The 144179-nt window shown below is 37.1% G+C and overlaps 1 protein-coding gene across 3 annotated transcripts; it reads right to left on the bottom strand.

Annotated features, from left to right (window-relative positions):
- Positions 1-30227: 30227 nt before the first annotated feature.
- SATB1 (SATB homeobox 1) lies at positions 30228-109317 on the bottom strand. 3 transcript variants are annotated; one of them, XM_054595469.1, is made up of 12 exons: positions 107860-109317; positions 107558-107655; positions 104654-104889; positions 100776-100952; positions 99889-100015; positions 99008-99131; positions 80888-80999; positions 78128-78582; positions 70671-70883; positions 62374-62529; positions 35881-36084; positions 30228-33562 (listed from the first exon to the last, which is right to left on the bottom strand). In XM_054595469.1, exons 3-12 carry the CDS (start codon positions 104862-104864, stop codon positions 33062-33064), a joined length of 2280 nt encoding a protein of 759 aa, XP_054451444.1. In that variant the 5' UTR covers positions 104865-104889; positions 107558-107655; positions 107860-109317; the 3' UTR covers positions 30228-33061. The 3 variants fall into 3 exon arrangements, with proteins under 3 accessions (XP_054451444.1, XP_054451443.1, XP_054451445.1); XM_054595468.1 differs by having other exon boundaries at positions 107547-109317; XM_054595470.1 differs by having other exon boundaries at positions 30228-33559; positions 107558-109317.
- Positions 109318-144179: the final 34862 nt, after the last annotated feature.

The following is a 144179-nucleotide window of genomic DNA, read 5'->3' as shown; positions in this document are numbered from 1 at the left end:
AGTAGGTTTTAATATCCAAGAATGTAATAGTGTAAATCTCCCTTTAAACTTAAACCATATGAGTTTACAGAGCAGCTGAAAATGTCTGAAAGGCATTAATGGCCTTGACTAAATAGAAACAGGCATCAAGCTAAACACACAAACAGCCAGAAAACCAATGGGATGTCAGAGACGTACAATAAATACAATCAAAAAGACTCAGTCAAATGTAAAATGCAGCACATCAAAGGTAAAACCTTTACCTATTATTAATTATGACAGTAATTTCTATCTCATAACATTTCACATAGCAACTGTAACCAAGAACATCTGCATTTTAAACCGAAGGTGCCTCATATGCTAAAGGGAGGCCGGATATAAGCACCTCTCTAGGAGCTAAAGAATATGGTTGTGCAGCATCCAAGCTTTCATGCAAACCACCACTTGCCTTATTTAATGGTGGAGAAACATCTTTTGTATCACACAATGATATATAATTTTAAAATAGAGTTTGAACAAAAAGAGAGGGTAATGTAAAGGTCCTAAGTTTCTTCAGTTACATATTCTGTGTTTTATATTTCAACAAATGCCATTAATAAATAATGGTACTTTTTCATAAGTACCATTTATCCAAAGTAGAAACAATCATAAATATCTTTCATCTAGAAATAAGAGGACAGAGACAGTCACAAAAGGCCAAGAATTTTTTGATAAGTAAGATTTTATTTACAGTCAGATCTCTCATGATTTCTCTCATGTCTATTCAATCAAATTTCTGCTCTCCAGACTTCCCTTGTATGTCTCTTCACATGAAATTACAGAATCTTTGTACCTGCTTTTCAAGTGTTCAGCCCCATTTCTAGGCTTGCGGTCTTCATAGTCACTGGTCAAGATCTTGCTCTTGATCTTTTCAGAGTAAATATGTGGTCAGTCATAGGAGAGTTCCTTGTGGTTGAGCTACTTTTCCTTAGCAAACCATTAGTTGGTTCCTGGTTGGGGTTTCCAGATCATACCCAGCTTTATATAATCACTTTTAACACATCCATCCTTTTTTAGGGTGTATTATGTGCTGAACACCTACTAAACATTTTATGTACATCGCCTTAAGTGTTCCTTACCCCGATTATCTGGGAGTACTGCAGTGGACATCTGTTGTTTTGATACTTCCTTATATGAGCCCCATGTCTCCAAGGTGTGCACAAACACTTGCTTCCCCCAGGCGCCTTTGCAGCAAGGGTGGACATGTCATAAATTCAACCTAACTGACCTGCCCATGCAAGGCTTCATCAGAATTGAAATAAGAAACACTTGCTTCCCCCAGGCGCCTTTGCAGCAAGGGTGGACATGTCATAAATTCAACCTAACTGACCCGCCCATGCAAGGCTTCATCAGAATTGAAATAAGAAACTCTACATGGGTGAGGAGGGGCATTCATTTTTTTTGGCATGGTGAAAGCAGAAATGGCATCAGAAGACTTCTTTTCAACTTGGGCTTAGGAGATAGAGTAGTGGTAGCTTCCTCCTTTATCCAATTTTCCGTCATGGCTTAGGGGGTATTGTTTATTGTTCCTGAAACTTTAGGATTGAGGCTGTTACTTCATTGTTCCTACTGTTTCTATGAGCTGCCTCATATTCTTAAAATCAATTTCACCTTAAAATAACCAAAATAGGATCTGCTACTTGCAACTAAGAAACCTGAGCAGTACAGTATTATTAGTATTATCCTCCTTTTAAGCATGAAATAAATTGAGGCTCATGAAAGCTAAGTAATTGGTCTAATACCACATAAAGAATAAATAAATGTTGGAGCTAGAATTGAAATCAGTGGCTCTTTAGTACTTTATACCTTTAAATTTCTCCCCAGAATAGGCAGCACTGAATTGTTAACTATCATATATTCTTCAGGATATATTTGTGCTTGATTTCTATTTAATGACAAACTTTTAAAACCTGAGAAGATGGTGTGGCATGAGAAGTGAAAGGATGTCATAGAAAAAGAAAGTATTTCTTGGTTGGAAGAGTCCCACTGCTGAAGCTGGAGAAGAAAGAGGAGACCGGGGGTAGTTGGGGCCGCAGGGGCAGGGGTGACGCAATACGTACAAAGCAAGGTTGGCAGATTAAACTCTCTTTCATAGAAACTTGCATTTGAGGCATATTTATTCTGATCATGTTTTTGCAAAGCATAGTCTGAAAATCAGAGAATACAATAGTAGATGATATCAAAACTCAAGCTACCATATCTTCCTGAAAGAGATGATGGTCTGTGTTTTATGGTATTTGGTTCAGATAAAGTAAACTTTTCAAAGTATGTGTTGTTTAATTGTTTCAGATTTCTTAATAATATTGTTCCACCCTACCCTTCCACCTTCACTCCACCATCATAGCTCATATTGACTATTGGAACACAAAACCCTGTTTTTCTGTACAATGAGGGACTCTTTTGACTTGCATCATTAGAAAAGACTTCTGAATTCCTTCTTGTTTATCTTCTCCCCATATTGTTTATAGTTATATAACTCTCTAGAAATGTTTTGTTCAGTGTCATTGGACTCCGAATTTGGCTTATTTTCAAGGTTCAGTAAAATGAGTTTCAAGATGTCCGTGTGCTGTGAATAGGCGAACATTCTTGGTTTCTAAGAAAGCTATTTTTGTTCATGCTCTCGGTGAATTGCTTTGTGTTGTGAACCTCCTATTGCCCTTCTTTGTTCTTTTATTAATTAGATGTTTAAATGTGTCTTTTAAAAACTAAAGTTTCCATTATTATATTTTTTATCATGCTTTCATTATTACTATGTATGAATTATCCATCATTCTTAAACTTCAATTATTTTTTTCCTGTGGTTACTAAACATAAAGTGTCTGAAAAGAATAAGGACCAATTTGGTGGAAATGGGTTTTCTTTGCCTTAAAGCCTCTCTGAAGAGTATAGGTTCAGGAATTTAAACAAAAGATTTTCAAACTGATGCCTAATAGGTTACTGTAACAATCAGAATCTACTGAGGACAAGAGGACTCACTTCAGAGCTTTCAATAGAGGGAAGTTTAAACAGATTGTCCCTGACTTATGATGGTTCAATTTACAATCTTTTGACTTTACAATGGTGTGAAAGCGATACACACAGTAATATACTTTATTGTAAAACAGACTTCGTGTTAGATAGTTTTGCCCAACTCTAGGCTAATGGAAGTGTTCTGAGCACATTTGAGGTAAGCTAGGCTAAGCTATGATGTTCATTAGGTTAGTAAGTGCATTTTCAATTTTGGGTATTTTCCTACAGTGTATTAAATGAATTTTCAACTTCGGATATATTCAATTGATGAGCCCATTATAAGTCATGGGGCATCTATATTGGGAAATAATTAGAAACTTAAACACCATAGGAGATGGTGAGCTAGCCCGCATATTAGCTGTAACAGAAAGTTGCTCTTATCTCTAGGGCGGGAAGGACAAATGGAAGAGGTGGTGTAACCAGAGCCCAGGTGCTAGGGCTTCCCTCCAGAAAGCTGGGCCAGAGAAAACATGCAGCCACTGCTGGAGACACAGCCCAAAGCAGAGACGCATGAGGAGAAATACATGGGGTTTTCTCCTTCTACTACATCCGCTTTCCTGCCAGGACCTCCCATGGATGGAGTCTAACTGCAATCTGGTTGGCAAGGAACCTAGGAAATGCACTTCTCAGTCCTTTGTGACATGTAGCAGAGTAGAGTAAGGGTGGGAAATCAATTGAAGAACTAAGTCTGATGACTACCACAGTAGCCTAAGAAAAGGTTTGGAACTAGAGCAGGGTTATGTCTGAAACTGCTTCCACTTATTCTTCAGCCTGTAAGTTATTTAATGGGGCTTTCTGAAGGCAATGTTCTGTGAGTGCTCTCAGTGTATGAAAAGCTATAGTGCTAATACACACAAAACGTTCTCTTATGTCATCATATTATAGTTACTTTTTAAATATTAGTTTATTTGCCTTGCCTTATGATGAGCTATTTATTTTTCTGTCTTCTATATATAGAACCAAGATAGTATCAGTGCTAATGAAGTCTTATAATAACAATTATTATTAGCATAGTCTTATTCTATAAAGTGGCAAGTTTCCGGTATGCCTTCAACTCTATTCCATTATTATAATCATGTAATGCAATAGCATCACATTAAAATTTCAAAAAATTTTCCTCTGTTCCCTGGTAAAATAAAATCTTTACTTGTTTACAGATTACAATTCCTATTTTTAGTTATAAAATGAAGCAGCTAAGGACCCTGTGGTTGATGATGCTGAAGGTAGCGAAAAGGAAGTATGGTAAAGAGTATTTCATGGAAGTGCTGAGTGATGGTCAGTGACCAAGGCATGTCAAAGGTAAAGTGGAGACCTGCTGGAAAAGGGCAGCAGGTGATTGGGAGCTGGCAGTGAAGAGAGAGGGACAGGACACTCAGGTTATCCCACAGATATTCAACAAGCACCTACCACATGCCAGGCACTGTCCTAGCTGCCGGCAACAGAGGAAGAGAAAAAAGGTGAAACACACTCTATGCTTCTGCAGACCTTATGTTCTAGAGGCAAAGAAAAACAAATTTAAAATCTATGATCAATCTGAGTAAGGAGGAGGCAGTCTTTGCTGAATGGATATACTGGGAGGGGGTGGGCAGGAAATTCCTCTCTGAGATGCTGACTTTGGTACTGAGAGCTGAACGAGGACCTCAGGAAGAAGCATTGCAGACAGGACATGGTCCTAGAGCCACAACAAGCTTGGCATTTATGAAGACTCAGAAGGCAGCCACATGGCCAGAACACAGGGAGGGAAGGAGGAGGGAGAGATGAAATGGGCTGGCTGCTGCAGCAGCTGCATTTTATTAAACCCACAAATTAGGGTGGAACCGTTATTCCAGGATGACTGTTAAACAGATAACACTGGATTGTAAAGAAGAGGTTCTGTTCAGCATGGCTGGTGTCAGGTGCTTAAAGGGCACAAAGATGAATAAAGGAGAGTTCCTGCCTCTCAGGATGCTCAGGACAGGGAGACACTGGAATCAAAAATAACTCAGGACAAGAAAGACATGGCCAAAGTACAATGGTTGCACAGAAGAAAAACATTCAAATAAGGCAGCAAACCATTCAAAAAACATTATTTTCTTAAAGAAATCTAAGATGGATTGCAATGTTTGAAATGTGAAACAAGTAATTCAGCTTTGGGCAAATGTTACAAGGGACCATTTGATCCAAACCAGAATTTGGATCATAGAGCTTTAGACCTAGAGGGGACATTAATTATCACTGAGTTTCAACCCTTTATTTTTCTAAGGAAGAATTAAGAGAGGTTAAGTTACTAGCTCAAGATCAGTAAACTGACACCTGTCCATGAATCTTTCTAAAACATAATCTTCCTTCTTTTTCTTAACATATAATAACATTGTCATAAGTATCAGCTTCAACCAACACCCTACAGCTCTGAAACACAATTTAAAAGTATGGTTCAGCTGATTTTGTTCATTCATTCATTCATTCAAACACTATTTATTGAAAACATGCCTGTTATATGCCATTGAATACCTACATGATATTGAACATTTTAAGTTAACAATTACACTCCTAACAGTGAATCAAAAAATAAAGTTAAAAGTGTGCAATTGTTGTTTCCCCATATCTAAGCATAATGGAAAGTAAGAAGTCATTATAAGTAAAACCATGATTTTCCCCAAACCCGACAGTAATTCTGGGCTTCCTGTCTATAAATAGTTTGGTCCACTCTAAATTGACCCTACTGCACTTCTTTAAGTCACAATTACTAAGTAACTATCCACAAACAGCTGATGTCGGGATTGCATGATCTAGATGAGCAAACTTCATCCTAGGGCATTTAAAGATATGTCTATGAGATGACTAATAGCCTATATGGAGAGTGAAATGCTCAGCTGCTCAGAATTCTTAGCAGGTCTCTGAATTCTGTCTAAAAATATTGGCAGCAACATCTGCCCTCATTGTCAACACATGCTGAGAAGGCTTTAATATTCACCCAGAACAGGTAGTCTCTTGGCTTTCAGGGGGTTGAATAAAGATCCTCTACCCAGCAATTTATGTAGACTGCATTTAAACTTCCTTACAGATACTGAAAACTGCTGGAAATTTAAATTCGAGTTTCAGGAAGATTGTTATTTATTAAAGAAATCAGTCACTGGGAGTCAAGAGGTAGGTTCTAATATCCCCTGTGCTACGATCAAGCCTGTGGTTTTAAATCTGTCCATCCCCTATATACCCTTTGCTATATTCTAAGGGTCACCTATGGACCATATATGAATGGTCTTCTGGTTCCCTGAACATATATATGTTCTAACCCCAATGCTTTTGTTCATACTGTTTCTTCTGTCTGAAATCTCATTCCCTTGTTTCTGCACCTTGAAAAATAATAAAATAAAAAAATAAAGCAAATCTCTTGCTCATTGTTTAAGGCTAAGCTCTAAATTTGCTTTCATCTTTCATCAGGAAAAATGATTGCATCTTCCCCAGTATTCTGTAACTTTATATCATGCACAATGTCTTACTGTGTGCCATATACTTTATATGATTAATTTAATTCTCACAATGATTTTCCCTCATTTATAAAGGAGGGAATGTGAGTCAAGGTCAAGTTGCTAGCAAGTAGTAAGGCTGAGATTCAAACCTATGAACATTTGATCCCAGACACCATGGTTTAACTGTTTTGCCTTTTAGCTATCTGGCCTCTATTGGCCAAGCATATTGGAACTAATTTTATAGATCTCGACTTATACCATGGAATGTGAAACCCTTTGAGTCAAAAGGCCAAGATCAAGTAAAGCTAGGGTTTGAGGGAAAAAGAACAGCTCATTCTACAAACCTATGTTATATTTTACCATGTTGGTAGCACAGTTGAGATCTGTTCTAATAAAAAATTGTTAATTGGGCAGGTTTGGAACAAGAAAGTACTATATGTTATGAACACATGAATTTTGATACTTTTGTTCCTTAGTTTTTCTATCTGTAATCCACAGAAGACACACAGAAGGCAACAGGTCCGTGAATGATGCTCTCCCATTTTTCTAGAATTATTTATTCAATTAATGCTTAGTGAGCATCTGTTGTGTTCAAGCCACTATACATAGAAGGTTCATAGGGGTATAAGGTAAAATCTATGCCTTCAAAAATTCACATAAGTGAGATAAGACATGTACATACATACCTATAGTATAACTTTGTGTAACTTTTCAATTTTAAGGGAAATGCTATTTACATCTCATTAATCCAGATTCACACTTTTAATCCATCATCAGTTTGCAATACATTTCCATTCTCATGTCTAAGAGGAAGTAAGTTGAAAGTGTAGGGGAGGGAAGCATACAAAGCATAGAAGGGGTGCTAATGTATATGAAGAAAAAACAGGCCTAAGATACCATAATAGTTCTGAAAAAATCTCAAAATCTCATTTTCACTTTTGTTGCAAATGACAAGTATTAACTCTGAATAGATAAAGTCAGCTGGTGTACAATCCAAAACATCCAAAATAGCACAATATAAATATATATTTCCTTCTTTCACATACATATGTAATTACAACTTACCTATAGTTGAGGTTATCAGTGTCTCACCAGTCTGGGAGATTTTCTTGTTCCTATAGCTCTTACTCTCATTCCTTTAGGCAAATTAGCAGAGCTCCATCAAAATGCATTCTTAATTCATAAGCAGATAATACTTGGAGCTGGCAAGTCTCGTAGCTGTGTACGGTGCTGGCAGCCATTCCTTATCCAACACACCAGCAACTGCTCCATAGCCAAATCCCCTGTTAAGTCCTTCACCACACTGTTTATGTCTCCTGCAGGGCCCCAGAATATATTTTGTGTATCTCATCTTTGTCAGTCTGGAACTAGAAGCCCAACAATATTAGTCAGTACAAATAGTTTGTGAATGAGTTATTTCTTCTCATATTCCATATACTTGACTTATCTCTTGCAATGCTTATCCTAGCATTTCTGCCTAGAGTCATTTGGTAGTTAGTCTTCAGTTATCACTTCTGTACCAGTGGTCAAAGAACACTGGCTGGAAATGACACCTTTGACCTCTTAAAAATGGAATTTAGTGGTATGAAATTGTTATTTGATGAACATTTATTTATGTTTCATCTCTTGATTGTAGGTGATATTATAAATTTGAAACTGAATTCATATGAAAATCATCCACAAGACCAGAAGGCTCTTGGGAGCAGAAACTGTTTATTCCTTGCACCTCATACCTAGTTTCCAGAATGGGTGTTCAGTGCATCTGTGTTCAGGATCCAACTGAATTTAAAAAAAAAAAAAAAGTGGTTCATTTTGTTTATACTGCAGTTGGAAATAGGCCAATAATGTTATCAAAGTCCGGGGGATAATGTTATCAAAGTCCAGGGGAGAAATTCTTGGGTTTTGAAAGAGCATAGGTAGCAAGACAAAAAAGATTTGCTTTGGTTGGAAGAGTTTTGCCTTGAGTTCCCAAATTTGCTGGAAAGCCTTCAATCAACCTATTGTGCTGTGCATCTCTCTCCCCACGCTATGAGTTCCACCCTATACAAACACTGACCTACCAAGTTGACATGGGTAAAAACACAAGCAAGAATATGTGTTTCTTAAAAAGTAGAAAATGCTGCAACCTCTCTTACTTTCTTTATAGTGGAGCATTTGACCTTCGCATATACTCCCTTCCACAGTCTTAGGATTTAAATGCATACTTTAAAGTTAATCTGTGTTGTCAGACATGTGATAAGTGCAGGAAGATATGGCAGTTGTGTAGAGTGCAGAAAGGGTGAGGTCCTGCTGTTCCTTTTTGTATTCACTTTATCAGCCAGAGGAGTAAGTTTTCCCCTGAGGCGCCCTTCAGCTTGGTAGTCATTTTTCAGCAGGGAAAGAGAGCAGCCTTTCCAACGGAAGAGAAAGGATCTGCTACTTTAAATTTTCAGCAGGCAACTGGCATTTTATTATTTACGTATTTCATGTCATTATGTTGGATAATATAACAAATGATGCAATCAGATCCACGGGAAATTTAAAGTGGTGTACACCTGTTCTCACCTGGGAGAGGAGCAATAGCTCATATACAACTTCCCCAGCTGAAAACCAGCAGTACACGGAGCCTTTGCTTAGAACCTGCTCCCAGACTGACAAATAGTTGAAGAACATGAAATAAATTTCTTTAACCTTCTTTCATGAGCTTCAGACTTGATTTTTTGAAATAAAATGGCTTTTCTCTTATTAAAAAATGTTTTCTGGGGGGTAGCAAAATTGATTCACGAAACTGCCATTGAGGCATAAATGTGAAAATCTCATAGAAATCACAACTGCTTTTCTGAGCTCCTGGCTGAATGTGTCTGCTAGTCCCAGAGATGGACCCACTTATCAGTAATGTTGTTACTTTTATTTGGAAATTGTATACAGAGGAAACATATTTGTGTTTTCTGCAGTGAGTGAATCAGGAAGAAATATTTTTTAAAGAAATTAACTCTGGGTTATGCAAAGAACCAAGCTTACCCCTTATCCCTTTTTAACATCCTTGAAAATTTTGGAAATTATTCTCCCCCAAATGACTTAAATAGTCTGGTGTATAACTGCTCTTTGTGAGTCATACTGAGGCAGTGTCAGGATTGGTGGGGTACAGGAATGCTGGACACCCAGTTCACAGCCAGTCATTTGTTACTGGGCCAGGTTCAAGAAAGATGATGGATATTTAGGCAACATCCTACTTTTTTGAAAAGCATTTGTCCCACATCCTAATGAAGTCTCCTAGCTAGCTAAGTTTATCTAGTAGGGCTGGCAGATAAAACAGAGAACACCCAGTTAAATTTAATTTTAGATAAACAGATAAAATTTTAGTATAAGTATTTCCCAAATATTGCATACTAGAGATGTAAAGTATAATCCATGCCCCCCAAAAATATCAAGTCTAGTGAGACAAGGCATGCAGACATATAACTTAATGAAATATTAATTATACTGAAAACATACTAAATATTATACATACATACATGAGGTGTTCACATGGAAATTATTACTTCTCATCAGGTGAAATGACCAGATAAGGGTTTGTCAATTTCATATTGTTTAAATTGTTGTTGTTGTTTTTTTTTACAACAGGCATGTATTGCTTTTATAATCAAAAAAGATAATACATATAGTTCTGTTATGAAAAAAATGTAAATTTTGAACCAGATTGAAACATGAAAGCATGAAGCAACTCAACAACCTTCAAGAAAAACCATAATGTAATAGAAATACTTTAAAAAAATTCTAAAACCACCAGTCATATTTCCTGATTTTGAGAGATAGGATTTAGGACGGAGAGTAACTTAAGCAGAAGACTGCAGTGCCTCCCTCCGAGCCTCTTTCCCACTGCAGGTAGAATACTCAAGGCCATTGCAACGGTCAAGAGGAGCCGTCATAGACTGATATGGTTCATTTCTTTCTGACCTGATGGACAGGAGCAGAAATGGAGAAAAAAGTTCTAGGAGCTACTGACACAGTTGAGATCTAGCTCAAATCCGTATAACTATATGGGCATACCAGAGAATAAATTGATTAACCCAAAGAGCTTCTTTCTAAGGCAAGTTGCAAGCTCCTTAAAAAGCCAAGACCTAGAACATGAAACATGTTTAAAAAGGAATTTAAAAAATTTAAAAAAAGAAAATATTTGAAATTTTTATGAAAAAAAAAAAGAATCAACATGGTCCTGTACCAGTGGGATTGTTTTTTCTATGGAAGGTTTCAACAAATACGAAGGATGTGTGGTACATTCTATTATTGTGCAGAGTATGTTCTGCTCCTTCCTCCACCTCCTGCCACCTCAGGAAGATTATACTCAAACCCTCATGTTTCTGTGGCCAAGAACCAGGTCAAGAGAGTTGCTCAGCCCCCAGGGAGGATGTCTTTTCAAGGCACTCATATGTAGCCAAGGGGGAGAGATGGAAAAGAAACACTCTCCCAGAGGTAAAACAAATAGCCATGGAGAATAATGGACTGGGCAGCTACTACAGGAGCAGAAAGCTTTCTTCAAACCTTATGCTATCAAGTGATTGAGTCAAGATTTTTACAGGAACCTACCTGATTCTTAGACAAGTGATTTTAAGGCACTGGGCATCTATATTGAGTACACTGAATGACCTCACTGGGAAAAAAATTAAGTAGCTTTGTTGTCATTATTTGAAGCAGTACATGATTGATTTATCCACCCAAGAAGCCTCTAGAAGAAGGTGTGCACCTTTCTTCTAGTGGGTGTTTCATAAGAATTATAGACTTTCATGAATTAGAATGAATAGCATTTATAATCCTCTTCATAGTTTGCTAAATACAAACCTTAACATTCTTGAATTCTTTATCCAGCATTTTACCACTTGGTGGAACCACCGGCTCCCAAGTGAACATTCCTAGTTTTCACATGTGTAACAATACGTTAAAATGTTTGTGCAGTATTCTTGTTGCTCTTCCCCCATCCCACCTGCACACACTTATCTTCCAGAAATAAATTTGAATAAAAAAGATGGTTATTTTCTGCCTTTATTTATCTGGTAAGCTATTTTAGCAGAAAGGTCTCACTTCAAACACATTACCCAAAATAGAGTTTCTCCCAGCTTCCCCTATGCACTAAATTGTAGTATTATATGCATGTGTGTCTCCATCACCTTGACCTTGCTAACAGTATAAACTAAATGTCATTCTTGGATTTCTGGGTCCAAGGATATTAAATGTGATTCTTGGCCGGTGCCACATTTCAGAAGAAAAGAACGTAAAGCCCTTACATTTTTCTTATGCTACTTGAGAAGAGGAAAGGCAATAAGGTTTAGTATGGTTGTATCAGGTGCAATTGGTTCAGCTTTTGTAACAGAAACACCCCAAATAACAGGGGCTTAAATGGCATAGTTTATTTTTTACCATGTAATAGAGCTATCATAGCAGCCCTACTTCATGAAGTCGTCAGGGGTCTCCTTAAAGGTCGTCCGCCTTCATCCCTACGTAATACCTTCATCATCGTAACCCATGAGCTGTGTTTATTTCAAGTGGGAAAGAGGAAAAGAAGGTCATGTTCTTTCCTATCAAGGATATAACCTGGAGGCTGCACAAGTCATATCCACACACATCCCATGGGCCAGGCCTAGCTGCAAGGAAGGCGGGGAAGGTGGATTTGTTTTGATGGCCATGTGCCACCAATTGTACAGTGAAAGGCACCTTAGCCTAACAGGAAAAGAGTTCTGGAGATTGGTTGCTCAACAGTGTGAATGTACTTAACATTTCTGAGCTGTACATTTAGAAAATCCTCAAGATGGTAAGTTTTATGTTAGGTGTATATTATCTCAGTACAAAATTAAAGGGAAAAAAGTATCCTAGGCTAGAAGTTAAGAGACATGAGTTCTAGTCCCATCTATGAATTTGGGTGATTTTAACTTTATTTAACTTTATTTAAACTTTATTTAACTTTATTTATTCATCAATCTGTATAGTGAAACCATTATAGATTACCCTTTTTTTGGGGAGGGGGGCATAATTCACTTACCTCTATATTAGCCATTTATCTTTAATAAAAGTGAATTTATTGGGAAAATGAATAGGTAACTTTCACCCAAGTAAACTGGGCAAAAGAATTACCATGATATTCACATACCAGGCCCAGTCTTGTCCACACTATCATTGTGGTGAGTTAACTCTAACTGTTCCCTGCCTTTTTACTGTTCACATTAAAAATTGTTAAGTTCTGGAAGAGAGCATCCTCACTGGCCCAGCCCAGATTCTATGTATGCCCAGGGCAGGAAAAGGCTAAATCTGGACACTTTGGTTTCAGTATGGAAAATAGGCAATACCTGTCATTAACAGTACTCACAATGCAGGAAAGGCACAAGGAGAATCTAAGGTCTGCCAGTCAAAACAACAATATCTACTTTTTCTCTTTTCTCAAAATTTTCTTTTCTGTCAGCTTCCATTACACCACTTTCTCCTAGTTTGTCTCCTGCTTTCGTGACATTCTTGGACACCCAAGGTTTTGCGTTCTCTTCCTGATTCTGAAGCCTCTGAGTTCTTTAGGGGTCTTCTTCGAGGCCCCATCTTTTATCAGTGCACTCCCACACCCTTGCTCAATATTTTGACTCCTAATTCTGTCCTTGGCCCCACGTTTCTATCATCTGTCTGACTTCTCTTACCATCCACCTGCACTAGGCCTGTGACAGCTTCATTTGTGATGCCCAGACCACATTCTTCTCCCCCAGTTTATTCCTTTGTTGTTGTTGTTGTTGTTGCATACCTTGGTAAGTGGGGTTATAATCCACCTGGTCTCCAAGGCAAAAACAAACCCAGCAAGTACACAAAAGAGGGATTACCTTAAACTTACCTCTCTTTATCATTATGCGTATCACCCAATCACCATCTCTTAAGGGTCATGCCTCTGAGACATTTCCTGCACACTCACTTGCTATTTATCTACATTGACAAAGCCCTTGTCACCTATATAAAGGCAACTGGAGTTGGTATTGAAACCAAACCAGAGAAACTGACCATGATTGCTACTTTGGAGCTGCAATCACAATATAGTTTTTTACTGAAGAAAATATCCAATGGAAAGTAAAATTATTTACTGTATTACATGGTCCTGTTTTCCCTTTTTGCATATGTCTTTAAATGTAGTAACTTCAAAGGAGTAGAGCAAAAGTCCTATTAGATGCTAAGCTATGTTAATACATTGATTTAACATATGATATGAGTTTTGGATTATTACCAGTTTATAACCTTGGAAATCTTCCAGCACCACTGATTGAGGCTTCATAACTTATTTGAAAGACTGCATCATATTTGATTGTTAAAAGGAACTTTTTTGGCATAGAATTTAACCAACATCATCAAAGTTTTCAACTGACCATGGCTGCTCAACCATCACTATTTCCATTCTTTTAGAGAATCCATAGTTTCAAACTGGAAACATCAAAGGTCAGATTTTAATTGCAGGTATAGGTCTATATCTTAAAATTCTTCTATTTAAAACAAAATTAAAAGGTACTGATGCATTTTTTTGTATGTGGAATTAAGAAGGAAATGATTTATCACTAGCAATAGAAGAATATTTGTTGTCAACAGGCAGTGCTTTCGATAAATATCCAAGAAACAGCTATTTCAATATAAATGCTCCAGAGAGTTTCATCCCAGCTTTCCTACCCCTCCACACTCTCCCTTGATACTTATGCAATTCCATATATATATTTGGGCTGATGCTTTCTAGTAAATGTAAAGGGTTATTTTTCTGACTTGACTCACAATCCTGGTGGCAACTGCTGAGAACACTCACTCCCAAGCCAGCACAAGTATCAGATGGCTTTCATTGATATTCATGGAGACTTTGATTTTGTGACTAGTTTAGAAGGGAAGGATTTGGTTGAGGGGCACAGTCCAGAAAATACAGAGTGGAGACGAGCACTCTAGAGAGGTGATAAAGCATCTCTGACTCACCCAGCTCTTGGGGCTGAGACTAGACCTGTCTGGCGAAATGCCTGAGGACTGCAGTCAGACAGAACGACTTTCATGAGAGACTTTGTGAAGCCCTGGGCAGGAGTAGGTTTGCTTCACGTTCTAGGTGACAAACTGTGGCATGCAGTGTTTTGAAGTAAGACATTACTAATAGAGTAGCCCTTAAATAACTTTAGTATGTGAGCGAGTAGAACATTTAATAAAGACTTCTATGTGATGCCAAGAATACATTCCTTTATAATACAGTGGGATTTCATCGACAAACTCTGGCAAGCAGACCAGGTATTTTGTAGAGGTTCAGAATTAAAATTAAGGCGCTATAGGACTAAGTAAAACCCATTCTTTCACAAAGTTCTTTTTCTCGTTATTGCAAAGATTTCTAATAGTTGTATTTTAGGACATTTAGAAATAACAACAAAAAATTGGACATTGTTCCTCAATTTTCCTGTGTAGCTTCTCAACTACATTTTTTGTTTTTTGTCCCAATGTACAGAACCTATTAATGGTTTGCATGCATCAACATTAATTTAGGCATTGGTTTTGTTCATATCTGCACCAGGTTCTAGACCTTCAGCCATCACTCATTCGATACACATCTTAAAGTTTGTCACTGAGTCTTCGGCATCTCATTTTTCTCTAAGGTGAAAAGAAGAGCTGCCATTTGTACCATTGACTCGATGAAAAGATACTATGTTATAGAATATATTCATAAAATTGTCATTAACTGAGGATTTTGGGTGGCAGTGTGAGAGTATTTCAGTCAACATAAAGGAAGTTTTGGTAGAAGTTGTGGAAAACTATTTATAAATTCTGGTTAGGATTCTGTCACAAATTAACAATGTAAAGTTGAGTGTTAATTAATGTCTCTGGGCTTCTGTTTCCTGATGGGGAAAGTGATCTAAATAGTGTCTTGTAAAGAAAAATTATGTGAAGCACAAATTCTATGAGATGCTCCTTTTTAGAAAGGGCCTGCAATCAAACAGGTTTGGAAAATATGTCTTATCAACGCCCATGTTTCAAGTCTATATGGCCATTATCACAAATCAAACTGACTTATTTAGTTATAGAATATTTTTTTCAGGTTAATACCTATTAAAATGCAGATAAAATACTTTAAGAGAGCCTTGACTAAATGATCTATTGCCTATTTCCAACTAAGAAAAATACCTTAAATGTAATAGTTTTAGGCCTTATGAAAAGTATTGGTAAATGACAAAATTATAAAGCAAAATTATAAGTAAGCTAAGATTTCAATAAAGTAAATAAATCATTATTTTTATGGACCAATAGTAAATGTACAAAATGAAAATAGCCCTATTAGGATGATAACATTAGGCTTTTATTTTCAAAATAAGTTATGCCACCATACTGTTTTTACAAAGAAAAAATAATTTTTTGCACAGAAATGATTTCTCTCTGTATCTAACCAGTTATGTCCTTCTAGCAAATAATGTCATTCTGCTAATTTTTAGGTCATTCTTTGACTATCAAACTTTTGGCTCTTCAGACTTTCCATGACAACTTCTTTGAGGCATAGCCATTAGCCAGTTGGAGCAGGGAACTATTCTATACAAATACTTGTGTACATCTCTTATACCAATTTTCTTGGGACATTTGGCCAAACCATTTCACAACTATGGAGCTTTGTAACTAAACTAGAAAAGAACATTACTAATCTTATCATTATGCCTCACAGTTATAGTTTGTCCTGTCTTCTAAGGCTAAATTGACTTCTGTGCCCATGTGGAAGTACTGAGACAAACCTACTGGTTTCTTTTGCTTAGTCAACTTTAGACAGAAATATAACTTTGAGATTGTGCCTTCATATCTAACTAATTTGTTGAAAAAAATTTTAAAGTTGATATTTGTTTAATTTCTATTTTCAGTGATGTCAATACATTTCTTTGCAGTTTTAGCTATTTAATGGGTTGTCCTTTGGAAGAGCCCTGATCTCCCTGGTTAAACAAATAAATGAAGGAAGGAAGGAAGGCTATTGTCCCAATGAACCAAGCAGAGGTTTTTCTCTCAGAAGGAATAGTTTTTCACTGATCCAAATAAAATCTATGATTATGCCAAACATTAAAACCACATAAAGCAGGAGCTAAAACATCATCCTTTTTGCCATAGTGTGCCAGAAGGGAAATTCCTCCCCTGCTCCTTTTCTTTCATCCTGGTGGTGAGCCCAGTTTGGATATTAAGAGGAAGTGCTGTATTACTTTTGTCTTTTCTGTTAGGATGATTCAAAGAGCATCGTCATCACTAGCAATAAATACTTTTGCCTCCAAAGCATTTCTCTTCCCCTGCAGTCTTTGGACATTGAGAGTCTTGCCTTCTGCCAACAGTGCCACTGTAGGGAGTCTGTCCACCATTTTATATATTAAGTTTGATCTTGTTTCAGAAATACATGTACATATCTAATTTATGTCTTCGACCAGCTGACTGCATATATTTTTATTATACTGACTCCAAATAGCTCCAGCATGCTGTCAGAACCTTTTTCATATTCTAGCATGTTGACAGGAAGATACAGAGTTCCTTGTTTTCCCAAAATTAGTGAAACCGTCTGCAGCTTGAGGGGCATTTGAGTTGGATTAAAAAAAGAAGGGATGGGGAAAGAGAAAGGAGAAGAAGAAGGAGAAAAAGGAGGAAGGGGGAAGGGGGAGGAGGGGTTCAGTGGGTGGAGGGAGAGAGAGGGAGAGAATTCTAAGCCACACGGTTGGTAGAAGGTAGTAAAGGACAGTGGTTGTCGTGTTTTTTAACTCAACATTAATGAGATACAATGCACATAAATTAAAATGTACTCGTTAAAGCGGAACAATTTCTAATGAATTTTGACAAATTTATTTATCAGTGTACTTACTGATTAGTGAACATTTGGTTCAAAATGCCCATGAAGACATTTGGTGCATGCCAAAAGGTCTATGAAATTTGGTTTTGTCCAAAATGCCCATGCTTAGAAAATGTCCCTGCATTCAGCTAGTCCATAGTGTTTATTTATACTTTTGGTTTACAGGATTCATACATAAAAAATACTGTCATGATTTATTGGTCCGGTAATTGCACTGTGGCTGTATTGGCAATAATGATCTTTGTGTCTCAGTAGCTTAGCTGGCAATGGCATATGGGGTACGATAGATGGACCAGATCATGGATGCTTTGGTACAGGACCAAATATCAAGGAACTTTTGGTGTGGATCAAATGTCTCCACAGATATTTCGGACAGGACCAAATGTCCTGCTACCACCACAGTTGACAGAATACCGTCATCACCCAAAAAGATTCCCTTGCCCGTTATACTCAATTTTCCCCAAACCACTGCCTTGTGTAACTCCTAATATGTTTTCTGTCACTATAGGTTGATTTTACCCATTGTAAGTGGAATAAAATAAGATACACTCTTTTGGATCTGGCTTCTTTCATTCAGTATAATGTTTTTGCAGTTCATCCACACCATAGTATATATCAGTAATCCATTCCTTTTTATTCGTGAGTAGTATTCCATAGTATAGGTGGGCCACAATTTGTTTATCAGTTCACCAGCTGACAGCCATTAATGTTGTTTAAAGTTTAGAGCTACTATGAATAAAGCTGCTACGAACATTTGTGTACATGTCCTTATGTGGACATAATGTTATCATTTCTCTTGGGTGAATATCTAGGAGTGAGATGGCCAGGACATTTGGTACCAACTTTTTAAAAAAACAGGGACTACTCTCTTAATCACTGTTTCTTCTGTTTTACGTTATCTACTGAGCTTTCTCAGCACCCCCAAAAGATATCTGCCTTCGATCAACATGAACAGAACTGTTTGAAGACAGGAGAAATGAAACAAAGCAGAAGTTTATGTGATCCATGTCTTCTGCTTAGATTGTGTCTCCACATTTTTCCAAAACCCTGTTGAGCTGTGGAGTGGGCAATAGCACAGCGTGGAAGATATCACAATATGCAGAGTAGGGTCTTTAATCTGAAAATTAGTAGCTTCTAATGCGGCAGTTTCAAGGGCGGAAAAAAATTTTCTCCAATGTGCCATACTTTCCCTGGTAAAAGAATCTTACTTCACGGGTTGTGGCTTCCCAATCCAAGTTCTGAAATTTCAGCATGAATGAATCCCCTGACAATTTGTAAACATGCATCTCTCTCACAGATTTAGGAATCTTCATTTTCAATGCACCGGGGGTATTCCTCTCTGGACCACATACATTATGAAAGCCATGGTTTTAATCAATATATGGATTGAATTATTAATGTTCCCAGGTAAGCAGTTATCTGAAAAATGTTCAGTTAGCCTGTTCTACCCCAAACACATTTCGAGTAGTCCCGGGATTTTCTGCTGTATTTGAAAACTCTGTCAAAAAAAGTTATGTTAAGAATAACTACCAGTGATGGAGATTTGAGAAAGCCAAAGGCAACTTGGCACCAACAAGAGGTGGGAATCAATGGATAAATAGCCTTTCCATCCTTAAGGGGGCAATTCTGAGTTTCATTTTACATGGTTCCTCTGAGTCTCCAGTGGGATTCAGGCCCATTTGTTTCCTTGTTATCTACGGATTAACACATACCTCATTGGCTTTTTCTCCTTCTCTGTCTCACTTCACCAAATTTCTCCACTCTCATCCCAAATATAGTACTGGCACCCAAGACTATGTTCTAGGGTCTGCTTTCATGGAAATCCAAAAAAAAAATTAAAAAATTGTATATCTTCAATGCATATTTGTTGGATAAATTTTAAAATGTAGTTTCATAAAAAGAAAACACAACAAATAGAACATTAGCGAGAATGCACTAAGACAGTGCAAGTTCCTGGGCAGACATCTCCTACATCATCTCTTTACCTCTTTCACAGCTTTTGATATTTATACTCCTTTTCCTGGGTTGACATATAAGATTGTCAATCTTCAGCCATGAGGCCACCTGTTACACAAGAACACACATGTAAGCAAAGAGAGCTCTTTCTGCGTGGGTCTCCTTCAGCAATATTTCATAGCTTCTCTCACCAAATAATTTTGTCTTTAAACACACTGGGCTGTATTTTTAATGAATTTCCTTTTGTTCTGATCTTACTCAAGACAGGGCTTATGGTAGACAGGATTCATGGTCACAATTCTTTGAATGAGATTCCCATTAGTTTGCCATTCCTCTTAACTGAATAACTGCTTCTTTACATGTTTCTTTTTATTCAACTGGCAGGATTTAGGCCTCAACTAGTCAGCCATTATCACAGTATCAAAGACTCAGTGGCATTCGACAACAAATATTTATTCTTGTTGTCATAGTTTGCAGTTTCAGTATAGAAACAGCTAATCTAGGGTGGGCTCAGCTGGACTCTGCTACTTAGTCTGGACGCTTGTCAGAACTTGGATTCTCACTGTGAGCTGGACTCTGTTCTGCTCCAGGTGCATCCATTGTGGCTCTCCAGCTGAAGGGCAAGTAGCTACCCAAGACATTTAAGGTGTCTTCTTGCTTCAAGGAAATTAACATTCCATAGGCAAAAGCAAGTTTCATGGCCAAGCCCAAAATCAGGGGGTGGGAAAATGTAGTTGGCCATGGCAAGGGTGTGTATGTAAATCCTGTCACATGAGAGTCAAGAATATAGCCAATAACTCAATCTATCACAAAGCCCTTACTGGTTGAAATGAAAGGTCTTGGTTAGTGCTTCTCAAGGTTGATCTGGAAACCTGTGGGGGTCCCTAACACATTTTAAGAAGTCTGCAAAGTTAAAACTAGGTTAATAATAGTTACTATTATTTTATTTATTTACTCATGAATGTGCAGTGCAGTTTTCCAGTCTACAAGATGTGTAACGTGGCAAGAGATTGACTGTAGAATCAGACATGAAAATCCAGCTGGCTTTTGAGGAGGCAGATACTATAGAGATGTGCAAAATATAAAACAATGCTACTATTCTATTTTAAAATATATGGTAATTTTTATTTAAAAATATTTATTTTAACAGATAATGACTTATTTATCATTAAAAAATTTATAAATAAATATTTCAAAATTTTTTCAGTTTTTATATCAAATATGGTAAGTATTAATAGATAAAAATCTACATAAACAAAAGCTCTTTAGAATCTTCAAAAATTTATTTTTTTCTATTTTTTATTCTGGTAAAAAACATAAAATTTACCACCTTAACCATTTATAAGTGTATAGTCAGTTTAAATATACTTACATTGTTGTTAAATAGATTTCCAGAAGTCTTTTCACCTTGCATATTTGAAACTGTATACCAAATCATACCTCTCTATTTTTCACCTCCTCCCAGCCTTGGTAACCACCATTTTATTTTCTGTTTCTATTATTTGACTACTTGAGATACATCATATATGTGTAATCATATATTATTCGTCTCTTTGTGACTGGTTTATTTCACTTAGCATAGTATTCTCCAGGTTCATCCATGTCATGGCGTGTGACAGGATTTCTTTCCTTTATAAAGCTGAGTATAATATTCCATTGTATGTCTATATACAACATTTTGTTTAGCCATTCATCCATCAATAGACATTTGGGTTGCTGCAACCTCTTAGCCACTGTGAATAGTGTTGCTACAAACATAAGCGTGCAAATATTTCTTCAAGACCTTGCTTTCAATTCTTTTGGATTTATACCCAGAAGCAGGATTATTAGATCATATGGTAGTTCTGTTTCTTAATTCTATAATTTATTTTTAGCTAAGGTTATTATTTTGAGATAATTGTAGATTCACATACAGAGGTAAGAAATAATACAGAGAGATTGATGTAAGCTTTGCCCAGTTTTTCCCAGTGTAGTATCTTGAACACTCTAATATAATATCACAAAGAGGTCTTTGCCATTGATACCATCAAGGTACAGCACATTTCCATCACTGCAAAGAGCTCTCATGACACCCTTTATAGAAATGACAACTTCCTTCATACCTCCTCCTTAGCCTATGTGTAGGCCTAGGCTTACATGCGTTTGTGTATTAAAACAAACAAAAAAAAAATGTAAAGAGTTGAATAAATAGAAATTTAAAAAATAAAAAAATTGTATCGAATGAGGATATAAAGAAACAAATGTTTTATACAGATGTAAAATGTGTTTGTGTTTTAAACTGGTATTACAAAAGAGTTGGAAAGTTTAAAAAATTTTAAATTTTATAGAGTTACGGTAAGCTAAGGTTAATTTATTATTGAAGAAAGGAAAATATTTTTAAATAAATTTAGTGTTGCCCAAGTGTACTGGGTTTCTAAAGTCTACCTTAGTGTACCGCACTGTCCTAGGCCTTCACATTCACTCACCACTCACTGACTTACCCAGGGTAACTTCCAGTATTGCAAGCTTCATTTTTGGTAATTGCCTTATACAAGTGTACTAATTTTTATCTTTTATACTGTTTTGTTTTGTTTTTCTACTGTACCTTTTCTATGTTTAGATATGCAGGTATACAAATAGACACCATTGTGTTACAATCACGTACAGTATTCAGCACAGTAACATGCTGTACAGGTTTGTAGCCTGGGAGCAATAGGCTGTACCATAAAGCATAGGTGTGTAGTAGGTGATACCATTTGGGTTGGTGTAAGTGAACTCTGTGATGTTCACACAACGATAAAATTGCTGAGGACATTTCTTAAAACACATACCCATTGTTAAGTGATGCATGAAAGTATTAAAAAAATATTGTGCCACATCCTTTTGGTCTTCAGGGTTTTTGACGAGAAATCTGCTATTTTTCAAAATGTTTCTCTCTGTATGTCAGGTGTTATCTCTTGGTATTTTCAAAATAATTTGTCTTTAAATTTCATAAGTTTAGTTATAATGTGTCTTGGTGTAGATTTCCTTGGGTTTATCATATTTGGGATTTTCTCAACTTATTTAATTTGTAGATTTATGTCTTTTGCTAAGTTTGGGAAGTTTGCAGCCATTTCAGTTACTTTTTCAGCTTTGCCTTCTTTCTCCTCCATTTAACTTATTTTTTTTAAATTTCAGTTTTGTGCTTTTCAGTTCTATCATTCTGTTTGCCTTTTGTTTATATCTTCTATGCCTTTCCTTAAACATTTTACTTCTTCATCTGTTCCAAACATGTTTGTAGCTGCTTTCTGAAGCATTTTATGACTGCTTTAGAATCTTTTTTGGATAATTCTAACATGTGTGTAATCTCAGTGTGTATATGTAGTGATTGGTGGTTTGTTTGTTTTTTCACATCCAGTTTGAGATATTCCTGGTTTGGGAATGCATTCAGAATTTTGTTTTGTTTTGTAAGGTTTTTTTTTTTTTTCACTGAAAACTGGATATTTTGGGTATTATGTTATGAGACTCTGGATCTTATTTAAAACCTCTGTTTTAACTGACTTTCGTTGGCACTGCTCTTGCAAAGGAAATGGGGATATCTTCTGATTATGGCCAGGTGAGGGTACAAGTCCAGCTTCCCTACTTGGTTTGCACTGACATATGGAGGGGGGCCCTTCATTGCTGCTGTGTGGGTATTGGGAGTTTCAGCTCCCCACAAGGACTCCAGTTATAGCTCCCTGCCTGGGAGAAGTCGCAATACTTTATTACTGCTTCTCACTGACATCATTTTTGTGATGTTGGATCACTTTGTCACCACTTGTCAGTGATGAAAGACTTGACTGACCACTAGACCTCCTCTGGGGAGGCTGGGGCACCTTGTTATAGTCTCTTTAGATTGGAAATGTAGGCTCACCCTTCAGTTTTACTGCCCTGGGTGGGGTAAAGAACAGTTTTTCTATGATGTATGACTAGAGTAGGGCAGTTATTATCTAAAATTTTTCTGCCTTGCTAGGCTCCCCTCTGTTCTTCTTTTGGCTAATGACAGCAGACTTTGGGGGCTTCTTTTGTTTTTGCCAGCTGACACCTCTGGATTGCTGCCTTCTTCAGCTCCAAGTTTTAGGCTATATAAGGCAAGAAGGAAACCAAGAGAACTTACCGCTATGTTGTTTCTTTATCCCTGAGGTCCCTACATGGTCTGCCTTCATCTTGCCACCTTTAAGGGTTTTGCAGTGTTTGTTTTGTATATGATGTCCAAGTTTTTTGGTTGTACTTAACAGAAGGACTAAGGAAAAGTGTAACTCCTCCATTTTCCTGGAAGTGGAAGTCTCAGTAATTTTTATGACTATAAAGAAGTCCTGAGATCAAAGAGTTTGAGAACTACTAATTCAACTCAGAAGTTCTTAGGTTTGGGATTTTATGGGTATGTAAAACAAAACAAAAGATTTTTGAAGGTTGTTGTAATATGGTTGCTTTCTATTTATTACACCACACAAAGACAGTAAAAAAATAAATGGTCCTCTGATAATTTATCACCATCTTTTCACAAGAGATATTTTACCACCAAAAAGTAAGAAAACAAAAATCTTGGAAGTTGTAGTCCTTGAAAATGTACAAATATGGTATTATAAAAAAATTTGCCTTCATTGTGTATTTGTTTTTTTCCTCAACTCCCTCTGGTCCATCGGAAGCTCAGCGTTACGTATGAGATACCTGCGGAGAGACAAATATACGGGGTCTCCTGCTCTAGTTTACCCACCTGGCGATTGTAATTTTAAACACACACTACCTGGCCCATAGTAAAGAGACTGTGAACTTTTATTAAATAAAGTTGTCTTCAGATTCGTTTTGTGGGTTTTCAGAGAAGGGTATCTTTTCACACCTGATCTGTAAAATTAAGTTGCTTGTTTCATGTAGGACATTGTACCATGTATACTCAGGTTCTGGGGTAATTGTCCAATATGGTATTGCAATAAGGTCCACAGGGAGAACTGTAATAGCAAAAGCTTATTGCTATATTTTGGGTGTTTATTATAAGTTTTTCTTTTTTATATTTTTCTGATTTTCTTTCTTTTTTGCTTCTTTTTTTTTACTCAGAGGCTGTCATGATAAGTATATGTTTAGAAATAAATAAATTAATTGAGTAATGAAAATAAAATACTGGGTCCAATCCAGACAGAATTAGGCTCTGCATCTGCTTTCCCTTAGACACACTGACAGCATTACTCGATCTCCGCGGGTTTCAAGGTTTAAGAGTTAAGACAGATGAGGGCAGGGCCATTTGCTGCTCCTGGGTTCTCCAGTGACCAGTCAAGCATTTCCCCGGGATTTGGCACCCAACTACTGGGTCTACAGAAATGGTCTTTCTGAAATAGTGCAGATTCTCTATCTAAGAAGGAATTATTAAAATCCCTGTGGTCTTAGTTTACTTCAACAGAACTCTCTCTAGATAGAATAATTTTCTGAAGGGCTATCAAACCAAGTGCCAATTTAATCTCCAGTCCTCAAAGGAAATGCTTACAGTTGTCAGTGGTGTGTCCTCTCAGGATGGAAATAAGACAGATCTAGCTTTCTCCTGGGCCAGAAAGCATTGATTTCAGTAGAGAACAAATGTTCTCTCAGTCTAATCAATCTCACAGAGCAGATGGATACGGCAATTAGTGCAAAAACAATTTTGCCAAGAATATTAACACTTCTTGAGTTTTTCAAGAAGAGGTGAAGTTTCTAGTCAATAATTTTCTAACTTTATAGAATAGTTACTAGTGAGCAACAGGGTGTAGGATCTCTGGTCTTATGCTCTTGTGAAGGCCAGTGAGGTAATTAATAGAATAAACAAATTAGGTTCTTCATACACATCAAGTGAAATATGGGATTGAGAATGAATTTTCTAGTTAACATATGCTCCTCTCTCCTGAAAAATACTGAAATGATTATTTTGTTTTGACACCATTTATCTAGAAAATTGCTTTAGTTTTTCTACCTTCACAAACCTAGGCACAGCTCGGGCAGAGTTTGACATTTTCTGTAAAGGTGCCAGAAAGAGATCATTTTAGACTTGGTCACCAGATGGTCTCTTTCACAACCACTCTAATTCTGTTGTTGTACCACAAAAGCAGCATAGAGAATGTTAATGAATGGGAATGACTCTGTTCCAATAAAACCTTATTTACAAAACAGGTAGCAGACTAGATTTGGCCTGTGGATCATAGTTTGCTAATCTCTGATCTAAGACATTGATAATGTCATTTGGTTCCTTTCTACTGCTTTATATAGAAATATGGTTTACCCATCTGGCAATGGTAATTTTAGGGCGTTTATTGGAATCACCAAATTTAAAAAGTGTTTCCAAAGTCATTAAAAGAGGTCAAGTTTGCCATGTGGTTTTCTTTCCCTTTTTTTTTTTTAACTCATCATATAAAAATATGCAGAAGGTATGCTTCCCCTTTGAATAATCTCATTTACCAGCCAGTCTTCCTATTTCCTTCCAACATCATCCTTCGCTTCCTGTGTCCCTGTTCTTTCTCCTGGTTCCTTTCTCTGTTTCTCTTTGTTTTATTCTTTAGGACAATTCTCTTCCTTGCTCCTTGTGGCAAATAAGGACAAAGCGAAATGAATGCCAAGGCAAAAACCATAGCTGCATTTTGAGAGGTGAAAGAGTTGTTGGGAGACATATCCACTGAGGCCAGTTACATAAACTCTCTGTGACTAGTTTAATTGCAAAAAATAAAATAATAACGACGTATCACTCTTATACGGTGGTTATTTGAATTAAATGAATTTGTATAGTAAGGGTTTTAGAAGAGTGCTAACATATAAGTTCAGGAACAAGACAAGGATATCTGCTATCACCATTTGCATTTAACATTCTATTGGACATTCCAGAAAATAAAATAAAGAAGACATTTACATTTTAAAAAGGAAATAAAACTATTTATTTGTAGATGACATGATTGTCTATGTAGAAAATCTACAAAAAAACTACTAGAACTATTGTGAATTTAGGCTAGGTTGCAGGATAAAAGATCAATATACAAAAAATCAATTATACTTCTATATACTAGGAGAAAACAATTGGAAATCAAAAATTTAAAAAAACATGTGCAATGGAATCAAAAGTATGAAATAATTTAGGGATAAATGTGACCAAACTAGAACTACACACCGAAAACTATAAAACATTGCTAAGAGAAATGAAAGAAGACCTAAATAAAAGAGATAAAGAGTGTTCACGAACTGGACTCAATATTGTTGAAAGCCAGTTCTTCTCCAAATGATCTGTGCAGTTTAAGCAATCCCAGCAGATTTTTTGGTAGCAAATGATGAACTGAGCCTAAAATGCATAGGGAGATGAAAAGACCCAGAGTCAACAAAACAGCTTTGAGGACAAATGATAAAGTTTGAAGATGTAGATTATCTGTAGACTTATGAAGCTACAGTAATTAAGACTATGTGATCTTAGTGGAAAGAGCAACAAACCAAAAGAAAGTCACACACACACACATACACACACACACACACACACACACACACAAGGTCAATTGATTTTTGGCAAAGATGCAAAGGCAGTTCAATGGAGATAGACTAGTCTTAAATGATGCTGAAAGAATTGGAAATATATATGCAAAAAATGGAAATAAGAAAAATATTTTGATCTATACTTTGATATATTGTATCATATACAAAAACATAACTCAAAATGGATCATGGATTTAAATATAAATCCTAATGCTATAAAACTTCCAAAAGAAAAGATAGGAGAAATTTTTTTTGTGACCTTGGATTAGGCAAGTATTACTTAGAACACTGAAAGCAGACTTTTAAAAGAAAAAAAAATGTTAAATTGGACTTCACCAAAATCAAGAACTTCTCTTCTTTAAAGGACACTGTTAAGAGAAATGGGGGGTGGGGCGGAGAAAGCCATAGACTGACAGGAAATACTTGCAAATATCTCTATGAACTTTGAAATTTCTAGTACAGAATTAATTTAGTTCTTCACTGGAAAAATACAGTAAGTTTACTGGGCTGTACTGACTGGAGTGTGATTTAACATAGTTTAAAATATAAGCATAACTTAATGCAGTTAACTATTTATTTATGTTATGCCTATTTCTTGAAGCACGTGCCTGTTTTGAGGCCCACCCCCCCGGCCCCCGCAAACTAAAAAGATTTCTGTCGTTTTTAATTTAGCCTTCATGGACATGTTGCAAATATTCTGCCTAGCTCTGTTTTTCAGGTTTATTGTAGTAGAGCCAATTCTTCACTTCTCAGCTTCTCACCTGTTTCTGTCTATTTATTTTTGTATAAGATGTCAAAGGAAAATGAAAAGTAACACCTCAAAATACCACCTTGAAAAAGAAAATGCCAACAAATTCTTTTCTGCACCTGAAGCTTTTAATTCTTTAATCCACCATGGAATGTTGCTTAATTACATATTTTATTATGCATAACTGAAAATTATGTACTTTAGTTTAAACAATGATATGAAAGCATGTATTGTTTATAAATAAAGAGAGGCTGGTTTGTCTTTATTTTTTGTGTTACAAATATTTGTGGAATTCTTACAGGTTCTCCTTCTAAAATTGGCTTTTTGAAAATTCTCAGAGGGTACTGGGAAAAACTTCAAGTTTTAGTAATTTTTTCTACAAATCAGAAAATTCATTACTTTCAAAAAAAGATTATGACATTGAACAGTTTGTATATTTTCATAAAAGTTTCATCTTAATTTTAACGTTTTACAAAGTATTTATTAACAGAAAAATATTTTGAACTGGGTAATGAATCCTTTGGAGACTTCATCATTCTATTCTTCTTCATGTGTATTTGAAAATTTCTATAATGAAGTATAGGGTTTTGTTTTTTTTTTTTAATTTGGTGATATGGATCTTACACAAGGATGACAGAGTTGGGGGGTTAATATTCCATGATGAAATATTTCATACACTTGATTTCAATTACTTTATTAACTTTTTATATTAGCAAAATGCATATTTCTGAAAATTTTGAATTGCAATTAATTTTTCCTGTATTTCCTGTATTTCAGAAAGCTTTTTTAAAGGAGAAAGTAGAGATGGACCTTTGTAGATAGAAGACTTTGCTTTAAAACCACTGTGGCCAGTTACCTGAACAAGTCAGTTATCCCAAGTTTCCCCTGCCTCATTTTTGAAGTGGGAATTTCAGTGCCTGCCTCACATACCTCATAGTGGAATGGAAGTATGTTTGTGGCACTGTCTTGTAAAATAAAGCATTCAACAAATGCTGTTGCTGTTATCACTTTGAGCATATTTGAAGAGCATGTGAGAAAGGGGCCTCAGAAGGGAGGAAGCCTTTGTATGAGATGGCAAAACAAATATTTGGAAATTAAAATTGGAAACAAAAGGGGAGTAGTTGAAACCTATCCCCCCATTAAGATGCTGTTGGATGGGCTGTGCTTTGGACAAATGCTCATTCTGCATCACATTGCCACAGACTGAACGAACTAATGGACACATTTAAGTATTTGAACCTCGTCTAACAGGCACTGTTCGTTCTGTTGTGAGTGGCAAATCAGGGCAGCACATGGAAGGAACATCATTTCTTTTTTGGGCCTAAGGGCATGAATTAGAGACTGTCACTGGAATGAAGGCTTATTTGGGTACCATAAAAAGCAAATATTTGATAACAGTAAATTCAACTAGCAGTAAAGAAATAACGCTTAACACTTAACATAGTGCAAAATAGGTCACTTCAGAGTTTCCTTGCCAAGTGTTTATTTTGCAAGGCAACAAATGTACCGTACTGCTCTAGCGCATCCCCTCATCAACCACCTCATTGCAGAGAGCAGGGCCCAGGTCATGTGTCTTTGAGCACAGTAGGAGTATCAGCAGTTGAAAATAGTAGATGGAAGAAAGTGGCTTAATACACAACCTTGGTATAAGCAAGAAGCCATAATGGAGTTGTCGTAGAATTGCTTGGATAAGGTTATATTTGGAAATATATACGATCCACATAAGTAGGGTAATGTAAGAAAGGCTTAAAAATGTTGCTCATCTTTTAAACAGTGATTCCAAACTATTTTTATTTAACATTTGGTATTGTAAACAGGTATAGTATTATGGATATACACCTTCCACATTTCTTTAATAAGGGTACTTTATATTTTATCAAAAACGTGTATGTTAATAGATTGTAGCTTAGCCTTTGTCAAAGGACATGCAAGTAGTTAGTATTTACATTAAAAGGAATGCCTCAGAAGAAACACCGAATCCATAATATAACCCTTAAAAAGTCAAAAATATTCATTTGTAAGGTAAATTATAGCATCGATATGTTTTCATCTTTTAGATATAATTAATATTTTTGGACCTCCATTGATTTCCACACTACCATGCAAATTTCTGGCTTGTTTTAACACAATAGTCCTATTTCTCTATAGGCTATTTAATAGGGTATATACATTTTAATTGTTCTTTTTGAAAATATCACCAGGCAGTTCATAATACCTCATTTATTGATATTATCATGACAGTCAAGGACCGTAGTATCAGCTGATCACAATAGGGAATAGGGCAGAATTTAATCATGGAATGTATGAGATTGTCATTTTTACTCAATCTTGAACCATTTGAAAATGTTTTCTACTCAAGCTATATATTTTAGATAAGCACAGATATAGATATCACTACTTGGAAAAAAACACTTCGTTTAAGCTCATTAGGACTAAATGTTAATCTATACACATTTTATACATAATATGTACAGACTTTGTAACCAAGTGCCACACAACTAGGGCACACATACATATTAGTTACCTTGGTTTTCAAAGGTTATGTGTCAACTCTGCATATTTTGTGCCAAGGAGATACTATCAACATTATTTTTTGCATAATGTGCAAGTATTATATGGCCACAGAGTGTAATACAAATTAGTGGCAAAGTGCTGAGGGAAGGAATCCATGACAGATTCAGATGTACAAGGTTGAATATTACCCGTAAACTACCTGACTCTGCTAAGGTCTTAACAGCACGAAGCGCTCTATCATGCCCCGCTTTTAAAAAGTCTCTGCTAAACTTGGACACAATGAAGCTTGGTCAAGGAATTTACCATAGCCACCGGCAACAAGAGGACTGGTATGAGCAATAAATGACATGGGGAAAGCAATGTGGAAGATCACCCAAATCTTTTAAAAAATGTGGCATCTTTCCTGAAAACAATTTTACTCACTCTGTCATCACTGTGACTCCTGACATGTGCTTTTCTATTTTTTTTGGCTTAAAATATATTAGCAAGATTATGGTGCTTAAGTTAAAGGGCCTAAGTAAGAATTTTGTTGGTATTGTTGATTTCTCACACACTCACCAATTCTACTGAGAATGTTATTTCAAGTTAGATTATTGGAAATGGGAAAATCTTATTTTGCAACCCATTTTCTCCTCCCATAAAAATATGAGATTTCATACCTCTGACACCTTAAGTGTTGGGCTGTTAAAAAAATTAAGTCTTCTCTCTAGATTTTTCCTTAATCTCAGAGGGAAGAGGAAGATAAGTTTTCTTAAAGACTTCATGGCATACTAGTTTCTATTTATTTTTTAACACCTGAAATCTAATTTCTATTTGAATTCAAGCTCCTTTTACTCAAATGCTTTTAAAAATCCAGTGAACAAGAATGTTTAAGTTTTCTCACTTAAGGATTGAAAACTTTTCAATTTTGAGTTTGCAGCAAACCAGCTGCTTTCATAGTAGTTCAGCTGTGCTTCAGAAGTAAATAGTTTTTAAAAGTGAGTTGGGAGTTTTCAATGATCCCATTTCAGTTTCCTAAGTAAAAGTTCAACACTAAATAAAGCAGCCCAGTTGCCTACCAATGAGCTTATCAGGGCCTAGGGCAATGGCAGGAGAAGAATAGGCCATTTCAGAACCAAGTTTTAAGGAACCCAGACACACCTATTACCATCTAGGAACCCTTTAAAATAGGAAGCAAAATATAAAGTGAATACAAAAAACAAAAACAAAAACAACCCATCAAAAACGGCAACCCTGGCCTCAATCCTATGACCATTAGCACACCTTATTTTGTATCTTTAAGATTGTGTTTAAATTCCAGGTGTGTTATTATTATTTTCTTCATGTGGGTCTTATAGTTATGACATACATAACCAAATGAACTGAATTCACTTATATTCCATTTATAACTTTAAAAAAATACACTGCTCATTAAGGAGTTTTTATACAGAAGGTCCATTTTTCCATACTTATTTTATGTTACTATTAATGGCCTTTAAAAATATCTGTGCATTAGCTTTAAAAAAGTGTTGCCATAATTGAAGTATTGTGAAATAAATGCAGATGAATCCATTCTAAGCACATAACTGCCAGAAACTGGATTTATGTTTTTGTTGGCAAGTCTACAGACCATCCTGCTATCTGTTTATTAAACAAAATGTTAACCTAAAACAGGTTATCATCTTCATAGTTAAACTTTAAAAATGGGCATGTGTTTGTGATTTGAATTTACAATGTTTTGAGTGGCTTTTCGATTGCTCTTTTTAAAACCAGTAAAGTATCAAGAAGGTACTAACATGCGCCTGAGAGGGCAGTCTTTGACTCTTTAAGGTTACTTCACATAAGCAGACAAACCCTACCATGTCATACCATACAAACAATTTTAATTGTGTAGTTACAGTCAATAACCACTCCTAATCAGAACATTTCTGCATAAAGAAAATTGTGATACACTTATAAAAACAACCAGCTGTAACAAAATAGCTGGTGTTTTCATAGTCATAAACTCATAAAAAAGAAATACACCTTTATACAGAAATTTTATACAGATGTAGCTTTAAAATTGATTGTAAACCAAAGGAAGACACATTGCAAACATCAATTATTTTCACATTAATTGCATAATTTTCTAAGGTGATCTATTAGTTTTATTTACCTAAGCTTATTTGCATGATAGTAAAAATTGCATACAACAATAAGAGTGAAGCTTATAGTATGAATTGCTTGGATAACATAGAGCACTTTTTATAGGCAACTGTGTAAAGCACATTTTCTCTATTTAAAACTTTTAAGACACTTTGTTTTACTGCCCATCAAAATACATTTATAAATAGAAAAGAATCAGTATGGTAACAAGAGAAGCAATATTACATTTAACGGAAACTTCCAAAAAATTAATTACAACATGATGCTGCAGGATCTACAAATAAATAATGAGGACTAAATTGTGTTTCACATTTTCTTTTCATTTTTTAAAAAAAAAATCATGTAACAATGAGAATGAAAAAAATTACAGTGAACTTTTATTTCCAAAATAAAAACAAATTTGAATTACGGCAGTGCCATATAATACAAGGCATTTGTTGGCATATGTCATCTTTAAACTGCATTCCACAGTCTATAGTTCTTTTGTAACATACAATAGAGTAACAAACTCTTTTTTTTTTTTCTTTTTAAAATAAGGGGCGAGTTTCCAAAGATCAGTGTGGAGTGTTACAGAAATAATTAAAGGAAGGAAATAATAATCACAGAAGTTATAATGCTTGTTTGAGGCTCCAGAATAATAATAATAATTATTTAAAAAAAAAATCACTGGTATCATGCTAAAGGGGTACACACCTTGGTGTGTCTCATGAACACAAATTTGAATTTTTAATACCAAACAATCCTCAATGCTTCACCTGGGGCTGCCAAGCAGTTTGTAAAACAGTAAAACATTTAGTGCAGTCTGTATTATCCTTTCTCAACTTTCCTGTTTTGTGCAAGTTTCTGAAGATTCATTGGCCAAACCATGAACAAAGGTTTTCTGAGCAAATACAGGTGGATTTTCATTTTGTTGGTAAATACCAGTGGCACTGTTGAATGAAAATAATACTTTTTATCTCAGTCTTTCAAGTCAGCATTAACGTCTGTGTTCCCTTCCACCGCGAGCTCGTCTTCTAGTTTCACCGAGAAAAGGGTGTTAGCGTTTTTATCTTGGACACTCTCTTCTAAATCCTTAAGCAACTCCTCTTCTTTGTATTCGGCCACATCCACCTCTAAGCCGGAGTTGTCCTTCAGCTTGCCGTGGTGCTTGAGATAATACCGCTGGTTCTGAAAGAACTTGATGATGGTGTACTTGGGAAGGTCCAGCTGGGCAGACAGAGTCTGGATGGCCTCTTCGTCCGGGTACAGGCCTACGTCTTGGATGAAACTCTGGAGGATTCCCAGGGCCTCCACGGAAATCTTCGTTCGCGGCCGGGTCTTCTGGCGGCTGTCGTCCTCAGCTTCAGCTGGCGCGGCCACGGTGGGCTGCCGCGGGGGGAGCCGGGGGCCAGCCGGCTGCTGTGCCTGGGGCTGCGGGGGCGGCGGGGCCGGCTGCTGCGGCTGAGGCTGGGGCTGCTGCTGGAAAGGAACAGGCAGACAGTCAGAGCTCTGCGCTCTCCCGGGCGCGCACGCAGCCGGCTACAGCGACCGAGCGCGTGCTTAGGGACGACCACTGCCGGTTTGCTTACTTGATGGGGACAAAGACTTGGGCCCAAAGGCAGGCCAGCTAAATGGACCATAGCATCGGGGGCGGGGGGAATATCAAAATGATGAGAACTGGGAAGACAAGAAGGAATTGGGCTTGGGGGTGTCTACTGGGCAGAATTCCATCTCAGAGATCAGCAGAGACTCCTAACCTTGATTTTCCCCCTGGCACCCCGAAGTGAAAACTAGGCAATCTGAAAATGGGAGCCCTGAACTTCACCAGAAGGCCGCACATCAAATGCGAATATAGCAAAGCAAATTATGATGTAAATGATTAACAAAGACTTAAAAGGAAGATGGAGGACTTCAAAGGCATTTTAGAAAGGTGAGGTATGGGAACCATGAAAGAAATGTGCATTCTGCCCCATGTCATAGGGTGGCTGAATCATGGAGCAAGAACAGAAAGTTTTACTTAAATTACTAACAATATGGATAGTCCTCTGCCTTCTTCGGCATTATATCATCTTATGGGTCCAAAGGATTTGTGAGATTCTCACATTTGTGAATTTCCTACCAGACAGTTCTGATTTAATATACAATGTCTTACCAAATTGCACTAGGCTGACATTGCAAGTTTTTTTCTTACCGAAAAATAAAGGTTCAACCCACCACACAATGGCTAGCGAATTGTTTTGTCTACAGTAAAGTCAGATGTGATTAGGATTTATATTTAGTGTACACAGACACTGTTTCATAATTAGTATCTGTATATGTGCTGTAATTTCCATACACAATTACACAGAACAAAGGTGTGACACATGCATGTAACTGTACTCTCTACCCATCACTCAGCAAAGCAAATCAACCCAAGTAAGCAGCACAGTATCAGAACATTTATACTGTGCCTCAGCAGTACCTGGTATCCCTCTAAGAAGCAATTTCATTAAGAACGATTTACATTTTCAAACAAGTCCTATTTTTATTACTTAACGTATATCTTTCTCTTTTTTGTTTTTGTTAAACAGTTTTTCAGGCTTTCACGATTATTTTACTGCTTGATATTCTAAGGGATTCTCTTTTTCAATTTGTATTTAATACACGCTCAAGGATTTTTTTTCCTTGTGGATTGATAACCCTATTATTGTTTTTAGCTACACATGTATTTTTTTCACAGCAATACCCAGAAATAATGAAGATGATTCACCAAAGATAGTAGAATTTTAGGACTCTGGAAGGTAATGGCATTTTCCCTTAAGGGGGAAAGCTAATATATTATATAGCTCAAGTTCAATTTCATCACACTTCCTAAGCAACGAGGCCATGGGAGTACCAAAAACTACCTGATCACAGAGCTTTCCAATCTGAATTCACAGGGAAGTCTCCCAGTGGATGATTGGAGCCAAGTCCCATGACAGGACAAGCGAAGTACAAGGCTGAATCTGTTGGCACAGTGGTCTCTGCCCGCTGCCATGGTTAGTGTGTCCTTGAAAAGTCTGAATATCTTCACCAAGGGAACAGGTCTTTAAGCCATGGAATCCGCTTCTCTGTGTCCCTTTCTTGCTGGCAGTTAACTCGTGCCCGCTCACCTGAGGAGCAGCACGGAGCCACTGTGCAGGGGGTCAGCAGGCCTGGTAAGAAAACGCCTCTAGTCTCTCCTTTCCCAAGGGTGGTGGGAGAGGGGGTCTAAAGGAGGGACAAGCGGACATGACTCACCCCTAACCTATGTTCTGTGAGGGTACAGGGAGGTAGCTGTAAGGCAGGAAGGGCCAAGAAGTCAGAACGAAGATTCCAATTAGGTTTCCCTCCCCTCCTCCTTTTGGACAGAAGCCAATGTATAAAATTATAATTCTACAAAATTCCTCTATGGAAAACAGCAGTAATTCCTTTCCTCAGGGTCAGTGTAGGTATTAGTTTAAAAAAAAAAAAAAGGTGGTGTGTTTAAATTCTGATTTTTAAAAATGTAAGCTTTTACACACAAAAACAACCCAACTGTAACAAAGACACACTTGCCGAACAAGAAGTGTAAAAAGGGGTTCCTGCCACTTTGGGGGTGGGGAGAGGAACACAAAACACATGTTGGAGAAAGTGTTAATTTTCCTTTCATCCCCCTGAGCAAGACGGCAGTGTACTGCTATCTCTTGCTAAAAAACCTCATGTTTAGACTGCTGGGAAGCAGAGAAACGCTAATATCCCTGCTAAGTTTAAAGCTCTATTTACTTAGTGCTATATTGAATTGGCCAAGGTAAACGAACCTGAATCTGTTCTGCTGGAACATGGATGATGTGGGGCGGCCTGTCGCCATGGTGATGCACCGCATTGCTCTCCTGTTCATATATGGCATCACGTTCTGGCTGAGGAAGACTGAGGAATCTTCGGATCATGGAGAGGTTCTCCCACAGGGTCCTGTTTTCTGGAGAGGGATCTTCTTTCCAGCGTAACAGTTCACACAACCACCCCTTAGAGACAAGGGAATGATAGGTCAGTTCATGCCTATGGGGTAGGGGTGGGGTGCTGACAATTTTCATTAGGAGCTTAAAGAGGAAAGACCCTGTGAAGTAAACTTTTTTTATAAGCTTAAAACACTCCGATAGGCTTTAACTTTTTTTTTTTTTAAACCTGTTAAGAGAGAATAGCTGTGGTTGTCGAGGAGGCAGGCTCTGTTTCCAATAAACGTTCAGACTTGCATCTTAAAGGAGGGTAATAGTTTTCAGACTCTATGAGCAGGGCACATTTACCACGGACCCTGTGATGTGTGAAACAGGAGAAAAACAAAGTTGCGTATGCTTCAATCTTGCCCAACTTTGCTGTCTGATGAGTGGTCACCTAAGGTCTTGAAGGCATTTAAGAAGAATTAGGACAGATTTTGTGAATAATTTTTCTAAAAGGATTTCCCAAGTTCATAATTTTTGTATCAGAAAGGAATCTATGTATGAATATTTGTATGTGTGTGTATGTGAGTGAGTGTGAGCATGAAAGAAAAGTGATGTGTGCAACCGTGTGAGCAAGAACTCTGTCCAATATAAAGCATAATGATTAGACTGGGCATTAGAAGAATGCTCAATACACCTCGGAGTCTGTTTTTCTGCCCACTGCAGTGTACACTATGATCTGTCAAGCAATAATTTTCTCAGACTTCCTCAATAAACAATGAAATGCACAACAAATGCTACAATCTGAACCTTACTGATACCTTCTCAAGTTTAAGTTTTGAGCCTCAGATCATCTCTCAAATACTAAGTAGTCTAACAGAGTACACTGCCTAGCATTTTCTAATCACCACCTCAAAGCTTCATCTTGGCTGCCATGACGGACACTGAGAAATGGGGGGGAGAAGAAGGGGGAGCATCCCATCCCGACTGTCTTCATCAGCCACGGCCACCCCCCAACCTGCCGTGCTGCTTGCTGAGAGCCCACAGCCACACTCTTCTCTGGAGAGCTGCCTTGGGGCCATCTCACCTAGAGATGCCTGGACAGACACTCCACATCCTCCCTGGCCCCCTCACCCGGGGCGGCCATGGCTGGCTGACCCAGTGGTACAAAGTCTCTGCTCCCTTCCCCCCAAAGGGACAACTCATTCCACCCTTCAATTTACTCTCTAGAGATGGCTCTATGTCCCCCCTCCCATCAGTAGATACTTTACTTGAGACCACATTCTTATGGGACCCTATCCTCCTGGCTCCTTCCAGGTTCCTTACCAAACCACGTGCACCTGGTTCCCCATCCTAGGCACTGCTTTAGGGACCTCGACTTAAGATGAAGGGGCTTCTTTAAAGTTCCAACTAAATAAGTTGGATGTGAATGGATAAAGTACAGTTTCCTTACTACCTGCTTTTTAGAACTAGCCAAGGAGAGGGGTATTTTGTTTATTTTTCTGTTTTTGTTTATAATGATACCTTTGGAATGAGAATGGTATCACTTTCCTCCCTTTCTTCTCAAGCTGAACCACTGGAGAGAAAATTCTCTTTCCCATTGCAATGTACAGTGGGAAGAAGCAAGGTCCATTCTCCGCAAAATGGCCTATCTGAGAGATTTTAGAGAGTGCTGATACATTACCTTTCCAAGGCCCATCTACTACCCAGCCAAGAGTGACTGTGGCTAAACCTCATGATACCTACCAAGTATTCTAAGAGAGCTTTGACTCTCTACTCAATAAGTCTTCTAATTAAACAAATACGTGCATAGGGAGGGTCATGTAATCATGCACTCATTCAATGCCACTGAACACACAATTCAAGGCTACGAAAGCAGGCAGTAAACTGAAGCTCTGCCTAAAAGAATATTAGCTAAATAAAAAGAATGGTGATTACAGTGTCATTGAACATGCTTCCCTTCTAACCATGGCAATTCTGTGTTTATTTCCAGAGTCATATAAGGATACGTCATATTTAAGCTCTATTTATGTAAGCGCAGTATTAACTACAAAACTGTATTTGAAATATTGAGACCCACTTGTACAGGGTGCCCTGGATGTGGTTATTTAGTTCTTACTGGCAAATATCTGCCATTTAACAAACCTTGAATATACTTTCTATTTTCCTACATCTAAGTTATTCCTTTATACTTTACCTCTAAGTTTTGATGCTGTGAAGGTTTTAGATACATCCCCCTGTATGCATGAATGTTAACTGCGTCACTGTCCTCCTCCCTCGTCCCCAGCCTTCCGCTAAGGCCCACTGCAGGCCCCCGTGCCTAACCACAGCAAGTACTACACACTCATTTATCTTTCAAGAGATGTTAGACGGTTCGAACAGAAGTGGTTTGTTGTTTTTTTTTTTGACTTAGTCTTCTTGCAGTAACATTGAGCATCTAAGATTTTTTTTTTTTTAGAAACTAATGCTTCCAACTAAAAATTGCTAAAAGTTAAATTAAGAACAATTCATGTACGAAAAGCTTCCTTTAGAAACTTTTTAATGCACAGATCAGTTAGCACTTGGATATATGTGAAAAAACATGTGGATCACAGATGTTCTTTGGAAAAGAAAATCATTAGTTCTTTTAAAATGGCTAATAATGATAGCTAATTCCTAAACAATCACGTTTGCACTGGTTTAACAAATATTTCAGAAAAAGAGCCCTGACTCATTCAACAAATATTTTGCTCATATTGTCACTTCTGTGTCTCTATACTTATGAGATAGATCCTTATTTTTATTAATTGCCCATGACTAACATAACATTTCCAGTAGTTTGCTATTAACCTCTGCCCTTAAATAATACTTCTAATTCCTTATCTAAAAATAATTTGATGAATTACAAGTTTGAAGCATGTCTCTGCTAGCCTTTCAAGAAACACGATGATTTTAAGAGACTGAAATCAGATGCTTCTTAGAAAAATATTTAACGGTGCAGCTGGGAACTGTTAGTTCTACAAGGATATTCCAAAAAACAAAAAGGCGGGGGGGGAGGGGTGTTGCTTTTCTTCATGTACATATCTCTTAAAAGTAATGGAAAACATATTTTGACACTCTAGTTCTGTCAGCAGAGAAATAAATTGGCCCATCCCCAATTTATACCAGCAAAAGTAAGATTAACTTTTTCTAATACTATTTAAACGGAATATTCTGACTACCTCAAATCCTATCGATTGAGGTTCTATTAATCATGACAGTAATTTAATCTATGTTTTGCAGAAAGTCACTAAAAAAGCTAAATGATTTCTAATTCCTCTATACCTTCTGCTAGGTGGCTTTTCCATAAGTGATATTGTTAGAGCATACAAACTTGGAAGAAAATGAACATGCCAGAATATTTGTTAATATTTAGCACATAAAAAATAGTAATTCCTCTATACTGTATTGGTTTTTAAATGATAAATTTATAGATTTACTTAGTAGAGGAGAGACAAGGAATGAAAATGTGAATATAATCACATTACTAGAGATCTGCAAGACTTGGAATACTCGAAACAACAGGTAACTACTACGACAAAAGAAACTACTCTCAAAATTAACACTTCTGAACAGTAGAAAAGATGGAAGGCTAAAAGCCTTAAAATAATGACACCGATCCATTCTCAGAAAACTAAAATGGTACAAGGAACAACCTAAAGTTTAAATGTAGTAAATTTGCCAAGCAATATTACACTGCATATAAAGAGGGCAAAATATAAACAGTAGCCACATGTAAATAAATTAGTAAAACTTTCAGGATGTTACTACTTTTCAAACTGACAAAGTTTAATTTGACACCTTCTGTTCTAAACCCTTTGTTTCTATTCAAAATCACGCCTTGAGCTGTTGCTATCAATCACAGCGCTCCCCCTATTACTTAAAAAAACTGGCATGGACCCCGAATAAGCTGAAAATGCCATGCAGATGAATTCTGAGATAATATGTTCAAACCTGTTATATACAACACAAATCCTGTAAAGTTATGTATTGTAAACCTACATTTATTGAGAACTAAAAGTCTTAAATCCATCTGCCACAAAGGAAATACCGTTGTGTACTTTAGAGTAACCAAGAACCATCTGCAAAGGTCTTGCCACCCTAAGCAAGAAAATGGTGCAAAAGATGCTAAAGCTAAGACTGCATGAAATGAATAACATTCTTTTGACTGGTTTTGGTTAGGGATCTATTAAAGAAATATAAGATCAGGGGGAGGGGAGAGGAAAAGAAAAAAATGCAGAATGACTGCCAAACTAATACTGGGGAAAAAAAGCAAAACAAACTCAATGACAACACAATGGCAATTTATTATGGTCCATGAAACACATGACTGTATGCTCATTTTAAAGGAAAAATTAGCAGTTCTAAACTCAATATTCTAATGATGTGCTTTACTGACAGAATCTTGTTGTACCACATTTAAATAAAAATCCTGGCACCTCCATCTCTCAGCTGCTAATTTCCAACCAAACTCAATCTCTGATTTCCACTCCACTCTTTATAGAACAGTTAATTCAAGTCAATTCACTTCTAACATTTTAATGCATAAGGGGTGCACAGGATTTTAATTTAGTCAGGAAAGTAACCTCATTTCACAAATGAATTTACTGTACCTATACGGTCTCACACATAAAAAGAGCAACCTTTCAGAGCCGGGTCTGTGACAAAGCTGGAGAGCACGTAACACAGTTAGTTTTCCAGGGGAAAATAGACTTCTATATTCTCTGAGGAAAAAAGTCATTTAATATAATATACAGATATGTATATATGATCATTATATACATATGCATTTTAAACCCAAGAGCTATAAAGAGAAAGAAAATGACAAATAATTCTTGCTACAACTAAGAAGGAAAAATACATTTTAAAAAATAGAATGGTAATTTGAGTTCTAAAAAGCAAAACATTTTATAGTCTGTATTTATCCCCCCATCTTTTATGTGTTATTTGCAGAAGTATTTTGTTCCAATCTCTGGGGCACATAGTATAATAATATATGATATTAAAAGAAATCAATCTAAATAGGGAGGTATTTGATACAAACATTTTAGTGGAAAGCATGAATTACATTTTAGCAAGTAGTTGGAACAAGGATTAAGTACATAATCCATTAAATAGTACTTCTGGCACAAAAAAATTCAGTATTGTAGACTAAACTACACTAGGCATTTTGAATGAGTACATTCTGAACAACTAACTGTAAAGCTAGCAAATTATCACCCAGCAAATAATTTTCTACTTTTAAAAGAATCTGTAAGTGTTACTTATGCTAATGAAGACAGTTTTTAATCTGCCCACAAACACACAAATAGAGGGCAATTTTTTTTTTTTAATTTACAAAGCTGTCGGCACTCAAGGGTAATTTCATATCAGAATTTCTATAAGCTGGGGAGGGAGACAGGTTCTGATTGTCAGAGCTACCTATTCTTTTACATTTAGAATAAATGTTAAAAGATGCCACAAAAGATACAAAGTGACTAATGTTTTAAGCCACCCTTTAACACTCCAAAAGGGTTCCACTTTCATACTTTTTACGCTATACACTCTGCCTCAAATACAGTATTAAAATACATTACTTCTTCAGGGACCCTGACGCAGACACACAAGACCTAATGGAGATACAATCCCACTTCTAGGTCCACGGCCTGGAGGCTTCGCACACTAACTTGAACCTTTTTTTCAAGAACAATTTTAACACTGAACAGTGAGAAATAAAACAGTGGCAAAGCAAAACTGAAAGCATTTTAAATTATTTACTAGGTTAAAAGGGTGAAATGATACTTTAAATACATCAAATTTCATCGTCCAGGCCATTTTTTGGTGGCAAAGTGGTATTGATCTTTCCAAATGCTTAAAATTAACTATTTTCCAGAAGGTCATTATTTGATTAAAGGCATTAAAGTTGAGGGCAAGAAGCGATGCACTTTTTCTTCTCCCCCATTCAAATCATCATGTAATTTAATAAAAACCATCCCATCATGTCCTGTAATAAAAACGCTTATCTTAAGATATTGTTCTTTACCTAACATATTAACCTTTAAATGTTATGAAGTTCTTTAGAAGAAAAATCTTTGCTAAAGCAGATTATTCCATAACATAATGAGAGACCAACCCATTAACATTAATAAAGATACATGTCCTCCTCTATGGAATTAGCAGGTAATACATTAATCTTTCTCCCTAGTTTAATAACATCTACATTGTGTATAGTGAAGAGAATTTCAGCAGGTCTGCAAGTAACTTTTTGTGCTATGTTAACATTGGTCTTATTAAAGAAAACATGGGAAATAAATCTGAACAGAGACGTACCAGTAAATGCATTTTCCATTCTAAAAGTACCACATTAACATCCACTTTATTCAACAATGAGTTTAAGAAGAAATATATTTAAAGGGCCTGTGTATGTGTGTATGTATCACTAAATGCATTTATTTTCAATGTGTTGTTTCTGATAGTTGCATTTGCTAAAAAGAAGAAAAAAAAAACAATCAAGATACTCTTTTAAATTAATACTATTTTTTTAACTTCTAAACTATTTCTGTTTTAAGTTCTCTCCAGACCTTACAGTTTATGTAAGGGACTCTGTATCTTAGCCAAAAATCTGTGGGTTTCCATATTGTGGTAATAAAAGGACATAAAATGGCTATCCATACATTTCTCATTTGAGTAAATTTTTGCCATTTTGTCTTTAAGAGGTTAAACACATTTAGCAGAGTTTCTGGAGGTTTGTTATCACAAAAAAAAAAAAGAGAGAAATATTTATACAATCTGGATGAAATTTCCCTTTAAAATTTAGAGAATTTAGAAAGAATATTCAGAATTATTAGTATAGCATACTTAATTTTCAATTTTGCTTTAATGTTAAGCAAAAAAAAAAAATCATTTGTCTTCTGTTTTTCTTTTCTACCCTCTCATAACCACTGACTTCAGGGCACACATAAATACAGTGGGTTTTTTTGTTTGTTTTTGCTATAAATTGTTTGGTCTGTAACAAGATTATCCGATGATAATCTGGCTGGAGTAGATAAAAATGGCTCTCACTTAAAAATGTTGTCAGGCCAGGAGGTGTCACATTTTAAAGAATATTTTCAGGAGGGAGAATCTGAGAAGCAGAATGACGGAGGTATGAAATCCTAAAGAACATATTAAACTAGCCAGCAGGAGGATAATATCTTAATCTGACTGAAATAGAGAGTTTCCAATTTAAAAAAAGCCTTAATTTTATTTTTAAAACATTCGATTTAGAAAATATCTAACTTAAAAGTTTTTTTTCATATACTTCAAGCCTACTTTCAAGATGGTTTCCTCAAAACTTAAACAAAACTAATATAATTCTGGCTTATATGTCTCACTTGAATATAGAGGCTGCAAAAGAAGTGCTTGGGTTTTTTCCTCTCAATCTAAGATATATTTTTGACATTACATAAATTTCAGCGTTATGATTTGGCTCTTGTTTAACATGTATACACTCTGCCTGAAAATCTGAAGTTTTAATTCTGTACTTGTTCTTTAAAGCTAGGGTCATTAGAAAACACACTTCTCCCAAGGTTCACGCTACAATCCTTTTATCAATTTTAGCCCCCGCTTCTATCCTTCTATCATAATCATTTGCTCCTTTGCCTTCTGCTCACCACTGACTTGTCAGTGCTGGAGCACCTTTTCCTTGATTTACATTCTTAGGCCCCAAACATTTTCACATTACTCCCCATGGACAATTATTTTGATTTCTGAACAAAAGACTTTAAAGATATCATTCCTTTTTCTCTCTTAGAGGGGAAAGGACACCAATGGTGACTAGAGCTTTGATAAGAGAATGAGAGGACAAATGTTGTCACATAGAGTTGTGATCCCTACAAAAAGCATGTAAACATAGTATCTTAGTTTCTGGAACTTCCTGATAGGTAAATTATACAGGTTTAATTAAGCTTTCTTGGATCCCCTTACCCACTTGGAGATACCCTTGGAAAAAGGATGCTGGGATGCAACCGCCAGTCTTCTTTCAAACTGCTGCTCAAAATGACCTTCAAAGGCCTCCCGTTACGGAGAAAAAGTTCACAGTCCCTAGAGCTGCACTGACGGCTCTTCCCAACCACACTCGTGTTCTGATTCACTGGACTACTCATTAGCTGTTGCCCAACAGTTCCCATGTCCTATTCTCCATTCCCCTGTTCTAACAAGAAAGCTCTTTCTCTCCTTTTCCTGCCCGTCACATACTAAATGCCCTGCAAGGCAGGCTCAATCACCTCAGTATAGGCGTTTACATATGTGAACTTGAGTAAAATTTTTTCCTGAGCCTTAGATCCTCCAGTGCAGATAATAATAATATTGAACTCACAGGATTGTGGGTGGTTCAAATGAAATAGAATACATTCACAGTCCACACTAAATACAAAAAGGGCTGATGAGCCTAACTGAAAGCACTTGACTTAAATGGCTCACAGTGTATTTGGGAAGATGTGACATTAAAAAATATCTATTAGTGCAAGAGGCTATGTGATAAAAGTCAGCTGATGGGCAGACATCGAGTGGGACCCAAGAGGAGGGGAAGAAGAGATGTGCTAGGGTGGTCAAGGAATTCCTTACTGGTAAAGAATGGTATTAGTTTGGCTTTGAAGAATGGGCAACATTTGAAGTGGGGAGGATAATGAAAAAAAAAAAAAGTGAGTTGAATTAGCAGTGTGCTACCAAAAATAGGTAGACCAGTTGCTTTTGAATTGCCTTTGCCTACAACTCTTCTTCCTGCTATTGCTCTTTATCGTACATACCTGAGAATACAACTTAATTACTCTGATCTCATCTAACCTAAACTGCATTTCTAACATCTGTTTGTTAAGAAAGCCTGGGTATTAATTTGAATTCCTATTCTACTACTTACGAGCCCCCTGAAACCTTGTTTGAATTGCTCTAGTTCTCCAGACCTCAATTTTCTTCCCTTTATAATGGGGGTAATTTTACCACCAGTCATAGAGGGTCGTGAGAATTGAGATAATTCATGCAAGGGGCTTGGCGCGCATTGATGAACGCCAGCTATTAGTATTTCTATTATTTTACTTCATTATCACACAGGTAATCCAAAGGTATCTGACTCTCTACCAAGTTAATAAAAATAATTCGGTTACCACATCCAGCCTGAACCCAGTATTTTCCTCCCGCAAACGAGGCTCTCCTCTTATGTATGTAGCTTAACTCAATTAACTGTCACCACCCACCCAGTCACCTGTGCTGAAAGGCTGTTATTTGAATTATAAATTGGTATAATCTTTCTGAAGGGCAATGTGAAAATGTTGACTGTAAAAATGTCTAGCAAGTGCCTTTAAAATACAAATGCCTCTTTTGATCCAGTAATTCAACTTCTGAGAATTGATCCTAATGAAATGACCATTAAAGACGTGTACAAATATTTAACTATAATAATGCTCACATTATTTGTAAGAGCAAAAGTTAAATATAGCTTAAATATACCTCAATAGGGAATTCAAAGGTATGTATAGCATATGAATGAATCTAAGACATATATGCATGCATATACCACATATGTAAGTATACACGTCTAATTTAGCCTATGGAACTTCTTGATAGGCTAAATTAAACTTACTTACATCCCCTCAGCCATCTTTGAGATAGATGTGTATACATGCATATACATAAACATATATCAAGTTATCTCTAGTTAATTGCAATTATGGGAATTTTGAATTCTTTTTATGCTTGCATTTTTTGACTTTTTTTCTATATTGCCTATATACTATTTCTTAACTTAAAACAACAGCAAACCATTTCAATTAGAAACCGGATTTTTCTTGTTTCCATAAGTGAACAATTGTAAATTCCTGTCAAATCCACCCTTCCAGAACATCTCCTGAATTTGTTCCTTCTTCTCCATCCCTACTGCTCTGGTTCAGTCAGACCCTTGGCTTTTCTTCCATGAACTAATTAATTAATGCTGATGTGGGTTTTTTTTTTTCCATTTCAGTCCACTCTCATCTGTATTATCTGAGTTACATTTATGTCAACACGTAAACATAATGTCAACATAAATAGCCCTTTGAGTGGCACACTCTTCACTTTCTTTCACCCAAGGGGCTTGGAGACCTTCGAGGCTCATATTCACTAAGTGAGTATAAAATTGTAGCAAAAGATTCCTTGTAACACACTAAAGTGGCAGTAAGTTGGGGGGAAAGAGAAAGATACAAAAATGGCACAATCTGGACCATTTATTAACAGCAAGGAACTGTATACGCCTCTGTAATTCTTGAGGGCATCATGTATAGTAGCAAAGTCCGACGACATATATTCATAATGCTGTTGTTGCACTTCAAAGACCTAAGAGTCAAACTGAGCTCATACTAGGTTTTAAGAAGGCAGGGAAGCACTATTAAAGGCTTCTGTTAAAGGCAAATACATTGGATTATTTAAAGTAACAGCTTAATGAAAAAAACTTCAACTTCTTCCAAATTTCTCAACTCAAATAAAGATGTGCTTTTATACTACAATGTTATGCAGAAAATTTCTTATCCTGCTGCATCCTAAAGTTACCTACTAAAATTTTACATTTTTCTATTCAAAATTATGAAGCTCAATATGAAAAAAATTGACGATATCCATATGTCCAGTGCAAAAACAAAGTAAAAATATGAACTTACAAGATGAGTAATTTTTAGCGGGCAATTTATCTGATAGCTGTTCGTTTACTAACAAAAATAATTCACTACCATGTTATTTTAAACAAATATTTCTACTATTGTATCTTAACTTATTTATGTAAAACCTTCCAATACTGCAGATATTTCCTAAAATAAGCTATACTCCCCATTATGCATATTTAGGGTCTGGGAGTTAAAAATTTAAATCTTTCTTCTATATTCTGGGAGAGGTAACAGAAAATGTTTAAAACTAGGGGTAGCCAAAATTGTGAAAGTTACAGGATCACATCCCAAGAGGAAAAATCAAGTGCACAGGTTCCTTACGAGCTCCCAAACTGCTTATGATTGTACTGATAGAATAATACCTATTTTGTGGTCAAAACCCACATCATTTTATCCATTATACAAGCTTACTAATCAGAGCTTGGCTTACTGGAGGAACTCAAATCTCATGATCTATAAGGAGGCATTAAAAAAAAGAAAGCATAAGTATTTCTGAAAACATGTGGGTCCCAACGACAACGTCCAGGTTATAATTTCACCAAGGACAGGAGACAGGAGAGCCTGGGGCTCTCTGCACAGGGCACGCTGGCACCCTCACAACCACTGCTCCTGTTTCGTACCTGGGGAACGCAGGCTCCGAGAGGGCCCCAGTGGAAGGAGGACTGGAGGAGCACAGGAGCGGAGCTTCCCCAGACTCTGTCTGTCTGGGCTCAGAGCCTTCACCCCTCCCTCCTGGATTCCCTTAGGAATGCAGTGGCTTTGGGGAGGGTAAACTGTGAGCAGGTGAAATGTGCTTCTTAGGCATTCCATCCTTCCACAAATAATTACTAAATGCCATCTATGTGCCACCTACTGTACAAGATAAGAGGAAATTTGGGGACAGGCAAAACGGGGAGTCATTTCTCCCAATACTTTCTATCCAGCAAGGTAAGAACAGCTTAAACCTCAGGTCTAAGTTGATATTAAAGGTGTTGTTCAATTGGCAAAAATTTCTAGTCCAAGGGCAAAGGAACTCTCTCAGAAAGTGCTGCACAATACGTGGCACCAGAATACTGGAAAAGGTTGCCCATAAGGTTTTGGGTTTTGTCATTATCGTTTTAAATGTTACTGCAATGCTCATAATCCCTGCTTATATGCGCTGGGAAAGAAGGGCATTTGAAAAATAAGCATACTAAAAAGTAATAAATGACAAATGAATGTTTCCCAGGCAAATTCAAGAATTCCTCAGCTACTGTATTTTTAAAAAAGTTTTTTCCTACACAAAAATTATTTAATCAGCGATCTCATCTCTTTTGTGTTATGGACCCTCTGGCAACCTGGTGATGCCCATGCACAATGCCTTTTCAGAACAATGTTTTTATGTGCCTAAAATAAAATGTGTAGTATGAAAAAAATTATGGAAGTTATCAAAAATGTCTGACAGTAATAAATGTGCTTCTTTATTAACACACTAAATAAGATCTAGCAGATCTAATAACTACTATAATTTTATAGCGACAAGCATAATTGATATTTTGAAAAACTAATAACATGAAAATATTTATGATTTTTATTGGTGATAAATTCATAGGTATTGCTGATACTATTGTGATTTGTTGCCATATTGATAATTATAAAATGTCAAATTTCATAATACCTTAATGAAAAAAATGTTTTCTATCCAAGTTCACGGACACCTTGGGGGAAGGTAGGACACAGGTTAAGAACTCCTGAATAGGGTGCCCCCCTTCACATATATGTGTGTGTATACATACATATATACACTAAATGCATATATATACACAAACACACACACATTTCTTCATTCGAACATTTTTCTAGAACTATCATATATAAGCTCTTAGTAGACTACAAAGTTTTGGTATTTATTGACTTATAAAATGGGGTTTGGGGTGTTTTTGGGCCACAGAAGGACCATTCCTCTTAGAGCAGGGTTGGAGGAAAACAGTTAATCACTAGTATGGTGATTCCCGGAGTGTGTGGTGAATCCCAGGTTTCCATTAGGGGCGGTTCGGCAGTGCCCTGGTTGTGTCTGTGTAGGGTGGGGTGTTGATAAGAAGGCCCTGCCCCCACCCAATCCTCGTCACTCGAAATGAAGAAAAATTTCTTTAAATCTGATTTATGTATTTCAGCTCTGGGTGCGATTTCTTCATTCATCAAACGATAGTTTTCCAGCTTAAAATTTTTTGACTGACAATAACACTAGCACATGTATACCTCACTGTTTTTTTCCTAGTCCTGTTACAAACTCACAAAATGGGTTTACAACCTCTGAATAAAGCCTCAATATTCTGACTTAGTTCTAACTTCATACCCCTGAAGTAACTACAAAGATAAATAAGATTAGCTGCGCATCCTCTGAGAAATGTCTATCTGCCAGCGGAGGAACACTAACAAGTTTTTCCAGAGACACCTGGATTCTCAAAGAGGAAGGAAAAGGCAGCACGGCAGGCAGAGGATGGAGGCAAGGGAAGGAATGGACAGGTGGCAGGCCACGCACTGGGGGGCGGGGGCGGGGGCAGGGGAGGTAGCTGTGCAAATGCTAGTAGGAAATCAGCAGTAATCAGATACTGGTTTTGGTCCCCATCACCACTTTCAAACAGCAAATGGTTATCAAGTATTTGCCTTTAAGATCTGAGGGCAGGGCAGAAGGCAGCTAGTCAAAGAGAGGGTTTATGAAAGGGAAGAAAGATGGTAGGAAAGATGGTAAAGAGGGGACATAGGTAGAAAATAACTGAGCACATAACCATCAGGTCTTTTGTATGTGGCTCAATGCTAAATATTTTTCAGAAATATAAATACAACTTTCTGTCTAGAAATTAAGCTTGATGGATAAGGCTTTAGTTCTTATGGTTATCCAGGGTCCAAGCTATTCAGTCTCTTTAATCAAAATACTAAAATAAAATTATTACCCATTAGGCTATTACCCTTCCCCCAATCTCCAAACACACAAGCAAAAATTAATTGCAAGCCAGGAAGAAAAGAGGGCAATTTAGACAGTAACAGCTTGGCATGGACTGAGCTGGGTTTCCTAATGTCATTTGTCTGTTTGTGAATGTGTGTTTTATTTACAGCCTTCACTTTCTTGACCTTATTGAAAGTAATTTATTTTTACCTAATCTGCATTTCATTTAAACCACCAAATACTCCATCAATGAACCAGCTAAGTAGCACCCATGACAAGTAGCACTCCTGTTGGTACCATAAGTAAAATAGGTAAACATTTAAAGGAGACATTTGGGGATGGACACCCCTCAGCAGCCATTAAATGCTGCAGGTACCAATTTATGAATTTGCAAATATGGGCTCCAAGATATTCCCTCAAATCAGCTGTCATTCCCTACCCCTTTTTCGTTATGCACTCCCTATTGCCACCAACCTCTTCCAAACCTGCGATTTCTAATGGACTGGGTACATTTGTTCCCTCTATAATGTGCTCTTCTCCCCAAAAGAACTTATATCAATCCAAAAGGGAGAGAGGGAGGGGAGAGGAGGAGAGAGAGAGAGACAGAGAGGGAGAAAAAAGTCAAAGGTATATTTTCAGGCATAAGTTAGAAAACCAGAGAGACATGTTTAAGGAGGAAACTCCTCAAAGCAAATGTCGAGTCAACTTGTGTTGGCACCCACTACTCTCACTACATACTAAGCCAAGTCCATTTCCCAACTAAACTGAGCTCATCTCTTCTCTATATATACTGTACTGACTCTGCTAGGGCCCTGACAAGGAGAGAGAGAGATCTTCCAGTTTTCTAATAACAAGGCTCAGATAAGATTATATCTATCTTCAGCTATATAACATGGAGTTCATACATGGATTCCAAACAATTCATTTTCCTCACTATATGCCACTCATAAGTAATCCTTTCTGGCCACAGACCCCAAAACAGCACTTTGTCCCCCTAGACTGAGCCCTTCCAGTTTTCAAAACCTTACCTCCTCTGTGACTTACCCTCAGAATAACACACCTGTCAGCAGTACCTTCAATCAAAATAGCATCCTTTTTCTCACTTGTGCACCTGTCTGTGTGCAACAAACTCACAGAATCTGGAACTGCAAGGGACATTAGACATAATCTGACCCAACCTACTTCAGCTTCCTGAAGGGGAAATTCAAAGCCTGAGAGGTTAAGCAGCTTGCCTGGGGCTACACACTGGGGTAGCAGTGGAATTGGGTCCCCTACTCTTTGCAATCCCCAGTGCTTTCTCTGAAAAATGAATTTGATGCGCTAGGTATTACATAAACATCTGTGAGTCTGCAAATTCACCCCATTTCTCTCTGATGTAGTCAGGAACCACACCCTTCTTATTCCTTTCAGCTCAGAATAAAAATGTGAACCACACTATAAATGATACTGATGACCTCAACAACGATCATGAAAAATGTAGACAGTGTGTCCTAGAGAAAATAGTAAACAGTATGAAAAGCATCCAATCCTCCTTCCTGTACCTTCTCATGAGGATTTGAGTGCAATGAAGAGCAACTTCAGAATGGCTGAGGAAGGCCAGCTGAGTTGGGGCAGGATAAAGTTTGTTAACTACACTTCAACTGTGACTTGCTAACAAATGCAGGAAAACTTCCTTTATTAGACAGGGACTTAAGCAGGGTCCACAAATAAAATTAAAATACTTTCCTTGACAACAGCGTTATTGTACTCTAATTAAATTTAATGGAAAGACATGCTTTTTCCTCATACCCCAATACTGAATATTCTCACACTCCAACTATACCACAGCATCCCTAAACAGCAACTCTTTGCTCTCTTTCCTGTTCCTATTTGTATCAACAGGTATGCTAGGTACAAAAAATACCTCACACACAAAAACTAAAGTTTGCAAACATGGAAAACTAGGGATGATGTTTCAGGTTGTAAATGAAAATTTTTGACGTGCAAAGAAACAACACAAGGTTCTTGTAAGTGGTGGAGCTCTACCAGTGATTAGAAAACGTGACTCAATCTGCATGCTGGCTTATCTCGAACATATTTTGAGGTAGCTGTGCAAAAACTTCAGGGTTATTAAATGCAAGGGCAGTAGCAATGAAGTCACTGGCTGTATTTTTCTTACCTCCATTCTTCTTATTTCTTGGACTTACTCCCATGCAACTATGCTACATATATCCAGCCTCTTCTGGGGAACCCTAAAATGCACGTGTGACTGCAGCAGTGGTGAGTTGATCTCACTAATGAGCAGTGGGTGCCTTCACCTCTGTGTTCAACAGGATTCTGAGGTGTTATCTGTACTCAACAGGAAACAGTGTTGTGACAAGTCGGCGATGTGGGGATTGAAACAAATCTTCCACAAGAACTGAACCTTGCAAAATGACTATACAAGAGGACGAAGACCAGGTGAAGAAACTGACCTACTGATTTGGTGTTAACCATGTGAACAGCTTAGCAGCTGAGATAGAAGAAGGGTTCTAACTAAAAGTCAAACATGCCCCCCGCCGCCGCAAAAGTGATATTCAGGCAGGCAGAAGAAAGTATGAATAGGCAGAAAAATGTTTGATTTCAAAGTTTAAAGATATCATGACGCAAACACAAAACACAGAAAATAGCCAGGGTAAGAGGAAAGAAAGCTCTTGTGAAAAAAATTGGGAAGTTTTTTTTTTAATTTGAGAAAATAAGCAAAAGGGAAAATGGATAAAGTTAGAGAACAAAGGGACAAAAATAAATTCCACTATTCTATGGGAAATGGCACCTCTTATGTTTGATAATAGGAATCACCACAGAATCCTAGGAAGCTTCTATGTGAGGTTCATAACTGAAGTAGTAAAACAAAGATAAAAAGAAAGAGTATATTTTATTTGGTATTAAAAGACATTTCACTAGGCTACATCCATGTTTTAAATGTTCTCTAAAGTGGATTGTTGTGAAACTTCTCTAGAGATAGGATTCTAAATCACCACTCCTTTTATCTCTTCCTCCTCTCTTAATTTTAGTTTTCTACCAGCGTATCTTATGGCTCCAAAACTTTAATTTTTGTATGGCTGAATTCTTCTGAGGCTGGTGGTATACGCTTATACGCTTACGAACTGTGCCTGCACTTCCTGTCTGTCCGCAGTATTTCTACAGAAACAGAGGCCACTGACTTTCAACTCTACCTTTCAAAATGGTTCTGCAAATCCATAAACATCTCTATGAAATACATTTCCTGACTAGGTCCATTTTTGTTTTTGGATTATCTGGGATATGACCATTAAGTCTAAACTAACAACTTTTTCTTTAAAAAAAAGGGAGACTGCCTAAAAAAAAATACATATACTCAACTGTAGCAATTCTTTCAGGATTTATGTTCAAATAAAAGGTTTAACACTGAAAAGATAAAAAGGCATAGCTCAAAGGGATATAATCCTTCCCATTAAAAAAAAAAATCTTACAATAAAATGAAAAGCCTGATGGAGAATACAAATTCAAGTTTTGGTAAAAGCAGAAAAATGGGATAGGATGACAGTGTTGATAAAAACAACCCAGAAAAAATTAGGCAACTTCTCCATTTTTCTAGATACTTCTTCTCATTGAATTTTATTTTTACTTAAGTACATTTTCAATACACATACATGAATACCCCAAGTCTTTAAAAAAAAAAAAAAAGGGCCTGAAATTTTAGTTACACTACATGTGGTTTTCATTTGTGAAAAATGAACAAGCTGTTTGTGGTTAAACTGTCTAATCGCCTGTTATCAATCTAGCGCTGCATTCAAGATTTACAGGATACATCAGCTTCTGTGCCACATTAGCTGTAAGGCGGGGGTGGGGGGGGAGGAAAAAGGAGGAGGAGAGAGTTTATCCTGAGGAATAATATTTCCAATGCAGCCACACTCGCACTACATCTGGTTGTGCTGGTAGCGGCAGTTAAATTGAAATATTTCACAGCGTGTGTCAGAAACATGCAGAATGGTAATTATGACAGATCTGATTAAGCCAGAGTGCCACAAGCTCCCTGGCCAGCGCCGGTTGTGCAGGTGTGACCTTGTGCGTGCCTGCGTGTGTAAATAAAATTAATTACAAGCGAGAGGGTGAAGGCTTCAGTGACATCACAAAGCGGAGAAACTCCCAAGGGGGAGACCTAATGGAATATTTTCCCTCAGTCTAATAATACAGTTCATATTGACTTGAGGTAATTAGTGGGATCATTAAAGCAGTTTTCCCGGCGTATTTGGCTGCCTGATCAGATTAGTGAAAATGTTCTTCAGAACAAGCCCTGTGTGGTCTGCCAGAGAGGAGGAAATAAAAAGCAACAAAGCATATTTTGGAATGATAAGCAGTGCTGGACTTTTTACTCCAGCAAAAAATCTCTACTCCTCTCTGGAGTCTACACATCTAACTGTCCTGTCCATTTTAATTCTTCTATTCAACCTGTGTATTCCTGTACACATTCGGAACTATTTCTCGCATTTCTCCTTTCTCTCTGCTAAATCAGACTGCTTTGTCACTACGAGCCATCCCAACTCCCCAACAAATCTCTTTTAAACAAGGCAATTTTAAAATTGGGAGAAAGTATCTTAAATGACTGCGTTACTGTTAAATGACAACATGGAGCAATTGGGAGAGTCTGGAAAAAAAAAAGAGAGAAGCAAAGTCACTTAAAATTCACCTGCTAAACAAAAGATTCCTCTCTTATGTAACACGTAACAGAGATTTAAATATTTATTCGCATTTGGATCTCAAAATGGATTTGGCGTGGGCCAAAGTTGGGGCAAACATTCTTCCAGTTGAACAGAACACAGAACCCTCGTCAAGGAAAGGGCCATTTGTTTGAAAATACTCTATTGAGCATGCTCTACCTTGCCACTGGAATATGCCAAGCGCTGTCACAGATGGCAGGCTCTGACAGTTCCCATCCGTAGCGTTGATACTCGACAGTTCAGCACAAGATCAGTGACATTCTGTCTCATTAGAACCACGCTAATTATCACAGCTAGTTTCAGGGGAAACCATGTGTTGCAATGGTCAATTTGAAGGAGTCTGTGCATCAACAAACTGGTAATAAGGATCAGACACCTTATTATATGACAGCATGCTGTCTATGATCTGATTTACAGAATCAGAGGCACTGAGGCGGCCGAGGAGGCTGGCAGTTTATGAAACTGTGTGTTTAAACTCAGTTCCTCAAGCACACTGGTTGAAAAGGGAATTATTTTAAAAAATACACAAAGACAACTGGAATTGTGGAATTAAGAAATCAAAGAGGAATAGATTCTCTATTAACATACAACAGAAGGAGATTAAGACCTAGAAAATGGACAACTTCATCAATTTAACAATTATATGGCAACTCCCTAAGCAGTTTGGAGCTTATATTTTTATAAGGTATTTAATGATAAATTATAGAATGGTTATATTTCTACTCATCTCCAAAATATATACTGTACATATATTTTTAAGTGGGTGGGCTATGATTTAGCTGTGTCATTTTGTCATGCAAAAGAACTGTATGCCTGAAAGCACAACAACTATACTTTAAAAATGAATGCTTTCAAAGGTTACTTTTAAGATAATAAAGGTATTCTTTCAGCAGGGCAGAGAAAATTCTACATCAGATTCATATTACCAACATAAGTTCTTCTACACTTTTCTTTACACCTTTCATTGATATAAAATTTTAATGTTGCGGTTTCTTCCAGAGCTATTTTTCTATTGTCATTTTGCATAAATGCATTTTCATAGCTCATTCATTTCACAGGGTCTTTACTTTCATTTCTCATATGAGGAAAAAAGAAGATAAAACTAAAATAAAACTAACCTTTACTACCAAAAACATAAAAGACAACTTTTGAGACTTCTGAGAAAACACTTCGTCTTTTGACTTCATACTTTGTTAAAGGATTATATTAGTGTTATAGTTATGTACTAAGTTTAACTGAATGACATTGCATATGAAGATTAATTCCTATTAAGAGTTAAACCCCACTGGTTTGGTCTCTACTCTCATTTTGTAGATACATGGATCCTGTCTTGAAGCACTAACTTTCTAATTGTCAAAGCTGAATACAGAGGACCTTCCAAAAAGAGGAACTCTCATAGAATATTCTTAGTCCACACTTTTCAACTTACACTAACATTTTAGAACAAAAAATGGCCTCCGAGTACAGCTGAGTTTATGAATACATAACTGGCGTACTCATGCTTTAGAATATACACATGGACCTGCCTTACAGTGGGCCACTCCTGTGGTGACCTTCCTTAGATGTCCTCACGTGATGTTCCTCTTTAAAAGAGTTGGCCGAACATTCATAAATTGATTCTTTTCAAATCTTGCCTAAAATTTTCTTATGACATTTTCTAAAGGTGGAGAAACTGGGCTTAATGAGTTATGACTGTATTTGTAACAGTTAACTTATTAAGTGGGTCAATGAGGAAAATGTATTTACATGACTATAGTTAATTAATTTTTAGTTTGGGGAAAAGAGTGAAACTTAAATTGCTGTAAGATAACCAGGAATCTTCTGTTTGACGTGTTTAAAAAGATAGCATAAAGTGCCTGGGGGAAAAACACCTCTTTCTTTACGTGGCTTTTTAGCCAAAAATGATGAGCAAGTAAATGTTCTTTTTTATTAATTCTTGACCTCCTTGATTGAATCCTAGATTTACTAAAACATATGCTTGTTTTCATAATGTAGAAATGTGAAAAGGGTTCATTCATATTCAGATCCACAAATTTAACTAAAACATCATCTAACATATAATCACATACCTTTAAGCCATGAGAATGTCAATATCTATATATTAAAGCCATTAATTTCAATAGTCCTGTTTAACAATCAACCAGAGATACAAAGATAGGTCTACATTTATGAAACCTAGTAACTCTAATATGGATTTAGACACAAGAGATTTTTAGAGATTGGCAACTAACACAGAACATCTTGCCTCCTCATAATTACTTAAGAATGCAACACAGGCCACCAAAAAAGTGCTCAACTAGGCATGGGCAGACAGCTGAGATGGTTACGCTCTGGGCTGTCTTACTTCTCTCCTCACTCTCCCACAAGTACTCTTCTTGCCCTTTCCTCCTCCAGGAAGATGATCCTGGGAAACCTAAGCTCTATCTCCCCAGGGTTTCCTCTACCCAGTAAAAATATATAAAATTAAAGAAAATAAAGCACTAGGTGGAAAACGTGTAAAGAGGCAGTTCTTTACAGTGTCTCCACAAACCTTGGCTAAAGAAAACTCTATTCACCCAAAAAGGTGCTGTGAGGGAGGACACAATGTACAGATCCTCCCACAGACTGCTAGAAAAGGGTATGGCACCAGAAATAACAGAAACCGTGACTCTCAAATCTGCAGGGGCCTCCTGTGTACCTTAAAGGGAGGCTACACAGGTGAAATCGTGTTGCAGCAAAGTCTGTCACATGAACATTCCGAAAAAATGAATCAGCATAGAGCGTCAAAGGGTAGTTTCCATGAAGTGTAATTTAATTCTAACAAAATGAAAGATGCCTTCTCTTGCATGTTGGAATACAGAATGCAATCATGGTTCCATGATTTTTTCCTGGATTTTGTTACTATAGATTCCTATTCCTGGCCATGAAAAGTACATTTTAGCCCTATTTCTAGCCCATGTTATGACATACTGTGTCTTAATGTATTTAAGAATTCCACTCACCATCTAAGAATTTTCCAATCCAAAGGTCAAAAAGATGTGATTTTTCCATCTATGAACCCAAGGGGCAACTAAAGCTTTCTCTTTTTTTTTCTTTCTTCTACCCTCCCTTCTCTCTCTCATCTTAAGAGGCCTTCAGTCTCAATGATAAATGTGTCTGAAAGGATGGAAGAAAGCAAAAGGCTTTGAATTATTTGGCCTCTTCTACTGGCTGTGCTATCCTCACAGAGGAAGAAATTTTTTTTTTTAACTGTTGAAAACCATACTTATCAACCAGCCAAAGTTGTAGCAGCCAGAACCTAACTCTACAGGACTGGTAGGTAGAGATTGCAAAAGATTATACGGAAAGCACATTCAGTCAAATAGAATTTTCATCATCTAGTTGCTTTACCTGAAAGAAATACCCTGTTCAATAAAGTACAGGAGAGAAATCATTTTCTAAACATAAGTGGCGATGCAGTGCTGTTCTGTGAAAGCTCTTCACTCTCTCTTACTGCATTACTGTTATCTGCAAGCTCCCCCTCTGCAAACATGAAAATCAATGTAACAATTCTATGTACAAGGCAGGGCCTACAGCGCTGCTAATGTCCCCTTGCTGGACATACACCTTAAGTCTCAGCGCTCTCAGGGGGTTTGCTGTGGAATAAAATTAGATTCCAACATCTGCCACCATTAAGGAAAAAATTCCATTTCCATCTCCCATATGAAAACACTATAACCAATGAACAGTAACTGAACCTTGATACCATAATGGTTATTACCCAAATCAACTATTTTTTTTAAACAGTAAAATTAGCGAATTCTGCTCTCATAATTATTTGGATGTTATCAGACTAAATGTTTGATAAAATTCCAATATGATTCACTTGAAAAAACTGCTGCTTATTTGAATATCCAGAATATAAAGTGTATTCATTTGTAGCTATTCACATTATGTTTAAAGCATATCATCTTTTTAAAGTTTGCATTAGCCAGCTTTCCTACCCAAGCACAGAAATAGCCTACCCTTCAGGTTCTACCTGCATATTTTATTCAGACATTTCTATTACAGTTAAAAACAATCTCATTTCTGTTACTCATCGAAGAGATAACATAATACACGTGAAATGGTGGAATCCACAGAGTTGGTTTCTTTTATGAAAATACTTTGTGCATTAGTCACTGCATAGCACAACTACGATGTGCCTGGTTCCAAAACATTCTGGGACTATAGTAACTTTAAAATACTTATGCTGCCTGTCGTTCAGACTATCTACCTAGAGCTTTACCTTTTAAAATGAAAAGTATCTGAGATACATGAAGAGAGGATAAGCATGTCTCTGTGTCATGAGCTGAGCCTCTCGCTTAGCACATTAGAAGACATTTTCCATTTGTGCATAGTGCTGTATAATTTAAACGCTCTTCTGCACACATTATAGCATGTAATCTCCTCCCATGTTGAAAGAATCTTGGGCTCAAAAAGGTTAAATAATTTCGCAATATTATCATGTCAGTGACAGAGCATGACCCATAGCCTCCTCCGTTCTCTAACACATCTCCCCTCTGCTTACCCATCAGGCATTACCCAGATGTGTGGCCTCCAAGAACCACATCCCCAAAATATGTCAATGAAGAAAGGAACGCCCCCACCATTCTCTCTATCAATTAGCCCAGTATCCCCGATTCCTCCTTCCTGGAGCTGGGTATAACTTCGGTACGGATGCTACCTGGAACCCTGAGAAAACACTAATGCAGTAGGACAGATGCAGAGAACTGAGAGTTGGCTCTCCTATTTATTAGTCAGGTGTACAATGAAGAAAACAATGCTAGCTCACAGGGCTACTCTTAAGGATTAAATGTAGGTAATATAGAATTCACGGTGGGGTTTAGCACCAAAAAAAAGGTGATGAATGCTACGTCAACCTGGAGGATCAGGGCGAGAACCAGACGCAGATGGAGCTGGACGGGCTGAGAGAGACGTGACGGGTGCTTCCCGCTCCATGCATGCTCCATTTTCGGAGGCCGCTGCCTCATCCTGACAGCCTTTGGCACGTACCTCTAAGATGTAAATAGAAGTTGGGAATATAGACCATGAAAAAGGTCAGTCTGATTTGAGGATTTTTCTGCATTTGTTTGCTAGGTTTTCAGTTTCCTTCACAAAAATCATGGCAGGACAACACAACTTAAGTAAATGACTACCTTCCCTTGTTGAGTTAGACCTCTGCTCTTGGTGATACATACATACCGTTTTTGGACTGCCTTATTTTTAAGTAACCAACAATCTTATTCCATATTTTCATAAGCAAGGTAGTGCTAACAACTAAACTGCACAACTAAGAGAAAACTACAGAAATGCTCTGCTAGGCAGTTACAGTAAATTAGTAGTCAGGAATAACTATCCGATGGAATGAAGCTAACAGTCTGCTTGACCCCACAGCCACCAGTTGGCCTCTTACATTCTCTTTCAACCAATAATGAAAAGATTAGCTAACAGCTCTGGGGATTCTGGGAAACGCCATCGTGACAGACATACAGAAGCTGCCAATAGGCATTGCTGAAGGAGACTCATGGGGCGCTCTGCAGGACACGGGTAACAAAGAGCAAGGACATTTAAAAACTCCCTAGAACATCACTCGCACAACCTTCTTGCTGCCACTATCTGTATAGTTCCAAAATCAGTAACTCAGCCCAGGCAGGGAGGATTGGGAATACCATTTAAAAGAAAGAATGAAAGTAGCAAAGGGGCTGCTAACCAGAAGGGGTTATGCTACAGACCACCGATTTTTCACCAGTATGCCACAAGAATTTTTAAAACATGCCAAACGTGAGTATTAGTCAAGGGCACTGACCTCTTTTCCCTTATATTGTCAAATAAAAAAATGACAACAGTCAACACAACAATAGCTGTCTGGTGTGAATGCCCTGTCTTGAACCATACATATATAGGTCATATAACAGAGTTGCATCGTATTGGCCACATCTCATAGTAAGGTTGTGTCTGACTTATTAATTCTTTGTACCAGAAATCCTTATTTACAAGTATAGGCATCTGATTTTTTAAGAAAGTCACTTTGGAGCAAAAAGGTAGGTGATTACTATTATTACTATTTTTTTTTTGCAAAACAATCAAACTTATACCTAATTTTTTGTCACATTGGCAAAAAAAACAGACTTTTTGGTGGGCTGCAGAATTTCAGCTATTAGTTTATGTGTGCCATGAGATGAAAAAGGTTGATAATCACTGCTACAGTCAGAAAGGAAATTAGAGGAGGGAAGACCAGATTAAAATAAATAACCTATGACAAGTAACTAAATGACAGTTATCAAAAAGTTTTAGTATTTATTTTTGTTTGTTTTAAGTCTGACCTTTATTACAATACATATTAAGTTCTCTGTTTATATATTTTGTAGATTTGGGGAAAGTGTTTGGCCTTGTAGGAATACAGCCTGTTATTCTTGATAATTTAATTGGATAGGTCAGAAAAGATGTAGGATCAGAAAGAAAAGCGAGATTATATATATTTAAATATGAGATCCTCATCATAATTAGACTAAATAGTCAAAACAAAAATGTGTAGGGTGGGTGAGTGAGGGGTAAAGTGAGAATAGGACATTTCAACTTAATGCATAGTCTTGGCATGTAAATGAAGATATCTGAAGGAGCACACAGGTTTGAAGCGGCTCTAACATTCTATCATAATTAGAAACATTTCAAGAGCCCTGTAATTTCCAATCAAAATTACAGTAATTTCCGATATACAAGCCATGATTCATGACAGAATTTTACATTCCATGAGAGAGTGCGGTGGCCTGATGCATGACACGCTGAGTGCAGCACTAACATAAACAATTCAGCTTAATGTTTCAACAGCACTTGATGTTTAGAATCTCACAATAAAAGAAACATATTATTGTAGAAATTATCACTTTGACAGTGATTGAAGGGTAGGCAGGCATGTGGCCTCTAAAGCTATAATTTTTACAGTCCACAGCTTGAGTTTAATCATTTTTACATAACATTTCTAAGATATCCCTTAAGTATTTCATCTAGTCTATAACTTAAACAAGAACCACCTTTTCAGAAACAAAACTCTGACCAAGGACCACCATTAATGCTGCTAAGAGTAAAATTTCAGGAAAAGCTAAAAAAGGTTTTATACTATAAATACTTTCACAGGGTTGTCTATTTTTATCAGAAGTTGACAGCAGCTGCACTTTTCGAAAAGAGGGTTCATTAATGATAATAAATATATATTTGTTTAAAATTTCACGTGGTTAAAATCTTACCTGAGCCCTTCACTGCCTCTCAATTCTCACCTTGATAGTGTTATCATACCTTTTTGCAAAGGGAAAGACAGCTTAGTGTTCTTCTGGTCCTTTAAAAAGCATTCTTGCTTTGAACAATGGTTTATAGGTAATTGTGAGTTCGTGCATATAGATGTCTCCCCTTCTGATGAACATAAATTATCAATATACAACAATCATACTGACAAAGAACTGCATTATCTATCATTTGCTATGTTTCTATCTTGTTTTGTAGGGATTTGTAACTTTTCCAATTCAACTCTATTCATTTATAAGTCATCAGAGATGGACTGTTTTTCCAACTATAATTCAATCTGTGTGTCATATATCAACAGAAAACCTAAAATCACTCATATGCAAAGGTATATGTAGGTGCGTGCCAGTTTGTTTTAATAAGTGCATCTAATAGTTGTAGATGCCAGAGTTGAAACAGAATAAACTATAATATTTCTAGTATTTTAGGAAAGAAATCAAGGTCATCTAAGTAATAACAAAACAATTGTAACTCAAGCTATTTGTTCCACTACAATAGACCAGATTGAGAAACGTCCTATATATTACATTACTCTTCTACTGAAAACAGCTATAAATGGACTCAGAGATTTACTAAGAAACCCCTGGTCTGGCGAACGGCTGTTGGAGGAAACAAAACCAACTGTCTATTACCAGGTTCTGAACATTTTGTTTCATCAGAGAGCTCTGAAAACAATCCTGGAGACTGTCACCTCTCAAGAGATGCAAATTCATACTGAAAACAGAACCTCTTTGAATGAAATTTTCAAAGGCATCACAGATAAACATTCTCGATGCCTAATCAAGGTTCTTACCTGGCTTTTGGTTGCTGCAACCTTTGCAAACAGTGCTTGGGACACTTTAGCACGCTTCATTTCCTGCTGAATCTCATCATAAATGGAAGCATTAATGTTCATGGTATTGTTCTCTGGTTTCCCATTCCTCTCAGTGGCAATAGTAGCTGTTTTCACCTACAAAACATTTTGAACATGACTGTCATTTTTCTTTGGTCAAATTGTTTTGAAACTTCATGGGCCCAGCATCCCAACTGAACATTGTTGCTCCTTTTATGATCAAGGTGATCAACAATGCAGTCATTCAACATCAGTTATTGCCCCAAGATCAGATTGCTTAAGTTAAGGAAGTCACATTGTCACAGGTGATTGCATCTGTAATATGACAGCAACTGCCAGCTGACAACCAGGAATTATAATGCCATAAACTAAGTTTTCTGGAAAACAAAATAGTTTCAAAGACTTGAAAACCCTAAACTAATTGTTTCCCAATTACCTTCCATTGCAATTTTAACAAAGGAAACTCACAATTAAAATCATAATGCACACTGCTGTATCTTCACTGGGTGCCCGGTGCCTAACAGACAATTGCATTGCTAATAGCTATAACATACTATGGCCTTTTTAATTTCAGACTCTTTTTTTATGCCTTTTCCTCATGTTTCATTTAAAAAATCTTCCATAACAAAGCCATTTGCAGAGCTGCATATTTAAATCTTCTATCCATCCATGAAACAGGTAGACTGCCTTGCTTAATTATCATAAAGGCGGGTTGCGTTTTACACGTGAATGTCCAAGCTGTTCTGTATAATTATTTCATCTCTTCCTGGCACCTCTGTATAAAACTACTTCTTTTGGATTGTGAAACCAGACTATAAGAAAATGTTTCACAATATTTGATAGAACATTGCTGCAAGTTACACAAAATATATAATCAGTGACTTTAAAAATTTATTCAAAATGTATAATCCTGAGTGAAAAATTAGTAATGGTAAGACTCTGGTCATAATGATAAGCATGTATCAGCAGGAAGATGCTACGAAATCTTAGGAGAAAAATAAATCACATCCTCAAAACTTACTGATACTATTGTTAATCTTTAAAACAACAAATTTATTTTATTATGCAATTACATTACATAGTTCATGGTAAATTTACCTATGGAGTATGTCGCTGCTTTCTTCACTGGGGAGTTGATGAAAGTGTGAATGAAAAGTTATTACAGATGCAGGACCATGGTTTTCCTCAACAAAATGATTCATGAAGGACCTAATTTCTTAGGGTCCTTTATAGAACCCAAGGTTTTGATCTCTAGAAGTTTAGCATCTTGGATCATTTCTCACATATACTGTAAACACTAGAAAATGAAATGCATTTTAGAATAAACGGATGATTTTTTTAAATTTTTTTTTTTTGCCATTAAATGACATACCCTCCTAATCACACTGCAAGTCATCCAGGTTTATTCACCCTGTCCCAAAATATTTGGCATCAAAAGTAGGACAGAAGTTATCCTAGGCTATTCAGTTCTTTGCACTTAGAGAGTAAACATGAGCCCCTTTAAAACGTGCCTTCTGAATCCTCTGAACTTCTAGCCAGTTAGCAAAATAACTCACCTCTGGCTTGTCTTGGAGAGGCAGCTAAATTCTTCCACCTTGACACTACCTAAGGCTGAAAGGATAATGCTGTCAAACGGTTGGGCCACAGGTCCAAAATGAAGGCACAGAAGGTGAGGCAGGACCAGTGGCCAACTGGCTGGACCTCACTGCCTCTCATACACTATGAACTAGGGACAGGGGTCTAGGCTAGATTTCCAGGGTCCCTCTTCTAGCTCTGTGACTTCAGTAAGCAAGGGCACTCCCAGAGGTTTATTAAGGACTGGGGGCCACTAAGAACATACACAGGGCTTTGAAGCAATAATCTGCTAAACACCAGGTTAGGAGCCAGAAGAGTTAACGTATTACCATAAATTGCCTACAAAGTTGCTTTGGTGATATTCACAACTTTGCTCTGGGGTGGTCTTTGCTTTGAGGCAGAAGGATAGATCTGATCACCCCAGGGGGTCCCTTTTAATACCTATTTTTTTCTCACTGCTTAAATGAAAGAGAAAAGAAAAGCCATTTCAATCGCTTTGAAAACTGAATGTTATGGAAATGGGGGCATGAAGTCCAGTGCATTGGAAGAAAGAGTTCTGTGGTAGCAATCTGCTTTGTAATAATAGCTAAGAGAGAGCAGTCTTTGGAAGCTTGGTGTTTCATGTTTTTAAATAATTTGCATTCTTTTGTAAAAATTATGTTTAAGAATTTATCCTCCAGGTAGGCTATAATCATTTATCTCAACACTGTGGTTTAGTTTCTAAAAATTTCTTTGGTTTAATATTGTGTTAAAGCAATTACAACTTGAATTAAAAAACAAGAATTTTAAATCATAAAAAAAATCAAATAATCATTTGATAGTAGCCAACACAAAATAAAAGTGGGAAATAAGTACACATGAAACATTAAAAAATTATAAAAAGTGATAGCAACAACTTTTAAAAATATAGAGTAAGAAACTATTATCCATTTTAAAAAGATTTAGAAAAGTTCTTCTTTACCATCTTGTTGGCTCAGATACGCACCTTATCGTAGATAAGCTATTAGAATTCTGGAATCACATTCTTCCCTCCCCCCCCCCCCCCCCCCGCACCCAAATGCAAGCTATTGCTTAAGGGGAACTGACTTGGACAGCTTTTCAAAAATATGAAAGCTGAATTTTTCCCCAGGTAAAAATGGAAACAAAAATCTTTTATACCTCACTCTACTAAGTACTATTTTAGCTTAGTACAAAAAAAAATCTTCTTTAATCCTGGTTTAGCTTTTAATATTATATCACACATTAAAATTCATAAAGTAGTTCATTCCAGGCAAAACAAACTACTCCTTCAGCTCTTCTCCGCAAATAGCACAGGAGGTAAAATAAATGCAGTTGCTTTCCGAATAGCTTTTATCAAGGTAGGGTGTACTACTCCATCATTACGGCGGCGCCGGGGAAGTAGTTAGGAATTGGAGCTTCTACTCTGTACCTGCCCGCATGGGGATAAGGTGCAGCACTAAGATCTGCTTTTTTATTTCACTGAAATTATGCAGAATAACACACATTCTCCATGAAAATTCTGTTTTGTGCCTTCATGTATTGCTGTATGCATCAAATCATACTACGAAATGAACCATACATACTACATATGTACTACATATTACATGCATATTACACTAAATGATTTCTATAGTGGACCTCATTGGTGAATATGTTATTCCTTGATGCAGCAGCAATTACCTGCAAGCTCACAGCATGCACACGTGTACATGCACACACACAAGTCTGATATAGTTTTATTAGTAATTATGATATTAATAAACACTAACATTTATTAGTTGCTTATTATATGCTGGGCATAGTATTAACGTACATTAACTCTAACCTGCACAGTAGCCCTGAGTAGGCACTATTATTGCTCCATTTAAAAATTGAGAAAATGCTCTTAAAAAGGTTTTAAGTAATTTGTCCATGGGTAAGACTGGGAGCTAAACTGAAGTCTGTCTGATGCTAATGCTTATCTCAGAAACTACTGCAACTATACTGAGGTCATGAGGTTCTTTATTTGGAAAAATCCTTATTTTTAAAGACATGCTGGACCTGCTTTTTGGTGGCCCTTTGTTAAATGCAGTTCATTAAAATCTAGTATTTAGTAATAAATGACTATCAATAATTTTACAAATGCAGTCTGAATTTATTTTTAAGGTATGTAAACTATAAGTGTTTTCTTAGTACTGTTAATGCAAGAAATATACTATTTTAAGGCATTGTTATTAGTGATGAATATAGTCCACATTATCAAATTTTTATCTAGTAACACTGTCTGGAGTATTATGGTTGTAGAAACAGTATTAATTATTTTCCAAATCCTCTAGCTTTTAAAGATGACCATTATGGGAAACATTTTACAAGCATATAAATAAGATCTTAAAATAATGCTGGTTAAGGAATTCATAACAAAACTTTAATCACGTATGCAGCTCCTGTCCATAACTGGACCTATGTTTTATTATATTAGAAGTTGTAAAGAGACAGAAGGGTGCAGCTACCAGATTAAAATAATTATATATTGCTATATGAACTTTGTGTATTTTTCTAAAGCATTAAATACCACGTCTTTCTTTAGAAGAAATTAAAGAATTACATAAGGAGGTATAAAAATAAAGGGAAAAAAGAATTATAAAACTAATGTAAGAGGTATAATTATAGGCTAATTTACTTCCCCAAAGTCACACATATTAATACACATATATAAGATAAAAATAAGCACATACCTAATAGAAATCAACTTAAAGCTGATCTGTTCTGTGGAACAGACAATTCTCAGAAAATAATCATTAATTATTATTAATAAAATTCCTCTAATAAACTCATCTGGAAAATCTGCTAAGCAGAGTCAGAAAAGAAACCTTTAAGACCAGGGAGTTTTGGAGGGATTGGGTTCTCCCAGATATTTTCATACAACCAAAGTTAAGGGGCAATGTCCTCCACAATCTCAGAAATACCCACGGACCATCTGTCATACACTCAAAGTATTCTAAGAGGAGAATGTTCTTGTATGTCTTCCTCTTCCACATCTAACAGTAAAACTTCTCATCCTCTATGACAAACAGAAAAAGCCCCAAGTTTCATTTTCTCTTTTCTATAATGTTCATTTGTAATTTAAGGAGGTGGCTTGGGGTAGGGGGAAGAGCAACAGAATTCAGAGGGGATTGGAAAACTGACTAAATCTTAAGACTTGGTTCTCTCATTCTACTCCTACAAAAAGGTTGGTCTGAGGATGCAATGAATTAATGTACATCAAGGTGCTGAGAAAACTGTGAACCACTGTCAAGTGCAAGGTAATCTTATTTCTTGAATTAGCACATAAAGTTGTGAAAATATGCAGTCAGTAAAACAGGTCTGTGCCAGAGCTGGCTGCCCCAGGGACAAGCAGCTCACAGCAAGCCTGCCCTTACGGAAGCACCAGGGACAGGTGTACATAAGATGCACCTAACCTGGGCAGGGCCAGCCAGGACCTTTGGTGACTTCTGAGGTTAGGCTGGGTTTGTCCAGAGGATGTATTCCTAAGAATAAAACCTGGGGCTTGACTAAAAGCGGAGTCCCTTCTTGAAGATGGTTGAGAATCTGAGCCCCTTAATAGCTGAGGTCCTCTGTCTAGTATGAACGAGGAACATCCAAAACAGCTTCAGTATCACCTGAACTCTACAGAAGGAGCTGGGAAAAAATCCAGTCTCTCAGGCCTAAAGATGGGTGGGATCTTCGGTGAGTCACAAGGGACCTCCGCCTGCAACACACAATTCTTTGGAAAGAAATCATGGTTGGGTTTTAACTTAGGGCCACTATTTGTCTCCCTATGTATTTCAAACCTCTTCATTTGGTGGGAGGAAATGAAATGCACAGTGACTTCACGTAGATTCCTCTCTGGCAAAGTACAAAATTAAAAAGGACAAAATTTTGCAGTCGGTTTCTGTATTTGTGGTTTCATCCTCCCCGCTCCTGCCTTCTATTTTTGTCATTTGCAATACGCATAGTAAAACCTTACATGTGGTGTACTGGTTCTCGTTTAAGCATTAGATTTCAATTGCTGCACAACAGTACTAGTTCAACTGCTCTATAACACATTTTCCCAAGTTCAAAGCACTTCTTTAACATTGATAATGCTTTTAATCCATTAAAAATTTCGTAAGATTCATCAAATCATTATTAAATGATAAAAGGTGAACAAACTGGTTGTGAGCTCTACTGTTATATTAAATAATGCAAAGAGATTCTCAGTGGGGCACATAAGATACTGTAAAGATTTATATTATAGTAGTGAAATAAAATTACACACATATATCAGATTATCATTTCAGAATTTGGTTAGATGGCCAATAATATTGCATTAATAGAAACAATGTTTTTTCCCTGAAAGAATTTCACTAAGATTTTGCAGTATTTACATATTTTATATATTCGTCATTGTCTGAATATCCTAGTTCAGAGCTTGGTCTCAACCCTTCTGGAGAACAAATACGGCTAAGGGTGGCCCAATCAATTAATCAATAATTCAGGCCAAAATAAATTTTTTCTATCCCAACTTATGAGCAGATCTATTTTTTAGACAAACACACACACACACACACACCTGATATATATACCATATATATATCTAAAGACTATGTATCAGATGTATGTGTGTATGTATGCACATATCTCAGAAAGCTACTCAAGAGTATATGAAAAGAAATACCCTTCAAGAATTAATGTAACTTTACCTAAAGAAAAAAAACTTGATGGACCTGACTGCTGTGGTTCAGTGGTTTGGGCATCGTACTGCAAACCAAAAAGTTGCTAGTTCAATTCCCAGTCAGGGCACATGCCTGGGGTGCAGGCCGGGTCCCCAGCTGGGGACATGCGAGAGGCAACCAATGGATGTTTCTCACACACATCAACATCTCTCTCCCTCTCTTCCTCCCTCCTCCTCTCTCTAACAGTAAGTCAATAAAAGAAAAAAAAATTGAATGACTAAGAATAGCAAACGGAATCACATTTGAAAAATAGAAGCATTAAAATCCTAGAAAAATTAAAAACAAAAGCTGCATTAAGACTCACTAAGTCAATATTTGGATAAATTTTTAAATAAAGAAGCTCTGTGCTAAAGTTCTTACTGGTCTTAAATAAGCCACTCTTTTGTTGGTATTGCAGATTAAGTGATAAGTAAGATAACTCTCTGCCCAGAGGCCTTTCAGTGATGATGAGAAGAACAAAGTTAACTAATGATGATGTGTGTATAACTCTAAACACCAATTCTAATTAATAAACTAAGATTCAAAGTACAATATTTTTTGTTTAGTCACTCTTATAATAAAAGTTATATATCTACATATAGAGTTCATTTTTTTTCTTAAGTATTTTATAGGAAGCTTTACAGATCAAATTCAATCACTGTGTGTGTGTGAAGGCAGGTGGGTGGGTGGGTGGGTGTGGGGTGGGTGGGTGTGTGTGTGTGTGTGTGTGTGTGTATACAGCCCATTCTTTTTCTGCTAGAGAAACATGAGTTTCTCATTCACAGTTACAGTAATGACTTCCTTACAGTCTGCTCCTATAGACATCAAGGCCTAATTGATTTCCATTAAATAAAAGGCAGAAAATGGACTTCTGAGACATTGCTAAAAAATAACCATTTCAAAATATTACAATAAACAGTTTAAGACCCTCAACTAGGGGCTAAATATAGCGTCTATTCCTTATTCATGGAGTATCTATAGCAGTTTCATTTTTAGTGCTGACTGAGCTTTTTCTGTAATTCTATTCTTAGAAATGTATTACTATTTTTACTATTAATGAAAAATTAACATCAAGATATAATTTCATTATGACATGATGTCATATAAATACTTTAAATTTATATTCCGTATCTAATTTTCATCCAGTTTTAGCTGACATCATTTTTAAGTATTGTACAAATTATATGAGCAAGAAATATATTTGCTTGTGGATTACAAGTCTAATCCACTATTAAACTTTTATCTAATAGTTTGTACTGAAAATTAACTTCTTGAATTCTCATAACAGTTAAAAGGCTACCTTTTAGACTTTGTTTAAAAAAAAAAACAACAAACAGTAGAGATATACATACACAAAGATGCCCAGAGGGTGACTTTGGTCCTTCCCCCAAAAGTGTGAAAATCTGGATAATGTGCCCATTTCTGGGAATATGCATAGAATTCTTTATCAGCTCCATTTAAAGCTGCCTTCAAGGATTGTATTAAACTTAATTATGAAAGATTACAAACGAGATGATGTGTAATTGGCACCAGCTGCAGTTCGTATGGGAAAGCATAAATACAAATAGAATTATTTATTTATTTATATTTATTTACTATTCAAATAGCAGTTCTAAAACTCACAGGGATAAAACTGACTATATTACTTTTTTTTCCTTTCCAGTTTAAAATACTACTTTACTCAATACTAGTAGAGACAAATATCCTATTTAAAGACAACTTTTCACCCCCAAAGAACCCTGACAAAGAAGCAATACAAAGCAATTTTCTTTCCCCTAATTAGTAGCTTGATTTTTTTATACCATAATTAGTGATTTGGGACCAAATTCTCCCCCAAGCAACTATAAAGTTTTGTTTTTTTCCCCCTAAATATGTCCATCTACTTTTCTACTTTCTTGTTGAGATTCTTTATCAGGCATTTTTTTTTCTGTAAGCCAAAGAAGAAGGGTAAGGGAGAAAAGCAGACTTCACCTGGGGAGGGCGGCTGGGCGGTGTGCTTATCAGGGGGGCAGGACCCATAGCCGAGGCCGCGTTCAAGCTCCTTTCCCTTTCATCCTGGTAGATTCGATCTCTCTCAGCTTCCGGTAACTGCAAGAAATTCTGCATAGCCCGAAGGTTTACCAGCAAAGACTGGGATGCAGTCTTGGGGTCCTCTTCCTTTCTGAGAATTTCTGAAAGCAAGCCCTGCAGGGAATGGAAGGCACAGGGTGAGTGCATCCGTTCCCGTGCTCTGCCCAGCCAGCGGTGTTCCTTCCCTTTCCTTCTCCACTCTGTTTAGAAAATGAACAGTCAGAAGCATTAATTCTACATAGAAATACATTAGTTACAATTGAAGTGGTAGAGAAGAGAGCTCTTCAATTGTATTCTTAATTTTATTAAGCATCTGCTTTACATATAACATAAACTGAAACTGCTTAATTGGTCTCCTTCCTTTGAGTAGCTTAACTTGCCATGAAATCTTTCACGGAGAGACGATCGAGGGAAGTTAAGAATAAATGAAATGCTCATAATACAACAGCATTGAACTGTATAATTCTCAAGCTGCCTAAACAAAGGCAGTGGAATGCCAACAGCCTAATATGTAAAGATACAAAGCTATTTCCGGAGATACAGAACTTTCAAAGAAAATGCAAGAAAATGAACTGCAACATTAGAAAAAAGATTGTGATGAAAGCATCACCTAAGACATGTTTTCATGGGCAATATTTGTTATTCCTTAATTTTCTAATTATTAGAGTCAATGAGAAGTGATTCTATCTACCATTTAAGAAAACTATACTGACAACCGCACTGACTTTAAATACTGTCTTGCTCTACCATACCTCTGGGTTACATGCTGAAATTTTGAACTTCAGAAACCACAGAGTAAGTTTGAAATGCATAACCGCATATCCCCCTTTCCACATTTCAAAACTCCACAATAGCATGCCAAGGAAAAGATTATCATCCAATTCTGTAAATACCAAATTTCTTGAGGAATAAAAATATTTGTAACAGAAGAAATTCACAAACCATTACTAAACTTCTGTAGGGTGTTTCTCTCCCCCGAAAATAAGTCTTTTTCTTTCTTTCTTTTTGAAGATTGCTTTAAAAAATGGTTAGTTTTCCTCAATTTTGTTTAAGGGATTATATGAAAATAGAAGGATTAGGACTTTTTTTTTCTGTCCATTGGTTAGGGGCCGAACAGCTCTTACCTCTTCAATCTTGTACATGAAATAATGCCTGGGATGCCAAGGCATGTTTGCTTTCTACATTTAGCCAGAATACCCGTTTGACACAATATAGCTCAGAATAAAATGTTGTCAAGATCTCTGGATAGTTTGCAAATTGCACTTTCCAGCAACTCTGTGGAAAGGGTGAAAGGACGCATTTGGGGAAGGGGAGGTAAAGTGTCATATCAAAATTATTAAGCCCCAAGATCTTAACATTTGGAATTTTTCATAGTTTCCTACAAATGCAAACCTAGTTTTGTTCCTCAGGGATAATGTGCCATATTGCCCAAAGACTTAGGTGCAGACAGTATAAAAGCACTGTCCACTTTTTAAAATGACTTATAGGCTATTTAAAAAGAACCTCCAATAGGCTCAGGGAGCTTAAGCATAAATTTTAATCTCTCACTTAGTTTAGTATATGCAATCAAAGTCTGGAAGCTGGACCCAAACTTTAGTTTCACCATAGGACATGCAACTGAAGAATGAGGGGTAAGCATCCTTTCATTCTGACAAGTGATGTTGCAACTGAGTTTATACAAAAGCAAAACATCCAGTCTATTTAACTAAAATTCAATCAAACAGGCAGTCAATCATCCAGCTATTTAATTTGCACAAGGCCAACTAATTAGATTTGACTGTGTTGACGTGTCACATTGAAACTGAAAAACACAGGTCTCAAAAAAAAATGTTTGAAAATAGGTGTAAAAACATAATCCATGCTCTCCACTCTTCCATAACAAATGTTAAGTATTAAAGGATGTGCTTGGCAAAGTAATCTATATTAACTATACAGGAATAGAGAGAGAAATATATAAATAAATAGAATATTATAAATTCCTGGAGTAAAATATTATAACATTCATTTTTGTTATCCCAGCACAATGCCTACTATATGTGTTTGATTAATATTTACTAAGTAGATAAATTATGTGTATTCAGACCACAAAAGACTGCAAATGGGTGATAGAAAGTTAGGAACAAGATATGCCACCCATGGGTAAGTTCAAATGGTAATTGTTAATTTACTCATGGTGAGCCTTCCTTCAATGAAAAGTTATTGAGGCATTTTGTAAGATGTTTATCTACAGTAAGTGTTAAGTACTTAAAAAAAAATAGATTAGGCCAAAAGGGATCCCGTAAATATTGAGGACTCGGAAGTTTGAAATTAGACATTTATAGATCTCAAGAAAATAAAGTAACATCTCTTTCTGTTACAAATGTTTCCCCTGACAGCAGAGAACTACAGTGAGAAACACAAACACCTGAAAAAATACATAATATTATTCTCTATCAAGTCTTGCTAACATGAGACTAAGTCATTCCTGTATGGCTGAAGTAGAAGATAGCAGGTCACTTAAAAGAGAATTTAGAAACTTCTCTACCCACAGTTTCATGGTGGCATGACTTCCCATTTGAGCATGTATAGTGTTTCAGGGGCAAAACATTTTATTTCCACTTAATTATTTGACTGGAACAAGTACAGTTTTTCCTCTTGTAATATATTAAAGGTCTAAAGTGATCTTTCAAACCCTGGAACAGTCAGAACCCTAAAGCAGCCAGTGTAGACATCTCAGGTGTTTTAGAAACCTTTGGGTTTTTTCCTTTTTTTTTTCTTTTTCTTTTCTTTCTTTTTTGACCCAGGCTTTCAATGAGGGGAGTGCCCCCTGGTGGAAATACTTGAAAATATTGTTAGAAAATGTTTTGATTAGAATGTGTTAATTACCAAAAAAAAAAAAAAATCATGTCATTTGAGAATAATTCTGGATGCAAAATGACTGCTATTAGAATCCAGATATGGGAAATAATGTTTGGTCCTGTTCAGGTTGCTGTTACTCAAATAGCTGCATGTATGGATTCAGGATGTATGTGGCTCCATTTCCCATTTTCCCATAGTGAAAAATATAGTTCAGACTTGCCAAGTTAGGTTAAGGTCACTTGTAGTAATCCCCCCTGGAGGACAGTAAGATGGATCTCTTACCAAAAGTTCTTCTACATGCCAAAAAAATAATGTCATGTACCTTATTTGCTATCTCAGAGAATATGCTGAAACACCAGGACTAAAATATATAGTCAATATTGGGCACCATAGGTGTTCAATATATTTGTTGAAAGAAATTAAACAAAACCATTAGCCATTCTTGTTTCTGAAAAGAACCTGAGAATTTCTATGTTATGTATGTAGTAACTTATCAACACCTCATGAATATTAATTTATTGGAAATGAGAAGCTGCTTTTCATTGGGACTTCACATCTTCAAATAATTTCCTATGTTCTCTATATATGAAAACATAAAAGGGTTCTGCATTGTCATTACATGGTGGTTAAGTGCAAATTCTAATTTTTTCAATTAAAGAGTGAACTTACCGATGAATTCCTAAACCTTTTTTACATTCCAAAAAGTTTAAAATCTTTACAAATAAAATTCATTAGTAACTGTACAATAAAAGAAACAAAAAAACCTTCAATAAATATTATCAGTGCTTCCAAATGTTAATTATGAATTCTTTAAAATAGCAGATAAGTGAAAGAGACTGCCAATCTGAACAAAAAGCCTGTCTGGCCTCCCATTTGTCTCCTCTTTGAACATAATCACTGATTCAAACAGATTTTTATCAGTTTCATGGAACTTCAAAGCCCTCAGAAGGAAAATATGATTTGATAAAAAAAACCTCCCTACTAAAAAGAAAATATGGTGACTATTCTTCAAGGCTACCTGCCTCTGTGGTATGGTGAATTTTTAATCACATGTCCAGGTGGAAGACCATTTTCAAGCTCCACCTACTATGCTGGACTTATGCCAAGTAAGTTATAAGCAGACACATTTATCTCTGTCATTTGGGGAGGCTAAATGAGAACTGTCACGTTGGGGTAATAGCACCTTTCTACCTTTTATTCAATAGTGATATGGATAGTAGACTTTTCTTAAATTACACTGTGAAGAATTATAGAAACACAGTAGCAATCTCTCTTATACTTAAGCAGGAAAATTTCTCTCCACCACATAATTTACAGAACTCAAATTCAATAAAACATTACATGATGGTCCATTACTGTTATCAGTTTTGAATAATCCATCTTCATTCTTTATTTTACTGGAAAATAAAGTGTGCCAAAGACGAGAGGAGGGTGAAGAAAAAAGAAAAAAGCCACAGGATGGGATCTGAGTTAAGCTCTGGGTTTTATTTTTAAAAAGACACTAAAAAATATATTTTCTTCTACCACAGCCTTTAAATGGCAGAGAAGTCAATTGAAAAGTATAAATCTAGCAGCTCTGGCAATTATTTTTAGCCATAGGTTTCCATTAAAAAGACATCAAGTAGGAATGGCTGAACGAATGACGTATGCTAAAAGCTGGTGTCTTCAGCAGCAATTAAAGAACGTATGCCCATCAATTCAAATGCGGAAAAAGTCCTCAAAACAAGTAATTATATAAATTTCACCATAATTTTTTTTTAAAAAGGTAGACTTTAAAAAGAGAAGTCATGTGTGAAAGTCTTGAGAGGGGTATGATTTAACTTAGGAGACCCAATTAAGATGATCAGAAAATTCTCCAATTAAGAGTTAAAGGTGTACACAGCTGTCAATGACTAAAATTTTCTCAAATCGTAACAGCATTATCTATTATACTAATGTTTTAACATACTATGTATAGGGTGCCAATGTCTTTTATCTGATCATTACTATATAACTTTGCATTTGTACATACCTATTTTACATTCATTTTTTAAACCTGGAGTTGGAATTGCACATTGTAATAAGTGCACACAATGTGTGATATGATTGAACTCTGCAGAGCTCCTCGTCAATACATATGCATTAGCATGTGTATTTTCGTGCTCCACACTCACACCATACACCCTTACTCTGCACCTGCTTTTATTGAAATGCATACACTTTGAAATAAACAGACTATATGCATTTATATGAATGTATAATCATTAAAATAAATGCAGCTGTTCATGCGCACGCGCATGCATGTGTGTGATTGCTTTTAAGTATGACACCAAAAATACATGCATGCTTGCTTTCGTGTTCAAAATCTAGTTCCCAAAAAGTGAACATTTCAATGTACATAGAAAATTACTCTTCGTTAAATCAGACAGCTTCAAACAGTGGCCCAACATTCACTCCAACTGAGAAGTACCAATTACCAATATACTACTATAAAGGTATATAACCAACCCCCTCTACCATCCAGAGCTTAAAATAATATTTTGTTAATGGATTTTTCTAAATTGGCTATTATTAATCAAGAAAGACTGGTATCAAGCTGTACTAGGTTTTCATTCTCCTCTCACTCTCAGAAAAATAAAGTCACTGTTTTTGATGTTAACCATAGAGATGACTATCTTTTCAAAGAGATTAATATGACATAAAAGGAAAATTCTGCTTTTTTCCCCAGTAACAAATCCTACAGATATTTGTTGAATTTGTCAATGTAAGAGACAAAAGCAGAACAAATGGTCAATTCGTCAGAGTAAAGGCTGGAACATCATAACCCAAGAGCAAAAAACTATACCAAGGGCTGGTGACTCCCCCCTGGTCCCCCTCAGCTGGACTCCGTTGTCATTCTTCACCATGTAAAAAATACACTTTCCTCTATTCTTTAAAATAAGTAACAATTTGCTCAAGCTTTAAAATGCTTATCAGTATATCTATATGTCATCTGCGTGTATGTCAATGTTGTCTTTGTCTGTGGGCTTTTAATTCATTTCAACAACCCTATCTAATTTTTGCCCAATACTGAAAACTACTAGCTGTTACTGCTACTTACAAAAATAAAGATGCCAGAAGCAGGAGTATCCAGCTAGATGGTTGAGTTTTGATTCATTCATTCACTTCATTTAATTTTTAAAAATAATTACTGTCCAAGTGAATATAGGTGTCATATTAAGTTTATCGGCTAAAAATAAACACATTTTTTAAGGTGTAAAAATATACAACTAGGTAAAACCACACAACTTTAACCTGAGACATAACCTTCTGTAATCACCCTTTTAAAAACAGACAAATGATGCACAGAAAACATAAAGAACCTGAAAATAAACACTGAGTTAAAGGCTTTGTCAAGCTTCCTAACTTTTAATCCAATTAAGGCAAGCCAAAAATAAGCCACAGCTGGGGCTCTCCTAGGTATGGAAACTCTGCCAACAAGGAATTAATACTAGATTATTTTTGTACCAGAATTTTATTCTTATAACCATGTAATAAACAAAATAACTTATATATGAGAATAAGTATGAGTCAGGACCCCCAAAAATTGACAAAAGAAAAAACAGCAATAAAACAAGAAAGTTGAAAGGACACAATGGCCTCATACTTATTAAAGTTACGTGCGTGCGTGTGCACGCGCCAAAAATAAATACCATATATATCAGATGTTCCCAAAAACAGAAATTAAAAATCCTCTCATTCACAGTTTAATAGAATCAATTTGTTTAGGACTTTTTAATCTTAGGGCTCTCTTCTCTTACTATCACCCTTTCTCCCTGTCCATCTGAAACTCTTCCCATGATGATAATATCTTCACAGGAATTTGCCCAATAGGACAAAGGTCATAGATACACAGGACATATGCAGACTAAGGCTGGCAGACCAAACCTACCCTGGGGCCTCTGAACGAGGTTGGGAAGAACACTAACAATAATGCTAAGGGGGAAGAGGACAAAGCGAAGAAACAATTTTTGCCAGTAAGTCGTATATTTTTCTAAATGGTTCCTTAGAATTAAATGGCAGAAATTGTTAATGAGTCCCAAGATTTTTTTCTTAAGTTGTGGAGGACCTTCAATAGGGCACATTTATATACTCATGTTTGCTGTGGATGATAACATGGGAAAGACCATAGGCTAGAAGCCTGGATCCTACCAATGGCCTTGACCAACTCATGAAACTTTTCTCAACCTCCTACTATTGCCTGTGATTCCATTATGTAAAAGCACAGGTAATGCCAGTTTGAAACATTTTTCATATTTAATTTATTCTTTCAAGGCCCCTGAATCAAGATCAATCTGTAAATAGCTTTCTCTTGATATAGGAGGTATATGATACAGGAATGATAAAACTGAGGTAATAACAGGAATACACAGTATTATCACATGAAGAGGATAAAATGTTAGTACAAAGTAAAGGAATAAACAAACATGAGTATAGATGGGACTGAAGAAAGTGAGAAAAAGAAAGAGAAAAGAACCATTAACAAATAAAACAAAACTGACCTGAGTTCTGTTAAAAGCCACTCGTGCAAACACTGCCTGGGAGATTCCTGCTCGTTTCAGTTCATCACGTACCCACTGGTAGATTTCGGAAGACACCTCTGTGTTGGTGGAAACCTGTTGCTCCAAAGGCTTATTCATAGATCTACTGACAGGGGGAGGGTGGTTCAAGTATTGTTGGTTTAAGGACTGCTGGGCTAAAAGTCTATTCACTGCATACTGCTGGTTCAGCAGCTGAGCCATCACCAGCTGCTGGTTGACCAGTTGAGGACTGATGGGCGTTGACACAAGCCCAGGGTGCAGATTCGGAAGAGGGGTCCGGACAGAGGTCTGACTGCCATGGGAGAGCTGTGCGGGGGATGGAGGCTGCTCAGCTGTGTTCCCTGGGACCGGCTGCTGGCCGAAGTTGACATGGTTGGCTCCTTGCTGGGATAGTTCAGACAGACTATCCATTTCGACTAAAATGGATAAAAAGTAAAAAAAATCATATTAAGTCAACAAGGATGGGTACCGATAAGCATTTCTAATCATTTCCTAAATAAAGATAGGACACATCAAAGATCCAATTAAACTAAGAAAATTTTAAGATAGAACTCATCCTGCTGTGTTTTTACTTCCCTCTTGTGCACAATTCCACAAACTTTAAAAGTGGGACAATGCTTCTGATCTAATTTTATAATGTGGTTTAGACTTAAGGCATGAAATCAATTCTATATAACTAGTTTTGGGGTCAAACTATGATTCATTCTCATTACTCCAAGAAGGCTTATAAGCAATGTTTCCTTTAAGATAGCTTCTACAAGAATGTTATTTGCTTAACAGCAACTAGAAAGAATGAGTTGAGCTAAGAAAAGACATGATGTGCAACTAAACAAGAAAGAAACATACAATTATTTTCTCATGATATATATTTACTGTTATTACTCTAGGCAGAAGGTTTGAAAGAAAAAAGATGGCATAAATGTTATCAACATTCAATTCTTACCCAGGCATGAATATAAAGAAGTAATCAATACAATAAATAATGAAAGTGGTCATAATGATAAGTAATAATAACTGAGTGCATATTGAACACTGGGCTGAGTATCCTACACAGTTTGCTTCATTTAATTCTAACCATCACAGGCAGCAGGTACATCTGCAAATATTTCTTAGAATGAGGCAAATGACTTACTGTATTGCAAGCCAGTCTACCCAATGTTGCTAAGCCCCAAATGTTTCTTGAAGAAGCTATGGCTATCACCAGATGCTAAAGATAATCTTTCAAGGAAGGGGCAGTGAGTTGTTCTGGTACAATGGTGATACTGTCATGATTTTGCAATTTATTACCACCTACCCAAGATGAACATTTCTCCCTTGGCTAGATCTCTCATGTGCATTGGCTGAGAATCAGTTCTAAGTGTGTCAAATGCTTTGCTGCTGTATGGAGGAGATTGGTTTCATGCTCTTGACTAGAAAAGCTGAGCATGATGCTATATGGGAGTAGGTGAGTCTTTCCAAATAGCACACTATACTTTCTATGTATAGACTCTGGTTGAATTCTAATCATCATTTCTCTTTTCATCAAATATTCAGGTTTTATATTTAGAGGAACTTATCATATTGCTGTAGTCACTGATATATGCAAAATATAACTAAGAATTGGGAGGAAAAAAACCTTCCATTTCTACCAGTGATATCAGCCCAAGTGGGCCATTTACAGGGAATAGTGATTCAAGCAATTATTCCAAAAATGATGCATTGTCTTCATTATACCTATAAGCTATAAAAGGTAAAGAATCTGGGTAGGTGGATGGTTTTGCTTCAAATATTAAAAGCCAAAACATGCTCAAAATTCAGTTTCTCTTGTCTCCTAAAATCTTTACAAAAAGTTGTTATTGTTGTTATTAAATGAACGTAATAGAAGGGAACAGAAACAGATTTAAAACAGGGCATAATGTGACACATTAAATATCCTATTCCTGTATTATTTCAAAATACTTTTTGGAAGGTACAAATATATGAAAGAAAACATTAATAGAAATTAAAACATTAACCTTAATCACAGTGTTTACTTTTGCAAATACTAACAAATTCAATAGGGACAAAATGTCATAATCTAAATGCTTAGGTACAACACACAACTTTTATCTGTCATTTTACACTGCAGCATTTAAACATTTCCTGAGTAACAAATATTGACCTAAAGTTCTATGTTAAGATACGATGCTACATTGGAATTAAAAAGTTCTCAAATGCGGCGATTTTTCCGGTATGGATGGCAAAGCAGTATGTTCACCAAAGCACCTATATGCAGGGCTGCGGATCAGGTATATTAAAAAAAAACCTTAATCTCTATTGTAGAAACTGGAAATACAATTTAATTTCCTTAAAAATTGGGTGTAAAAATAGGCACTTTCTTGTTCCCTTGCACAAAAACAAAGAACATAAAAGCATGATTTATCTCTGAGAGAACTCACAGCTAACATTAGTTATTCAAGGCCTGGTTAGGTCTTCACTGAGATGTTACAGAATGACAGCTCCCCGCCTCACGCCTGGGTTTCCTGCATGTCTGACAACCAAGTCGGTTTGGCTGATTTAAACACAAACATTTATTGAATTTAATTATCTCATTACACTCATACCCACTCCCCACCCTCAAAGAAACATTCTAAATTGATCTCTAATTGGGCAATCAAAAGACCTGGCTTTAGATGTGACTTTGATAAACCCCCAAATGACACGTGATGGTATGTAGCCACCACTGCAACAGTTTTTGCTTACCCATCATATCTTTTGTCTTCTTGAAATGTTTGTACCACCTTCCAAATTCTTGACATTTCGCTGCTGAGACATTTGCATAGTAAGTGCTGTTCACAATGGAAGAAATCATACTCTGCAGGAAGAGGGGGGAAACATTTGTAATACATAGTGGCACAAGATGGAATGCAGAAACGGTTTCAATTGTGGAAACTGTATTTTTTAAAAAATCAACTGAGTACCGATATATTTTTGTTTCGCACTTAACCCAAAACCCCAGCTTCTTAAAGTTCATTAAGTAGACCATCAAATGCTCATTTAAGTAGAAAGCAACCATCCACGGAGACCAGTCTAAAGCTATCAAACCCACAGGCTTTACTTTCGTATTTATGGAACCTCCATCAATGTCATCTCCTCCTAGGCTGACAAAGTTTCACTGATCCCAATAAACCCAATTATATAAAGATGACTTTATGATTGTTCATAAATAAAGGCAACTTAAGAGTTTTAGTGACTGTACTCTACAGCCTCACTTCTCAAAGCATGGCCCAGGGACCAGCAATATCAGCATCGCCCCGAGGCTTATTAGAAATGCATAATCTTCAGCCCACCCCAGTCCTAGTCAAGTGGCACCTGCATTTTACCCAGACCCCCAGAGTCTTTGTGTGCACATTAAAGTTTGGGAAACACCACTTGCACTTTTCAACTGCTATTATGTTTTTCGATTGGAGGTACATCAAATGCCTTAACACTGTTCAAAGGTTGACTGGCCACATTTGAGGAGAAAATAAACTATTCACAGAGCTCCTGTATCAGAAGAAAAAACAGTCTACGAACTGCTAGATTTATCGACAGTAAAGCCTGAGTTTTGAATTTCAAACAAACCATACAAAATTTAAATATATACATTTCATGCTTGCTTAATTTCTCAAAGATACCACAAAAAAGAAAATGACCTATTCTGCCACTTATGTTCCTCGAGAAAACAGTCAACATGTTAACATAAAAATGAAGACAAAATAATGATTTGGGTGTATTAGTAGTTTTTTTAAACTCATTTTCAACAAAGAGTTTTCTTCCCAGCAGATTTTAGTTATGGTAATTTCAGTGACTTAATTCAGTTATTTTTAACCATAACACCCATATTCTCTAGTAGTAGCAGCTAAATTAATTTCCAAATGAGTCTTAGGAATAATTAAGACTTTGCAGCACCAACCCATCCCCCACTCCTATGTGTGGAAACATGAGAACTTACATTTCAGACTTCAGCTGATCTATGGTGAAATAGTTTACAGAGGGCAGCATTGTTTGGGAGCAGTGAACAACCAGAAAAGCCAGTTTGAGAACAAAAGTATTTTTTTATCTTCTTTAAGCGACTTTCAATTTAAAAGCCTTTTGGTTATTATTGATTCTCTTAATATCCATTACTAGTGTTAATTTTTTAATACAAACAACATCCCTGTAATATGTAAATCTTGAGGATCTTTAAAGAACTTGCAGTGAAGGGTAAGCTAGAGTTGCATTATTTATGTAAAACATGGCTATCTTTCCTAAGAAGAATCGTGACATCCTTTTTTTTTTTTTGACACTTTCTACTTTATAGTCCTTTTCTCATTTTATTTCTCTAAAAAGGCATTCTTAATGGGCTCATGATGCCCTGCCATTAATCTAGTAGCTTGCAATTTTACTAAGAGCCTCCCTCAGTCCAGAGTACAAAAAGATACTTAGCAAGGTTGCCAAAACCAGAGCCAGAAGATTACCTGATCCAGTTAACAATCCGTCAGCTTCAATCACCCTTACTCTATTGTAATAATGGATCAATAAAGTCAGACACTAATAAAACTATTGAAATAGCTGATGGATAATGGTGATTCTGAAAATGGATGACAGTTGATGTTCTTCCACTTTGGTTCAATTTTGTAAAAATTATTACTCTTATACCTAGATATTCTGGCAGTTTCTTAAATGTTAATATAATAGTACATACACATTTTAGATGTAGCTTGTGTCTTAATTTTCAGAAATATTTGGAGTATCTAAATTTTGCTGAGGTTTTTGACAAACATCCAACCTACTTTAGTTTACCAATAGTTTCATACGTGAAATTTGCTCTTTGTTGCATGCACACCTACTATGTGCCTTGCTGGTACTAGGGCAGAAAAGACATAGCCTCTGCCTATTGGAAGTTTAAAATTTATTAGGGTGGTAAGATGTGTAAATGGATCATTTCAATTTAATGTGATTCAGTATACCAACAGTGAAATATAAAAATGTATGTGTGTGTGTGTGTATATACACATATATATGTAAGAATGCATAGTATGTGAAAAAAAGTCTGAAATATTTTTATACAACTAGAGTCCATATGTAATAGTGTTATGTAGTTCATTACTATCCATATGTGGAAAATAATATCCATATGTGCATGATCATCAAAGCGTCCCCCTGCCCTTGTTTAACCCTAAATTGGTAGGCTCTGTCCTTAAGTGACTTTCTAGATACTTTCTACTCTTTTGAGTGGGGTGTGCTTAGGGAACTCTGATTTATGTAAATATTAGCCTAAGCAAGACATAAACCAAAAGGCTAATCCACAGGTTATGATGTATGCCAAAACAAATTTTTAGATTCTTTATCTTTCCATGCTTTTGGGGGGCTGGGAACTATTCCATAATTCAGGTAACTTGGGGTCATTTCAATTTTTATTGGAACAGTATGCAGTAAATTTCACATGTAGCCACTACAGGATGCTATTTTTCTTCTTCTTGTGGTAAAGTCCTCATTGAAGTCTCAGGCATGGCATCTGACTAGACTAGTGAGGTTCAAGGGCAGGGAAGAGATTTCAGAATCTTACGGAGTTGACAGCATTTGAAAGATCACATTTAATAATGTAATCTTCAATTTGGAAAATCAAACACCTACTGTTTTGATATTACTGAATATAAATGACAGAAAGTCAAGATTGATGATATTTTCATAGGTGGCAGAGATGTACAAAGGGTAAACCAAGTTCCATGTTTTTAAAGAGAAAGGTTTGGGATTCTTTTGATCAAAAGGAGACATTGGTTTAAAAATAGGCTGTAGAGTTAATGCAGATCTGGGTTCAATACGACTTTCCAGCCCAAATGTCTGGCAGATAGTAAACACACACTAAATATTCATTTGATGAAACAGAATCAACTAAATCTGCATTCAAGTCCACGACATGCTGCACACTGGTGGCGTGACCCCAGTCAAATGACTATCACGATTCTCCGCACTAAACAATAGTAGCACTCACCCCACGGGGCTGTTTTGAGACTCCATTTGTTCTAGCTGGGTTTTTTTTTTCATTCACTCACCATATATTTACTGAACTTCTATTATGTGCCAAGCACTGGGCAAGTAACTAAAAGAAAGTAATGACCTAAAGAGACATACTATCTGCCTTTGGACAGACAATAAGTAAAACAATGAATGGATGCAGTAAGCACAGTGCCTGGAACACTCCTAGTATGGACTTAAGAGATGTTTACCACTATGACAACCTTCTGTCACTGCCTCCTCATTGGGCTTTCACTGTATGATCGATCACATTTGAGATAAGTCAAAAGACTATGCTGTAAATAACAGAAAGGTATCGGGTAAAATTTCAAATGATATATTTTAAGTCAAATACATTTACTTATGAAGAATGAAGATTGTTAATTATATTAAGTTACAAGTCAAGTGGGAATAAGGGAAACAGTATTTCTGTTTGTTGCAATATTCAAATTGGGTTGTATCTTCTAAAGTTGGCCTGCAGCACCTGGTAGCTGACATCAGGAAGACACAGACCACTTCCCTGACACACAATACGTCCCTGACTTGGATGGTGTACCAGTGCCCTCTCCCATTTCCAGCTAGCAGCTGTTCAACCCTGAGGATGTATTTCAGGTATCTCTGCTTCTGCCTTTCCTGACTTCCCCAACATCCCACACGTTAGCACCACTATAGCGCTTGTCCTGCTATATGCTCTCTGCTAGAGCCCTGTTTCTTATCTTCAAATAACGTGCACTCATCACAGGACTGGGGACTTATTAGCTGATCAAAGAAGGGCACTAAAATAAGCCATTACTACAATCAGAAAACCCTCCTCTCTCTCTCTCTCGTTTTTTGTTCTTAAAGGTCAAAGGTAATGGCAGCTTAATTGTGAAATGATTCTTTTAAAATCATCACTTCTGGCTGTCACAATAAAACTCACAGATTAAAGAACCTTTGTTCATTAATTTGCAAGAGATTTTTGCCCAGGTTTTTCAAAGTGCATCCACACAGATGTCTCGGAAGTACTCGGCTGTTATGTCATTCCAGTTCTCTCTCGGTGTCTATTTATATGAGCTTCCCAAAGCACTTTGAGACAGACACGACTGTTATTGCAAGTTTTTCCATTCAGTGGTCTATTCAGTGAAAACATCAATGTTCAGGGAATAAAGGAATCAGGCTGACAAAATTCAGTCCATTTAAATCCCAAGTTCAAATGCTACACACAGCACTGACCAGTGACCAGGCCACAGCTTTCTGTGCTGAGAAAAAGAATTTGAAAGTCGGCAGAAATTGGCTGTGGATCTCATAACCCCAGTGTGACACAATACTCTCGTCCTAGGAGCCAAGTTGTAAGCTTTTCTAAGATCCATAAAGCACATGTCTACTCCCTATGAGGAGCTTCGGTTCTTTCTGGGAGTCTGCTGAAGTTCCGATCTGAAAGAATGCCATCTTCACAGAAACCCCGGCACTCTAGAATGATACCATCTGCCACAGGCTGAGCTTCCTTTTCAGCCAAATACATTATTTATAACCTTTCTAATTGTGAAAAGGTAAGGGTGGAATTTTTCTAAAGCCTGACTTAGACATGGTTAGAACATTCTGAACCTTTGCTATAAAATACTGCAGGTCTCTAGATTTGAAAAACCAAAACAAAACCCACAAGGAATCAGTAGAGGTTACCTAATTTTTCAAAATGTTATATCCCTTCAAACCCCTGCTAGAATGGGGCATACAGAGTGGGTATATATTTATAACACATTCAGAAACTAAAGAAAGATGGTTTTATTATTCTACTTGGTCACTTCAGTAGCCAACAAAGAGGTTTTGCCTTTTGAAAAAGAGGTTCATCTATTGGGGAAAGGCAGTGATCTGATTACCCTTAAAATTGCTTTGTTGTGCCTTTAACAACAACAAAAAACCCACCCCAAAACAATGCTAATCAGGTTATTCAATCATTTAAACCAAAACTGTTCATGCTTTTCTGCCAAATCAACCAACCACAGCAAAATCTGTTATCTCTGATTGCTCAGCTTCCAGTCAAAAAACAGTTAACCCCCACTATACCAAAAGTTTTCCAAAATATCCTCAAAGCTCTGCATGCTCATGGAGAAAAAAAGAGAAAGCTATGTCATCTTTAAAGGGTAATTGGAGTGCAGTACCATATTTGCATATTACAATATACTCTAATAAACTAAACAGCCTCTACCGGAAGCCAGCATTGCATGTGATCTTCATACTAGCTTTTTGTGCACTACTGTTTTTTAAAAATAGGACTGTAATATCATGACCAAAACTTACTAAAGACTTGCTGATAGTTTAACTGAGGTGGAAGAAGGTAGCAAGAGAATATGCCAAATGGGGGTTCGCCCATATTTAAAGCTTTCAGGCTCCAAAAGCAGAGAGGGCAAAGGCGACAACATCTTATTTACACAATTATCTAAATACGATTAAACAGCTGATGGACAAATATTAAACTGGAAAATGTATAGTCATTTCAGCTTAATGTAATCCTCTTTCTGTAAACACCCAAGATGATTTTTTTTCAACCAGAACAGTCCTGACATCTCATAAGCCTAAGGGTGAATAGCAAGAGATTGTTTTTGATAGTTATAAATATTCAAAAGACATGCAGACCATCTGCTTTCATAATACAGGTAAAGCAAGACTGAAATGGTGACTGCTGTATAAAAATGATTCTTTTAACAAAGTCTTCCTCTCCTAGAAAACTATAAAGACAGATGTCAAAAACTGTTTACACAGAGCAATCAGGAGCGTGCAAAATGTAATATTCCTTTTACACACAGTGCTTGCTAAAGAGATTTTTTTTTCTTTTTCTTCCCATCTGTGTGTTGCAACACATTTCTACAAGTTAAAAACATTTTTTTCAAACAGAGATCTCATGAATACCCAAAAACATGCTATCTGGTTTCTGAATGCTAATTAATTTCAACTAAGGAATCTGAATATCTTTTTTTGTAGGAAGGAATGTATGTTTTGAATTGGAACACTCTAGAGAGGCAGCAAGAGAAATAATCTTGCACAGGTTTAATTCTGTAAGGTGATTTTCATGGTTCTACCTTGTCTGGTATGTGCGCGTGCGCACACACGTTACGTCCATGCTTTAAATGAAAGCACGTCACTGCTAATGTCTTCGGCATAAAGTCTAAAATAATTGTTTTTTGAGATAAATGTCTGCACGTGCAAAATAGATATATACAGAGACCTTTAACTTCTAAGTCGATGTAGAGTGATGCATAAAGCTCAAAACTGGAACACTAATCTTGACAGTTACCTTTTTATGTATTGTATTAATGGCACAGAGGCATTAAGCACCTTTTTATAATTTTCAATAAAATGAGCATTTACTGAACAATCTGTCAAACTGCTGGCTCTCTATTCTTTAACATTTTTATTTTTTGAGAAGTGCAACTTCATACACTCCGATGTCCCTCCCTTTTATCTGCATTGTGTCTCCTGTGGCCTAAATTTTTACAGCAGGTTTTTCGTGGATTTTTTTGGTATGTATGTGGAAAACTCAAAGGTCAAACTTTAATTTCAGATCAAATAGAATCAACTCCACATTCAAATACAATTTTAATAGGGATTTTCAGGGAATGGGTTTTTTTTTTTTAATCCCAAAGGATAGAAAATACTACAAACAAGCTCTAAAAGGCATCTTATGAGATGGTGACACGGAACAAATTTATTGAAAATTAACAGGTAGTCCCCATCTGGTACTTGGGGGTAGAAAGGAAGGGAAATGGGCTTCAATTTATGTGAAGCAAATGGCAGGATTTCTAAGTGTAATATTCTATTTGTGCATGTTAGCTTATGTTCCCCCAAATCTTTCCCTCTGGGTCCTCTATTGCTTTCTAAGCTATTCTCTCGGGAGATACAACTGGGGCACATTCAGAACCTCCATTTGTTGAGAAGAGACTAATCACTTCTAAATTTTACTTAAACTTCAATTGTCATAGTTATGGCTCTTGCCTTCTTGATCAGTTCCAGTGCCTGAAAGTGGCATTTTCACACAAAGTAACCCTACAAAGGTAACTAAAATGCACTAAAAATGGAAACTCAATACAAAGCTCTAAAGGAATAGAAAAGGAAGCACAGAGAGAACACATCCAATTCTAATTTTCTTAGCACATCCCCTAAAGATGAAATGCAATAATTTCAAACAAAGAAATTTTATTTAATAACTTAAATATCCAATTCATAATTTTTAAAGAAAATGTTGGTTCAAGTTTATATGGTTTTTTCCACATAATTAAAGTAATTTGGCCAAGACCCAGATAATATCTTTTGACCAGATCCTCTATTCAGTTCTTTTGGTTACTGGACAACACTTGAACCAGCTGAGCCATGCTGGCCAGGTAGTCAGTTCCTTTGTGCAAGTGCCTATCTAGATCTTCCTTATTACACCGGAACCTTCTTACTCAAACTACTTGAATATGTTAGTGAAGAGCTTAAATTAGAATATATTTGTTAAAAAGTGTATTATTACTAAGGGCATATAATATTTCAAATTAACTGCACACAGAGCCTTACATTTGTCTGTCTGCAATACGAAGGGAATTGAACTAGAAATTCTCCAAGATCCCTTCTAACAGCTTTAAGATGCTATGAAATCTACATGCCTTCCCAAACAGAGTTCCAGGGGTATCCAACCTTTTGGCATCTCTGGGCCACACTGGCAGAAGAAGAGTTGTCTTGGGCCACACATTATATACACAAACACTAACAGAAACTGATGAGCAAAAAAATATAAAAGGTTTTAAGTAAATTTATGATTTTGTGGTGGGCCACATTCATAGCCATCCTGGACTGCATGTGGCCTGCAGGCCAGGGGTTGGACACGTCTCCTTTAGTGACTAAAGAAGATTCAATTGTAATACGCATCATCCATTCTCAGGCACTCACTGGGCAAACACCCCCAACCTATGGTTTATTTTTAGGATGGTTAAAGTCCCTTGGTATCTTGCTTATGATTATTAGAAACATATCAGTAAGTTAAATATTATGCTACTCCAAAAAGGATTTTCACAAGTTTTTTATTAGATAAATCTAAATCCAGTGAGTTTGATTTTATAACAAAAACTGTTTCCTAAAATGCTGAATCTGTATCAACTTGCACATTTGGAGAATGCTCTTACTCTGATGGCCCTTTTGTGGTTAAATCTCCCATTGTCTTTGGAGATCAAGTTTTCTAGTATCTGTGCTTAGAAATAACAGAAAAAAATGGTACCCAATTTGTGGTTCCAGAGGTCCTAAACAGAGCACAGTGAAAAGCTTAAGCCAGAGTCAAAAAAAAGATCCCGAAGCAGTTCAAAAAATCCATTTTTCTAAAAGTAAACACTAGAATTAGGCTCTGTCACTCTTCATAGATTTTACATTCCTCCTTTGCATTCCTTCTTTACATGAACAGTATTAGATTTTAAACCACACTGCTTAAAAATTGGGGAGAAGAGACAGTCTGGCTTTTAGCTTTTGATTGGGCCAACTGAACTCTACGAATCTCACGAAATCTCGGGAAGCTCTCCCCACATATGCCCCTAAAAGTGACATAACTTTCAGGTCTGCACAAACTCATGGAAGCCCATTACAGGGCCATGAACCAGACTCAGATCTGATTCAAGATTTTACAGGAGGCTAAGGGCTAAGTCATGTCCTTGATTCCTGTGTTTTATTAGTAGCTATTCTTCAAGACTTCCCATATCCACTAGATAAATATAAATCAATGCCACCTCTGGATTAGATCATGCAGAAAAATCAAATTAATCTGACTCATCTCTCTCAAAATCATGAAAATGCTTCAGTTTAGGACAATGCCACATACTGGCAATCGCCTCTTCAGGAGCTGTGGTGAAATGGTAAAAATGTGTTGGGTGGGTTGGACACCATGAATTAACGAGCCCCGTCCATCACTGGAGGTGTGTTCTCCGGGCTGAGCTGGTGCTCAAGTGGGGGGGGGGGGTGGACAAAAAAGTCCCCGAGGCCCATTCTGGACTGGCTGAACAGTTATCTACACTTGCAGCTTTCTCTAAATTCAGGTGATTCTGGACCTTTACCTAGCCGACTTATACACATTTTATGTTCACCGCCTTCAACAGTCTCCAAGGCCAAATGCGGACTTTAGAACATCAGTTGAGGAATGGACATTGTGTGCTCATGTGGGGTGGTACTGACTGTTAGCATTTCTGTGCTGGCAGCATCAACATCTTCGTCTATGAACCATTTGACTCTATTATTGCAATTTTCCCTGTTTATTTTATTTTTAAATATGAGAAATGGACAAATAAAACCATAAATGTTAGTAAAGAGATTTTACTAACTAAAAGAGATTTGAGATTCAGTAAAAGAAAATGTGGATTTCAAATATAACAAAATTGAGACAAAATGAAAAGTATTAACCACAATGAAATACATGTTCAATTATGAAAAATTTAAAATGTACAGAGAAATATGTTGCTAAAGATTGTGCTTAAGAGTCATGCATAATAAGGTCTTTCATAGCTTTTTTTAAGCTCTCTGGGTCCCTTATACCCTCAAGACTATTGTTCTGCTCACAAACATCCAAGTTTTATACACATATTTAAGTATATTACAATTTAAGTAAAAATATGAAACAGTTTGGAATGTTAGGTTTTCTTAGGAAAAAATTCAGAATGAATTTGCTCTTGGTTAGGTAAGTTAAAAATTCAGAATTAAATTTAATAAGAAAAATATTGTATCAGGATACTAAAGATTATCTATAAAATACTACTAATAAAACTGTTGAAATTATTGATTCGTGAAATTAACATGGTAAAAATCCCATGAGGATATCTCAGTTTTACAAATCTTCCTGAGATCCTACTGTGTGCCAGAATTTATTACTGTGATGATGAATACAATTTAAAGCCTTTACTACAGACAATTACGGTGTACACAGGGAGCCTCATTTGTCCACAGATATTTCAGAACAATGCAGAAAGTACTATGACCAGCGCCTGCAGGGAGAGCAGGGCTTTGAGTGTGGGTGGGGTGAGGTGAGGGGTGACGGAAGTTTAAAGGAAATGACACTGGGAAAAACTCACATCCAGATGACAATGCCATGAGGCATCTTTATCTTCTTTGACAATGCCCAGACTAAGGTATCATATTTGCTTACCTGGCCAATGTGCTTATTTAAAGCACAAGGCTTGAGTCTCCCCCTGCTTCCATTTTAAAAATATCTGAACATTTTAATGACTTAAAGTATGATGCTAATAGGGTCCCATAAGAGTAAAAATGAGTTACAACATGGTCCTCTAATTTTTTCACAAATGGGGAGTTCTTGGTTGTTTCCTTAAAAAGTGAGACTCACATCAAATCTTCTATGTAGCAGCGAAGTTTCTTAGATTATGCAGCACCCACAAATGTGATTTCAAACTTTCCATCTCAGATCTTAGAAAAATAACTAAAGTTATTATATACTTTAGGGCTGAGTACACTTCTAAATGTTACATGAGTATTAATTCATGTAATTCTCCTAAAAATTCTGAAAATTGGTATTATTATCTTCCTACTTTATAGATGAGAAAATTGAGGCATGGACAGTCATGGGTCTAAGCTCACAGAGCTGGTAATGACAGCTCACATTCTTAACTCTCATGCAATGAATCCTACTAGCTCACTAATCAGAGTGATGGCAAAGAGCAATGACACACAAAGACTCACATAGGAAGTAAAAGAATGAAGTTGCTGAAAAAATGTATTACTTCAAGACATGGCTGCATTAAGAAAACAAAATCAAATTCTGTCCTACGTTAACATAACCCAGGAGTTTTAATACGTTTTAAGAAATACTATTTGTGAAGTGCAAACAGTTAATACTTGTTTCAGTTAGCTCTGTATTTGTGAACTGCCTGGGGAAAAAATGCTGAATTGACAGTAAAATGGGATGAGTCTATGAAGTCGGTGGGACCTGGTGATGAAGCAACCTGTTTAGTTATCCCGGTAAGAATGTAATCTTAAACAATGCTAACAATTGAAGCTTTACTCTCTCTTAACTTTCACCATATCATCATCTGGTATGCATCTTTAACCCCTCTGACTAAACTAAATTAGATTAGTATTTTCATGGGAATATATTGTACTATGAGTATTTAAAAAAAAAACCCCAAAAACAATGACTAAAGAAGATAAAGTTTTAGAGTAAGAATGAGAAAAAGGAAAAGAAAGGAAGAAAGTCAGCTACCCTCTCTACAATGAGGAATTCTGCAACCTTAGGAATTGTCCATGATGAAACTCCAGCACCCATAATAATACTGCATATTAGAACACAATACGATCTTATATTTCTGTTGCGCCCTTCATGCAAGCATCCCAGGGTGCTTTACAATCATTATGAGTTAAAATTAAAACTGAAGCACATACAATTCCTAATAGAATCATTTTAAAAATGCTAAACAGAACAAATAACTTTTAAGTCTAGATTTAAAAGTCCCAACAGCCAGAGCGTTCCTTACTTCAATTGGCAATGAGCTGCAGAGCTCGGCGGAGGCTCTCCCCTGTTATGGTAAAGGCTCTCTTATGTTTTTTTATGCTCAGAGCCTATTATGATCAAGCAGTTTCCAGTGAAAGAGGAAAAAAAATGGGTGTATCTGTTTGTTTGGATTATTCTGAATTTAGGGTTTTTGTTTGTTTGTTTCTTTCTTTATGAGTTTGTATGGGGCCCGAATCTGACATGAAATACAGCAGGTTTAAAAAGCAAATCCGGATAGAGCCCGACCTGAAATTTGTCATGACTGTGAAAAAGGACACTCACAAAGCACTCTAAAGCAAGCTCTGTTTTAGCAGGGAAACCAGATTAATTAGCATGTACTGGTTAACTTTAAAAAAAAAATAGTTAGAAAATAGCATTTAAACAGGCTTTCATCCAGGCCATATCTGCTCCTAAACCTTGGGAGTATATATTATTCTACATATCAGGGAAAAAAATAGGGGAAATGCTCTAATGATATGGTAATTTTTCTTGCATTAGTGATTTTGAGGTCAAAAGAAACCTGTTCAAGACCTAAAACAAAGCATAGGTAAAAATCTATTATGTAAAAATGAAGTACTTACACATTGTTAAGCTTCCCTAAATTGGCATGGCTTAAACTCTTATGTTGTACTATTGTGAAAATATAGTGGCCATAAAATAGTTGAGATCAATCCACTTGAAGTTAGATGCTTTATTAAGTTCAGCTTTTTTTGATTAATATTTCTGAAAGGTTACAGAGAACTAACATCAAGCTATAGTAAAATCTTTATGTATCGAAACTAGCTAAAAATGAGATTCAAAAACTAAAATTTGCAATTCAGAGGACACTTCCATGGCAGACTCTATGTAGTATAATATTAACACTGAGCAGATATCTCACTGTCTGAAATGAGGAACTAGAATGAAGTAATAACTGGTTCAAAAAAGGAGGCAGAAAAAAATTATTTGCTCTAAGTTTAGCAATTCACACAATTACCCATGTAAGACTAGCTTACCATTTCCGTTATGGACCTTGCCATTAATACAACTGCTGAAAGTGGTAATAAAACCCAATTAGTATCATGTGCTTCACTGCCTGGCAAAACAGGTATTCCTAAACTGAGATTCCCATGGTCAGTAGGGTAAGGACTGACTGGAAAAAGTTTTGTAATTTAAAAAAAAAATACAGATATTCCCCAAAATACATGGTAACTGACAACAAGATTTGTAATATTATACTAGGAAGGGGCAAGTACAAATCCCACAAGCACACCTTAAACAGGAAAATGTCTAGTTTTAAGTGGAGTTGCCAGCTATATGCTTTATCCATCATATGAGGGCAGTGGATGACCAAGGTCTGTACTTTCAAATAATCCCAAGAACTGCCCACCTTTTTCAATGAAATGTTTAACATTGTCTTCGGGTTGAAAACAAAGGGCTATCAGCTCAATTTTATCTACTCATCAAGATGGATGTGAGGATGGGGGAGAGAAGTGACTGCCACAGAGCTGGGATAGTCAGACCTTCTGGAACCTCCCAAATACCAGATGATTCCAGAAGTTAGTTCCTGTGGTCTAAAACACCCTATTATAATCAAAATTAGGGGCAAAAGATGATGGTACTTTTAAAGCAAGTCAATGTACAAACAACAAAAATCAAAGACACAACAACACATGTTAAAGAAAAATTTCAGTATTGAGAATGAACACAACCGAAAAGCTATAGTTATCAGTACTTCAAAGAAATCAAAGTATTTTATAAAACACATCAAATTGAGAAAGCCTTTGAAAAACAAGTACTTTACTGTATATGTGACCAAGAAAGATACCTGGTTAGGCTCACAAGCTCCAGGTATGAATTCTTGCTCCTCTATTAGCAATGTAGTCATGGACATTCATTTAAACAAACATTCTATGCCTCGGGTTCCTTAACTGAAAATGGGAATATAAAACTAACAGGGGGATAGAAGAGCTCTTAATACAGCAGAAGCACTAAATGAAAGTTAAGTATTTTTACTCCAGCTATTAAGATGTATTATCCTTATTATGACATTGGAAATAGGTGTCTCCTGTTGCATGGAAGCCTGTCGATACATATTCTTGAATGTATAAATATGTAAATATGTGCATAAATGTTTTAGGTTAGGCTCGCACATGAAATACATAAATGAACACTGATACCGCACACGCCTTTGAGAGAATGTGATTACCAATGTTTGCTAAAATTTTTTTTAAATGTCATTTCAGTCCAAAAATTATGGGAAAAAAATTACACTAAGTGCAGCTAAAAAAATAAAATAAAATAAATATATATATATATATTTATAAATATAATGGATAGGGCTTTCTAAATTGTTGCTCCAATGTTATTTATAATACAGACTGAAAATCAACTGAACACATAGGTTTATTAAATGTCTACAGAAATAACTGTCAAATTTCAGAGACTCAGCATATTTAAATGCTAAGCTTCAGGAGGGCAAGACAGTTTCCTTTTTCATCTGTTTTGCCAGTATGTAACACAAAATCTAACACATATTAGATCCTGAGATGCTGGCAGAAAAAGAAGAACCAAAAAATCATTTTTCTCAATATTACTTCTTCTAAATGAAATGTTAAAATTTAAATTCATTTTATATAGCTTTTGCTACTTGAGAATAAAAGTGACCATTCACACTTACTTTATGTAGGACTTGGACTTGGGAGTTACTTTTCCCTAGGTGAGAAATAAAAAACAATGAAATAGAAAACAATCCAGCGCCTAAAACATGTGAAAGCTGGGATGTGTGCGTGTGTGCGCGCATATGCATGGTGGGGACTGACGGTAAAAATGCATGGATCAGATTAAAACCTCTCAGGGAAATCTGACCTAAACATTTTCAGAAGGAAGACAATGGGCTCTTAGAAGTAATAACTGACTTCCTAACAACATGATGAATCTGTCCTTGTATTGAATGCATATATAGTTATCCAGTATTTAAGTTTAATTACTAAAAATTCAGAGAAAGCTAAAATCAAAATGGAATCTTTTAAGTCAAATGTTTATTTTTTTAACTCCCAATTCACCTCCCAAATCCATACTTTCAAAGTTCTCATGATACAAGCTTTCCTGTCCCCAAGTCAGACTTCACTGTCTCTACTACCTGTAGTTCAAATACAACATCCAACATGCCACTGAAAAAAGCAAGAGTATCAAAACAATGCCCAACTTCAGATCTCTAAACAAGCTAGGCATTTCTTATGTCTTAGAAGGTTTTACAAAATTAAACAAACGTGTGGTGCCAAAACTTAATAAAGGGATGTCAATCTACTTGGGCAGATTTATGATAGGAAAGCAGTACCAGAAATAAAGAAAGCTATGAGTTATAAATCAAACCACATGCACACTTACGGAACTTCCACAGCTGGAGAAAACTTTGCAAATATTATCAAATGTTACTACACCAAAATGCAAGTATTTGTTTTAAAGTCAGCACTTACTTTAAACTTTGTCATTGGGAAAGGATTTTTTGGGTCAGTCACTAACAAGCATTTTGACTTTAATCTTTAGGGACATTGGCTCCTTCATCTGTCCAAGGAGGAGTCTGGGAAAGTAACACTTAGTTCTATGACTTCAAGTCCAAACTGGACATCTGCTTAGTAAGTGAGGGACAATCCTCCTACGGTCATTGGAGGCAGGGCTTGTCTCCACAAGGCAAATTCCTGCTGGTTCCCCATTCCCAATCCTTCCTGTCCTCTACTCTGGAAAGGGAGTTTATTGCCCACAGGGCAAACATTCTGCTGAACATAATTTTAGGGGGTCCTGTAGCCATAAGTCACTACTAGGGTGTTTTATCATATTAAACAAAATTCTTAATGTACAGAAAAATGTGAACACTGAGGTTATATGCCGGTAACTCTTAAGTGAATGAATCACAACTCCACAGGGGTTAAAAATGGCTTAACATTTAGGATTTCTTTGTGTTAGGTACTGTTCTGTACAAGGCTGAGACAATATTTATTTGCTAGGCATTTTTTCACCATAGCATCTTCATCACTAAATCTTAGCTACAGAAGGAGTAGTTTTTCTAAGCTCAGCATATATTTTGGGTTTAGGTATTAGAGGGCCTGCATTTCTCATCTTTAACCAATAACTTATGACGGAAAAGAAAATGAATTAAAAATGCGAAATAGTTTATTATTAAAGCATTCTGAGTATCAATCAGATCATGAAGTTTACTCTTGAGAAAGAAGATGATAAAACTATATAACATAAGTCTCTCATTTAGAGAACAGGTTGCACTTTTGTTAGTATTAAATATTAAATTAACTTACAATATTTGCTGCCACCACTAAACTATGCATAATTTTTTTCAAAAGACTTTTTTAAAGAAATTAGGACTGTAATTACAACTGATGTTGAAGTCATAGCGTAGTTTCACCACTGAATGATTACAGCGAAGTCTCCAGATACACATGGACGCGTGTTCTCCTAGAGGCCTCTCTACAGAAATTCACCAATGAATGATTCCAAAACCAAGTCCTGAATTTCATTTTGTCATTCGGTTTAACGTTATAATTGCCTGTATTCAATTCATTTCCCATGATAACATTAAGTAAATTCACAATTATATTTATAAGCTACAGTAAGGTGGAGTTTACAGGCTGAATGCTGATGTTATTTAACAATTAGTTCTTACTGCCTATATCGATAAATACTTGTACTAGCATTCTCTTCTCCAGCTCACAGTAAATGCATTTAATCTTTGCCTGAATTTCCTTCCAAAATCAATGGGACATTTAGTAACATGAAGATACATGAGATTCCTATTCCGGGTGTTTCTACATGTTTTAATTCTGAAAAAAACAAAGTTTATTTCTAGGACATTTCAAATTTTCAAATGCTAGTGACCAAGTGACACATTATCTGGACATTATTCTCTGCAAAACCCAAAATCCCAGAGGTATAAGAGTCACCTGCTCCATTATATCATCCTATTGATTTAACCATTTATAATTAATTTAAATTACTTTATTTAGATGGGTATAAATTCACATCCTTTCTATGCCAAGGGTGAGAGAGGAAGGATAGAAGGAGATGAGCTAAAATGACAGAGTTTGATTTGCATTTGAAGATACTGACACTTAACAATACAATGTTTTACCTGTGGCTACAGCTCACCTTAAAAGAACATAGAAAGCCACCATTAACTATAAATTTAACTCATCTGCTTCATTCCTATAATTGCTAAAAAATATCAAAATAAAGCTGATGAACCTGAAATGCATGGAGTTTCCATGAAATAGTAGCACAAAAGCCCACAAGCTTCTTTCCAAAGGTACCCAGTACCTTCATGAGCATCAGATACACATTTTAAGATGATCACAATTGCAGAAATGTTTACATCAGAGTCACACAGTTCAAGTTCAAATGACAAGCCAGCATTTAGAATTATATTTTAAATTTGAATTAAAAGAAAAACTTAAAAATCTAGTTAGATCAGCACTTCAATTACACTACATCATGGGATGAAGTTACACTGCATTTAGGCACTGAGAGATGGCTTTATTACACATTTATGTAGTGACCACACAGGCAGCCCATGAAAAGCAGGTTCATAGCACCCTTGTTTTTTTTTCTTATTGAAATTAGCTAAGAACGATAAAAAATCATGTTTAGTTTTACATTTAGAACAGGGGCAGTCTCTACCAGCAGTTTTAGTAACTCTCCATCAAAATTCATTCGAAAAATCAAGCACAATAATAATAAATCTTTGTCTCATTTCAAAAATCCATGATGGTGTGACAGGCACCTCAAAGGGGGAAAAAACAGTAAACCAACACCCCAAAACTGGTGAGAAGATCTTAACGATAACTAACTACTCAACCTTTAGTTGCAGGATATTTCTATTCTTTTATAATTATTTTTACTAAATGTTCTTTGTTCTTTTTTATTTTTTGTAATGAACAAAGTGCTTGAAAATTGAATTCCTACTTTATTCAGGCAGTATGACGAAAGGTTTCCACGTTAACACTTACAATGCCATTCACTGAAGGCTCCTGGAAATTATAGCGCCTTTACTCTTCCTTAAATTAGGGCACTCAGGAGAATGTAGTTTCCATGCTCAGAACACTCAGAAAAGGAACCAAAAAAGAAACTAGTATAGTCTTCTGCTGAGCTGTTTTTCCTTCGCTCTTTTCCCAAGGGAGAAAAAGTGTAAAGGCTCTGTTCAAAATGAATCAGGGGTATTTTTAGAAGTTACCAGTGGTCAAGCCACTTTGTATTTTCGGCAGATTCTTGCTTCAGATACCAGTTGCTTTAGACTATGGAGCCCCATCAAACCTCAAATCAGGGCTGCCCATGATGTCTTATTACTTATTGCATGCTATGCTAAGTACCTGTGAAAGGGGGCACTCCTTGGCCAATGAACTCTGATTCATATCTTTCAGTAAGTCCTTCAGAGCATTCCTTACTGTGGTGTGCGACCATTGTTCAGGAGGCAAGTCTTCGAGTTTGGGGCAACTATTTGAGACATAGATTAGAAAGGGGATTATTACAAGATTGCATCCCGCTGCAAAACATTCCTTTAAGACAGACAGATTTCATTTTGCGCATCAAACAGATGCATCTGGAGATTGCTCTCGGTCTCCTGATTGTTCCGATTAGTTAATTACTTTATACAACACATCTGCTGTATCGATGCATGAATTATACATCAGCTGCCTGTGGTGGCTATTTTTTCATGTTACTTCTACCTTCCTGCTCTGATGCGCTTGGGAAGACAATTTAAGGTGTACTGCTTTCTCACGAGCCATGGGGAAAAGCATTAACGTGTTAACCATTTTTCTTTTGTGACTCTGTTCATACGAAGTAAAATGGTAAATAAAATATATAAATAAATAGGATCGCAGCAATAGTGAATAAGGCATTCTTTCACAAAATGTACACAGATGGCACTGTTCATGATATGCAAAAATATTTTTCTCTTAAGTAAACTTTATGTAAAATGCCTTCTTGTAATGCATCATTTAATTGACTAAATATAAAAAGCCTTATCTTTTGATAACCTGCACAAATCTACAAATTTTTTTTGGGGGGGGGTGCCTTTTAATTCTACACTGAAGTTAGGGAAATAAAGCAGAAGGGGTAAGGTAACAAATCAATTTTAATTAACCCTTCTGAAACACAGAGGAAATAAAAATTAAAGGCTGACTAGAAATGCTTTTATTTTGAACAGGTAAGTAGAACGTTTTCCCCTGGAACGCTTGTCCTGACTCACCTGTGTAACTGAATTTTCAATGTGACCACATGATACACGTCTTGAAGCATATCTGCTACCGTAGCATCAGGGGCATCTGTCACGTAAGACAGTGGAACTGGATTCCACTTTCCAACCTGGATTAGCCCTATTCCAGATAAAGAGAATAAGTCACTAAATATTTTACCCTTCAGATAATTAATCTGGTAGGTTTTTTTTTCATGGCCCCCACCACAAGCAACATTGTTATTTCTGTTTGAATGATTCCCTTCCCTCTAAAAGGCAGGTCAATGAAAAGATTCACAGCTTAGCTTTCCAAATTGTGAAATTATGTAAATGACTGTAGGGTTGTTTATTATTTTGGAAATCAAACCCCATCAATAAAACCTATGCATAGGCCACATTTTCTTAACTTACAGGAAGTTCTAATAAGACATAGCTGAACCAGTTCTAAATGGCTTTACAATTTAGATAAGGTTCTCTATTGCAAAGGGAATCAGCATTGAAAAATACTTTACAGCCCATAAAACCATCAGAAACAGAATAAAAGAAACAGAACTAGATATTCAGTCATAAATGCAAATTGACTCTCAACAGTCCATCTGCTCAAATACGCTCCTCACTTCCTTGTGGGTCCTCAGTGGAGCAGATTATTAAGGTCAATAAGCATACTAATGATTCAGCTGAAGTAATTTAAAAAAAAAAATCTACCTCGACATTCCACATGAGCAAAATGTGTGTTAACTAAACCAAACTGAATTAAGCCAATTTTTTTAAAGCCACAATTTATAAGGAACCAATGTAATACACAGGCTACAGTTCTTTGAATAAAAATATTCAGTGCTTTCTCTGCAAGGTAAACAAAGGATGCCAAGCAATTTTTCCAGCCCCACATATGCATCATTTACCTTTGGCCTGGGCAGCAGAGCTATGCGAATAACCCAGAGACAGCAATGCCATTTCTATCAGCTGGTTGAAAAGCATATCCTTTCTCACCAACACAAATTCTGCATGCTCCTCCTTGCAATCATATTCAATGGCGTTTTCATAATGTTCCACCACGCAAAAAACTGGTAGCATGGTTCCTATCAAAGAGAAAGAGAAAAAGATGCAAACCAACAATCTTCAGAAATACAATCTGTGGGAGGAAAAATTAAGCCATGAAAATAAATCTTCACCACAGTGAGAGAAGGGGAGAGACTCTGTTTCCAAGGCAGGCAGGACACAGAAACAAGCACGCACACATAAACATATACAACCTTTTCTTTTTTAAAGTTATAAAGAAATATTTAAATAGAATGTGAACTTGGTCCTATAGTTAGTTGGGCTCTGCTTTAATTAAAATTAGTTAATGCAGAATTACCTTTCTGATCCAATAACAGTACTGACGAGAGAGAAGTCTCTGATCTCCTGTGAATAGTATACAGTGTGCAATCGTACCTCACTACAGTTGTCTTCAGAAGAGCCAACCGCATGCTTCCTATAGGCTTTTGTTAATATTAAACTTTTCCTGTTCGTGTCCAAACAAATCATCTTCGACTATAAAATGATCAGCATTTTTCTTTCCTTTTAAAGATTTTACTTTAATACTTCCATAAAAGAAATGGAAAACTTAACCAAACTGATGCTCAAAATATATGATTTCAATATGTGCATAATGTAAATAAATAAGATTTTTATGGCTCCTTATTTAAATTACTTGACTAAAAAGATATCACAGTAACTATATGCCTTTAAAATGAACAATCTTTGTTACAGTAAATGGGATTAAAAATGAGAGAAAAGGAAACTGGCCTCATCAGGACATACTGGGATAAAGGCATCTGCATAGATTTCATGTTCTCTCTTTATTTACTTTAATCCAATGTAATAACTCAGTAGCCAGATGATTAATAAGTGCAGGCCACACTAGTGTTAGAAACGAGGCTTCCAGAAACCGAAATCACAAACACCGTACTCCTCAAGGTGTTTATGCAGCGCACTGTCAGACTTCCAATGATAAACGGAAAAGGGTTAAAAGCAGATGCATCTGAACTATACTGTGGCAAACTGCCAGAAGGGTATCATCTTTAGCATAAATGATGACAAAGGTTACTTTAACAGGGCACCCAGGGTCCTCAGTAAGACCTATAACATAATGCCTCTATATAAGTTCTGCCCTCTGGACTCACAGAATCCTACCAACTTCTGAACATGTCTCATGTAAGCAAACAGGGTGGAAAAAAATCAGGATTTTCTACTGACACCAGAGATGCCCTTTAAAAATGCTCTATTCTGCAAACAAAAGCTGGCAGTAAAACAGCTACATTTTTCTACACGTACATCTTCACCAAAGGTTTAGTGAACTGTTCACAAGAGATTCTAGCTCTGAACAAAAAAAAAAAAAAAAAAAAAAAAAATTCCCACCACCAATAATGAAAAAAAAAAAACCCAAAAACCTTTAGGTTTACTTAGAAAAGCTCACAAACTCCTTCAGAGGTACCCAACAGGCTAGGCATAATAAACAAGCCGTAAAGCTTGCCAATATTCTTGTCATTCATTCAGCTGGCTTATACCAGAGGGAGAACCCATCAGGGATCAGAAAATTTGGGGAGACCACAGCAAAAATAGCAATATACAAACTGGTGGTTTCTTTCTTGGCTTTAAGGTACTTTGGCAAAATTTCCTAAACAAATAAACAAAAACATTCAACCCCTTTTTCTGAGGTAGTGCTTTCTCATCTTAGCCATAATTTTTATCTAGCACCTGTCAAACAGAAACCACACACAAAAAATGATTAAAAAAACACCATTAAAAGGCTTTAGTAATTTTCTTGTTTGAAATAGGCAGCAAGCCTTCTACAATTAAACTGCACTGGGAAAGTAAGTCACTATTAATACAATGCTTTAAGAAAAAAAAATCATTTGAGCAGGAAGTGAAATTACTGTACTTTGGTTTCTCCTCCCTGTCCTAATGTCTTCAACGAGTTGGGTTAGTTCAACAAAAACATATGCATTGATTTTTCCTCTTACAGGATGATACAGACTTGTTCTACTATATGTTGTCCCTCAGGCCTGTGAAATAACTGTAGGTTTTTCAAACAATTGAAATATACTGGATATATTTTTTACTTTATTTAGAAATACGCTGCAGATAATTAAGGTGCCTATTGATAAAGTGACTACAGTACCATATGATTACAAATCTAGCTGTTAAATTTTCTAGCGAACTGTCACAGTTGCCCTCCTGATACTGGGAGTAATGCTGAACAGGAGCCTTCTCTGAACTGTCTGATTATTTGTGCTAGTGTTGGGCGAGACTTCCAGCTACAGCAACTTCATAACCTTCCAGCATTAAAAGGGGAGTGCACTGGTCACTGCTGAATGCTAAAAATACCACATGATTTAAACCTGGAGGCAGTCTTAGAAGCTTTTGCTGAAGGTTTATGAGCCTGTGTAAACAGCACGTCTGCCATAAGGAGCAGTGAAGTCTGTAGAATCCTTGTCTAAAACTGTCCTGGCATTAAAGTTTGCTGTGCAAATATCACATAATACCAGAGACAGCTGAAATCTCCTATTTAGGAATTTATGGAACTTATATGTTTGCAGGCGTCAGAAAGTCTTTTTTATAGAGCCCCAGTGCTTCACAGTACAATATTAATGCACTCTGTTTCAAAAGCTGTAATAAATTATATTTTTAATGCTCTTACCCTGGCTTTCTTAAGATGCATACATTCTTGGCAAACAATCAATAAATAGGGTAATCATGAGTAGAGGCCAAAGAATTTGCTGAAGTGCTGTTTTTCCATTTTTAATAGATAAAGATCTAACAATACGGACTGCTGTGTCTGTTCATTTCAGGATCAATATATTCTTTGTTTTCGCCAAACCAAGGAAAAAATAAATGATTGTATGATAAATGTTATGCATCAAACACAATGAAATTCCTCTGCCTTCTAACTTTATCTACTTAATATTCTTGGTTGCTAAAATATGGCATTTTTAGCCTCTGCTTAGCAAATGTAAGGAAAATCTGAATCCTATACACATTTATTCAGGGACAAAATAAAGACCATTATGAAGACACATTATAACCCGCATAGGCACTGCTTCACACAAACACAGTGTTGAACATAAAGTTGTTTAACTTCATCAATTTAATATAAAATTGGTAGAAAGGTGTCACAGTTACACATCCTCCCCTTATAAACTTGCCTAAATCTGCCCTTCCATTACCAAAAACACCCAATTATAGCAAAAATCAAAAACTAGAATCATCAGGTTTTTCACTGCTAAATAATACATTTGCTCTTAAGAAAAGAAACCACAAAATGACATCATAAAACTTTTACATCATATCATGTAAGATTTCTATTACCTCTGAAACTGCCTTTTACAACTAGTAATCTTACGAAAAAGCTAGGGCAGTTCTCAAACAATTTAAATGTCTTATTCTTAACCGGGGTGAGTTTAAGCAATAGCCACCTACATATATATGTCCTCTACTACAGTAACACCTTATCGACGGGATGCGTAGCTAAAGACCATTTTACTGAATTCTGTCCTTATTATCCTAAGTGTCCAGTGATTCCAGCCTACAGTGGTAGAGTAAGATGCTCCACTCACAGAGTCTCTACTTTCAAAACATGACTGACACTGCAGCCAGGGAAATAACTAATTTCAGATCAGAAAGAGAATCAAGGAAAAGAACATACAAAGACATGTTCTGCCTCTCTACCTCCACACAAAGTGGCCTTGGGTAGACGCAGGACTCACAACTTTCCAGGATTTGGCTCAAAAGCATTTACCTTTCCTAAGGTTGGTTTTCATCAGATGGCCCGAGTGTTTTAAAGGCACTCCCTGCATTTTTCCACCTGTACTCCCAAGCCTTCCTCTTCCTAGTGGGCTCCCGTTCTGCTCCAGGCGGGCGATCTTGGCTGGTGGACCCTTCGGATCGCTCACATTGTTAGACATTTCTGAATGTTCTTTCCCCTGAGTTGTCTCGTTCAAATGATCCATACTCAGTTACACTCTATAAGATCACCTGCCAGAATTTAAAAAGAAGACGACGTTAGAATTGGGTGGGAGGGGGGGGTCCTCTCTCTCTCTCTGTATATATACATATATCACATAAATATTTTACCCCTAGATATCTCACTTCACAAATATAAGGTATTTGTAAGGTTACTAAGCTAGCCATATAATATAATGCAGATGTTAACTCTACTTCTAGACAGCAGCATTACAGGTCCATTCAAGATAACAGAATAATTTGTGAAAACTGTACCAACACACATAAATAAAAGGTAATTTGTCACCTACCAACAGAACTAAGGGGGCAATGGGCTTACTTTTAAAACAATAATCACCACAAATTTAGCCAGAAAGCAAATAAATAATGTGGTCCCAATTTTTAAAAATTAGAAAATCACTTCAGAACAAAACAGCAGCACTTTAATCAAGGATGGAAAAATTAACACAGTTCAAAATATTATATGGAATAATACATGACATGTAGCTGAATTTTTATAGGAACAAAATAGATTTATATACACACACACACACACACACACACACACACACACCCCACCTCAAAAGAAGGTAGCAAACTTCTAATTTTTAAACTCCCCATTGACTTTACAGGTTAATTTGCAGAAAAAGTTTTCTGCTATCAAAAGTTTCAAGAGCTATGTGACCTGTTAAATATCTAGTCAAGTCTTTGGCTCAAACATGTGATTGGATCATTTCACCCCTAAGCAAATGAGTATCAGTGGAGTTCTTCAAATATCCCAGGTATTGAGGCATTACAACTCACATGTTCTAGAGTTAATATTTAGGAGTACATTAGTAATAGGATACTGTTAATTTAAATAACAAAAATCTTGAAAGTACTTTTTAATATAAGGATTAGACTGAAGAACTAAAAAAATCTTGATGATTTTGGTAAAGCACAATTGTCAGTTTTCAAAAATAACCTCAGTATGCGATGAAGTCAACATCTTAACTTCAGAAAATTAATAATTATTTTCAGTTACACAATGGACATCAATTTTCACATGGTTTACGATAGAGCAGTGAGTACAATATCCAAGTCATTTCTAAAATACAGTTTTAACTAGTATTGATAAGAACAGGTGAGTGGAATTATTTTATGAACTTTCACAGTACTTGGGAGTATCCAGCTTACCAACACTAAGGGGGAAGGGATCATATTTAGGAGAGTCAGATAGAATATGATAATTACTACGTTCTTCCAGCTGTCTAGTAATTTGACATCTCCTGTACTTTTAAAAAATTATTATATTGGAGAAGTTATTTAGATCTGATTTACTGAAAGCCAGCATATATTAGATAGCTTTTCTATAAGCATATTTTTCTTCTGTTTAACCATAGATTACTTTGTCCATTATAATCAAGAAAAGAGATGAATGAGGAGGAGGGAGTAATGGTAATCTGTAGGCTTAAAAGCAACCTTAAGAATGCCAATTGAAGAACTCCAAAGTTTGAGAAATAATGGCTATTTATCCTTGTACTCCAGGGTGGCTTACTGAGAACTAGAGGTTTACCGTTGATCGAGGTCCCATCTGTTTTTGGTTATGAGGTTCATTAACAATAAATGTGCCTCTTTTAACCACTTTTTATCAAGATTACTCTTTTCCATTATATTAAAACTAAAGCCAAAATAAGAGAGCGATGATTATTAACTTATTCTAAAGATTCTTTATAATGTTAACATGTGGATCATAATAAAGAGCTGCTTTTTTTTTTGAAATTGGTTACCCTACTCTAGAGCAGAAAATGAATATTAAAACATATGATTTGAAAACACTTAACCTGTGGGGGCAATTTAAGAAAGAAAGAAAAGCAGACAGCAGAATCAAAGTTAATGCTACAAAATATATTAAGTAGTCATTAGGCTTAGCAGCATTATAAACTATACAACGAATGAAACTGATAGATAATTTAGTTAACGTATTGACAACCGAAACATCACATAGGTCATGCAAAACTGTCCTTACAGTACCCACCTATAAGCGTCTATTAAACACTCAGTCATCTTGTAAAAAGCTTTACATTATAAAGCAAAATTACATGCACATAAAACACCCAATTTACTCATTTAAACTCTGTGCCCAAGGCTAAAATAAAGTTCACCAAACCTCAGTTTGGAATTGCAAAGAGCAGCCTCCACTGGGCCTGCTGGACTGACAGCACAGGAACTAACTACGGTCTCCACAGATGCCCAGCTGAAGAGTTTCTTTTGAGTTACACATTTTAAAATCCATTTTCATGTAATGTCTGGTTGGCACACAGAAAGCAGGCTACTTTCTCAAAATCCCATTTCCCTGTCCATAAACTAAGTCCATATGTGATAATTACTGAATAAAAACAGTGAACTCAGACACAGCTATTATTTCCCTTTAAAAGAAAAAAAGCATGAAATTCCGGTTTCAAGAACCAATTTTTTTTTTTTTTTTTGCAGTGTGGGATCTTTTTCAACGAGTGCCTTGCTAGATGGCCTCCCTCGCCCCCACAGAACCCCATAATCACATTTTAAGAGATTGTGCCCTTATCCATTCCATATGGCCGGCACGATCCAGGCCAAGCTTTCACTGTGACCTTTTAAAGAGACAAAGAAGCAAAGTACTATCTAGAAACAGAAACACTGCAGTTTTACTGAGTGAAATTAGCAAAACCGACCTGAAACTCACCACTTCAAAACTTGACAGCATATAAATAACAAAAACAAAGGAGATTTCCTTTGCAGCCCGGGTTCTTGAAGAGAAGTTCAAGACTGATGTTTTCTGTCCTTTTTTTTTTTAATTAAAAAAAAAAGCAGCAGACCTGAAGGCGACTTCCCCTGAAATTGTATTATTTTCTCTTCCCCTACCCCCGCCCCCCTAAGCGGGGGAAGGGCAGAAATAAACGTCTAGAAGAGTAGCCATGGGGGGTGGGGGAAGTGTTAAAAATCACAATTCGATAAACAACATATATGGTTTGTAAAATGTCTAACCTCAGAGAACGGGATTTTCGATGAGGGAGGAGGGGAGAGTGGGAAGTAGGGAGGAGGGCGAAGATAAAATTGATCTGACAAGTGATTCGTTGGGGGAAGAATCGTAAAAACAAAGCAAAACCCGTTATGAGCTGTACACTGTGGTGGAGCTGGGGAGGCGAGGTGGTGACTGAGGATTCTCTTAAAAAGAAAAGAAGAAAAAAAAAATCACTGCGGACAAGGTCTCCAGAAAGGGAAAAAAGGTCCTCTCGTTTTCCCTTCCCTCCTCCCTCAGCTCGCTGGGGTTTTTCGGTGTGAGGACAGAAACTCTACTCTGGCTGTCACTTGCGATATTATTCTCCAGTGACCCCGGAGAACGCAGCGAGGAGGCCGCCACCTCGCCTCCCTTCCAATCGCCCCCACCGCCCTCCCCAACAATTGCGACTAATATTAACAAACCTTAAACTTTCTTCCCACAGCCTCGCACCTTCAACGAGGTATTCTACTGGGGAACAGCGAGGGTGGGAGGCAGAAGGTCGCGAAAAAAGCCCAAGAAAGGCACTAAAATGCCACTTTTGATTCGGCCCTCGCTGACAACAGCCCCGAGGACACTCTCCCTGCCCATGGACGCGGGGCTGCGAGCGTCTGGGGAGCCGAGTGAGTGAAGGGGAGGGAAGAGAAGGGGGGAAGGTTTGGGGGGAGGGGGAGAGAATCAGAAGGCACCCCCAGCCACCTCCACCGCCTCAGCAGCGACTAACTCCCCGCCCCCTCCCCCCCAAAAAGTCGCCACGCTCTCACTCAGCCAGAGTCCGAGGTAAACAACGAGCACCACAATGGCACTAGGACTTAGGGGCAAAGAAACCCAGAAACCCCAGCAAAACTGATGAGGAGTTTCCCAAAATGAAAGAGGGGGGTGGGAAGCGTCCTCTGGAGTCGCCCTGGCTTTCTGCTCGGTCCCCGGGCAGGCTAGAGGGCGGCCGTGGCTGTTGTTGTTGTGACGAGGCCGGTTGTTGCTGGGTGGCACAAGGAGAGGTGTGTGTGTGTGCGCGCGTCGGTGTGTGTGCGTGTGAGTGCGAGTCCCCGGACGGGGCTGTTTCTCTCCCTCTCTCTCTCGCTCTCCCCCTCGCTGCCGTCTCTGCCCCCATTAAATTATGAGTTGACTCATCCCGGCCGCTGTCGCCGCCGCCGTGCCCAGCTCGGCTCCGCGCGTCCGCCCGGGCTGCAGCCCTCTCCGCCGCCGCTGCTGCTGCCGCCGCCGCTGCTGCTGCTGCCGCCGCCGCCGCTGTGGCTGCCTCTTCTTCCTCCTCCTCATTTTAATACAAAATCACCCCGCTCGCAGCCCCAGCCCCGAGCACGCAGCCTCCTCCCGGCCGCCCGCCGCCGCCCCGAGCCCTTCCCCAGCGGGGCCGGCTCCTCCGCCGCGTCCGGGGAGCGGGAGCGAGCGAGAAAGTGGCGGTGGCGGCGGCGGCGGCGGCGGAGGAGGAGGGGGGGGGAGGGAGAGGAGGAAGAAGGGGGTGCGGAGTGGAGGAGGAAGGCGGCGGGGGGGGGGGGCGGGGGGGCAGGGTGCACGGAGAAGGCGGAAAAGGGATGGGGATTAAAACCCGGGCTGGAGGGCCGGGATCCGGGGAGGGGGCGGGGGCGGCGAGTTAAAAAGCAGAAAGACAAGTAACTAGTGAATGAGTGAGGGAAGGGGAGGGAGGGAGCGCACAATTTCCGGCCCCGGGCGCGCAAGAATTTGTAATGAGCTTGATTAGAGTGAGGCGGCCCGACATTTATTACACACAATACCCAGAATAACAGGGCGCTGTGCGAGGGCTAGCGCCGGCCGCCGCCAGGCGCGCCAGGGAGGGCGCAAGAGGAGGAGGGGGCTTCCCTGGCAGCGGCGGCCGCGGCGGGGAGGGGAGCGCGCGCGCCGCGCGGGCGGCAGGGGCAGGTGTGCGAGGGGGAGCGGGGCGGGAGGAGGGGCCGGGCTGGCGGAGGGGGTGGGGGGAACGAAAGTGGTGGGGAGGAGGGGGCGAGGGCCAGGGGAAAAGCCAACCAACCACCCACACGCCACAAAAGCCACAAAAAGGAATCCGTCGGGAGCGTCCCAGGCGGGCACCCGAGGAACCGCCGAGGCGGGGAGGGCGCACCGGCCCTGCGGGAAAGAGGCCGGACACGCAGGTGACAGGCGTAGTGTACTGAGGTAGGGGGACTTCAGGAAGTGGCTGCAGGGGACCGTCGGGAGGTAGAGCGCTCCCGAGCAGCGCGGAGGGTGCAGAAACGTTTGCAGAGGAATAAAGGCCAGGATCCTTAAAACGCTCTCGCGTATTATTTCTCCTCAAAGAGGATGAATCCTAAAGTATTTCTGGAGCCAATGTTAAAACAACCTGAGTAAGAGCTTTCTATGCAAGTCAGAGGTAGGTTCAAAACTCCCTCGCCTAAGCCATAGAACACTTTGCAGGAAGAAATACGTGGCTTAATAGTGGCCGTGTTACACAAAATCTGGGTCACTTAATAGAGACCTGACTTGTTATTAAAAAGGAAAAGATGCTACCATTCTTAAACTAATTACATACCGGGCATTAGACAAATTTTGGGTGAATAAATCTATCTGTTGTTGCAGTAAATACTTCTGCAATCTAGAGTAAGTTACCCAGTTAGATAAATGGTCATTATCAAATACGTATGATCCTCTTATTTAGATAATGTGTTAAATGTAATTTCCATAAAAATGAAGAACATTACAATTTCACTCAACCTAGACTTGCAGTGTTTATCGCTTAGGTTTGAGCACTAACATCTCAGTCCCTGTAGGCAATTAATCATTAAACAAAAACAAAAATGTAAGAATTATTTTTCAGAAAACACTAGTAGGGAAAAGAGAAAAATCAGTCAGATAAACATTTTGTTACACATAAAAAAGCAACAAGTTAGCACAAGTACTGAGATAAGAGGGTAATATGCAAATTGAACTCTTTAAAGCTACCAGTACACACTTAGAGACACTTTACATTAGAAATCTAAGAAAAGCAGAAGGTAAAGCAGAAGATAAAGTGTAGGAAATAATGGCCTCCTGGAGAGGACAAGTTTAGGAGACACACAATGAAAATATATCACTCTAATGGCACCCAAGTTTCACCCACAAACCAGAAAGGTTAGTCAAAATCGAGGAAGGCAACCATGAATTTTGACACATACTAACCCAAGCCTTGAGCAAAAGAAAGGACATGTGATAATAAAACACAGCATCACAAACAAGTGGGGGGGGGGGAAACCCCAAATAAGATCATATTTTTGAAAGTTGACATGTGGAGAAATATGGAGAATATCTTAATTAAAGTATAAAATATAATAAATAAGGAAATATTTAAAAGAAAAAGAGCAATCAATTATCTCTATAATGACAGTGACTCTTGCAATATGATAGGCTGTTAGGAATTTCTAAGATGTATATTTTAATAGTTGCTCCAAACTGGTGATGACATGTTTTCCTGAAACCTGCCTGGTTTTCAGTAGGGACAATGCATTCTAGTGTCATGCACAAATTTACAAAAGTCGCAACATAAAAATATTAAGAAAAATTATAGGCTATAAAAAAAATTACCAAGCATCTGCACCTGAAGTTAAATGTTTTAAAACAGGAAAGTTGTTAAGCAAAAACAAAATCTGAGCTAAGGGAAGACTAAAGAAAGAGTTACTGAAAATATCAGTATTAAGATACATTGGATAAATACTGTAAATAAGTTTATCCCATCATTTACACAATAAACAAGACAAAAAAAAATTCCTGATTGCCTTAGCCTCCTAATGATCTGGCCAATGTTAATGAAATGTAGGAATTAAAATAATAACCTTATAATCTGAATAGCATCTTTTATCCAGGAATTACAAACTAATTCTCTTAAAACATAAGAAGTGTGTAATAAGGATGGACATGGCCTTGGAAAATATGATAAACAATAAATGTGGATAACAGCATCTAATAATGACCTTATTATAAAGAATAATGATATAGTACAATTAGGACTCTATTAATCACATACACATACTAATTTCTTCTCAAGCCTGTGCTTTATTGTAGAATTATATAAGAAATAACATACATACATAACAAACAGTGATACATAGAGATTTATATGCCCTCCAAGTCATATAGTACAATGATAAACTTAATTACTATAAATTATCTGCCCCTTAGAATACTCATTATAGCCACTAAGCATCGGTCAGGGTAAATCCAGGTTAAAATAAAGAAGGAAAAAAAAAGTAAGGTAATTAGAAAAATGCCACCTTCCTGAGCATGTGTGAGGATAAACTATCAAGGGGGAAAGACATTATTCCACAAAGGCATCTTATATTTGGCAATAAAGATGCAAGCAAGTATTAGAAAAAGTTAAAACAAAATAAACTTTATAAATCAATATATCAAAATAGTAAACCTCAGGAACATGAAATATTGCAAGTCAAATACATGAACTATTTAACATGTGGATACAGTTAAAACAGAGTGCATCAATTTTTTATCACACGAGAAGGCATTCAGACTGGCTACAAAAAGGGTAGCAAAGATAAAATATTGTAACAGATATACCAGATTTTTTTTAAAGTTAATAATGAAAGGACTACTGCATGTTTCAGATGGCACCGTATTAAGATAAATATGCAGGCAGATATCCGAAAGCATTAAAACACATTCAGAGTTCTGAATAGCACATACATTTGTAATAAACAGAGAAGCATTTAGAATTTGAACGCTTTTAAGATATGGCAACTCCGCCAGTGACTGTGTTAGCAAAGCAATGCTTTACCACCATAGCACTTTCTAAGGACATTTTTTTCCATCTTTTTAAATTCAAATACAGTTGGCTATCTCTCTGCACTTTTAAAGCAGCACAATTTACGTAGCATATTGCTCTTTTTGTCGTGTCAACTCTTTGTTTTTTTGGCTTTAGCTGCAGGTGGTGTTTTCCATATATGAATTTCTGGGAATATGGTCTGTGTTGGCCATATAAGGATGTCTATTTGAGCCATATGTTTTGCTGTCATGTGTCTCATTTTGTCTGTCTGGGATGTCAGGACTGATTTCCACTTCGTTTCTTGAATAGACCAAATACAAATTTGTAAGAACAGAGAGGAAAGAGCTGGGGCTGGAGCCCAAACAACTTTGTCAAAACACATAGTGGAGAGGAAATGCAATATCCTGTAAACATTTGCACCCTTCTTCTCACATCTTATCTGTGACTGACATCATCACAACTGCATAGTTTAGGACAGAATTTACTTGCTCAAGTTCAGAAATCTGCAGTATGTGTATGAGTGCAGCTTAAATCAGACAGCTCCCCTGTCTTTGGAGGTCGTGACAAGGTACACTGAGCTGTCCTACTCTGAGAGTCATGGGCCCTGCAGCCGGCTTGACCCAGCCTTGAACTTGGGGAAGGGAAGCTGCCTCAGGCTTTTCTTGTTTTAGTGAATAAACGAAACTCTGATTAAACTTTCTGACTAATCTTACAAGAAAGTACAGCCCCCATTTTACACTCACATAACCTCTTGCATTTCTCTTTTGCAAGTCCTCACAGTCTTAATCAATTAACAAACTGGATAATTTTTGGCTTAATAAATGTCTCCCATACTAGACTGTAAGCCCTATGTGAACAGAGACTCTGCGTCTTGCTTACTGCCACATTACCATGGATTCATATGCTGTCCTTGCAATGTTTACATTATGAATAAATAAATGAGAGCAAAAGTTCAGTGTCACTTGCAACCAACTCCCACTGCTAACTGCAATGACCATTCCTTTTAGAGAACTGCAGAAGTGAGAAGGAGGTAAGGGGGTGGGGGGAGGGGCTATATCACTTAAATTTGAATTAACTGAAATTAAATAAAATTTTACAATTGAGTTTCTCAGTCACATTTCAATTGTTAATAGCCCCCTGTGGGTTTTGGGCAGCGTAGATTATAGAATACTTCCACCACTGCAGAAAGTTCTATTGCATGGCCCTTACCGAATGTACTTTTCTAAAGGATGACTAAGTAAATTCAGGACCTGGCCAGAAGTCTTAGAGGTGCCGAATGGCTTTTAGACATTCTAATAATGTACAAATTGAAATCACTTTCCATTTTAGAATTAGCCCAAAGATCCGTAAAGTTGCACGCAAAGACAACTTTCTAGACATGTCTGTATTTGAAAGGGTTCTGTGGTATATCTGGAATAATATGCATTTACCCCAAATGCTGCTCTCCATAAGCATTTAAATAGCTCATAGGTGAAGTTAAAAACCTCAGACTCATTCCCCACCCTCACTCCCACCCCCGCATTAAATAACCATAGTTGCCATTAGAAATGGCTCTTTTGGAAGCTTGCATGTAGGTATCTACTCAAACTGGGAGGGCATCCAGATACCAAACAAATAATGGTATACTGCAGAAAATAATGGCAAAAAGCTTGAGTATGTTTCAGGGGAGAGAAAGGAGCAATGATAATCAACTCTAAATTTGGGGCTTCAAGTTTTTTCTTTTTGTTTTTTTTTCCTAATAAGTGGGGTTATCATAATAGCTAGACTGACAGTGATTAAAAGTTGTTTCCTAATTACATTGGGATGGATGTAAATACCCACTGGTAATTTGTGATATGGTTTTAATAGTCCTAGGTCATTAGAAAAGCCAAGCAAAGAGAGGCCAATGTTGATGCTGGTTTTGGGAAAGCTGGATGAGAAAAGAAGAGCTATTGTAGTTGGATTCTAGAACCTGACAATATCTAGGCCTTTTTCCCAGAAATATCCCCCTTTTTTTTTTTTTTAGCAAGAATTTATTAGGCAAAAATTTTTGAAAACTACCTTTCCTTCCACAGATGTCAATATGGAGCATAACATTAAAAAAGACACAATGGTATAGTAATTCCATCAAAACTGGTATCTCTACCTAGACTTAGATCCAAAAATTGAGTAGGGAGAGGGAAGGATTCCTGTGATGTTGAGTCCTCTAATGCAGATATCACCACCAGAATCCTGCAGTTTCAGTTTGCCTCATTTTTTCCCCCTGAATTGCTTCTGGAGTGCCCTTCCTCTTCCTTCTCACCTGGGGACCTCCCTTCTGCCATATCCTTAGTATGCCGCTTGATTGCACCTCTTCTCTTCAAAGCCTGCTCCAGCTATTCATTACGTCCTTCTCCATGCTCCATCATACTACCGTCCTCCAGCACAACATTCCATATTTACATGTCTGCCCCTCCAAACTGCAGCACCAAAGAGTGCATTTATGTGTGTATTCCTGGAGGGTCTCACACTGCCTGCCATCACAGTGAAAGGAACCCAGGCACTATTTTCATGAGTAAGTTCTTTTAAGAAACCTTAGGAAGATTCTTACAATCTTAGTAAAGCCAGGTGCCAGGATCAGAAGTTAGCTCAGCGGCCCCCAAAATGTGCTGATTATTAACATCAGTGAGGAGCTCCTTCAATGATCCAGATGTCCATGCTGCACCCCACGGCAATGGCCAGGCATTCAGGTTGTGTAGAGCTCCCAGGGTGATTCCAGTGTTTACCACCCACTGGGTTAAGTAATATGCTGAAGACAGGAAATCAAATATACCTTCTAGGACATCCTCAAGTGAAGTTTTTAACCCAATCCTGAGATCAAAGTTAACGCCGTGCTAGGAACTCACCCAAAATTTAGGAATCGTCTGTACAGGCAAGCCACTAAGTTCAATGAAATAAAAGGACAGGGACAGTCTATCAGATCCTTGATTTGTCCATTCAAGGTATACTGTTTGAAGAACCATGATAAATTAGCATTTTGGCACATGCTTGAGATTTTCTAGGGTGCCAGAAATCCTGTACAGGTATATGATTTATCATCACAGACATAAGCAACTAACCACAAAATTACACAGGGAAGCAAAGTCCTAAAACCAGTCTATTATTTACTGGAGCCAGAACCATCCCAGTTTCCTCTATTTCTTTTGTCAACATAGCTGAGCATGATTTTTCTCCCAGAAAACTTCAGCCTTGAGTGAGCTTTTCCTTGAACAGTGGAAAAGTGTTCAACTTATTTCCAGACTAAGTCATTGCACTTAAGCAGAACTGAAGTATTCACACTGTCCATACCACAGGGCCAATGACAAGTCACCGCAGTCCAACAGGGTCAAACGCAACCGTTTGACATCAACCGTTTTAGCCAAGACATAACCAAATCTTAGTGATGTGAATGTTATCGCTAATCTTTCCTGGCTTAATTGGAGGGAGGAGCAGTTTGATGTTACAATAAACCTGAATCCTAGTCCAAATTTTTGTGGAGGGACTATTAGCCAATGGCAATTTCAGATACTGTACTACCATAACCATCACCACAAGGCACTGGACAGTTGTCCATCGGGAAGGAATGCCACGACCAGAAACGACTGCATCACGCCTGGAGAAGGACTGAATTCCACCATCATGCTGGAAATTTGGTGAAGCCAGGGAGAAGTTAATTCAGAAGTAAAAGCACATTCTATTTGGGATGATGGAAAAGATTTGGAAGCAGATTGTGTTGATGGCTGCGCAACAGTGTGAATATAATTAAAGCCACTGACTTGTACACTTAAGAATTGTCAAAATGGCATTCTTTATGTTATATATTTTTTACCCGCCCCCCCCCCCCGCAAAAATACTAAAGCAAACCAATCTTTCACCTATTCCTAAGTTTGGCAGATATATAACTGTCATGAAAATATCACGCCAAGTAGAAAAACATTAAGCTACAACATAATGAAGAGTCCCATCCTCACCGACAACCTTCCACTGCTTTGTCCTTACCCGCCAACAGCCACAGTCCAGTCTATGCTAGATAATTAATTCATATGATGAATACCTGACCCAAGGATAATTAACATGGATTGGTAATTAGAGACCAAGATCCCACCCAAAGTAGGTAATTTGATGGTCCTATGATGCAAAAAAATAATTCTCTTTTCAGATTTTATTCTATATTATATTTTTGCAAAAGAAGAGCAAGAAGCATAAACAAAAACAAACAAATCAGGGTATGTTAAGTCCAAAAATTCTCTTTTGGATGTTTTTCAAATGAGTGAAAATTAACTATACTTATAAAATAGTAGACCCTTCAAATTAAACAGTATACGCAGTACTGTTTACACGCAGTACAGCCACAGATGTGTAGCAATTCTAAAAACATAGTCAATGTATTAATTTATAAAATGTCTCTGTATAAAGACTTTAGATTCTATTTTTAAATAAAAATATAATTTTTGTTATAAAAAGCCTGAGAGCCTTTCAAATTTAATTTTCAGTCACTTTTTAGTGACAGTAATTAGGATTAAAGTATTTACTTCTCCCAGCAATGATTTATATCTTTTTCTATAATATATTGTCCTCTATTGTGTCTCTTATCATCTGTTCTGATTTCATATCTATTTAATATTAGAGACTTTTATATTAGTGAAGTTTTTAATGTATTGGAAATTCACATATAAGTTATATGTTATTGAAGTTCATACTTATATATTTTTTCAGTGGATGATTAAGGAATATTAATACATAAAGTTATATATTATGTATTAAAGCAAAACTAAAATACTAAAAACATTTCACAGTATAGCTGTAGCTAGAAATATCCAGTTACCTATTTTGCAGGTGCCTTTTTAATTTATTAGTGTCTTTATTGTGGAATTTATTAAATAACACGAACTATAAATATATATGCAATTTCCAGCTGATATGAAGCAAAAAGTTGACAAATAATGCTACTGTATAACTTCAAAAACAGAACAAGTGAGCCTTGAGGGTATTTTTTAATCATTTATTTTCATTTATTCTGTAAAGACTGTTTTCATTTGTATTTTTTAAACATATATAAACATACTTGGAGAAGAACAAACAGCGTATTTATGAAAAATGTTGATGGACACCAGCTTGTAACTGTTTTGAGACTGGATTGCTTTAAAGATGGACAATACCCATCATTGTATTACTTTTGAAAGTGAAAAAAAAAACCCCACTACGTATTTGCACTATCTTTAATTAAAACTAAACTTGTATCTCCATGAAGATAACAAGGCTTTCAAAAATAACTTTTTAGTCTGCTTGCACAAAGGGGTTTTGTCACTAAGAATTTACCACACTCCAAGTGTAAAGGCATCTTCATGGCTGGCATATGCTGCAGGTTAGGATATAAACCATTTCTGGGGCATTTTCAATAGATTTGGGAAACCCAATTGTTTGGCCAGCATCCACATATGAACAAATGTAGATATCTCATACATATAGCATAAAATAATTTATGTTCACAGATACTATTCACATTTCATACAAGAGAGTATTACACAATTTAAAACTAGTCTACCACAATTGTTATTAGAAATTCTATAAAACCCAGAGTTAGTGTCGCACCTCTATTATTAAGCAACTCCCACAAAAGTGGGTAAATGACATAGTGGGAAAAGTAGTGGAGAAAAGGTAGAGGACCTGGATTTAGGGCTTGCTCCTTCCCTACTAGCTAGCTAAGTAAACCTTCATAAGTCAAGCAGAATCAGGTTCTGAATCTATAACGTGATGGAAAAGAATATGATCATCTTTAAGGCCACAGAAAAAATTCTCTGTCCTTGAATTTAATTTAAAAAATTAAGTTCCCTTTAAAGAGAATATAAATATGTAAGGAAATTTCTCACATGCTGCATGAGATGTTTATCTATATATGAGACAGGTGTCAAACAAACAAATAGAAAAAAAAAACACTAAGGCAAAGAGAAACTTTAACTCACCAGATTCCATCTGTTACATTTGAATTCATGCATAATTGATTATCCATGACTGGTAAGTTCTTTTCTCACTAGCCGACCACAGTTTTTTAAACATTATGTATTAAATCACTACTAAAGTAGCCACATTTCAGAAGGAGCAAGGGCAGAATAAGAATATTTTAAATGAAAAATTACATGCTGGTTAATAATAATACAGCTGACCTATGTTTAAGGGAGGGAAATTTTAATCATGTGCATATTAAATATTAATAACCTATTCTGTTATTGTTATAATAAGGTTAAGTAGGCTTCTCCAAGCTTAAGGAAAGAGAGAGAAGTAGGAATGCATAATGGTGCAAAAAGATACAGAGACGGGAGACAGACATAAGAAAAATGTGTCAACAATAAACAAGAGGAAATGAGAAAGAAGGAAAAGATGAAGGTGGAAACTAATCTCTATGTGTCATTATGACTGCCAGAGTACTGGCAAAGAAGCAGCATCCTTTTATTTCAATTTTAATCATTTCTGAATTTTAATACCCAGCTCCTTTTGTAATTCTCCTGGCATTCCCCATATGCCTCCATCCCAGCCAAAACACCAGTGTAAATTAAATGGCAGGCAACCACACCACTGATGTAGCCTCCCAAAAGAACCTACCAGGTGACCAAGAGCAAAAAAAAAAAAGGGATGTCTACCTTACATCCCTGAGGACATCTAGCCAATTAACTGGCTGAATGTTCTCCACTTTCTTTAATTTTGAAAAGAAGGACAGTAGTTAGGTAATCTACAGATAGAGAATCATGAAAAAAAAAAAAAAAAAGCCAGCCAGTAGTAATACAATAATCAGTGACCATCAGGGCCTGGAAAAATGAGTTTGCTCTCACTGGCACTAAGGAGCATCACATGATTATTTAATTACAGCTCTAATTTTTGTCTTGTGGATGGCAACATATCAACAATTAATAGGGCAAATAGAGGAGACTGTTCTTAAAGAGACAGAATGTGCATGACAACGTAATAGGTCACACAGCAAGTGTACTGCTTAAGAATCCTTTCCTTTCTGTAACTAAATAGGACTGTCTTACAAATAGCCACAGACATGTGTTTTTTAGACAGCTTTCACAGAATGCTGAGAAATTTTCGGAATGCTGTAGATGCAGCCAATACAGCCCCATTGGAACTCTAGTAATGATTTTAAAGAATGGAATGAAATCTTCATTAATATACATACTCTAATCTTAAAACATTTAAATATATATAGAGAGAGTTACAATGAAAAATATCTTTTTATGTAGTGATCACGGCTGACATTTTCTTCAATGGGGCTCTGAAGAAAAGTCATTATTGTAGGAAAGAATGGGTAGAGGTTGATTGGCCTTGGGCCGCTGATATGTAGTATTTTTGGTCTTAGAGTATCAGAAAAACCATTCCATGGTGGCCTAACCGCAAGGACCTAGGAGTGTGCTCTGTATAGACTCTACTACAGTTTGTTACCACAACCAAACACCAAAGGGCCATGAACATGAACAGAGATACTTCACCTAGTCCTTGAGGTCAGACAATGAGGATAAAACAGACCCCAGTGCCACTGTCAAAAAATGACAGAGCACATAGTTAAAGAAGAAAAACATTCAATTATCCAGAAAGCCCGGGCATGTGTAGATTAAGTGTTCAGATAACCCCAGTAAAAATGGGAAATTAGACAGAAAAGTCTTTTTTCCCATTAAATTATTATTGTGGCACAAGCTAAATTCACTGTTTTATTATTAATTTAGCAAATCTTTAATGAGTGCTCACTATGCAAGGCACAGAATGCTAACTGTGGACTTTCTCCTGTTTTATGTAACAGAGACATGCACCTTACACTGAATTTCCTTTTTGTAGTTTAATGTCTTATAAAAATACATATAAGCAGCACCTAAAAAATCACAAAGTGGTAATACTAGTGCATTTTTAAGTGCTATGTTATACAATAACAAGGTCTACATATCCAAGTTAACCAAGGAAATTCAAAGAGTTAACCAATTTGATAGAATTGTCTAAGTAAAACTAAGTCTAGCTTCAAACTCCCCTCCTTAGCCACCCATTGTTCCCCCGTGCCAAAAACCAAAGCAAAAACTCAGAAAATTGGAAAATTTTGGAAAATTTGGAAATAGCCTTAGAACTACCGCTGTGATCAACTTCTCAAGTGTATCTTAAGGTATCGGGTTTTAGAGCATTTTAAGAAAACACAACTTGGATAAAGGAAGAGTGACTAAAATGAGTCCACAAAAAAGAAGTATTAAGAGGTGCTATCAACTCAATAAGCTTTTAATGGCTGAGGCTGGCCAAAGTCATCAGAAAACAGGAAAATGTGGGCATCTCAAAATGCAATGTGGGGAAGCTAAAACTGCTGAGGGGCAATAATTTCTAATTCTACTGGCAAAAGCAATCAAGCCAACACTAACTGCAGAGAAAGGGAAAAAATAGAGTAAAAAATTGTTTACATCCCGGTGAAAACTTCTAAAATTAACTTGTTTTAGTAAGAAAGCATTTTGATGATTCTGGACCAAAATGTGATTCCATACATTCTAAAAGAATATTTCTAAGAGTCTAGCAAGCAGGAGCTTGTATGTAAGCATATACATCATTCTTTTTTTTTAACATGACTGTTAATATACAGTTAACATGTCTCAGAAAAGGCTGTAATTAACTGTCTACTGCTCTAATAACACTAATAAGCGTACAGTATTATTAAAATACAATGACTGCATACAAAGTAAGGCTGTCATTTTTTTACTTTTAAGATAATGTTCTAAATTGTTTTTTAGTCTTTTTTAAACCACCCAAAAGAGCCCACCTCTAAGATTTGTTTTATAAGGCACAGTTATTAAAATGTTGTTATTTCCTCCCATAGTCTGGAGAATTCTAACATTAAAGTGGATATCTAGGTATCATTTCAATTGGTAAAGACACAATGGGAACCACTTGGATTATTTTACCAATTCTATACATTCTTTTAAAATGTAAAAGTGAAGCATTTTAGCTGAGCACCTCAGTCACTGACTAAATGCCTGAATGGAGAAAGGAAGGCAAGCTTTATTAGGAATCACATAGCCATGTTGTTAATCCCCAATGATTTCGATTGTCTGGTTCACTGGAACAGGAAAACTCAATTGCATTCAACATCAAACAGCTAATTATGGATATGCTATATTCAAGACTATCTCCATTTCAAAAGATATCTGTGTACACTGGGTTCTATTTTATTTATAATAATTATTACAATAAAATATTTATAACATAAAATCTCTTTTGCCTTAAAGTCCTTAACATTATAAACATTAAAAGGCCAAATTCTCATTTACATGCTCTTAACGGCATTACAGAAACCAATGAGTAAGACTAGAAAGGAACCTCTAGCAATCAACTTTACTACATGCCTGGCTTCCTGGAATACGGCATCTCAAGAATTCCCTTTTCTTTAAATATCTCAAGGAAAGATGGTCTAACACCTTCCTGTGGGAGCTTCCTACCATATTTTGTCCCCCAAAAAGAATGCCCACTGAAGAATTTTTGTTGGTATCTGGTCTCAAATCATCTCTAGCTGAGAAAAAGCAACATCCCAACACAGAGACCCCCCCACCCCCCGCCCCGGACCCTCCATGCCTGTCTCTCCTCCCTGTGGCTGTAGCCCTGATTCTCCACATGGAATTGATAGGAACATTTTTGGCACTTACCCTCCAAATATCAGAAGCTCCTCTCTGAATCTAGCCCTACAGGAGAGCTCTTGAAAAGTAGTCTCTGATGAGGTGACAATGACGAAGTTCTCTCTGGAAGTGCTAGCAAGGCAGAAGCATCCCCAAATGAGGTGGTTACCAGTTGCCTGTGAAGCAGCTGGACCATTACTGCAGTTCTGAGGGTGCGTCACAAATCAGGTCATAGCTCTGGGTAGAGTCCACCCACTTCACCCTGTACAACGCCCTCCACTTCCTGCACACCTGGGGGGGAGGGGTAGAGAGGAGGGAGGCCAATGCAGGTCCGCAGGCATTCTTGTAAAGGCACAACCAGGTGCAACCTGACATCCGCTGCTTCTGCAAGCATTCTGTTTCATTTGGGGGACCTGCACCCCGAGGTACTCAAAATTTGTGCAATAATAAGCAGGTTATAATAAAATAAATGTTGAGCATAATAAAATATTGCACAGTTCAATGTTTTATCATGCAAGATCTTTCCTTCACTGGAAAATGAATCAACTCTTAATTTTTGATTAGAAGACATTTCACTACCAAATGTCAAATAACTGGACTGAATAAGTTTCAGGAGAATCTAGGGACATAAATGCTGGGGTAACAACTACTTTCCATCCATCATTACTAAACTAGATCACCACATAAAATGAGTTACATCCTTGAAAGTCCATTGAAATAGGTGATCAGAATTTCTACAACAACAACCTTCAGATAGTAACAACAGTGGAAGTCAGAATAACTTGAAAGAATAAAAATAGGCCAATATGCTGGAGAACTGTTACGCTACTAAATCTCACCCTGAATATATATACACACAATCTGTATCTATTTACTCTGAAATGAAATATCTGATCTTAAAAAAGACTTTAAAGAAATAAACAGCAAAAGGTACCGTTGGCATAAGTTCAAAAGTACTAAATAATGTGTGTTAATGTGTTGATCACACTCTATGAAGACATCAAGTTTAAATAGACTTACCATTGAGAATAGCACTTAGGAATGATATATAAATTACCATAGTAGAAACTATTTCTTTGGTATACTGAAGCAGAAGAACCTTGTGTAACAAATTTGATTTATATGCTGGATTAAGACCACATTCTGCTCTGATGTCAATGAAATATGTGATTAGAGATTGACAGCTGTGTGTAGACAATGAGTATAAGAGCTACTTATAGAATGTAAGTGAAAATAAGCATTTTCTCAAGTTAACCATAAGTTTTATAATTCAACTTTAACAGTGTTTGGATGTTTCCAGGAGTTTTAAAGAGAAGGCACTTTTAATTTAAAAAGAAAACAAATGTATTTAGTATTATAAGAAAGGTGAAATCACTGTTATCTTAAGGTTGACACATTAACAAGAAAGGAGGCAAGAATATTCCCAGAGGAAAGCCAACAGTATCAAGCAATCAGTGAGCCCCACTTTATACTTATACTTGCAAAATCTCCATTAAAAACTGAACCATTCCATCTAAGATTTGGAAGGGAAGACACTTTGTCAAAGTTATTATCTAAGTAATCAAAGAGTTTAAGTAACCTATTTGGAACTTTGTAGAAAGTTAATTTAGAAAACATACACTTGAATGTGTTTGAACGTATTTGTCCTGAGGTTGCTCTAAGATGATTATTTTAAGTGGCATGAAGATTCTTTGGGGGTTTTGATCTTTTTAGTTGAGGTATGTAAAGTAACATTTCTTCCAACTGGTTCTCACACGATGGAAATGAAATTGCTCTTCTTCAAGGTTTTGCCACTGGGAAAGGATAAGAAAAACTGCTCTCGACCCCTACCCCCAACCAGGAAGAGTCTGAAGCCCTGGATTATAGCACAGGTAGATATTAAAATGGAGACAGAGCCGTTATTTAGTGGTGACAGGAATATAAATACGTGCACTAACCTATAAACTGGTATTTACTTCAGGAAGGTAAGTAATATTTTTCCTTTGATTGCTGAGCTGTCAGTTTAATGCAGCGTAAATAAACAGTAGGTGCCTGCTAGCTCGAAGTAGGAAGTGTTCATTCCACACGAGGAACAGATTACTGAAGCCTGATGCTCATCATGCTGAAACATAACTTTCATTTTACCAGAAAATACACCCTACCGTGGATGATTTTTCGTGCCTGATCTATTAATTAACTTAACTCTGTTCTGTCAAAATGTAAACCAATTTGTTAAAATCATCCCAGAGTTTGGGAGTTTGAAAACCAAATCAATTTGAAAAGCAAGAGTAATGACTGTTCTGTAATCTGATCACAAATGCTAAAACCGAATACTTAATAGAATAAGCAATAACTGTGCAAAAACAAAAAAAGGAAAAGAACAAATTTAAATACAGAATTTAATCATGTGAGTTATGGAATTGACTCAAAATCCTCCTACTTTGCTAATTAAAAGCAACTGGCACCTTTACTTTTTTGCAACCTTGTGCTACTTAGGTCCATTCAATACATATGCTTATTCTGTTTTCTGAAATATCTAAAGGTAAAACCATTCATAAAAATCAAATCACACTCCTTAATTCTAACAGGAACATTACTGAACTCTCCTGAGAAGAGTGGCAAGTCTGAAGATCAAATGGCAATACCCTTCCTAACAGCATTCATATGAAATGTGGTTTTGTTCCCATTTTCTATATACCAGAAACCTATGACAGTATATAGCAACTCATTTTCTCGTTATATACAAGTACTAAGCAAATTATTTCATGGCATCATTTAAAATGGGAACTTGTCTGAAAAAGTATACAAGGCAATTTGGGAAGGTTTCTAGTGAAAACATGAACAAATTCTGACAATTAATCAATGGATTATAAAGGAAAAAGAGTTAAAAAATATTGTTGCATTCAACTACAACATTTCTAGGCATGGTCTGAAGACTCATTCGCTGACATATATTTATTTTATATACTTCATCAATCTCAAGTACTAATATAGTAAGAGTCATCCAAGATAACACATCTTGAAAGAAATGATGTGTTTGTGTAAAAGGCATATCTATGTATGGGCCTTTTGGAAATTTACAGAGCAGATGAAAAACCACTAGAGTGCTTTATAGAGTCCCTACTGTACATCCATGTTGTCTTTAGCTTAATAGTGTTTGTAACCAAAAGATTTTTACAATAATGAGGAACAGGTGCCTGTTGCCTGACCTTTTAGGCCTAATTTACAATCCACAACCTGTCACATGAAAAAATAATTCAAAATCTCCTCCAGATATTTCAGTCTTTGCTAAGGTAATGTAGTTTTTTCTTAACCATCACTCAGCATATCATATCTTATTCAGTCGCAGGTTCATATAGCTGGCAACAGACTTCTTTGCGGAAATAAGCCAATATTCATTTTGTTGTTGTTTTTGTTTAAGATGCTGGGAGACTAAAGAACTACTTTTGCAGATTATCAACCAAAGAATATATTAATTTATTACAACAACTGAACAAAAGGCATTCCTTTTGAATACTTTTACATACAAAGAAGTATTATTTATTACATATTTCAGCTTGTGGGAAAATGAGGAATGCATTGATTCTGGAAATAACTATTCAGACTTTGGGAAGTTCTTTAGGTTTTCTTTATCTCTTTTTTCCCCCCCTTCTCCTTCTTCCCTCTCAACCCCCACACATTTTAAGGCACTAGTACTTCAGGAGGGAAATTAATCCATCATTTGTGTTCATTATTCAGAAAGGAATACAAAATTGAGCAGTGATTTTTATTTTTCTTGTACAATCTTGTTACATGTAGCCATACTCAAATTTAACAGTGCTTTGTATATTACAGCTACTGTTTACACATTATGTATTACATATGACTGAACAACTCTACATTTAAAATATTGTTTCCATTAGAAAAAATATGAAGTAATAAGTGTCAAATGGAGATGAATAAACATGCTTGGTGTATTTATAAAATGCACGGTCATTTAAAACGTGCACAAATAGTATACATATTTTGCTACTGTTACATAGTATGTACATTGTTTAAAGTATATTTAATAATGTGCCTAACCAAGTTAATTAAAGTATTTATGTCTGGTGATGGTGTTAAACACTTCTAGAGGTAGTGAAAGATACAGCCAGTTACTCCTGCAAACTAAAGTTGAAATTATGCACTTATTATAACCTTTCCTAACAATGTGAGAAAAATAGAGTAAATATATTAAATTTGTTTCACAACAGATGCTTAGGTTGTTAATATTTAAGATGCCTATTCATGCTATTCCTGTCTGCACATTTGTCAAAAATGTAAGCTTGAATGCTAATGTTTGCCAGCAGACTGGAGCAGCCAGTATATGAATGTACTACTGTTCTACTAAAATAATATGCAATAGAAATAAAAAACTGCTGCTAAATCATAGCACTAGTACCACACAGCAGATTAAAGGTTTGCAGAGAAAACATCTCAACCTTGGTTTTCTCCAGTTTTAAAGTACGGGGATTTTTTTTTTTTCACATACATTTGACTATAGAATAAATCTTACATTCCTGACACCTCCGAAAAATCCACTTTAGTCAGGGTGTAAATTTCAATAAAGTTTCAGCGGGGTGAGTTACCCCATCAGCAGCACAAACACTGTAGATTTCAGGGACTGCTGCCGACAAAACCTGACACTGAGCAGTAGCGTTTTACTCATTCTTACCCCCTCCTCTGTCCTCTTGGTAAAGTCAGGTGTCATGGCCTCCAAGGATGCAAGCATGGGACCCAGTGTGGGTAGAAAGGTTCTGTCCTGAAAATTGGACGTCGTTCTGTTTTCCCTGTGTCTTTTACAACCAGGTGGAGTCCAAGTCTTAAAACACTTGCCTGGAAATCCGGAATGCCGCTGAAAAAGTTCACCGAGGAAGGGCAGAGGTCAAAGTTGCCAACTAGGGTACTTTGGGAGGCTATCCTGTGGCTGCCACTTGTCAGTGAAATTTGCAACGCCCCAATGGAGGTCCGGGCCAGAACCTGCAGCAAGAGCCCTAAGTCCCTCTCGGTCCTTTGGGGTCATCCCAAGAGTCCTGCTCAGTGAATTTCCCTTGTACATGAGTGTCACCACCCCGACCTGCCACCTGCATGCACTGTCCCTCTCCCGGCGCTCGCCCAAACCGACCGCTCCGCCGCCCCGGGAGCCTCGGCAGGGAGCGCTCGGAGAAGGCCGCCACGTTCGGGTCGGGACCGCAGAAAGGAGACCCCGAGGCCGCTCCTGTGATGTCTCCGTCCTTGCAAAGAGGGCAGCACCTCTCCCAGCCTTCACCCCCTCTCCAAACCCACATTCAATCCAGGAGTCCCTTCAGGACCGATCTCACTACAGCCAGCGAGGGCTGGAAACGCAGTGTGCCGCGGCTTTCAAACTCCCGGCTCCAACTCGAGCGCCCCGGCGCCCGAGTCGTTCCCGGGATGGAGAAGTTGCCACAAACTTCCCAGGTCCCCGTCCGCCGCCGCTCCCAACCAGCAGCGCGGGCGGGGGCGGAGGAAGGCGGAGATGGACCCGGCAAGGATGCTGAGCGTACTTGCGATCCCGCGGGGGAACGCTTCCAATCCCCCAGCCGACTCCGCGGGGCACCTTTCTGCCAGCCCGGCTCCGGGGCGCACAGACAGGCTCTCCCTTTCCCTGTATGGTTCCTTCGGTCTTTTCGACTCCCCTTTTCTCCTCCATAAGGGGTCACGTTAATGACCTGAAGGAGTTTGTTCAGTCAGGGTCTGTCGGGCAGGTGTGTTAGTGTGTCCACACCCTGACAGAGAACGAATGGCATCTTCAAGTCCCCCATCCCGCGTGCTCTCCCTCACTCTACCGGCCCACCCCTCCGGATCCGGCAGCGCGCGCGCGAGAGAAGGGGCTCGGCAGACCCCTGCCACCGGGCGCCCACGACAGGGGAGCCGAGCAGCCCCAACAAGGGGTGCCGTGAGTGGGTGCTATAAAGAAGTTTGGATCGATTCCGAAAAAAAGAGACGGAGATAAAAGAGCAATCGTGGGGGGGGGGGGGGCAGAGGCAAAGGCGCAGAACTCACTCAGGCATGGGCGTTGGGAACGGCGGTGGCTGTCGAGTGCGGGCCGGAGACCAGGAACGGCTCCCACGGCGAGCGCGCCGGCGTCGGACTTCCGAGGCGGCGGCTTTTGCCTCTTGTGCCGCCGCCGCCGGCGGAGCTGCGGCTGCCGCGGAAGTTAATTGCAACTTGACTTCAAGTTGTCTTCTTTCCCCATCCGAAGTGGGCGTTTAAAGGGGAGAGAGAGGCGAGGAGCGAGCTAGCGAGCGCGCGGGGCCGAGGGAAGGAAGGGAAGGGGGGGAGGGAGGAGATGTTAACGGGGCGGGGGGGGAGGGGGCGGAGGCGGGAGGGGGAAGGGGCCGGCGGGAGCTGCTCTCGGCCCGGCGGTCGCCGCGCCCGCAGTCTGGAGGCGCACCGGAGCGGCCGGGGCGCCCCCCACGGGAGCCCGCCGCCACCCGCGGCGCGCATCCAGCCGCGGCTACCCTGGCCGGGCACGCTGCGCCCTGGGGCTTCGCGGACCTTGCGTCGCCGCCGCTCCGGAGCTTCTGCGGCGCGGGATGGCCGGCGGGGCGGCGAGGGCCCTGCCCGCCTCCCCTGCGCCCGCCCCGGCTTCTCCCCCTGGCGGTGGAGACTCGGCGGCCGCCGGCAACACTAGGCGCTCTGGAGCCCGAGCCGAGCCGAGCCCGAGCCGCCGCCGCTGCGCGCCGCTCGCCGCTCGCAGGCTCCCTCCCAGCGCGCCGGCTGGGGTGTCGGGGGGCGGCGGGCTGGAGGGACGAGGGCGGGCGAGGGGCGCGTCCAGGGCTTGGTGCCGAAGACCGGACCCTCAGCCGCGAGGGGTAAGTGTGGGCGCCTTGGAGTGCGCTTGGGGGTGTGCGGCGCGGTTCTCGATGCCCGCCAACCCTACCCCCTCACCTCTCCGGGGCCCCCACCTCGCGCACCCCTCCTCTTGCCGCCTGCGGCTTCCTCTTGTTGTTCGTTGTTTGGCTGGGCTTTTTTTTTTTTTTTTCTTGAGGGGGGGAGCAAGGGGTTGATTGCGGTGTGTGTGTGCCAGCGGAGGAGGAAGTCAGGTGAGAGGTCCTGGCGCTCCCCCTCCCAAACCCAGCCTGCGTGGGATGTATCGCTTCCCACTAGGGGCATGTGGGCCAATTTTTCTCTCTCGTCAGTGTTCGGTGGAGACGATCTTTCCTAGAGGGCCTCCTTCCCTTACAGCCTGTCCATCTCCCTTCAGCCCACCCTCGCCCCTCTCAACACCCTATACAGGAGCATTGCACCCCAACTGAGGAGCACGTGGCGGAAGGAAGAGGAGTGGACCCCTGGCAGACCCCCACGCCGCGCCCCTGCCCGTTTGTTTACTGTTTATCCCCCCATCAACCGCTGTACTTCTTTTCTACTCTCTGGAAAAAGGCGCCTAAGCTGAGGTCCAGTTTCTCCAAAAAGCTGGAAGAAAAGCGGGCCAGTGATGAGGGACCAGGGCATGGTCCCGAAGGGGACTGAAACTCCAAACACCTCTCTGCAAGATCAGGGGTGAATGGAAGTTCAGGACTCCAACTAGGGCGAAAGTGAAATTCAACTTTGCCCCTGTCCTCTTGCCATTCTCCCCACCAACTCTAAGGAAGCTGACAGGTCTTTTGTTTTTTGCTTTGTGTCCTCTTTGGGAAATTTGCCCTGAGTATGAGAACAGAAAATTACTACTGTTTACTCAAAGTTAAGGGATCGCAGAAAGAAAAAACAGTCTTTACTTTTTCTCTTCTTGCGGGGGGAGGGGGGTTGTGTGCGCGCGCGTGTGCGCGCGCTTGTAGTTGTTAGCTTCATGGCTTGAACTGCAAAACGTCAGTTTGTAACAATAAGAATTGCAGGGCCGCGTTGGTGTATTTTTAGAAGCTGCACTTTCTTGAGTTCCTTTCACACAAGGCTTGCTCTCTCATTAAGTCCCCATAAATAATTGTATTTAGAGAGAAGGAAACTATGGAAGCAGGAGGGAGATTGCTAAGATCTCCATCCCGCCAGCCTAGAGCACAGTTTGCAGTGAAGTTCCTGGAAAGTGGCTGTGGGCTGAGAATTGTTTTTCCTAAAAGCTCTGTTAGGTCCTCTCTGTCAAATGTCTATGAATAAAACACACTGGGAAAATCCTGATATCCGTGCGGTCTTATTTTATCTTTTGCACAGTGGTTGACTCAACTTTCAAGCCCTGGTAACAAATGCGTCAACTGTGCTGTATTTTGGTGTGGGTTTTCTAAATAAAGGAGAGTAGTGCATGTATTTAGGCTGCTTTCTGATCCGCCTGTTCTTTTCCGTCAATGGATACTGAATTCACTGGAATGGATCCGTCTTTTTAGTTGTCATTTTAGACAGAGACAATTCCAAAGACATAAGTATAGAAAAAGTTTCTTTTGGAGAACTAGCCCTCAGTTTTTAAGATGCAGGTGCCCACCTCTAATCCTGGTTTTGTAAAACAAAGCAAAAAGGTATAAATGATTGCAATGCACAAAACAAAATACAACACAAGTTTTCTTTCATGGACCACTTTCTTCTACAGGACCCAGGAGACACCAAATCTGGCCTTAATTTACCAAAATGCTGAATTGCTTAACCAGTACCAATATCTCCATCTGGGAATGACATCAGGTTTGGAATGGAAAGAATAAATAAATTCTCAGTCTTTAATTACTGCTTATTAGCAATTTCTTGTAGCAGGCAGCTGATTCTCCAATTCTGAGAGCCTGAAATGAACTTTAACAGAAACTGAAACACACACACACACAAAAAGGATTTTTTTTCTCCCTTAGGCACTCTGATATACTCATCTACTCTCCCGAGTTATGAACTGAGCCCCCAGAATTTAAGGTGTGATATACTCCCCTGCATTAAGGCAAGGAAACATTTTTGTCCCAACCTTCTGAATTTCTTTCCACCGCCCGCAGAGAGTACATAGTCTCTATTACAATATAGAATTATGTAATGATGGGTAAAGTGTATTAAGTAACATATCTTGATAAACGTGTAAACGTTGCCCCCTGGCACATAGTAGGAATACATTAAATACATACTGAATTAAGATATTAATGAAATACTGTAACTGGTGACACATTCAATAGGATGGGGGGGAGATTTCTTTTCAAGAAAATAAAAAAGCATTTTACCAGAAAGTTATTAGGGTAATACATTTGTGTTCCTAGATTTTTTTAACAAGTCCAAATCCAACATAAATAGTTGAAAAACAGGTAAGTCTGAAACATATCAAGTAATATTTGCTAGTGTCAAAAACTGATTATTTTCCTTGGAGAATGGTAAAATATTGCCTACTAAACAGTATGAGAAAAGGAGAGGTAAAACACTGTTGGCCTTCAGGGAACTTACTTGCTGGGAAATTGACATTAAAGTGTGAAGAGACAGCTCAATGAATTAATAAATTATTTGAATCAAAGAAATGCTTGGGGAAATGGATTTTTTTTTCCTTTTTAGACCACAGGAAATAAACATTCTGAAGCTCTGGATTGGAGGGTATTTTTCAAGTTAATTTGTCCAATCAAAACTTTAGGCCATCAACACAATCATCTTGGGTGAAGGGGAACTCGCCACTTCCATAAAGGCAGAGATTTTAGCTACAGATACTTAACACACAGTAGAGTTCAACGTATGTTGGTGAATGAACCAATAAATCCTAAGCAGTGTATTCCATCTTTGTACCTTTATTACATTTTCTTAAATTACACAGAATTGGTCTTCCGATAACTTCCAACCATTAGTCTTTTTCTTTCATTTGCAGCAAAACAGAAAATCTGTTTTATTAATCCAGATAGGCTATATTATGCCAGAGCAACAACTAATTCCAAGTTTTAGTGGCCCATAATGGCAAAAGCTGTTTTCTTGGTCATTCTATGAGTCTGTTGCACGTCAGCTGGTCTCTTCCAAGTCTCCTTATTCAGGGTCCCAGGCTGGGGAACAGTTGTCATCTTGAATGTTTCATGTGGCTATGGCAAAAATAAAGATCAGTCTAAAGAGTCATCATGCTGGCGTTTAAGTGCTATGGCCAGAAGTGACACACATTATTTGGACTCACATCTATTGACCAGGACTAGTTGCATGGCTCCATGGAACCATTACAACGAGGCCAGATAGTGCAGCCTAATAGAGAGTTATGGTACACAGCTCTTCGGACTACCGTACTCATACTGCCCCTTCCCCACATGATAGCCTGCCGCTAAATGATCATTTTCTACTACTTTGTGGCCCAACTGTTCCATTCTTCCAGGTAAACTGCCAGGAAGGCCACCAGCCTTGTATGGAGGTATGTTGTGACTTCTTTCACCATCTATTCTCTCTTTGAATGCAGCACTACAATCCCACCCATATTGCCCTCCACAATATGGTGCTCTACCGACTTTAAGTCACTCAATATATTTCCTAATATTATATACATTTTATTTTCTCAAGACTTGCTGTTCTGGAAAGGGTACGATGAACAGGAAATTTTAAGAATTGTTACCTGAAGATGTCATGATCATTATCAAAATTCGAGATTTGGTCTTGCGTATCTACTTCTCTTATTTTAAACCTTAGAATCTTGTTAACAGAATTCTCTTGGAAATATTCATTTATTCATTCATTTATCCCATCTTTTTTGTTCATTCAGTAAATATTCATATGTATCCACTAGATGCCAGGCACTCTATCAAAGGCCTGGGATATGGAGATGATTAACAGTTCTCCTCAGGGAACACATTTTCCCACTGAGCAGATAGAAAAAGTCATTGCAATCTAATAGAGGCAGAGTGCTATGAGAACACTGGAAGAAGCAAATCACCCTCTGGCAGGATTTAGGAAAAGTTCCTTAGAGGATTGAACTAAGTCTTGAGGATAAGTGAGGCTCCTCTAGGTAGAAAAGAAAGACGGAGGGAGGACATGTCGAGCAGAGAGACCAGCACAGGTAAAGGCCCTGTGGAGGACAAAGCTTGTTTAGGGAACTACACGGACTTCAGGGTGGCCGGAACATGGAGTCTTTGTGAAAGATGAGACCAAACAGTTCCCCATTGTGAAGGACCTTGCAGACATGCTCTAGAGTTTAGTCATGAACCCATCCATCAAGGATTACAAACGGTTATGCATACCTTGGTCCAAGCATGGTTATAAGGGAGCAAAGCAGACCAAGATGAGACCATAGGCAGTGGTCGTAACTGTGGCAATCTGGAAAATATATTCTCTGTCAAAATGAAATAGTCAAGGCCGAATTTCAGTTCATCAATTTCTAAAAAGAAGCTAGAAATTCAGCTTACATAAAAAATTGAAATATTAAATGTTGAGAACTTGTATTTCAAAGTACACATATGGTGGGGGGACATGTCTAGTGGTCATATTGAGGGTAAGGACTGTCAGTCAATGTCTCCTACATGAAATGACACTAGGAGTCTCCTGTATGAGATGAGGAGTCATTAAAGATTGTAAGGATGGAAGTAACACCATCAAATCTCTTTAGAAAACACTGTGGTGGCAAAGTGGGCAGGAAAAGTTGATTGTAGGAGGCAACTATAGTTGGTACTCTAATCATTTGAGAGATGAGGAAAAGCCCTTTACAACACTGCCCATTTTATAGTGCACAACCCTCCATATAGAAGAGAGGAGGTGCCCAATAAATATTTGCAGAGGTAATGAATGAAAGAAAAGGAAGCTAATGTTTTAGAAGGAGAGCGCATTTTCAAATGCTCCTTATGCCATATGCTTCCTTTGCTAGATTGTTTATTTTTCAAGAACACAATGATCTTATATTGATCAATATAATTTTGTGTATCTATGGTAAATATTGGTTTTTAAAAATTCATAAATAATTCAGTGCAGGACAGAAAGATCCGCACTGCATGAGAATACCTATTGTCTAAGACTAAGCTTAGTGACCCTGTTGTGAGGAACGTTGGCTAACCAGACCCTAAGACCCTGAACGCTCAGGCTCTGTAACACTGCACTACACCCATTTGTGTAGTTCATGCATGTTTCTAGTGAAGGCCAAACTCTATTACTATCCATCAGAATATTTTATAGCCATGGGCCTAAGACCGTCTTTACAAGATTAATTTTTCAATTTTTAAAAATGAGTTCACTAAACAATTCTCAGCTCCTCTCTTGTTTTGAAACCGTACTTGCCAGCCACTACACAATCAGTGATCTGTAAGAACACCCCACATGCTCAGAAAAAAAAGCCCATAAAATGGTAAAAACACTAGGTATTCTTTCATGAGGTATGCTGCTGACAGGTTTCTTGTAGGTTATGTTCTCATGGGCACATCCATATTCTTAAAGCTACTCAATTCACTGAAAAAGCAAATCTTTAAATTCTTAACAACTTGGCTCTGCAAATTGTAACTTTTTATTCAACTTTCTTGAGGTATAATTTATATACAATAAAATTCACCCATTTTACATATTCCATGGAATTTGAATACAAAGGAGCAGCATGGGCAAATTATAATATTTGAAGTGAATTTCAGAATAAATTAATATATAGGCAAAGAAATCTTTGTGTCAGACTGCCTGGATTGTAATCCTGATTCAACTACTTACTAGTACCTGCTTGACCTTGAGCAAGTCTCCTAATTTTCTGCCTCAATATACTCATCAATATTATGGGGATAATAGTTATACCCATCTCCTGGAGTTAACAGGTGCACAGTGCTTCAATACAGATAATAATAAAGACTAACAATTTTTTGTGTGTTAATGTTATTGTTGTCATTAGTATTCTAATAGAAAAGAAATCCTGGGATCTAAACAAGAATAGAAAATGAATTGACTGGAATGTAAATAGGGTAGAAACACGTACCCCTGGGTGTCTTGCTGGTATGCCAGGGGTACACAAAGCCAAAGAATAATTATGGCCTCTATTTCTGGAATATTTATTTTTTACTGAAAGACTTAGGAAAAAGTTATTTTTTTCTATTAAAACAGTTACACATACAGTGGGGTTGAATGCAGCGTTTTAGGTGACATTTTAACAAAAAAACAAGTCTTCAAAGACCTTCTGGCTACCTGAGACTTTGAGGGGAAGGGCGGGTACTCCATTTGTTTCCTTTGCTGCTTTCTGTCCTCTATGGCTTTGGGGGAAATGTTAGCAAATAACAGACCATATATAGCAGTAACATTTACCTTAAAATTGTTAAGGTACCTCCTAGTTTTATATGCTATGAATGCTGCCCAAATATAGAACCTTTGCCTTTAATAAAAATGTACATTTTAGACCAAAAATGTATTGGAGTAGGGAAGAAAAGTCTTAGAGCATAACCCTTGGTGAAATCAAGTCACCAGGAAGAAAACAGGGGCACTGAATTCTAGCTCTGATTCTGTAACTAACCAGCTAGCTGGTTGATGTCCATGAAGACAGGGGTCTTTGTTCTTCTCACTCTTAATTCTCATATACCTAGGATATGCATTGTTGAAGGATCTTGGGAAAGATGCCTACTCTTTATTACTATCAGTTTCCTCAGCCATAAAATAGGAGATTTAATTCAGTCGATCTCAAACTTTAATGTGACTAGGAATTAAATGGAATACTTATTAAAAATAGAGATTTCTGGCTCCATGTCTATAAATTCAGATTTGGTAGAAATAAGATGGCATCCAGAAATCCACATGGATTTGGAGAACTTGGGTTGTAAAGGGGAGAAATCCAACTCAAAAATAAAAGTTTTGTTTTTATTTCACTTTTATTCCTCCACCCCTATCCAAATATACACATAAACTGGAAAACACAGTGTAAGGACTGCTTTAGGCAAAATGAGATCTAGCTGCTCAGGTAACGTCATATGGCTGCGACTGGGTCAAATTGTAGTAAGTACCATACTTGCACTCATCACTCTGGTCTAGAGTTGTGATTTTTCAATTCACCAGCCTTGGGTGAAATGCTCACCTTGGATTTGGGAGTGCAGCCACCCAATGCAAATCGTGTAGGCTGAGAGTGGGGCAGGTGTGGTTCTCCAAGATAAATTGGAGGATAATTATTCCAGAAATAGGGAAAATGGATGCTTATTAGGCCAAACTATACATTTTCATTCACTACTGTATATTTTTTAAAAAATACTTAAACCAATCGATGTTTCTCTCTTGTATCAATGTTTCTCCCTCTCCCTTCTTCTCTCTCTAAAAGCAATGGAAAAAAATGTCCTTGCATGAGGATTAAAGAAATACTTAGATGTGAATGAGCCAACTACTATGTTACACAAAGGAGAGCTAATATGCTCGCAACCCAGGCACGTGTCCAGACTAAAAATTGAACCTACAGCCTTTCAGTTTATGGGACGACGCTCCGTCTAAATGAGCCACACTGGCCAGGGCTACCAATTTTAGTATTGTCATTAGTTTAGTTTTAGATGGCCTCTTCATCCCCCTTCCGTTTTTCACCACCATAGCAACCCAATGTGCAAAAGAAAGTGTCTTCAATAAATGGTGCTAGAATAACTGGATATCATATAAAAACAAATAAAAAAAACTTTGATCCCTACCTCACACCATATTCATTTGCAATGGAGTATAGATCTAAATGTAGAAGCTAAAACCTTAAAGCTTTTAGGGGAAAAACTTTCTACTAAATAACTCAGAGATAGACAAAGGTTTTAGAGATAAGTCATAAAAACAACTGTAAAACAAAAAATATATAAATTATGTATTAATATTAAAAAGTTCTCATCTAAGGGAAAGCAGGGGAGGAACAAAGTCTGGAAACCCTTGATTAAACAGTCATCACCACCAGGGGGTTTTCCTTTCTTGTGCAATAGTTTAAGTTATTTTGACTTGTGATTGAGAGAAGCTGACTGACTCTGTGAGCTTAGGCAAAAAGGGAAAAGCACACTGGGACTTTTCATGGAATTCACAGTCAGTGTAATAGGACCCCAGAAGTAGAAGAAGTATTTAAAGTGCTATAGGGAACCCATCAATCTTCTCTCTCCATATGTCCGTCTTTGTCCTTCTTCTTCAAAGCAGCCGAGTTCCTTCCTCCCCACAGTTACATAGCAGATCATGGTTGCCAGTTTTTCTGGAGACACAGACGTTCTGGTCAAGCTGCCCAGAGAAAGACTCTTCCTTCTGTCTTTCACAATCCTCAAGGAAGAGTCTGATTGGCCTGCTTGGGTCCAGAGGCCACTGTTAGTCCAATACACTGTGACCAGAGGCAGGACAATGTTTTAAAGCATAGCTCCTTTTTTCCATGATAATGTAGGAAGAAAGGAATTGCATTCCAGTTAATATTTACTCTATATTTTTCTTCATTAAACAAGGGATAGAATTGATGCAAATTTTGTGCATGGTCACAGTTTTTAACGGTTGTAAGTTTTGGTATATTGCTATATTATCTCTTTAATTATCTAATATCAGCATCTCTGCCTCTTTACAAGTTGACTGATGTATATTAGGAACCACTAAAAGAAAATTAGTCCATTTTAAAAATGGCCATATTTATTTGTAAATTATTAACCAAGATCTATCCAAATGCCAAAAGACTTTGTCCTACTCTGAATATAAAATAAAATTAATTTAAATAACTTTAATCAGCTTCAAAAACAGCAAATTCCAAGACAATTAGGTTAACTTTAAGAACTCATATTTATTGAGTTAACAGATGGTAAATTAAAAAACAATGAAGCTAATTTTTTAAATCATTCATTGAATTTAAAAAAACAGACATTTAACAAAACTGTTTTTAAGCTGTGTTTTCATCCCAATGTGCATATTTTAAGATTCCAATTTGGGGGGCTTCTGGGAAGACACCAAATGAGTTGCAGTATATGAACACTCTTTTACTAAATTAGTTTTTAAAAAGCTTTAGAACCACCTGAAACAGAATTTTATACATCAACAATAAAAACATAGGAAATAAGCATATTCTAGATATTGAAAGGAATGAGGACCTGCTTCATCAATTCTAATTTGTTCTCGAACATACTCCTGTGGCCTTCTATGTTGCCGTCCCTGACACACCTCAGGCATTTCTTATGTTTAGCAGAATGAAAGTTAATCCTGGCCAGAATTGCATTTCTTCATTTTAATGTTCAAACATAAAAGACTTTCCCTTTGATGGCTACTTGGGCCTAGTGCACCAGGACTTGAAATATATAGCAACACAAAAATATTCTCCTTTGTTTTTTTCAGTTTTTTTCCTTTGCCCTCACTGTTAAGTGCCAGAGGGTGACTCTGTAAGTTTACAGGAAAAGGGAAATTTTGTGAAAGAGTATTGAAGTCATGGGAGCTTTTCCTCTTGGGTCTCCTTCAGTCTGAGGGGATGGAGCAATGAATATATCCTAATACATGAAGTGCACCAGAAACTCTGGTTGTTTCCATATAAGACTTCAATCATTTCTCCTTTTTCCTATGGTTTTATAGATGGAATTGGAAATAACATCACTGATACATTAAGATACATCATTTTCATTGTACTGGCTATTATTAGCTTTAATATAATGGCGCATTTAGAACTAAAGTTAATCATGCAGAAATGAAGTTATTCCATAGAAATATTTGTAATAAATTTGTTTGAATGGCTGGTTGGTTGCTCAATTGGTATTATAGTCTTTTCTACCTTGGATAGTTGCAAATTGTAATATAATTTATTTTATGGTCCTAGAAACTCCTTGTCGAAGACCTGGTCTTACTTTACATCTTACATTACTTGATCAATAATGTTGAAAATTGTATTTACTGGTTTTGACAGAATAATTTATTAGTTGTAATTTGAATTAAAAACACAGAGATATAAAAACATTTACTATTGAAATTACTGTAGTAAAAATTACCTTATTGTGTATTTGAAACTTTTTAGCCCCTAGCCCCTTTTCTTCTTGAAAAAATTGTTTTTATAATAACCTTTTAATAATGTGAGGTTTCTTAGAAGTGCAATTATAACAGTATAGTAGGACAGAGTATATTGTTTTTAATTAAACAAGAGCAGGTAAAAATAAGAATAGATTGTGACTAAATAAAAAATTCAGTAGGTGAAATTTTTGCTTTGCAGAAATAAAAATAAGGGATACAAGAAGTTCATAAATAGTCCAAACATCCAAAGGACATGAGTAAAAGTTAAAAAGATAAGAGGAAATGGGAAAGACAAATTATGGGGTTCTAACTTAGAATATAAGCTCCTTGAAAGCAATAAACATCTATTATTATAATCCTATTCCTAACAGAGTGTTTAACACATAGTAGTATATTCTATTGGTATTAAATAAACATTTCTTGAATTTATAAATAAAACAATTGGTATTCCCCTGAATGTACAGCCTATGGATCAGAAGTAAAAATTAAAGTTATAATAGAGGAAAACTTTCTGAAAAAAAAGCTACATCAGCATTGTAAATTTTCCTTTGAACAAAATTAAAGAGTAGTAATAAATGCCTAGTCATAAGTTGGGCAATTTTAAATTTTCTAGGATGAACAAATCTTGCAAATAAGTGAGGGAAAAGAATATATATATATATATATATATATATATATATATATATACTTTTGTAGATTGCCCTTATATTTTTATATCAAACATGAACCTTTTTAAAACCACAGGTAAATTTCTACATAATTTTATGAGAATCAAGTTTGATTTTGCAAGTTTTAGGCCTACCTAATAATTGGCTTATGTGTCAAAGCAACAGAAAAATATCATAAAATATGCAAGATGCCAGAACATATAACAGTTAAGAATTTTGCTAAAATTCCAGATCACTGAGAGGTGGGACAATATCAACACTCAAGAATAGGAAATTTCTGGAAAAAAGAGCAGTGCTAGGCACTAAAGGTAAAGATAAAGTAATAAGTACATAAAGCCTAGTTTAAATTGAAGTGAATTGAGAATTGATGCTGATAGTTAGATTTTTTTTTTAACTAAAGAAGCAATGTTTTTAATAAAATAATCCTGAAAAAGAGGAATTTAAATTTTTTAAAGAAGAGTCTGTAACTAATGTTCATAATGTGGAAACAATAGCATTAAAAGTTGTTGAAGTTGTTGCTTTATTTTTAAATCATTAGATAAGAATACAATTAAAGATACTTGTGAACATTTTAATGTAGGCAATGGTTAAATTGCAAACAAAATATATCCTTTATAAATAATTGTAGAAGATAAAGTAAACAAAACATAGTTCATGCAAAAGACCAAATGATAAGGAAACAATAAGGAACTATTAAAAAGAACAAAGTATAAAATAATTCCAATTAAGCTTAAAAATTATGACAAGTGTAAATAGCTTTAATTTCTCTATTCAAATGGAAAGATCTTCACATTAAATTAAGATAAAAATCTTTCTTTATGATTTGGTGGTGCTTACAAGAGTCATACTTAAAGAAAAATAATGGAAATATGTTTTTAAATGGTAAAGTGTTTTCCAGCTTAATCTGCTCACATATCTAAATCAAATAAAACAATATGAATATTAAACAAAGGGGAATTTTTGTCAGAAAACAATAAGTAAGGCAAAGGAAATACTTTATAATAATTAATACTGTAACATTAGTGAAGGGACAATGGTACTGAAAGATTATTCATTAAATAACTCTAAATAAAAAATAATTTATGTATGCTATATCTTAAATGCAATAAAATTCACCATAGCAAAATCAAGTTATGTGTATTAAGCAATGCAAAAGTTTATAAAATTAGAAACTATACTAACGAAATATGTGATATCAGTAGGTTAAATAAGAAAAAGTTATTTTAATGGATTACTTTTAAAAGCATTGGATAAAATTCAATACTTGTCCTTGATAAAATGGTAAAAAAATTATATATTTCCTGAACATGATGATAAACATTTTAAACTAATAGTCAACCTTAAAATGAATGTAAAAATACTAGAAATGTATATGTTTAAAAATAGGAGTGGGGAAAGAAGTTGGTATAATGGTTTTGCCATAATAATGTTATTAAATATTATTTTAAAAGCCCTGATAAATGTAATAAAACATGTTAAAGAAAGAAGAGGTATAAAAAGTGAAAAAAGATAGAACATTACCTTTGCATATGAAAAAAATATTATTATAGCTTGAAAATCCAAAGATACCAGTGGAAATTGGAAGACTTAATAAATTAGTAAAATATTAGAAGTCGATGAAAATCTACATATATTATTAAGTAGGATTTCTAAATACTAACAACCATTAACTCAATATAAACTTTTAAAACATATTCATTTTACAAGAGCAACAAAATATATTAAGCTCTATAATTGATTTAAACAGATATATGTGACCTATATAAACAAAAGGTTTTGGGAGTCAAAAATATTAAATTAAATGACCAGAAAACTGTTTTTATTATTATTTGGTAATTTTGATTATTTTAATATAGCTGAAGTTCTCCTAAAATCTTTTTCAAATTTACAAAAATACTAAGTTAAATAATCAAAAGACTGCCTTCTGCTTTAAAAGATAACATATAAATTTAATTGTTACTTCTTTCCAGCATGTAGATTTAATAGAAATCTAGTATCAATTTATCTTTTGTTTTTCACATTTTGAGGTAATGGTGAGAGGAACTTGATTTTGACATAAATCTGGAAGAGAGAATAAACAAGAATAGCAAGCAAAAATCAGTTTGGAGAAAGAAGAGTAATGTGGAGAGACTAGTCTTATCCAATATTAAAATACATTATAAAGCTATAATAATTAAAACCGTGTGATACTGGCACCAGATAAGTTAATGGGGTAAATATGTGATCAAAATAAATTACATTTTATATAATAATTAAATATTTGATAATAACAGGACATAAATCAATGGAGAGGGAAAACATTTCATAATACATGAACTGATTAACAGTTTGGAAAAAATCAATATACACTCATCATACACAGGCAATAATTAGCAACACTCAAACCATAGGAAGTCTAAAGGGTTAATTTTTATAGGCTGAAAATACTGTAACTAACTGCAAAGTGAAAGATAAAATAGTTTTGATTATATTGAAACAACAATAAAATAAGCAAACAGTAGCCCAAGCATGATTATTTGGGTATAATAACAGAAAGGGTTAATATGATTATTACACAGAAGCTCATACAAACTCATAATAACACTGCAACTAAAAAATAATGAGATAAGAATAGAATCACACTTAACAAATATATGAGATAAGACTAAAACCGTATTTCACAAAAGATGAAATATAACACATTTGCAAACATATAAAAACATTTAGCCTTACTAATAATCAAGTGAATATACATTAAAACAAAAATAAGTTATATTTAGGTTGAATTCATTATTTTAAAATTAGTGTCAATGACATACTCCAGCTGTTACAGATTATTTTCATTTATATCAACTCATCCTCCAAGAGCAGATAGAAAAGCTGGATAAAATATCTAGCAAATACTTGTTTAAAGGAATCAGAGGACTTCGAGTTGGAGAACATTTGAGAGGCCATGAACCCAGAGAGCAGGAAATCCAAGAGAGATCTTACTTCCCTAAATGCCTGTCAAAAGCTAAAGTAAAACATCACTTGAAAGGGATATGACCATCCAAAGTCTCAAATTATCTCTGATATTTTATACACAGTGTCTAACATTCAATAAAATTACCAGGCACACCAGTAGAAAGTGACCAAAAGCAGAGCTACAGGAGGTACAGGTATAGGAGTAACTGACTTTAGATGAGAAGATAGAGAATTTCAGCAGATTAATGGAAACTATGGTAAAAATCAAGTGAAAATTCCATGGCTGAGAAATAAACTGACAGAAATTAAAAACTGAATAGATAGATGTAAGAACAGATTAGAAAATGTTGAAGAACAAATTGATAAATTGGAATACAAAGCAAAATATTCAAAGTCAGTAAACGTGCATTAAAAAACGGCTTCTTTTACATAACTGCTCACATACAAATCTATATAACACTTTTTGAAAATACTTTGGTAATATCAACCAGATATTGGACAAAAAAGGTTCGTATCTTTTGACCCAATAATCTTAGGTCTTGGTAGCTGTAAGGAAATGCTTTTATAAAATGTGAATTTCTTTATGGTTTTATTTTCAAGAAGCTCAGTTTCTGCTTGTGCCACACACCTGCGGACATGTACATGAGCAATTGAAAATGCCCATAGAAACCTATGTTACATTAACATCATCAACACACAATTTTAAAAAATACTTATCTACTCCCCCAATCTTCACCCTTCTTCTGATATATGACTTTGTACCAGCTCCCTGATCTGACAGGCTAAGTTACAATAGAAAGCTGTTTAAGAAAGAGGACATGAGTTGTGACTTGATTTTTCTGAATTGAACACCCTAGGAGGCCTGGAAATGAGTTTTCAAACTTTATTGCACCTGGAAGATCAATTGAATTTCGAAGATTTTGGTAGAATTTTCTCATTACTTAAAATAGTTTCATTGAAATTGAAAAAAAAAAAATTGGTTAAGAAGCCAAACTCTATTATTAGCTGTCTGATGGCTAATGAAATAATACAACCTTGTAAAAACCCCTGCCAATTAAACTGATGGGTATTTACCATGTAGAACACTGCAGTACCTAAAATGTATGAAATTGGCATTGCATACATTTGTGAGAACAGTCACCTTTGATATACCTGTTTGGTCTTGACGATGTTTCAATCCTCTGCTCTTGTAAGATTTTAGCTGCAGAACCAACACTTGAACCCTCCTACATGAGTTAGCCATTTCTTAAAGCAGTCTGTCTCTTTTCTGCTTCTATCAAGATTCCGTGACATTCACTGGCAATGTCCTTTGGTTAAACTCCCTAATATAATACGGTAAATGTCTAATAAACTGCTTTAATGTCTGAGTTTTCCACATTTGTTAAAGTTATTATTCCTTTTGAGGTTTTTCATGGTAATATATCTGGATTTATCCACCCCACCCCCATTTTGTTTCAGAATGTAGCCCCAACCTTTCACACTCTTTTTTCTAATAGCCTTGTTCTAACATAATACCACTTGTTAAGACAACACTTAGT

The sequence above is a fragment of the Pteronotus mesoamericanus genome, unplaced genomic scaffold (genome assembly GCF_021234165.1).
Source record: "Pteronotus mesoamericanus isolate MK-2021 breed Mesoamerican mustached bat unplaced genomic scaffold, CSHL_Meso_final scaffold_54, whole genome shotgun sequence".
Taxonomy (NCBI): Eukaryota; Metazoa; Chordata; class Mammalia; order Chiroptera; family Mormoopidae; genus Pteronotus; species Pteronotus mesoamericanus.
This window is presented reverse-complemented; position numbering and strand designations above follow the sequence as displayed.

Excerpts from the sequence above, each read along its gene's own strand:
- SATB1 (XM_054595468.1), bottom strand. The coding sequence starts at position 104,864 with ATGGATCATTTGAACGAGACAACTCAGGGGAAAGAACATTCAGAAATG. Across the intron at positions 70,884-78,127 it reads TGGCTTTTAACAGAACTCAG|GGCTTGCTTTCAGAAATTCT; the intron begins GTCAGTTTTGTT and ends CATTCCCTGCAG. Across the intron at positions 33,563-35,880 it reads TTCCAGCAGAACAGATTCAG|CAGCAGCCCCAGCCTCAGCC; the intron begins GTTCGTTTACCT and ends GTTCCTTTCCAG.